Source organism: Tauraco erythrolophus, chromosome Z, assembly GCF_009769465.1.
Source record: "Tauraco erythrolophus isolate bTauEry1 chromosome Z, bTauEry1.pri, whole genome shotgun sequence".
Classification (NCBI taxonomy): Eukaryota; Metazoa; Chordata; class Aves; order Musophagiformes; family Musophagidae; genus Tauraco; species Tauraco erythrolophus.
Window position 1 is genome coordinate 303,892 of NC_141496.1, and position 144,179 is coordinate 448,070.

Genomic DNA, 144,179 nt, shown 5'->3' on the forward strand with positions numbered 1-144,179 from the left:
TTAGGGGGTTCCTTGGCACCACCTCAGTGCAGGTAGTGGTACTGCTTTCTAGGGGCGTAGAAGAGGAGATGTCAAATAGTGCAATTGTTGGCAAAAACTGATTAAAAGGAAGATCAGAAATAGTAATTAGGATATCACACACTCAATTTTCTGAAGTTACTTTGAGGCTTATTTCAAAATCTGAAGAATACTGACTGAGGGGCAAGTTATTTGTATTTTTGCAGTTAACTTCTTAAAGGACATTGAGAGGAGAAAAATTCTGGTCTTACAGCTTGTCTCAGATCTGTCTCAGACTACGCTACACACCCACAATGGCAAAGTAGTCTGGAGGACAGCGAGTCTTCTTTGCAGGACAGACTGCATGGGCTTTCCAACTGGTACCATTTGTTGTCTGTAAAATTCCTGGGGGGTGTCTGAGGGGTGTGTGAGCAATATCTTGGGCTGTCCAGGCCTTTTGCTCAAGCCCACCTGCACTGCTGTAGCTTACAGCAATTGTTGGGAGTCACAGATTTAAGAGTAACAGTGCAGAAGGGCTCAGGAAATGGAAGTGCCGGAGATTCTGAGCTCCTGGTGAGGACCTGGTTGTGCTGCAGGAGAGCATGTGAAGAGAATTGTAACCCACTGTTGTGACCTTGTTTGTGATAGAAACTGGTGAAGACCCCAGGGCAGCACCACTAGCTGAAGAATTCCTGATGACTTTCTAAGGCCTGGATTTCACCTGGTGTGTACTATTGCAACAGTTATTGTGTGAATGAAATGATTTTGTGGAAAAGCGTAAGGGTGAATGGCTTGACCTGTGTGAAGGAGCATGGGATGCAGTTATGTTTAAGTCAGAAAGTGTCAACCACAGGTTCGTGAGAACGGACTGAATCACCTCTGCCTATTTGAAGGCTTTCTTCAGATAAAATTCTCCTGAAATGCGTCTTCTGACAAAATATTTCAACTCAAGAGGACATTTCAAACCTAAAAATACTTCTGTTAAATTTGCATCTGCATTTTTTTAATTCTTGAAAGCTGGCATTAATATCGCTGTTTGAATTCAAATAAAAAATGTTGCTTTTTAAGTGTTATTTAAAGTTATTATATTTTTTATTTTATTTGCATGAAGTTTGAGGGGTTTTGTTTTTTTTAATCCAGCTTTCAGATACTATGTTTGGGAGCATGAGGGGATCAAGAAGAAATCGGGTGCAGACCAGCGAAGTTGGTATTGCTTATTTGAGTTCTCTGATCCAGCACCTATTGAAGTGATGCAAATTGGAAGTGATGGGTATTGGATTAAGTCCTTAATTTTTACTAAAAATCAACATTCTCTCTGTTTTTTCAATTTGGCTATTTTAAGGACAAAGTTTTCAATCCAGAGGCCTTTGTGTTCCATGCATGACCATTTTAACAAGTTAATTTGATTACCTACTAAAGCTGGTGGTGTGATGGTTTAAACACTTTTTTCGTCTTGTTAGTTCTACCTCAGGAATGAATGTATTTTGTGTTGTGTCTGACAGACCATAATAAAGTGTAGCAGTGAGTGCCAAAAAAAAAAAAAAGTATGATAGTGGGAAAGAGTTGGGATGCTTTTGCATGGAAAAACCCCTGTGCATCCTGAATCGGAAGGATGCCATGGCCTTCAGAGAGGGAATTCTGCCTGACATGAGGCTTTTTGCATTTGCCAGAAATCTAACAAATTCTTACAGAACTGAAGTGACAGGAGGTGACAACCAAATGTGACACTGTAGGAGAGAGAACAAAATGGAGGCAGTAGTTGTCAGTTCTGTCTCTGGGAGTTTCTCGAGAATCTATAGTGGGCTGTTGATGTAGTTTAGGATGTAATTCGAGTTTCACAATGTGAAATGTTTTGCCGAATCCCTGGCTGGAGTTTTTTGGGTGGTGTTACCCTCCGGCCCCTGGTTTTGGTACGCCAATAGAAACTGATAGCCAAGAACAAACAACCTGCTTGGTAGGTGACCAGATGAACTGACTGTTTGGTCATTGGACTCCTGTCCTTCAGGATATGGACAGATGTGCTCAAACTAAGCTATTTAAACAGTTGCCAGTGGCACAGATAAAAGGTGATATGGGTATGTATGTGTGTATATATGTCAGCCTTAGAGGCAAGAAAAAAAAAGCATTTTTTATTGGTAACTGTCCAACAGGAGAACCTTTCTGCAGATTAACTTGAAGTTGTTGTGACAGTCAGCTGAGTCTCAGTTCTCTGTTAAATGCAACTCGTGCTGGTATTCTGTTCCTAGATGCTGTTAAGCTTTAATATGTTCTGGGTTTTTTCAGGTAGGGTTTACTTGTGCATGCAGTAGGTGTGGAAAGACCTCTGACTCCCCCAAAGACTCTGTTTGTTTCTCTGGCAGCTATTTACACTAGCGGTCTGACTAGTTCTTCCTTCATTCCCCACATCCCAGTGCTGTCATATGGTGCCTGGTTTCTTTTTCTGGGCACAAGATGCATGGATCCATACCAGAAACATTTCCACCGAAGTTGCTGTAGATTGGACTGTCCCTCAGTACAAAATGTAACACGTGGTCACTTCCTAAACTGCGGTGAATACATTACAACTGCCCCTTGAAGTGCTTTGAATTGCTGCTGTCCATGTTTTTTTTCTGTGATTTTAGATACTAGTGATGGGCTTGGTTTGTGTAGTTGTTTGTCCTGTGAACAGAGGAGCGGGAGGAGGGGATGTGGGCTGAGCAGGCTCTGTGAACAAGAGCTGCCAGACGTTTGTGTGGCTGCAGCAGGGTTTCTCCATCCCCTTCTTTTCTTGCAGAGGCAAGTGCAAGCTGTGTAAGGTGATGTTAGAAGAATGGCTCTTGGGGATGAAGTTGGAAGGAATGTTCCCATCAGTATTGCTCAGAGCCAAGCCTGGCTCTGTGCTTACTGCTCTGGGTGAATACTGGGGTGAAACATTACACTTTTGTCACTGGAAAGGGGGGGGTAAGAACACTGAGCTGCTTGTACTGATGCTGTTGCCATGCAACAAATAACAACTTTGTAATAAGCATAAGCAGAAATTGAGATGATGAAGGTATACTATGCAAATCTGTAGTTGTTTATGGTAAAATATGTATCTGATATGTATCAGCAAACCATATTTCAGGGATTTGATGTGCTCTCTAAATGCTCAAGGGCCTGAGGTTTGGGAACTGGATCTGGTCCGAGTTTTCCGGCTCCAGCATTTAAGACCTGAGAGGGGCTAGACAGAAAGCAACTGTTACCAACTCTAAGGAGAAGGGGTCTCTTGGATAGCAGGGGTATTTTTTTCATTTGTGTGTGTGGTTTTTTTTCCATCCAAGTTAGAGATGAAGCAAAACATTGCTTCCAGGAATCCACATTGGGGAGATGCAAATTCTGGTCCAAAGTTCTGGTTTAGAAGAACTGATACTGGCTGTCTTGAGTGTTTGTCTCTGAAGTCCTGATTAATTTCTCTGTGTTCTAAAAGCCACTGATGGAAGGACAATCCTGGTGACAGTTCGCCATAAAAGGTTTTCCTGGCAAACAGTACCTCAACTTCTCCATTATCCTGACAATTCAGAGTCCAAAAAATCTAAAGATAGTTGAATTTTATGTCACTAGATTTATTACCAGTTCTTCTCTATGCCAGTATGCTGCCAAACTGTAGTTTTTAACAGCAGATAATCATAGAGTCTTTGAATCTGTGCTTGGACTGTTCTGGCCTGTGTTCTGCTACAGTGCCAGTGGCCACTTGTAGGCCAAGAGAGCCTTGGTCAAATCTAGGAAGGTGAGGAACACTTTGATTTGTCTTGGGCTGCTTCCTTGTAATCTAACGCTACCTGCCTTTCTGTCTTGGGAATTAATTCTCCCTGAATTCTAGATGACCTGCAAGCTACTGTATTAGGATTGGTACAGTTTTTACAAATAAAAGGCAGAAAGGAGCAACAGGGAGATGTTTCCTGCCCCACTGTCAAGTAACAGTGTCCTTTATAAAAGGAGGAAAAAAGAATTAATAATTTGGACTGCATGTGGGTGTTCTGTTTTGGGGGTGTGTGGCTTTTTTTAAACCTAGGGGCACAATTGGGAAATACTGAGTCCAAGATGTGCATGTTGTAACAAGCCATTGAGATAACAACATGTAATCAAAACTTCTATTTACATTATTAAATAATCAGAGTGAACCATCTGCATGCTTGATTAGGAAGCAGAACTCCTTAAAACTTGACAATTTTCTAAGAAGCTTTTGCTCACAGAAGTGAAGCAGTGGAGCAAAGGAAACTACTGGGATGGTAGGGAAAAAGTCAGTTGTGGTAACAGATAGCCCTCAATTGCCTGAACTCCAGGTGGACTGCAGAGGAAGGAAATCCCTAGATTTGCACAAAACATCAGCTTCTAGCTGCTTCAAAGTGGTTTTTCTTCTGTGTAAAGAAACCCTTAAAACTAAAGATATGTTCAGCATCAGCATACTGAAATATTGAGAGGTACAGCAGAGCTACATCTGTCCACTGCGTGCGACTAATATTTGCCAAGTATTGATCTAGCGTCTATCTCTGTTATTCTTTAACTTCAGTCCAAGGTTCAAAGTTTGCCTTTTGTTTAAAGACTGATTTCACAGGGAGGTCATGTCCTTCAGCTAACTCAGTAGTGGCAGAGGTCTGTAGAAGGAAAATGGAGTTGACCACAACTTGGAGGAAAGCTCTGAAGCCTGTACAGAAAACATCTATGGCATAGAGATGTGTACATATGGACAAACGCATCAGTACAGAGCAAGCCTGAAAAAGTGACAAAATGTAGCAATTAGTCCAAATTGGCAGAACAAGCAGAATCTCTAGTTTCTGTCCAACCTGTTTCTCCACATAGGCAGTGAAACGAAATTGTGGTTAGAAATTGTGCAGCTGCATCTGTGCTAGCCTAACCTGGCAAGATGGGGTAGTGAAATACGGAATGCTACGCTCGTGTCTCTGCACGTGTTTCTGGCACTGTTACTGGTGTTGCTGGTGCTGGTGTGAGGCCGTGGTTAGTGCTCGCTCGGCTGTGTAAACGTGCATTGCTGCTAAAGCTTTGGTGAGCTGGGAGCGAGTGCGTTCAGCACTCCACAACATCAAGCTTGCTGTGTCCAAGTCATGGAATCACAGAAGAGTTTGGGGAAGGGACAGTAAAAACCATCCAGTTCCAGCCGTGTCGGCACACGGGCCGCCCCACCACATCCCGCAAACTGCCACCCGACGGCAGCTTTCTCTGTAACAGAACAAAGCTTCACTTAGACAAAAAGTGTCTTTGAAGTATAAAATGCTGTAGGCTTCCGTAATTCTTTATTAATTATTTAATTAAGTTGCAGAATTTCATTACAACTACTTCATTTTGTCACATTGAGCTTTTGCTGTCAGGAAAACAAACTACAATTCCTTTTCACTGCTCCTCAGAAAATAAATGGAAAAAAAATGTCTTTTGCCCATAAACAAATCCTTTCCTCACAGTGTATCAAACCCAACCACAGTTTAAAGCTGTAATTGTTAAAATGAGCATTGGTTTTAAAAATCAATTTCAAGATAGTTTAGCATCACTTTGAATAGCCTCTAATACGAGGTGGTTTTACAAAAAAACCCTATAAATTCACAGTTTAAATCTGGAATGTTTGACACTTTGGCATGGTTGGAAACATTAATAATTGCAGTTTAACGTTTGATTTAAAATTTCTGTTCACAAACACAGAACAAGGCAACAATGTTTTCTGGGTTTTTTTGCAGGTTGTGACAAAGCTGCGGTGCAGCCAGCTCGTGAGCCGCTCGAAATCCACGGGAAAGGAGCAAAGAATAAAAACGTGCCACAGGCACTCCCGTTTGTGGACGCACGCTGTGGATGTAGTTACAGCTATGTATTAACTTAAGGAAAAAAGAAAAGCAAGGTCTGTGAAAAGTACAGGAAAGGAAAAAACCCAACATTTGACTGGAGGATAAATGCGGACAAACAGCTCGTTGGAAGTGTGCCGACGGACACGACGGGATGTACTGGCAAAGGTGTCTAGCAGGGCTCTGGGTGCACTACAACAGACCCCACAGGTAGGTGGTAACACTTACATGGCTCGATCCCAGTTTGAGAAGTTTCCCGTGTTTGAAATATGCATTACTTAGTGCAGCTTTGTAAGAGGTGGGTAAAGACTGTAGGGGTTTTTTAATTTGCTATTTTAATTTTACATACAAAAGGTTTTATTAAAAAGAGAAGAAAATTAATGTACATTTTAAGATGTCCAGTCTGGTAACCTACACCTTTTATTCTACTCCGCATACTGCTACTTAGCCCTTGCACTCACACGTGGGTATGATCACTTCTTTTTAACTCTCCCAAGTACAGTCTGTCTGTCCCGCTCCCCCTCCCGGTTTGCACAATTCCATCCCTTCCGTGTCACGTTCAATGCTTCACGAAGCATCGGGAACAGGTTACTGCTGAACCCCGCAGCCGCGAGGAGGGTTTGACGGGGCCGAGCCCACAACGATGGCAGCGCGTCCCTCGGGGCGCAGGACGGGCACTACCTACCTGTGCGCCCGGTGCTCCCAGCGGCATCCTCTGCTCCCGTATCAGCGTCACGCTGGCAGGGCACGCGTGCTCCTGTCTGGTGAAGGAGCCCTGCAGAAGAAAAGCCGTTTCCTCTGTAGCTGCTGCTTTGCACAGCAGATGCCATTTCCTCAGCCTCGTACAGTTCACTGCAAACCTGAAGGTGACTCTCCGGGCTAACACAGACCATGTTAACTTCCAGACTGGGAGGCGTGTATCTGCCTGAGGGTTTAGCCATCAACGTAGCCACCAACAACAAAATTTAAGTTGCACAGGTACAGTAGACTTCAGCAGGGGCTGATGGTGCTGTACCTGCTGCGATGCCAAGCCTGGTGGTGCCAGCTCACCGCAAGGCTTCTGCTACTGTAACAAAAGCTTTATGCAGCAAAGGGACTGGGCTGAGCAAGTAGTGGTGCTCGTTTGTGAAGGCCGACTCTGGATTACTTACGGACCCAACAAGGAAAGGACCGTTTCACTTCCATGGTGAAGGGAGCTGTAGCGTGTCTGGAAAGGCAGAACACGGTGCTGTGTCCCAGCAGGGCACCTGGCTCAGGTAATAAAGTGGCCTACTGGCACTTCCAACTGGGACTGTCAGGGAAAACCTGCAGGGAGTGTTGAACAACACCCACAAACTCAGATGGCTGTGCAGGGTCCTGCATCAGCTCCGCAGCGATGGCAGGTTTGCGGTGCAGGCCAGAGCTGTGGCTGCAGCACCCAGGGCACAAGAAGCACAGACAGCACTTATTTAGTGCTTGCTTCCAAAATAGCACAAGTTGCAGCACGAGCTGTTAGGTCTGTCAGGGCGCTGCAGGTTGGGCCTCTTTGTCAATGCTGCTCTTCACGTGCTGCCTCGGAAGCTGCTGCTCTCATGGCACACCTTGAGGGAGTCCAGGGCTTGCTTTTAATATTGAACTGCTGCCTAAAAATGAAAACCCCTTCTCTAAAGTAAACCACAACAGTCCAAATGCACATTAATTACAATTCAGTGGAATTCACCTCACTATTTTAATACCTAGTGAATGCTTTTGGAGCGTCTGTCAGTTTGTCATGTAGATAAGTATTAGTAAACCTGTTTGAGAAGTTGAGGGTGAGGAGAGGGACGAGACCGAAGCAAGACCACAACAAGAGAAAGGGCAGACACTCAGAACCAGGCATCAGGAGCCTTCACCTGCACGTGCTGTTACACTTCAGTTTCACAACCAAAAATGTCCCAGGGCTACTTAAGGTTCTCATGGCATTGGACATGAACGGAGCTTCCCACCGTATCAAAACCCCTCCAGATTAAGCCAGAGAGAAAACAAATTCTGGAGCGTGATGCTTCCCTCAAGCAGTCCATGTTATAACCAGCTGTGCTGCACCTACCAAAGGTCAGTGCAAATCCCTGGACTTACCTCATTCTCTCCACCTTCCCCACGCTCCTTCCCACGTTCAGCTGAACGACCAGTACAGCGTTTGTCTGCTCAGGTGCAGTCCCACCTTCTCATGTTCACGCTCGCTCATCAGACGTAAAAGGTCAAAAAGGAACGTCAGGAAACTTATCAGAAAATGACTCTCAACCTGTGTTCGCACACTACGACACGCACCTGGTGGCGCGTTGCCCGCTCTGCGCCTGGCACAACCGTTTGCTGGCTGTTGTTAGCCTCAAAGCTGCTGTGCAGGAGCCTTTCAGCTCGAGGGTTACGCGTTAGAGTTTCTGCAGCGCGGCCGCTCGTCCTGGGACGCAGACTGCAGTTGCCAGTGAGTGCTGGGGAGGGGGTAAGGGCAGAGGGCTAAAAAAAGCTGTCGGCAACAAGGTGCAATTCTGCCATCTCGCTTCATAAGCATTAAATGGGTTCCTGGGGGAAAAGCCTAATACAGGTAAGTCTGTGGGCAACACTTACAAAACGGAGCGTTGAATTGCTGACACCGCAGCCTCAAACCTGCTCTGGTAGCGCTGTAACCATTTGACGTCAGTGGATCAAATACAAATCTGTTACTTTTAATCCATCACAAAAGAGATGCAACTCAGACATTATAGTTTAAGCATGCAACATGTCATAGGTAACAAAATTGATTAGATAGCGGTGTATATTAAATAAATCTTTGTGATTAAGTAAAAAATAAATCACAAAAACAATTGCTGAGGAACATGTCTGCAGGCTCAGCTCTACATCTGTTTGTGGTTTTTTGTCTTTTATACATCAGCAGCAGCCAAATTCACAACTGATAGATATTGCACCAGAAAGACATGTGCAGTGAGAAGGAATATAATCACATTAATGTTTATGATAAAAACCAGATATGACTTCCATGTGTTACATAAAGTGCCTTTAGAGTTGGTGCAGTTAGAAACAAACAAACCCCATTGTTATTTAGATATCATTAGCAAACGCGTACAAATAGGAGACCAAATGGACCTGTTTGCCATAGTGCCAAATCACATAGTGCCAGGTTTCATTCCAAATGCCTCCATTGCAAACAGCAAAGAAGAAAGGATAATAAAAGAATCACTATACAAAGATTATGACAGGGTTAAGCATGTTTTCCTAAAATGATTAATGCCAACCCTACCCCAAAATGCTCGATAGTACATGTAAATATTACTGATAATGAGGCAATTCCTTTATTGAACATGAGATCTGGCATGCTGTGTTATGATTCTCCCTTGACTTGCAACTATTCTAATATTTATACAAAAATGCAACATCCAGTCCATACTTCTGGGTACAGAAAAATACTTATGTGCTCAATGAAGAGAGTTGCTCTCGATACATCATAGCCCCCGCAGAGAAAACTTCCAACATAGCTTTCTCCGGCTTTCTTAACGGTTTGGGAACACAAGGCTCGAAATGTGCTTTGAACAAATGACACTGGCATCAAGTCCGGTATGAAATTAAGAAAAATGCTCATTTTTCTAGGTATATGATATTTAATTGTAATGAAAGAAAATCTGAAAATGTCTAAATCAATTAAAAAGTAAACATGAGCTGTAATACTATACCTGTAAAATGATTAATTCCATTCATTGTCATTAGAAATTATGTAAAATATTTATTAAGGGCTTTGCCTACAGAGGCACAATATAAATAGAGTAAGTCCTGCTGAAACGGATCAGAGTTCGTGCTCAGCAGTCGGCCATCTGCTGCGGAAAGGGCAGAAGAGCCACCCGCGGATCACGGTGCCAACTTCGGACGGAGGGAACTGCCCTGCCGACGGCTTCGCCCCGTGAACCAGCGCTGTGCGCCCGTTCCGCCAGTCACTCCCAGTCTGTTGGGCCAACGCAAAAGCGCGGGCAGAACCGGCTTGGAGGGGGAGAAACAGTCGGTGTTTTAATCCACTCCTTCAAATCCCTGGGCGTTTTCCACTGCCATAAGTAGCTTCTCTCGCAAATCTTCAAAGGATTCATAAAGAGGTAAGTCCAGGCGATTAAAGCTGAAATTTAGAAGGAAAAGAATCATTTCATAATCCATTGAAAAACACACATAATTTTAAAGAAACAGAAAACGTGAAATCATCTGAGGGCCTCAAGAGAGGATAAATCTTATTGTCCAAATGGGGGCAATCTCCAGTGTCCTTTGCAAAGCCAGCCAACACCCGTGCTCCCTGCAGGCAGCCTCAGCAATCACTGTGCACCGCCCTTCTCAGAGCTGGAAGTGGGAATGTGTTAAAAACCACTTAAGAAAGGAAAAAACCCAACAGAAACCCCCCACCATATTCAGTTACTAGAAGAGAAGTCGTGAGTTGGAAGGTTACTTGGAACACAATTGAACAGCATTAAGAAGTCTTTACCAGAAAGGCTATGATGGAAGGAGTTTCTTTGGGATTCCTTCTCCTGCATTTACAGCAGAACGCCTCCGCCTACATACGCTACCTCCGTGGCCTTTCCCACGTCCACGCGAAGGCGAAGTGTAGGAGGCAGCGGCACAGTGCGGAAGCGGAGCCCTGCTGCCTCCTGGGGCTCTGCGCGTTACGCTCGGTGCGTCAGCAGGTGACCACCAGCTGTCCTCTGCCCTTCCCATACATACCCACACCACCCGGACGCTCGCGAGTAGGTTTCAGAGCCTCCCGTTTTGTAAAAAGCTGTATGATCCAGAGCTAAAATATGCTAGAGTTAAGCACAGTGGTCATGTCCCTGTTCTTGGCAGTACAGCAATACAGAAAAGCTGCATCATTTCGTGCTTGTGTGACTTACCACGTGTGAGCTCGGGGCAGTTTATCCGGACTTCCCCATTGCTCTATTGTAAACAGCTGAGGACCATTTGAACCTGGTTAAAAATCAAAATCATATGAAATACAAATTGCTGGACACTACAGAGACTACCTAAATCTTAGTTTAAAAAGTAAATGTTTGCATCAATTGTAGGCTGGGTTTTTCAACTGGTGCAAAATACCTGGTACAAACTGTCTTAATTAAAACCACATTGAAGGGAATAGGACTGTGGTTATTTATTTCCAAGCCCAGGTAGCTTGTTAAGTTTATCTGCCTTTGTGTGGAGCATGCATAATGCAAAAGAAAGTAAGGACAGACATTAACACAGAAAAATTAGAGTGCCTGGTTAAACACACGTTCTCCTCTTCTTCATATGACACAAATGTTATTCCTCTTGACAGCCAAAATGTTCCCTCTGGGAGCCAGCTGAGAGTCTATGTAACACCCATGGTGTACAAAACTTCACTCCTCCTCCCGTGCCCCCCCAACTCTCCAGAGCGCTTGGCATCCAGGAGAACCCTTATGTGGGGGTCAAAGGTTGGCTGTGGCTAAATCTCAGTCGTGCCCAGGTTCTCTCGGTGGTGCTCAGCAGCGGTCTGTGTGCCATCTGCGGGCAGCTGCAAGGAAGCTCACCATAAAGTTCAGCAAATCCATTCATAGGCACGCGTGACGTCCCAGTAACGAACTGCAGCAATCGAATCCGCTTCTCCGCGTCCATCAGTAAAACGGCCTGTTGACACACACACACAGTCACTGCCTTTTCACTTCCACAGCTGGAGGCACCAGTGTCGAAACCCCACAACAAAACCAGAGTAAACGATCTGTATTAGGCTGCAAGAGACCTCAGATGGAACCGAAGGTCTGGACTTCCTCTCCAGACTCGCCTCTTGCTGCACAGCCTGTAAGGAGCACCGCCCTGGCACTGCCAACGTGCACAGGCACACGCGACACAGCAAAACTTCAGCAGTTCTCGTGAAGATAAAACATTTCGTAACAGACTCCACAATACAGGAACTTTCCCTTTCAGGAACAGCCAGAGAAGCCGAACGCGGTAAGCAACGTTACCTTCCAGAACCACTGGATAACGGGATGATTTGGGCAGTAACCATTTTTGTAGATCGTATGTTGTCTCCAGTCATTAACGTCCACGTCGCCAAGGCCACACATCAGTAACTGCGGACGGAAGCAAAGGGTACGGTGTTCACCGAGGCCAGTACTGTGCTACCCTGCGCACTTCCTCGGAAAAACAAGGTTGCCCCTTCCCTCTGTCTGACCTTGTAACCAGCTGAGCAGTGCAAATACAAATGCAAACGTAAAGGAGAGCTGAGCTTCTCTTCAGAAGAATTCTCAAAGAACATTCCATTTTGCTGGAGAAACACTGCACACTATGACGCGTGTCTGCGGTGCGACAGCGTCTCGTAGTATTTTGCTGAAGAGAGGACTGGTATGGGCATAATGGCCTTACTGCGGTAAGCTCCTGACGTGCTTTCATAGGCACGTACTCAACCACCTCTCTGAATAATTATAAATTTTTGTGCTTTGATGTGATCAATACATTTATTAATTGGAGAGGAAAATCTCATTCCCCACTATAAGCAAAGCATCTCTGTCTACCAAATTCCCTTACGGTAAGCGATGAATGATGAGCCTAGAACTTAACGCATCTTTTTGGGATGATCATTACTGATCTGTTGTCTCTGGACGTCAATTAAACAAACTCACCTCTAGCTCATTTTCATCAAAAATTTTAATCAGATCGATAGGAAGAAGTTCTGTGAATCCCTAAAAGAAAGCAAAGCAAAGTTAAAATTCTCATACCATGTAAAATTACGTTTTTATCTAACAGGATCTGTGACTTCAGGGAACCTAAGTAAATGACAGAGGACGAAGGAGGGTTTTGAAAATGAAATTACACAGTATGAGTCCTAATTAAAAAAACTAATCACTAAATTATTTCAAGCTCAAATAATTTAAGCTTGAAAGAGAATGACCTTATTCTCTTCAAGGAGAGATTGTAGACTGTGAATCATAAACATAAGCATTCCAGAACGTGCGGGGTTGTGCAAAGCTCCCCACCCCCTTAATGCAGACACCGACGTAGAAGAAATGTGCATTAAAAAAATGACTTGAGGGGAAAATACCAACACAGCTGAAGAACCTTACCTCCAAAAAAGCATTCATTTGTTTCTGAACTCTGTTCACGAACCTCCACTGGATGACCAGGCTGTAGTGGACAAACCAAACCACAGAAGACACTCATGAGAAGACTGCAAACTAAGCGTTCAGGGTTTCCGTTTCGCGGTTACGGCTTCAGCCATCCCCCAGCCATGCTCTGATGTTAAGAAAACTGAACAGCTTTTTAGTAATTGTTCAGATTCATCTCGTGTGACTGATTGAAACGCGGAAAAAAGATCAGTGACCGTGAACAGTTCCAGTATGGCCATTTTCACTGCAGCATGCAACACAAACTCTACCTGTACGCTCCCTCGTTGTACAGACTTTCTATACAGACTTTTCTACATCACCAAGAGCTTTCAATGTAATGCTACCAGACCCTACCCGTGCTGTTCCTACGGAGACGAACTCAAGGATGAACACGGGCAAGAGGCCATGGATTGGCAGAGCCTGCAATTCTGTGCTGGGCCTTAGTTCTTTCTGAACGGGGCTGTGATCTGGGCTGCTGCTGCTGTACGCGCTGTCAGCATTAGGTGCTGGCTGACTACACGTTTTGTTCTTCCGGAGCTCTCAGAAATTAACAATTCCCAACGGGATCTACGAAATCTGAGGATAGATGTAATTACATAGAACAGCCTGCCTATAAATACATACGTGACTAGAAGCTGCGCTATCAAAGGAAAGGGCTGGTATTTCAGTGCTAACCACCTACAGCACACACCCCGCTCGCGTTCTACAGTAACACTTTAGAAATCCAATTCCTTTCCTACGGAAGCACGTTGCATTCCTCATTTGCATGAACACAGCAATTATGATGTTTTCTCCCCTTTGAAGAGGCGCTAATTAAGAATGCCAACAAGTATCGCTGAATTTATTATTTTACATTGTGGTAGGCACAGAAACAGAGGAAGCTTAAAATTAAATCTAAAGAGCCTGTTTGGAGTTGGCTGATTTTCCATAGCAACACTGGTGCTGGCACCACGGATCCGCTGCCCAGCACAGATTTAACGTACAGGCTGGGAGCCACGCTGCAGAGAGGCACATTTCCCAGGCAGGGAGTTCAGGAAAACCCATCAGTTAATGCAATTACTCTGGTTTTGTTCTCACACTGGCCGATGTTAGCGAAACTGAACTCTCAAAGAAGGAATTACAGCACTGGACACAGTTCGTTTGACGGTCACTAGAAAATTCCTAATGTGATTTTCTCATAATGCTTAAAGAAATAACATTAATTTTCAATTAACAGCTATTTAGTCAGTTTATCCATTTTCCTTTGTTTCTGCAATAAACATTACATAACAAAATGCAAACAGAACACCTGATTTTCTATTAGTTGATGATTCCTCATCTCTGCATGATATCCTGTATGCATGGGAACGCATCACTTGCTGTTTCGTTAAGACACAGAGGCAAAAATAAAATTACATTTGTGACTACATCTGCAGTTTGGTTTTTTTTTTTTTTTTGGTTTTTGTTGCTGTTGTTTTTTTAAAGTATAACAACTGGAATAGTTCTATCATAATGAAATTCTGGGGAAAATATTTGAAAAATTGTGAAGTTGCATTAATCATTTCCAAATGAGAGCATACAGGTATTGACTCTAAGGTTATAAAAAAGATTATGACTAGCCATGAAAGAATTATCTAGATGTAACCTAACTCAGATCTGAATTTTGGCCCATTTGGCATATTTTCAAGGAGCTTTTCATTTCTGCACTGTATTGAAATGGTGGAGATAAAAGTTTATCATGTCTAAAATTTTACATCTGAAAACTGAAAAAAAAAAAGTACCTGAAAAATTAAAGAGCTGACAATACAAACAGATTACACACAAAGTAACAAAAAAAAAAAAATCCTAAAAGCAGAAATTTCTTATTTTTCCACCATTACAGCCAAATCATTGCAAATGAGATAACCAAGTATAACGTTCTCTCCTTCGAGGAACGCTTAAATATTGACAGAGTTCGAGCCTTTCCTTGAATGCAATGGCAAGCAAATACGAACTTGATACATTCCACAAACATTCTATTCTCCTCCTTTTCTCTAGATCCAGTTTAGTGCTCAGAGCTGCGCAGTTTCCAATTCTGTGACCTGGCAGTTCATCAGGGAAAACTGTAAATCCTGGGGTGGAAATTCATCACTACTTTGGAAGTCTACACTGCAGCATGAAGTCACCCATGGCCCTTGGGCAACGGACAGAAAAGCAGGTGTGTAACTTCCTGTGTCTCCTGCAACACGGCGAGTATTGCATCCAAGAGGTACCACCTTCTTCTCATCGAGTAATTTAGATGCAGATGTCTGTCAGTCAGAGCAATCCCATCCCGTCTGGAATGTTCCTCATTCCTACCCCTCAAGCAAATAGCTTCCTGTTACATCGCAGACTCCCCTGATTAGTGTAATTCATAGGACAGTAAAGGTTAAAATCCAAACTTTCTAAGGATTAGGGTATAAACCAACTATTTTAACAATAAGATTTTCTTTTAAAAGGATCTCTCACCATCTATCGTAGTTCAAACTACAGTAATTGCAGTAGGTAAGTTCTAAGACAAGTGCAACTGTGCTGACTTACACTCTGGATAAATTCCATAAATGTATACGTACTCAATATACTCCCTTTTGTTTTCATTTGTTACCATGATTTCTGACCCATTTGGCTTCAGGTCGACTTGATATGTCTGTAGTTTGAAAGAAAAAAAACCAAAACACGACATTATTTCGGGACGTTTTTCTCACAAAATCCACCCTCCTTGTAAAATGCTGCTCAAGTAGTATCAAAAAATTATTATGCCATAATAGCTAAGAAGACATCAAGACATTCCACATTTAAAGATGGCATCATTAGGAACAAATTATTATATGATCACTTATAAGAATTAATTCTTGTCATTAGCAAGTGAGCAAACCATTCATTCAAAAGCCAACTTTTAGTCCTGACCAGCAGGTTCGTTTGGGTAATGAAAACACCTATTCCATTTCAATAGGGGTAGAAAAATGCCTTCGGATTTTTCAAAATGCTTGGGAAAAAAGAGATTTAAAATCCACGGAGAAACTGTTTCATAAAAAGGCCAAAAAAGTAAAGTGGAAAAACGGATTACAGAAATAGTTAAGTACAAATTTGCCAAGGATGGTGTCACTGTGGAGTGCAAGACTGAAAAAACCAAATTTATTACAGTTCACAAGAAACTCCAGCAATTCCAAACAATGTCTCATTTGCACTGGCAAGATGTTTCAATCTCCAAATGGATAAATTCCTCCTCACTAATGCGCATCCTGTCTTTGTACTACTGAGTTTATCCGGGCTTTTCTTCGATAAAATTTGTCCTGCCAATTTTGCATCTCACCAGCAGTACGATGGGAATGGCATTATTGTATCTACTGCTATTGGCTTTTGTCTGTAACTCGGTAAGCTTCTGTGTCAGTTCCAGCAGAAGTTAGCCAGGAGAACCTCAAACTGATTCATCACTGCTGCTGTAGAGTGAGACAAAACCGCGTCTTCCCTCTGAGACACAGGAAGACTGTGATACCACCTCAACACCTGGAACTTGCGTTATAATTATTTCTGTTGGTCAGATGGGCTCTGGTGGGTTTGGGTGCCCACCAAACGAGCACGTGAAGTCGGTCACTCATCACAGGTCCCTCCACTTTGAGCTCAGGCATAACCAGAGCACAGAGCCGTGACGGCTGCATGGCTGCAGCAGCACCCTGGGGCTTCTACATCAACAAAGATGTGACTCTGCAAAACCTACCAACACCTGCCATGTTCTGAAGAAAAACTCGGAGGGTAAGAAGGTGACTAGAAATGTCCAGAACAGTAAGACAGATGGTTTTGATGCCTTTATTCCACCCCGTCTCGGTGTATTTCCCTAAAGAGGACAAAGCCTGCCTCGTGTGCTCTTACAAGTGTATCAAGGGAAGAGAAGAATACATGCTGCAAGAAGATGGTACATTAATTACTTTGCACCCATGATACACAGAAACGACACAGGGAGCGATTTAACAAAAAGGGAAGCTAAGAAACGAAGCAGCGAGCCCCGAGCTGCAGCTATTTTTAACACTAGTTTGCAAAGTTTCCCCGAGAGCATGAACACTCCTGCCAGCCTGCAGCCCTTCGCAGTCACGCGGCACACGTTAGCAGGGACCTGCTGCTTGCCTGCACAGTGCTGACCTGATGGAGAACGGCATCTAAAAGATTAATCTCTTCTGGAATCAGATGCCTCTGCTGTAAATTAAACAAAAGTCAACCTTGCTGCCAATGCCAGAGTTAGCTATTGGAGGTACTGAAGAGTTAGAAGAGCAGAAAGTATCTCCAAGTAAGTTGATTTATGCTTTGAGTCAGAGAACAAACTTCTGCCAGCAGAAGTGAAGGCTGGCAGTGGAAGGCTATCAGTAATCTGAAGCTAAATTGTTACAGAAGATAATGAAAGTTACCAACGAACAACTCAGTGTATTACAGAAACTTTTCATCTTGTGGCTTTAATGTGCTCCCGCATTTTCGATGTAACTGATAAACTTATGTTGCTTCAGGAAAAAAGTAATAAGCCCTGAGAAGTGGATCAGAACGCCCGTGGCAGTACATTGGGTGCATGTGTCTCGAAATGTTGAAGTCAGCTTTTAAAAAAGGCCCTGTGGTCCACGACACCAGTGGCCCCTGGAGCCAAGATATCTAGGTCTAAGAGTTACATGAAGACACTAAAAAAGGGCCTAACAGCCTATAAGCAAATTCATTTGAGACACAGGTAGGTATTAGGTCCCAAAATTGTACAAAATCAGTATGCTGTGGTCATTACTTGTGTGCATGCACTACAGAAGCTTCAGCTCCACAGCTTGTAAACAAATAAAAACCCCCAGTCGTGGCAGGCAAGTAAATTCCAAGTTCATGTAAGTAAACTCATGATTTATTTGCCTTTAGTCTTCGAGTGAAATTTAACACATATACTTATGTACAAGACATTTATCTGCACCCAAGTCATCTCCATCCAGAAACTCACACAGATCTCTGAAGTTTGTTTCAGTAGGACTCTGTAAAGACCAACTATAAATCAAAGACAAAACGTACCATAAGCTGTTCCTACAGCCTCGACTGATAAAAATGAGCTACGAACTGATAAAAACGGCTGGTGAATAATATTTCCGCTCACTCACTTCTCAATTGTTAAGAAGTATTTAACATTTTTCATCTGTAATGGAGGAAGTTACCCACAGATTGCGGACCTTTTAAAACAGGCATGCTTGCTTTTGTCCTATCATCTGCCTGCATTACAGAAGAGACACTACAAGCAAAGCACTTCCCTGATGACAATTCTACCACTTACTTGGTCTTCTGAGAACATCTTCAACCTATAAAACCCCCAACAGTCCCAAGGTGAGAGTGGTTTCTAAGGTGGACTGTGTAACAGCATTGTTACTCCTCATTGCAAGCATTTCACTCAGCTCTTTTACTGCTTTTCACAAAGATGTCCCACTGCACACTGACGAGAACATCGTTTCCTTCTTTGGCATCCCCAGTCTTAGACAGTTCAGGAAGAGAGAGAGGTCACTATTCACAGTCTGTCTGTACTGATCAGTAACGTTCAATAGTCTGGATCAAGTTCACAACCATAAGATACTGCTCAGTATTAAACTCCTTTCTGGCAATAACAATAAAAAGATGGGAGAACGTTTACATACCTGTCCAAAGTTTTCCTCATCTATGCAAAACATGAGATCCAACTCTGTAGGGTCGTTTTCCAGGATCCACTTCAAAGAGTTGTAGTATTCGCTATCCTACAGTGGATTATAATTAAACAAAGTTTGAAAATGCGAACATTAAATGTATAGCTTAACTTTAAATTGAACAAATAACAACATCTAAAACTAGAACTCCAAACGGACTGGAAAGATGAGAACTCGTTTATTTGCACAGCTGTTGTAAAGCAGGGTAAGATGCATCACTTTATTCATAGGTATCTATCTTAGATGCTGTATTTTTAAAGATTCATGTAACTTTTCTTAATTGACTTGTAATTGCATTATTATACAACACAATAAATTGACTCTACCTGTCTAGTTGGTAAATATATATATATAGCAGTGTGAAATAATTGGTTAGAAAACGTCTTCCTGATAAAACTGTGCATTTTCAACACAATTTACATACCACTTCATTTCACCGATAACATCTTATACAATAACTGACTTGATTGTTATTATGAATAGCTTGAAGATTGCTGAATAAAAGACCTCTCTAATTTCCTAAAAGGGTTGTATCTTCGTCATCTATTAGGTTCATAATTAAAGACTGACCCAAGGGGAAAAAAAAAAAGTACACGTAGCTATCACTAAGTATTTCCAAGCAAGAGCCAAAAAAACCAACTTCAAAATAAATTTGAAACATTATTTACTTGTGTATGCTTCAAGAGAAGAATGACCTGCCAAAATGTGGTGACTATGAGACAGTGGGAGCTGGGGGAGAGATTAAGCAGTTGAACCAGTGTTTATGTCAGCAACTGAAAGTCTGTAAAACTCTAAAATATCAAAAAGAATAAACTGTATTTTATTCTTCTCATACTGAGTATACTTTTGACAAGACCAAGGACAGCTGTTGCAGAGCTAAGAGGAAAAGGTTTCTCGACTACTTGAAGGAATGTAAGAGCCTGAACTCCCTTTCGAGATCCCTCTGGACAAGCATCTCCCGAGCCTGGTTCTCAGCTTGCACTCGAGCTCGGGCCACCTTGCCTCCGCGCTGGGCTTGAGTCAACGGACTCTGCTGTGGACGAGAGTCTTGACCAAAGCGCAGGATGAGCTGCCAGGCTCACAACCACCTCCTGCCCCTGCAGAGGCAGCCTGGAGCACTCTTACCCAGCTAAGCTGTTCTGTGTGGTGGGTAACGGGAAGGTGTTAGAAAGGGGAAAAGGAACAGCTCTGAGGTTCTCCACAGTCCATAGCAGTGGAAAAACTGGACAGACCTCAAAAGGTTAAAAAGACAAAACCAAGCATCATCCTGCTAGCTTAATGGAAACCATTTGTGTTTGGCTGTTGTAGGTATCTGCAATGTCCTGTTTCAATACTGGTACACTGCACATCTGAACGGGGCACCTGCGTGATCCTATTTACTGTTGTCCTTCATTTTACAGTACAAGTTAGAGATTCCTAACTTGTAAAACAATTCGTTTTTCTCCCAGAGTGTGCCAAACACAGAAGTACTTGATTGCAGTTAACATTGAAGGTGCGAAAGTAGAGGAGTGCAGGGAGCAAAACCAAAACGGATGTAAGGGCGTAAGTTGCACTGCGTTCCTTCAGAGTATTTTGGAGAGAGCTGTTCATCATTTGACAGCCCTGTGTCCTCCCAGCACTGTGGGCAACTTCCTGTGTGTCCAGGTCAGAACTGAGCCCTTGCACAGCCCCTCTCCCTGCTCCACAGCGGGACAAGAAGTCTGTAGGGCTCGGTGGTGGTGCTCCTTGGAACAGGGAGAACGCTGGCCCAGTGGGAATACGAAAGCACAAGTAGACATCTTATGTTGCACTTCTTACTGGCCTGTGCGTGTCTTTTCCCTTGTCCCTCTCACCACTGTTAGTGCACTGGTACCGAAACAGCTGTCCTAGCAGGCAAAATGTGTTTTATTAAAAAAGTACAACAACTTTAGAAAGATATATACATAACTATGACCTTGCGTCTTCCACCATGTGATTTACCTGAATTGTTAGCTCTTATAAATTTCCCTAGAAGAAAAAACCACATAATTGCTAATGCTGATAGGGCTTAGAGTGTTATCTTACCACAGACTCCATGTCTTTCAGAGTTATTGGTTTCCCCAGCATCATCTTGTAAAAAGGTCTGATGAAGAAGCCTAAAAGAGAGGGAAGAGCGTTACCCTCCGCTGTGGTGCACTTGCACCTTCCATAAAGACGGGGCCGCTCGAGGAGAGCACACCATGGTATTTCCTGAAAGGAACAGCACTGCAACTGCTCAGGTTAATGCAGCTCATTTTTTATTTAGGCACAGAAAGTCCGTTTTTTCAAGGACAAGAATTACGCCACTAATTACCACAGGCCACTGCACACCACAACGTTAATGGCAGAGACACACAGAAGATGGGGGACTCGAGCTCAAGGTCCTCTAATCCATTTAAAATTGCCCCTCTTCTCTCGAAGGAGGCGCTAGAAAACAGGACAGTGAGCTTCCTCTTCTAATGTGCTGCACTGCTGCTAAATGAAACATAGCCAGTTTGTAGTGTTTGCTTGCTTTCTGTGGGATTTCAAAGTTCAGCAGAAATAATATTTTCATCATTAAATCATTCAGTAATAATTTTGCAGATCAAAATATGCTGCAGTTGACACCCACACTGCTGCTTTGGCTGCAGGTTTGCATGGAAACGGCTGACAAATTTAGTGAGTTCCCTTTAGGGAGAGCGATTATTTAGCAATGCTGATTCTATATTTTTAACACAAGTGGAGAAAGGAGCAAAACTTTATAGGAAATGTATTTATTGAGTAAGACACTGCGATTTTTGAATCACCCTCCACAGCAGGAATGCAATTTCCAGCAGTTCCAGTTCCATTACTTTCTCTCAGGCTGTCTCCACCTCCTAAAGTGTAGGAATGACCCAAGTGATTTATTTCACTTGATAAACCCCGGTAACAGGAGCAGAGCCGTACAGCGTAATAACTCACCATCCAACAGCTTCCCGTGATACACTGCCAGACCGGCAACTCGCCCAATAAAGGTGAAATACGACAGATGATCTTCGTTACAAAGACCTGAGTTAGGATTTATCTGAAGCGTGTAGTTGTCCCTTTTTGGGGGAAAGAAAAAACGTATCTAAATAACCAAGTCTTCAAATAATCAGATATTCAGAAAGGTCATCTGCCTTCTGCCGGGCTTCGTTGGTCACTCCCTCCAGCCCAATTTCAGGGCTTAAAACCTTAGGATTCTCTTTTGCAGCAGGTGCTTTTAGGGCTTGAAATACCTGAAGGTACTGAACAGGAATTAAGCGTAGGCCCATGGTCCAGCTCTCCTAGGATGAAGAATGTTTTCCTTCTGGCATCTTAAACTGCACATACTAGAGAACATCTCTGAAATATGCTTAGCCCCAAGGATATTAAGAAAAAGCTGACAAAGGCCTGAGATCTTTTAACTGGGTAACAGAGCATTAAGACTCGTGTGAAAGTGTGTGTCACAACAAGCCATTAGTGTAAAAGCAGTATTTTTAATTTGCAGTTTTTCTTAATCTGGGAAGAAAGACAGGGAGTTTTAAGTAGATTTTTTTCCTTATTTCTTAGACTAACTCATTAGACTTCTGAACCTAAAATGAAATAACATTATATTTAAAATACCTACAGTGACCTGTATCTCCTAAGTGGAAATATTTCAAACCAAGTGTTTATCCAGCGAGCTGTTAACACACGGGCATTCCGCGCTAACCACTGGCGTTTGTGTTTCCCTTCACCAGCAGAACGGGTCTGTTCTGAGACACAAATGCCAGAAAACCCTCATTATGCCATCTTTGTTCATCTACTTTACAATCGATTCAACGTTTATTAGAGAAAGGAGTGAGCTCGATAGGGACATCACACCATGAGAACTACTGCTGGCAATTAAGAGATCCATCCTCTCTGTAGCCAAGCACACCATGTGCAATTACGTACAGCACATTAAGCCAAACGTACGTTGAGCAGGAGACTTGTCCTCTTCACTTACACTAATGGATTGCTCAAAGATTTTAAAATTGGACAAAACCAAATTTAAACTTACATAAGGCCACTGCTGTGCAACTATGGAAATGTAAATGAGAAGCTGTTTTAGGAGCTAATCCTAAAGCAGCACTGTAATCCCGGATGGCAGGTGTTTCACAATGTAAAGGGAGAGCATGAAGAGTCTTGTCTGACGTTGCTCCTTCCACTATTCCTGGCCTCAAAAATTACAGTCTTGCTGCAAGCAAGGCAACACGGGACACTGTCTTAAGGAAAATATTTTAGGAGATTTCACCAACAATTGGAAAGGTTCTCTGAAAAGCCAGAAACAATAGTACAGAACAGAGAGATGGGGCTGGTAAGAGTGCTTACTGAGCCACCATGCAGGATGAGCTCACTACTTTCCAGTGTAACTTTGTCTCTTATGCAAAATCAAATGTATATCTCCTATGAATGGAAATATTTTAATGGACACTTACGTTGCTGAATATTCAAAGAGACCATAATAAGGGTTAAACATCTCCTTGGACAAGAGAAAAAACCATTCTCTGGCCACACCTCCATAGTCAAGTCCTTTTTCTGACTCAAATTCGATCCAGAGCCTGGCTTTTAGTACATCAGGTCTCTTCACAGACATGATTCTTCTGTAGGACTCCTCAAAAATATTGTTTCTGTGTAGCTTCATCTCAAATCTGTTCGGTATATCAGCCTATGTGAAAGGAGACGATATTATACCTGTTAGTCTCAATAAATAAATCTTCAGGAAATTACTGACCAGTAGTAGTAACTAAATGACAGAGTAGACATCTGATGTATAAAGTTTCCCCTTATTTTTGTTTTCCAGTGCTCTCTAGGTTCCACGTTGATAACATGACTGTTACAGCCATGTGTAGCTTTTTCTGATAAAATTCATTTGAAACAACTGTTTCAGAAGGTCGGTGCTTTTCTGACAAGTGAAGTGCTTATTGTGTGCAATCACTGGTCAAACTGGAGGTGAAAATTCACAGAGCTATCAATAAAGAGGTGAAGACATTGGCAAGTGCCTCTTCCAATCACAGCTGGTGTTGCCAAGGCTGTTTACTGTTAATTATGAGCCAATACCACGTGCAAGCTAATACTGAGTGCTCTCTTACGGTAAAGATGTTCCTGAAAACACTTGTTTTCACAGAACAAGAACGCCAGAAGCTTGTGCCAGATCCAGCGCAACTGTGGGCTCTGCTCTGCCAACTTGTTCCAGCTCTGCCCTTTGAAGTCCACTGCTGAAGATGAAGGAGGAATACCAACCCTCAAGCCTATTTTCAGCCTAAAGGCTCGCAAGCTAACATCCCAATTAGTCCCAGTTGCAACGGGAAATAGTGGATCATTGCTACTTCCTTGCTGCCTTTGATTTTGCATTCACACAGAAAAACGTGAGCCTTAAAGATTTGCGAATGTTTTTGTGGAGAAATCGATCAAATTCAAACTTGGCTTCATTTTTTTTGGTTCCTCCTTAAACCCCTTTAGGAGCAGCACAATCAGGAAAAATTGGCAAGTGTGGTACAGCAAGATGTAACACCGCTCCGGGTCCACGCTTGGGAGAGCCTGCTGTTTCTCCCAGACACAGATTCCAACACAAAGCAGCACGTTTCTACTCACGGGTTTCTTCAACTTCTTCCGGAAGTAGTCGTATTTCTGCTTGAACTCCCTGGAATACGGAACTGCCTACCAGAGAGAGAATCATGTGTACAGATTACTCCAGATATTTAACAGTTTGATATTCCGACATGATTTAAACAAAAAAGAAATCTAAAGACATGCTCTCTACCTACGTACGCCGTCGGTCATCTAATAAAACCCACGGTGCATGAAGTACAGCAGCCAAAATCCTCCCGTTTCTCAGTGTGTCATTTGAGTCAAAAGGTACGAAGCCTTTCAAACCAGTTCTTCTGTTTATCGACTACTTACCTTCAGATTTTTTCTTCTTTTAGGAACGGAAATGAGCAAAACCAATTTCTAACACAGACAAAAAATTTGAAATTGCTGCCATTCCTGTGTCTCATTAGGAAATACCGAGCATGCCGTATGACACGGAATTGTAAAAATGACTGGTGTTACACAGAACATGGATCTGCACAGCTGGAAGTGCTAAGCATTGTTAGGCGCTACTCGAAAGACAATAAATTCAAAGAAATTTGAAAATGAACCTAAGAACAAGTTAAGGGGCTCCAGTAAAGCTGCGACACTAAAACCAAACACCGTTTGCCCTCGAAAACGCGTGGGACACAACGTACACCTACACGGCAGCCTCAACGAGGCAGGGGAATGTCCATGGCTGGAAATTACCTTTTCAGCCCCATGTGAGTGAATCTAATTCTTAAAAGTCATCAAACTATATAAAAACTATTTTATGAATTACTTATAATGAAAATATACACCTTCATAATGTCTTTAATCCAGAACCTGAAAGCATGTCATAAACGTTCTGTTGAACCAAGAACAAGTCACTGTAACTTTTCCCTGAATACTCACTCGGTGCAGCTGCTGGTGAGTTAGATCACGTTTTTGGGTAACAGCAGCATAACAGAGAAATCTTAGAAATTAAAAAAAAAGAAACAGCGAAGATTGGTAGAATTACATTAATCAGCAGAGCTGGAAATTGGTTTCTGGCATATGTAAAAAAAAAGAAAAAAAAAGCTTCTTTGCCTTGATCATAGTATTTTCCAGCTACGTCGTGGCTTCCCTTTGCTCTGCTGTTCCTTCAGGAGGAAAGAGCAGACCTAGTTAAAGAGTCAGCTGAACAAATGAAGCATCATTTCCTGGGAGCAGAAGAAAGATTTTGAATTCCACAGGACCACAGAAGTTACCTGCTCTGCTCCCTGAAGGCTGAATCACTAATTGCAAAGCTCTGGTTCAAGTTCCATTTCCAGGTGAGGACTGGGATTTTGGGGGAGGGAAGGTATGGGCTGCTCTTGAATAATACGACACTATTGCAGCCATTAAATAATCTTGACATGTTTCCACTATTTAAATGCAATGTGAAATGCAATTTAAGTAGTTCTTTGGTTTTGTCGTGGCACCAAAAATACTATTAAAAGCATTAAGATGAATCCTTAATGCTTATATGGCTATAAAGTGGATTTCTGTTAAAAAATCCCAAACACACAAGTAACTGTTATTTACTTAATGGGATCATGATTGACCCTTATTATCTTGAAATAAGATTTCCCATTTGTGCTTAGCATTTCTGGGAAAATACACATTAACAATTTATACAGCATACTGCTTATTAGTATTTCGAGCATTAAGTGCATGATAAATGGGTAAATCACTCCAAAAGCAACCCTGTTCAAACAAGTGATAATTATTAATCTTATCAGTAAACAAGAGCAATTGGAATTACAACATGCAGTAGTTAATATGCTGTGTCCTGAGACCCTTAAAAATCCTGAGGATTTACCCAAAATAAAAAGGTATTCCTGGCACCTGGAAATATCTTAGGGTTGCAAGTCTGATCGCTCGGAATACCATAAAATGCCATAAACAAGCACAAAAGGGTCAAGGAATCACTCCATATATTTGAAATTTTGAAAATTTAGTATCAAAGTAAAAGCATGTAATCATTTTTTCTAAGGCTGACATTCTGAAATCTCTTTGTTTATCTGCAGTTTTATGTCTCTTAAACCCAACAGACCCAATTTTTGTGGTTTATACCCTCTGAATCCACATAGTCACAACTCTAGCATATCGAGTGGGAACAGCTTTTTATTATCCAGAAATCCAAAAATTAATAGCACAGTGCCTCAGCTCAGTAAAATACTATTGTCAGTTAGGACCCAGAAAATGGTTAAATATGAACATTTCTGCTGAACACTTCCCTAAAACCTTACAATCTAGGGTTCAGCACAAAGAACTTGGTCTGAAATTCCCAACAGCTTCTGGCTTACAGTTCCGAGCGGACATCTGCCCTTCACATCGCTTAATATAGAAACACACTATTTTAGCACAATCGAGGAATACAAGAGGCAAAGACTTAATACTGTTTGTTCCATACCAAGTAATTTATAATATCAGGAAGTGTGGAGAAAGAAAAGAATCTGCAGAATATTTTACATTTACATGATTTTAGATGTAATCTATTTAGAAAACACATTTCCTCCCCTCAATTCATCTGTTGGGATGGCAAAAGTAAGCTAAAGATGCCACTCTGCTACTTTTGTCCTGGAGTTTATCATCACAATAAGCAGCAAATATAACAGCAAAACTCATGCCAGGGACACGGCACCAGCTCGGGGGGCCGGGGCAGGCTGTCCCGTGGCGGCAGCTCCCTGCCCCGCGGACGCACAGCCGCTGCCACCCACGCCTGGCGGGACACGGCAGCGGTGCCGCTTCCTCGTCGGCTCGTTAGGCAGAGCCTGACCTGATCGGAGACCAGGCGTGACCTGCTGCTCGAGAACCTCCCGCCTCTTCCACATGTGCACGAGTAACAGCACTTAATGGCAAAAAACCACAGCAGTACTTACTGGACCAGTAATTGCTGGGTTCTGCAGTCTGGGGTCTTCCCACTGGGTAATTTTATTATCTGCAAATAACAAAAGAAATGATATCATTACTTCTCTGTTACCATACTGTGAATTTATGTTGGTTTTTTTTCCCTATAACTGGTTTCCCTACCATTTCCACCACTCAGTATTTCAGGGTTAAAAGGCTGCAATCACCCAGCTACCCCAGAACCCCACCACACTGTTTAGATGAAAACGCTCTTTCAAAAACGCAGAGCTACAACAGAACCCAGTGTATTTACACTGCTGTTATGTGAACGTCTGTAGCAGTAAACGTGCTCGCTTTGAACATGGTCTTGGATTCAACTCGTATTAGAAATACACAGACTTCACGCCTGAAAGGTAAAAGAACCCAAAAACTTTGTCAAATGACAGAAAAAAAAAGAAAATGTCCTAGACACTGATTTAACAAAAGGGCCATTAAGGGAGGCAACATTATACAGTTATGGGGTAAGAGATCACTCATTGACCAACGGAGATTCTGGCGGAAACACGACAGAATCCAGTTCTTTCCATCTACAGCTTTTAGGAGCACCGCCAGGGCGATGGGGTGAGGTTACAGAGGACCACGGTGACACTCCCCCTGCCTCCAGACAGCCGCTCCTCACAAGATTCTGAACACAACAGAATCACAACGAAATGATGACGTTGCAACAATAAGACAATGCTCCAAAAACCAAACTGGATGCCACCTGCAATGGCAAGTCAGCAATTTCCTGCACTGAAAGGGTAACGGCAATACTCCTACATCTGTTTGTTACGTGCACTGCTGTAATTTAGGAACTGTATATTAAGTAGTCCAAATTTTAAGTTTTCTAATTGCTAGCTTTGGAAATAAATACACTAAGTTTCAAGAAAATGGTTTTTATGGCTACTACAGGTAAAAGCAAAGAACCAAACCCAGGTATATTAAACCACAACTATTTTACGTGTTTCTACAGTTGGAAAAGGCCCATAAGTTTTGAGCATCCCAAGCTAGTTTTAAAATGGACTGGAATTTGAAAGGTGACGTTCGTTAAATGTTAACTGAAGAAAATTTAAAAGATCACAAGTACATTTCAAGAAATTTGATCCATCACTTAATTTAATCTTAAAATATTATTTTATTTGCCTTTACGCATTAAGTCTATTTAGTGCTCATCAAAGTTATGGAGGGAGGCTGTTGGACTGACAGCTCCAGAAACCATACGAGATCCACAGACCAGAGTCTGCCATAAAGGCGTGATGCAAAATCCGGCCCTTTTTCAATTTAAGTCAAATTTCCTTCTACCAAGATTACTGGTTTTATCCCAGTTCATTTCTTATACCTTCTTGAAATCGACAGCCACAACTCAGGGTGGTCATTTTCGATGAAATCAAGGATAATAGATCTGGAAATGACTGCAAGTTTGTCAATTCTTTCTTGTTGCCCTACATAGCCAAGAGTGTACAATGTTACTGACAAACCTTCATCCAAATGTTTTCCAGAGTATTACGGTGACAGGGACTTCCTATTACAAACGCTACTCCAGGGCCTAAACAGCCCAGCAATTAGAAGGGTCTAACCTGAACCACCCTACCTGGAATCGTAGCTCAAGATTCTCTGTGTTATCCAAAGTGGTCATGGATAACAAATTCATTCTTTTTGCAGCACATTTTCAAAAATCTACCATCTCTCTCGAGTCGTCACACGAATACAGTGCTTGTCTTTCCTCGTGAATCGGGCTCTAGGGCCTTTGAGGATTCCCTCTTCTCCTGTTTCCTCTGGTCCCTTTCCAAGTGGTCCACTATTTTCTTGAAATTTGGGACCCAGTGCTAGATACAGTATTATCAGAGCCAAGACATTACTACCTGTGTTCAGCTGATGATGTTTTTCATGCCCCTTTCAACCAAAATTCTGCTAATTATTCCCATTCTGAGTGATACTTTGCAATTCTTATTAACCAGCATCTTACTTCACACGACAGCGGCCACTGCCAGACTCGTTCCTATTTCTCACCCTGTTCCAGTGAGCACCTCTCGCCTCTCCTACACCGCTGCTTCCTGCTGAACGGAGGAGTACGTTCCCCTAATCCATCGGTCACGGCACTAATGAGTATATTGAAAAACGGTGGATCCAAGAGAGACTTTGAGGGGACCCCTTGTCCCTGCCTCTGTCGGAGAGCCGCTGACAGCTGTTCTGCACATGGCGTGTTTGCCTCCACGCTGCCTTCCCCCAGGGGGATCACGCTTTCCTACAAGGCTCCGGGGAAATGGATGCTACAAGGAGCAGAGAACACTTGTTCACGGGTGGCAAACACACTGACTCAGCTAAGGACCAGGCGTGGGCAACCCGAGGCTGTATGTTTTGTGAAAAGACTGACCGCTGCCGAAATCAGAACTGTTTACAGTTGCAATCTCAAAATACTGTATTTTCAGGCTACTATGTTACAAGTAATACCTAAATTATTTTCACAGTACTTTGCTTTGCTAGTTTCTCTAGCAGCTTGAGAGCAGTTCGTATCGCTCCACAAGAGGAGGATTCTGTGCTGGCTGTGCTACTTCTTTACAGTTTCTCTCGGGGATGAGAAAAACATTTCAAAAATGGGACTACAGTATTGGATAATTACGCAGAAGAACTACAAAACGTATCTGGTGAACAGACTCTAAATCTGTTAACACTTTTTACATTTATATTGTGTTCTAATAATGAAATTTTGCACCTTTTTGGCATCGTGACTAATCACTTGTGCAGAGGGGGATGGAAACGATGCCCCGTTGATCATGGGCACACCGAGACTCACGCGTTTCGGGTGAGCGCAGCCGGTGGCACCCGTGGCCGATTCGGCACCCGCGCTCACGTCAGCCGTGAAACAGGAGCCCCAGCCCCGGCACAAACCCACCGCTGCGTCAGGCGGCGGCGCAGCTCCCGTGAGAGCAAACGCTGCGACTGCGACTGCTCGTGCCGACCGCCGAGCGCGCCGGGCAGTCGCGCCCCAAATCCCGGGCACAACGTCCTCACCACAGCAATGCCGCCGGCACCACCTCTGCTCCCCAGTTCATTCCTGAGTGCAGTGGCGTGGCACCAGACTGAGACCAAAAGGATGTTTGCTGGAAACAAGCAGCATTATAAAAAAAACCTCTAAACTTTTGTAAAAACTGCGAATAAAAAGCTAAACCAACTCAGATCAAAAGAAACTAGAGAGAGATTCCAGGTGCAAATAAATTTAGTTTTATAACAATTATAAAATATTTGGGGAATTCTAATTAATGTACAACTTCAACATTCCATTTGCTTTTAGAGACTAACACATGCTTCAGTAGATTTAGGAGACTGGAAAATTAAAACTTTTTAAAGGAGGCTGGGAGGCTCAACAGCTATACAGATATTTTAAATAAGACAGTTTTATTCTGTGACTCTTCAGTGACAACAGTTTAGAATAATTTGCCATATTTAAGTTTCCAGATATCTGTTGGGAAAAACAATTACAGAAGGTATAAAGAATAATAATTCTGTACTGATGTTTGAAAGAGGTTAATCTTGTGCTTGACGAGTGTATTATTTTTTATTTAAAACTATTTATACAATTTCAAAATTTCTATTACTTTGGAGACAGTCTTTTAGTAATGATTTAATAATGTCATATGTAAAACTACAGATAAGCCTCGGAGCCAGGGTTACTGATACCGAGGGAAAAACATGATACTGCCAAATACGTATAATAGTTTAAGATTTTAATTCTTTAAGTTCTGCATAGCATCTGTACCCTCTTCTAACGGGTTTGTGAGTTATCTCTTTCTGTGAAGATGATGCCATCAGTAGAAACACCTCACTAAAAAGCCCAGTTGAAGTCTTAAAAAAAAAAAAAAAGAGGGGTGGGAAAGAGGAGTAAACAACCTGGCCTTTCTGGGCTGCTTTATTTTCAAACAACAACAACAACTCACACAGTAGTTCTGAGGGGCTGCAGTAAGACAAGTCTACAATGAAACATCACTTACACTAGAACTTCACTAACAGAACTGAATAATATTAATGGGCTGGGCGCAGTGTGACATGCTACAAATAGGAAATAAGATCAGAACCAGCACTGCCACAAGACCTTCTTAAAGGAGAGCAAAGAGTGCTTATCAGCGCTAATTTCTCCACTGCCTACACGTGGAGTTGTGGCTACATGATCTTTTCTCATCTTATTTTCTATTCCTAGTGTGTATTTTAATTTATTAAGTGCAAATAAGCCATGGGATCATTAACAACAACGACGACGAATCCAAAATATCAACGAGAACAAAAGAAACCACAAAGAAGAAATGTTAATGCTTCACAAGTCAGAGAGGGACAAAGCTTGATGAGCCAATTAAAAGCAAGCTTCCAGTGAATGTACAGTACCGTAGGAGGGCACTAAGTCTCTGGTATCAATGTCTCCACATATCAACACCTGGCTTCCTAAATGAAGAGTAAAATTATAAAGCTTTCACTTCAATATTTATTACCTCCCTTTGTCTATTTGCTGTAGCACCCGAGCGCTTACTTACTATGGTCTATGTAAAACGTCCTTCCATCCAAATGTATTCTTTCCTCCCAACCAGGCTGGAATTCGGAAATAAAAAGAAGAGAGAAAATGAGTGAAACACTACCACTCTGACACAGCACGAGCAATTCGTCATCTGCACCTACTTAAGTTGTCTGGCAGATGCCTATGAGGTAGAAAACACAACATGGTCACAGATGCATTATGTCAAGGCCAAAAATCTGGGAAGAGTCAAAGAACTGCCTATTTGTACAGGTAACTGTATCCAATACATTAAATACTTTTTTAAAGCTCAGAAGTGGAAACTTCTTGCATCAGGGTTTATACCCATTCCAAAAGTGGTTATTTACTGTAAATACGTAAGCCCAGATCCCATTGCAGTGACACGAGAACATCTAACCTAGTCCTCAATTCTTCCCTTTTCTCATCTTCCAAATCATTACAGTACAGACAGGAGAATAAACGGCACACTTGGTATTTGCAGTGCTCGCCAGTCTAGCACTCATTCCACCTGTATGCTCTACGTGAGCTTCAGACTTCTACAAAATACAGATGAGAAATGATTTCCTTTCAATCTTTGTTGAGAAACTCTCGTTCAATTCTGTAGTCATTCCTACCTCACTCAAAAAATGGATTGTTTAACTGACTTTAAATCTGTTACTCATTATATATTCCCAGCGATACGTGTCAGGCTATCCTGGTTTCACTGGTTTTACCTTTGGCAACAGACTGCAAACTGGCTCCTCAGTGACCGCCGTGCAGTGCCTCCTACCTACGCAACGCGTCCTCGCGGATTAATGCACGCTCAACGTATCCAAGAATTGCAAAAGAGCAGCTACTGCCACAGCTGGTTTCTTACAGACAAACTGCATCCCTGCTGTGCTGTAACCACATCATAACGAGTATGTCCAACTGCGCGCAGTTTTCCATCTAACTGGTGGTTCAGGCACGGGGCCTGACCGGTGGGCTGGCTGCATGTAAGGACAAGGCAAAACTTTTTGCTAAGCAAGACGAGAACGGTGAGATTTTAGGATGTTTTAGAGGAGGGTGTCTGAGCACAGGTGGTAACAGGTTACCATCCCTCACTAAAGGTAGTGTTTGTCACCACTCTTGCCCAAAAGCAACACTCGTTTTGGTCTGCTGGCAGAGTGGTTCACCGAAGTAAAGTGTAATCCTGCTCATTAAGGGTGCCATTAAGGATGCAGTTTTTAAAAAACAAAGCAAAGCTCTGTACTTGACATGGCTGCAAACCAGTATTATACTTGGGTTACAAGTATGACAAAACTTCTCACATTAAAATGATAATTTTCTCTGCAGAATGTGAAAGTTTCATTGAAAAAAATCAAAATTTGTTTAGATTTCCGAATGCTAGCAGATGACCAGAGCTCACTTTGAACAATCTGCTCAGGCAATTATCTAAAAGCACGGTCAGACATAAAACCACGGTAAGGTTCTTCAAAGCTCCAAGCTTCAGATGAGCAAAGCAACACGCAGCCGTTTCAGAAATACTATGGGCTGGCTTCAAAGAGCCTGAGTGATTCACAGATCACAATAAAGCTTTTTGGTGCTATGCACAAACATAGCTGTAATATCTGCAGAAAAGTGTCCACATACGACATCCGACTGCAATAACAGGTCAAGTCACTCAAGACAGCAGTGTGTTGTAAGAGACACACACATTGTTACTTACAGGAAGAGGGCCCAGATCATTAGGGTTCAAAGATGCTTTTGATCTCAAATGCACTGGAAATTTCAGTCGTGGATCTTCCTGTAACAGAAATACGGAGCTATAAATCCAACAGATCACGCTAGATCTGCATACTACATCAAACACAGAATTCTCTGCAAAACACATCTTCCTACATTACAGTCGGGTTTTTTTGAGAATGAAACATATAAAACAGAACATACAAATGGAACAAATAAAACATTTATGATGTGTCCCATACTTTATTAAAATTCATATATTGAAATGATTTTCCCATGCGAAGAGTCAGTCGGGGTGATGTAAGACTTCGATGCCGTTAAGTGTGCTTGGTCCAGAGACACGCTTCAAAAACGCAGCCCTAGTCTGAAGAAGTGGCGTTTAGGCACGTACGCACATTTTTGGCTCTTCAAAACAAAAGAGAAAGCAGCTGTCCTCTCACAAAAAGGCTCGGAAAGGATGAAAATGAGCTTCTTACATTTTTATTAATGCACAATTATTATTACATCAATGCCCAAATCAGGCAAAAAAGGGCAAGTAAAATCGGTCATGGAAGACAAACCTAGACCAAAAATGCTTGAGATATCCACATAAATAATTTACCCACATGCACCTGGGAACACCAGTAAAAGCACGTCATGTTAATACTGGTCACTGGGAATCTGAATGATGCCTAATCAATAAAATTGCAACTCATATTTCAGTGGTGATGTGAAATGTTGGGTTGTCTTTGACGTTTTTTCCTAGTAAAATTTTATTTCTTCAATTTCTTGCCCAGAGTTGCAGAATTATTGAAAAATGGATCCTCATGACATGAAAGAAAATAATAAAATGGATTCTGTTAACTGAAGAAGCTGGACATATATCATGTTAATAAAAAAGCAAAAAAAAAAAACCCTCCACTGCACTTTATGCCTCTAACCCCCAAATTTGGTGAATTTAAAAGACAGTACTTGTACGCAGTGACAAAAGCATGCCAAGGTCAAGGACAGAACGTGGGAGCGCTGTTGCACGTGACGTACAGACACACCAAAGCCGAGCAGGACACGGACAGTTTCCCTTCCGTGGGTGCAGCACTGCCCCCACGGCGCAGAATCGGCGCCTCGAGCCTACGGCTGCTGGCCGTGCCTGCACGGAGCGTTCACGGACAGCCCGCATCGGCTACGGCAAGTTCGCCGGAAAAACCCCCCCTCGAAGACAAGACAAACGCCCCAACAAAACGGGGGGTACACAGGCAGGAAAACAGAAACGTTTAAAAGATGGCAAGTGATTTCCAATTCGGGATCTGGAGCTGCTCTTACCCACGTAGTGGTTTTAGTGTTGTGGTCGATGAAGAAGGGCCTGCCGTTGGGCGCTATCCGCATCTCCCAGCCAGGGGGCAGGAAGCTTTGTGCAACTTTGTGCTGGGGTTTCGGAGAGTTGTAGGGTGAGGGCTGCGGGGACTGCGGGTTGGACAGCGTGTCCTTCACCGCTCGGCGCACGGGGGAGTCCTTCATGCCCTGCGGAACACGAGTGACGAGTTGTCAAGTGTCACCCAATACCGTAAAGCAACTAAAATTTCCATAGCAAACAGGATTTCATTCCAGATAATTCCGACGAGCCTTAAGCGCTGGGATGGATTTCTGGAACGTCCTTAGCTGAATTCTGCTCCTTACAGCACACTGAGCTCTTTGCTGGGGCGGCCACAGGGCTTTACTGCTTCCCTCTGCCATGACAATGCCCGCGGTATTTACGTCTGATTACACCTTTTACTATTTGATTATATTTTACTGTTTTACAGCTGCCCTGAACGCATCAATTTTCATTTCACAGAGGGAAAAATAAGAGCATTGCTTCACGGTGCCTTTACCTCACTTCCCAACAGGAGAGAATCCTAAACGTGAGGTGATGTTACCCACTTTTCCATGGATTTCTCAGCTATAACTTCAGCCAAAACAGCTAAATATGAACTTAAAACAAGTTCCTAAAATAAACAGAGGTTTGCATTTACAGTTTTGGACTTTTTTTTTTTTTTTTTTTTTAAATGAACAATCAGAGCTGCAAAACTGCTTCACTGATCAAGGCCTATTGGTTAAAACCAGAAGTTACATGATGTCTTTTTAAAAAAAAAAATTCACTGGGAAACTGCACATTTAGATGCCTGAACAGCTTGAAAAATTGGATCGAGATTTACTCGCCTTTGAAAATACAGCCCACCCCAAGCAGAAAATAAGACTTAAGTACAATGTTTAAAGTACTTTGTTTGCATTTGTACTTTGCAGTTACTTTCCAAAACCATGCACACCTTAGCTGTTATGTGCTAATAGTTGGTTTTCTTCTTGTTTTGCTAATTACTAAGATTCAGTAAATCTACACATGCTTATTTTGGCAATCCTCTAACCCAGCCGACATTTAATTACTCTTTTTTTTAGTATTATATTAGAAAATGAAGCATCCACATAGATATTAACAAAATTATTCTAGCCTTGTTTGTGGCTTGTTTTGAGCTGCATTTGGATGGAAACGCAGTTAGATTAAGTGTCCAAAGGCAGCGTTTAAAATATCTTGCAGTAAATAAAAGCTTTTCCTATGTCTTGTACACAAAGAAGTTGGTGTTTTACAATAAAATAACTATTTAAACAAAAGAAGTAACTTCTAAAAGTTGAACTCAATTTTTTTTCTTGTGGTTGTATCCTTTTAAGATGTTAATCTTAAAAGTCTACACCTTACTTTTTTTTTTAAAAAAAGTTAATTCAGAGGCTGGTATGTTAGACACTTAGAAGAAATTACATAGAATCATGGAATGGTTTGGGTTGGAAGGGACCTCAAAGCTCATCCAGTTCCAACCCCCCTGCCATGGGCAGGGACACCCTCCACTACACCAGGTTGCCCAAAGCCTCATCCAACCTGGCCTTGAACACTTCCAGGGATGGGGCAGCTGCAGCTTCTCTGGGCAACCTGGTCCAGTGCCTCACTTCCAGTGCTACATCCCCTTTTGAAAGATAAGGAATATAAAACACAATCAGTATCTTAACTCAAAGACTTTCCAAACTCAATTGCATATATTATTTTCAATGTTTTCAGCATCAAAATAAATGTTTCAACTTCAAAAAATATTTCTGATTTTATACACTCAGAGCACGGGAAGGGAGTCACAACAAGGTATGTTTCAGACATGCACGCAGACTATCTTTTAGCTGACCAAATCAAATAATCATATATAAAATACATCATTCCATGACCATAAAAGTTAAATAATACAATTGTACAATATAAAGATCCAGACAGAAAGCTGCTACAGAAAACAGCGATATATTAGGGTAAAACCAGTAACAGGAAAGCAGCTGTGTTGCATAACTGCAAAGGAAACTAGAAGTTATCAGGACAACAAAGGATGGGAACGCAGACACAGCGATCTTTCTCGGTGACAGCGCTTCTCACCTCTAGTGGAGCAGATAAAGTGACTGTGGGTGAGCTGAGGCTGCGAGGCCGCCGGATCTGGGGCTCACTTAAATGGTTGCTGCTGTTTGCTGCTGACCCAACCATGCCATCTTCTGCGAGCTGTTTCAGAAGCAAAACTGAGTTAGCAGAGTGTCAGAAACACAGTTCATCCAGAGTTGGACACTTAATAACTGATGTAATCATTTATTATTATTAAGTATATTTCCCTAAAGATCAAGTATTTCATTGGATTCCACTGGCAGGGCAAGTAACGCACGGTACTAGTAACAGACCAACACAACTTTCAAATTCCATCCTAAGAAAGCCTTTGCCTCCCTTTATTAGCTCACATGTACCTCTCTGTGAATTCCTTCCACTGTAGCAATCACCTTAATCCCTACCTCAATATAGTTAAAAGAACTAACAAAAATCATCCCAATCATTGCAGTTTTTTAGGATTATCCTGAATTGTCATGACAGTGCTTAGGATGTTTTTTTTTTTTAAATTTCAAGAGTTCTGAAGAGCTGCTTCAACTGAAATGATACTCAATCCACGCTGAGTGTTTGCCATCTAAATGAAGCATCCAACAGATCTGCATACCTGCATGATGGGCCGTGTCCACGTTGTGGTTCGGTTGTTGTGATTGACGTAGTAAGTTCGGCCCTTCGCATCCTTTCTTTCCTCCCAGCCTGAAGGTAAGCCTGGCGTGGTATGTACATAGGCCACTGAAGGCTGTTCAAGCAAGAAATTACTGTGTTGTTATTTTATAATAGCTAAAAAAAATTATTTCAGAAGTCAGTTGTTTAAAAAAAAAAAAGAACTTGTTAACTTACGACATTATTGAACACAACAGACAGAAAAATATGATTTCCGATTTCATTAATATAAGCTTTTCTTCATGTATCTTTGAGTCAAATCATTTTTTCTCACAATAAGTCTTTTAATTCGCTTTGGCACGGATTCAGGTATCTTATTCGGCAAAAAGTAGAAACTTGCCAGACTTATCAAGAGCCTTTTACTCCAAAACTGAACACCTTTAACAACTGTCTTCAATAAAGAGTGGGGGAAAAAGAAGTTTTATGGTCAAGGACAAAACGGCATGAGAACAGAGATGCTGGGACACACGACGCACTAATTTATGTTTTTCTCAGCCTAGTTTTACAATGCAGCCTCCACTGAGGCATGGCAAAGGTCCTTGGGGACTTAAAAAATAAAAGTAAATCCTGAAAAGCAAAGTGGTTAATAACCACAGATACATTTACCCAAACACGCACTCGTTACCTACAATCACCAACGCCACTTCATTAAACACACCCAGGTAACGAATTTACTGATTTTGTGCCACTGGCCAACATAGTCAGCCACGCTGTAGCCAGAGCAGATCTAACACTTCTGCGGTTCCACGTATTTAGTGGATTTCTTCTCAATTATCTGTTTCCCACTCGGGAATTATCTGTTTCTGCTCGAGCAGACGGGCCGGGGCAGCGGGACCAGCTCTCGCACAAACCAGCAGGAATTAGTGCCATGGCTCAGGATGTGCCATCTCGGGTTAAGCTTAGTGCACAGCTTTGTTAGAACCCAGTGGCATATCCACATCATTAAAACACGCTGGTATTTGGGTGAAATTGCAGCGGTGTGAGAAATTTTGAGAAAATTTGAAACGACAACAAACAATGTAACTACTGATTCAGTGGCTGCATTTCATTCTATACTGCTGGGTTGTGACAAAAAATTCCTTGTTGTACAACACCTTCCACATTTTATTTAGAGATAGTGCTTGATAAAGAGTATTATTACCGTTGGTTCCTCACCACCTGTGACAGTTGAAGAACGAGCTCTCCTAGATGGACCACTCTGCTGTTAAATGATAATTAATGTTACAGATAAGTATATTTCGTGATAAAGGTCACAGGTTACTCTCACATCTTTAGGAATAAGGAATCACAGACACTCAGATTTACTAAAAGAGAGCAATTAGATGGAAATAACGTTTAAGATAATAGCAAAAAAACTGAGTCATCAATCACTGATAACCAAGTCAATCTCATACGAAAAACCACCGGGGGAACTAATTGTTCGTGTATCCAATTCTATACATTCAGTATTGCTAATGATAAGAATATTTATTCTAAATGTAACATTATCTTTCCCCCCCCTCAACAAATTTTGTATGTTCTGCCCATAAACATGGTATTTAAACCCAAAATTGATTCATTTTGGCCATCAGTGAGTGTACAAAGTCAGATGCAAAAAGTGGAATTGATACTGTGAATTTTCAGCACAGGATTAAAACAGTCGAGACCAGCACTGTATTTAGAAAGAAAGTATTTAGTTGCTAGAAGATAAATTATCATTAGCTCAGTAAGGATTCAACATGGTAAAGATCAGGTAACATCCTTGTTTAGAGCAACGCTTTCAATTCTGTCCTTTTGAACATCTGCTGATGAAACGAGTGGTCTACAGCAATGAAGTGAACATCACCCATCCCAGCCTGACTACACCAGTTAAAGGCACCAGACTCCACAGCGTGGTGTTAAGTAAAGAAGCAGACCCCTTCTGAAACAGACTGCTTTAGGAGTCCACGTCGTCTAGCAGAGAGGGAAGACAGTTAAGGCATAATTGCGCTGGAATCCACACCGCTGTTACCCGGAAGAGCAAGTAAAGAGACAGATAATGCTTCAGAAGCAGTTCCAGGAACAGCAGCTACTACATGCATCTGTAAGCAGCACATGTAGACGCCCTAAAGAGCTTCCAGGCCATGTGAGAAAATTCAACAAAGGGAAAAAAATGTGGTTATTGTACGTGTCTGCCCAATGGCAACAGAAAGAACAAGCAAAGGAGAGGCACCTTGAATAACAAACTTACTGATATACTCTAGTTACTCATAAAAAAAAAAAAAGAGATATACATTTGCTGTTTGTAGATTCAAATGTAATATATTTCTAATAAGAAACTGGGGGAAAAATCCTGGCAGAAAAGTATAATTTTTTAAAATACTAAATTATTTTGAAAATCTAAACAGTTCTATTCAGCAGTGCGTCTTACACAATCCTATTTTAAGCAGCCTCTCTACAGCCTGCCACTTTTGCAACCCTCATACTTGGGCTGTAGGACAAAACAAGTAGAACTTCCCACCCATTAGATCAAAGGTGTGCATGGCTATGATGTGAAAGAGAAGCTTTTTTTAAAAACACCTTTGTATCTTTTCCTGTTTGAGGAATCAACTTAAATAAAATTGCAGAAGCTGCTGCTGACCTAAATTACTCAGAGTAAAACACTACAACAGATGCAATTCTGTTTGGTTCTGTTGCACGAGGACTGTCACAAAAAGCCTCCTTTTAACTACAACTAGGTAAGACACCGATCCTTTTTAATGCTCTATACATTTATATATTCCAAGTAAAATCAATTTATGGGAACAAAGGTATGTCTGATAAGAGAGTCCTGTGGCTGCCACAGTTCCCAGTACAGATGGTGCTACTGGCCCCTCCCATCGCAGCTGAAAAAAGCCCTTGGAAGATTTTTGGTTTTCACTGACTATACATCTAGAGTTTAATGAACTAAATTTCTATGTTAGAAAACTAAACTTTGTGTGACTATGCTCTCAGTCTCAAAACGTTTTTCTCTCTCATGAACGTCCTCATTTTAGTTGCTGACCGTGATGATATTAATTTGGTATCCACCACTATTCTGGGATTGTCAGATGCCCATACTGGTTACTGACCTACATCCGACTAGAACTGACCTAAGCAAAGGCACTACTCGGAACCAGGGAACGTTCAAACAAAACGAAATACAGGTTTGCTTTGGTTTACCAAGGATAATTGCGACTGTTCAGCAACCGTGTCTGTTACACTGCAAGATCTTAATCTTGAAGAAGGATCTCTCTGCTGGAAAAAAAAAGAAGAAAGATGTCTTTAAGTTAAGGTGTCTTAAAACATGGGGTTTTATTCAGTAATCTTACTTTTCTCCCATTTAATCCAAACCCCTAAAAAACAGTATTTATGTTACAGTTTCTTTAGTTTTGGTATTTCTACAGAAACGTGGCAAGCAATGAAAACCCGAAATTCTCAGCATTCCATCCTGGTCTGTTTCAGATTAACTGAGAAAAGGAAAGTACTCAGACACATGTCTTGTACTCATTTTTAGCATCCACGTTACAATGTTTTATTGATCTAGCTAACAGAAGACGACAGGACATTACACCTGGAAAAACATGCAGGAAAATTAACAGTTGTGGAATTAGCAGTAAAGGAGAAGTAATTCCTTGCAAACCTGTGAGATTTATCAAAAATAAGGTGCTAGAGCACAGTACTGTCAAGTGACAGGATTCCATTCCATGTGAGACAGGCTCAGACTATAAAGGGACAGCACCTGAGACGTGACAAGGGTCAATAATGACATTTTCCACTTGCTATAACATTGTTTTTGAGACTCACAGCCACAGAGGCTTCTTCACATCCCAAAATTACAAGGAAGATCTACTAAGATAATTTCAGGTTTTACTTCTTGATAACAAGACCTCTGCTCTCCAACAAAAAACATTTCAGAAGGAACTGATGTTCCACACTAATATTCTTTATATTTGAAGAAGGAGCTCGTGTTCTGTGGTACCTCAGTCAGCAACCACTGCCCTGTAGAACTTACACGTGGTCTACAAGGTGTAGTCCAACATAAGGAATACGTCAGTATTAAAGCAGATTTTGAAATATGTCCGTGGCTGGTACCAAGACATCTGGAAGGCATTAGGCATGGCATCAGCAATCATTATTTGTTACTCTCATGAGAAATCCCATATAATGAAAAAAACCCCACAAATACTGTAGTCATGAGAGCTGGCAACAAAGCCACGAATAGAATATTTCAGTGTAGAAAGGACCTACAAGGATCATCTAGTCCAAGTGCCTGACCTCTCCAGGGCTGACCAGTACTCAATAAAATACCATATTCAATAAAAATCAATCAGCATCTCAATACCTTCAAACACCTAAATTTCCCTTCCTGCAGCTTTTCTGCGTGGTTTGATTGCCGTTGTAAGCTCCACGTACAGAAACAAGCCTTGGCTAATTCTTAAACGTCTTCTTTTGCATCACTGATACCTCAGCTTCAATCAAAGAGGAACTTTTTGGACATTTTCAGGACATTAACGGTACAAGCAGGAATGCACTAACAAACAAGCAAATGACCCAGCCTATTTATAACCACTCACACGGGCACCCTTCCGCACCGCTGAAAGATAACGGAGCGACACCGCGAAGCAAACTATTTGAGAGGCCTGTCAGAAACTCCAGCTCTCACTTGAAAACATCAGTCCTAAGATCACATTCTGTTAAAAGATGAGTGTTTTCAAAAAAACATAGAAAAAAAAGACGGAATTACAGCTTGCTTCCGTGTTATGCCAAAGATTGATGCGAAAGGATTTGCCTGACAAACGTACGGAGCGGCAAGTCCCAAGTGTTTTCTGGCACTACGAGAGGGACAAAATACTTCCCCACACGCACCGTCGCCCCTCAAGTTGGCAATTTGGCCGCGTGGCACATTAGCCATGTATGGGCACAGAGATGCTGGTCTCCGTACAAAATTATCACAGGTCAGGCTGGACACACCAGCACAGGCACGCTGTCGGGGAAATGCCGCTGTAAGGGCTTCTAGTTCCAGCCCACGACCTGCAGATTATTTTAATTAAGAGAACTTTGCAGCTATACCATTTATTTATTTAGTGTATAGAAATGCAGGCCCTGATCTCGCCATCGAAACGATTGGATTAAGATCCTGCCCTCCAAGTGAAAGTCTCCTGCGAAAGCGCACGGGACTCTACGCGGATGGTTCGCCACCGGGGCCGGAACGTGCTAACCTCTAGATAACATTCAAATCACTAGAAGACACCTCCTGCACGGGCTCTTTGCACAAAAACTTGCACCTAATCAAGATTCTATTTCATGGAAACGAGTAAATATGATTTCTCATTCTCTTGAATCACAAAGGTACCTTGATGGCACAAACCAAGAATAAAAAATGAATAAATCGCAGCAGGACGTTCTGTTTAATTGTACTCTTAAGCAAAGAGAAATAAGACATTTCTCTACTTGCAAGTGCATTACCCTTATTTTTTTTGTGGTATCATCAGTCTGACAAAATAATGAATAACATAAATATAAAGAATATTTTTTTGTTTTACCTCAAGTAAGCTGTTAACGGCGAGTGACAAATTTTTTCCAGACTAGCCGTTTACAAACTTGTGGAGGATTTCACCAGAACTACCTACTTTCAATTCTAATCCTTTGTTAGTCTTGGAATAGTTGATCCAGTAAACTATGAGAGGTTTATACAATCCTAATGTAAAATCCTAACGTAATCCTAATCCATGCTTTAATATAAACACGTGCAGTTAAAATACTGAACTTGAGAAAAATTATCATGCAGCAAACCAGATGATGACTGAAAGAGCATCAGCAGTTTTTCCTCTTCCCTTTGGAAATTCTTAGCTTGATACATTAGAAACCCAAGGAATTCCAGGCAGTTTGCTCTACGGTGGAATTACGACGCGGTTTTGGGAAGATCATCTCAACCGTATGCTCAGGTCTTCCCGAGACCAGCAATCACCCGCCGCCTGCATGACGGATTCAGACTGGGTCAAGCCCAGAGGAGATGACAGTGACAGGGCTTTACGCAGAGAGAGCGGCGCGTCACGTACAATCAAAGAAGTGAGTTGTTCCCCGTTGGAGTCAGGAGTGACCTGAAGTCTTCTGCTCAGCTCCTCAGATAGCTCCTGAGGACTGGTACGGGATACTGGAGACGCAGGAGGAGGTGGCAACGCCAAGCTTAAGGAATCTCCACTTGCACTTGCCTCCTCCGAAATGGTTTCCCAAGGCTAACAAAAGAGAAAAAACTACGTTAAGGATTTATAAAGACAAATCAAGTCACTTTTCCCTTTGCTTTATACGTGACCACCTCATTGTGACCACCACGTGTGTGACAATCAGCCTTAATATTGAACAAAATAAACCGACCCCTAGAACCCACATTCTACTCGGTGTGAAGCAGTTACAAGGGAAAATGCTTTTCATTTTGACTTCAAAACGGTCTTCGTGTTGATGATGACACAACGCTTCGCGATTCAACCCAGAAAACGGTGTAGATGAAAAGATGCATAAAAAAGATCTCATCAAATGTAACTAATGTGACTAATTCCACACTTACTAGAAGCTCCTAAGAAACAAGTGTTAATTTTAATTCAGAATAAAACACATAACAGAAAGCACTCATTAGTTTCTGCAAATCAAATATTAAGAGGTGATAAATGCAACAACAGTTTCAGCAACCTATTTGTTCACTAAATTTTATTCAGAGCAGCGTTGAGCGTTCACAAAGTTCTCTGTGATTCACATAATAAAATATTTCTTAAGGTTGAACGGGATTAGAGCTTTGCACAAACTCTCACTTAGGCCTACAAATACCTAGCAAATTTAATTTATTTAGTCTAGCTATAAGTTAAACACTCACCCTGATTAACAAGATCTCAGAAATCTAACTAAAACCAAATATTTTGGGGAAAAAAATCAAAAGCTGCTCTTTCCTTTAAATCAAGACAATAGAGAAAAATGATGTACATGGCAGTTCAAGCTGGGATATTTCCCTTCTTTTTACAACTTACCCCACTGTTATTCAAGGCAGAGTATTGAAAGTGTTTCTGTCAATGTTTATATAACAAGCAAAGCTTGGAATTATACATTTTTCTCGCAGCATTTGCACAGTATTTAACATTGTGCACACATTATCAGGCACCCACAAATACATGGCACCTTGAACGTACAGCTCTGGTTGGGGTTTTTATTGTGTGACTGCTATTTCACTTCAGCAATTTCCATAAACTCCACATAAAAGCATTACTATGCACGTTGTACAGTAATTAGCTTATAAACGAGGAACACAGCAGCTTGGAGTTTAGTCAGCTTCTTAAACCCAAGACCTTTCCATACCTCAGGAATGTCTCCACTCTCCATAGGTTCTGGTTCCAAGTCCTCACTAATGTGTCTCCGAGAGCGGAACCGCCTATGGGCTGCTTCTTGGTTTATCTGTCTGATGTTGTTATCGGAATCGGATCCCACATCACTGGGCAGCGGGGCAACGAACGCACGGCGAGGAGAAAAGAACAAGAAAATAAGGAATGTTCAACTCAAACACTTGCTTTGTCCATTGCTTTCAAAATCTAATGCCCATGGCAGGGGGGTTGGAACTGGATGGTCTTTGAGGTCCCTTCCAACTCAAACCATTCTATGAGTCTATGATTCTAATGCTTTTGATTATAAAAATCATTATTCTTGCACGTGTCAGGCTTCATAAGTAGAAGACCGTTTGATCCCTCGATCCAAAGTAACTGGAAGCACTTCACAAATGTCACGTCACACTGGACATTAACATTCTTTACACACCAGAGTTGGCTGAGCAGAAATAGAAGCCCAGGCTCAAACATACTAACCCATCATTACTCATCCCCTCCTGTCAGGATCAGAATCATTCCCGACACGGGGATTTTACCTTTGCCTCTCTCTTCATGCCAACTCTTGCTTTGCTTTTTGCCACAGCCAAAGCAAACGCAAGCTGTTGTGGTATGGATAACTTTTTGAACTGGCTGTAAACACTAGCTGGGCTCACACCAGCAGTGGTGGAAATGGAAAACACTCCAGTTCCCTGAACAGCCCCAACTCTCTCAGCCTGTCTTCATAGCAGAGGTGCTCCAGCCCTCGGATCATCTTCGTGGCCCCCTAATCTAAACTCCTAAACTTCGTGGCCCTCATCATAATCAGATGATAAGGAAGTTCTAAATCAAATAATTTACAAAACTTGCTTTTTTATAGACACTTACTGACCATGAGCAATCATAATGATAGTAGTTGATGAGATTTACTGGACAAAATACACATTACTTAGTAAATAGCTCAAATAGTTCAACAGTGAATAGTTCAAAACATACAGAACAAAGTTGAATTAAATTCTAACCAGGATAAACCTGTCTCCCAATATTTTAAGGTATGTTATTAATGCACTGACTTCCCTCCCACCCCTTCACACTTCCCAGAATTTCCCAGAATACCTATGTGTGAATGTGATTTGCTGGGGGCAGGGAAGTGTCTCTCATTCTTAAAAAAAACAAATGATGTTTCCTTTTTAACTGAAGATATCCAGACTTTGGTTCTCAATTTACTAGCACATCTGTGAAAATTTTTCCATGAATAAAGTCTAGTTTCAGATATGTAGCGCAGCGCCAAAATCGTGATTAACCTGTGACTGAAAAGAATAGTGTGCCTTTATAAACTGCTTCGTAACAGCCTTACGACTTTCTCCAGGCTCGAACTGGTGAATTCAAACTGGTTATGTCTGCTGGAAGAAACCACTACCCTTATTGATGATTCTGTGCACATCCACAAAACACGGCACTGCGCTGCCGCTTACATTAAACTTGGTCGATGCCACTGAGTAGTCCTGTTGTTATGGTTGACATAGTAAGTCCGCCCCAGGTTGTCCACCTTTTCTTCCCACCCAGGAGGCAGCGGAGGAGGTGGTAACTCCTCCTGACGTTGCGATGCAGAGTCACTGGAATCCACCACATCCCATCCATGCTTAGGAACAAAGGGAAAAAAAATAATTTTCAAAGTTCAAGTTAAAAAGAAGTTATTTCATTGCTGCTTACATTAGCATAAAGGTGCAGATACTGAACATTTTCCGGAGAAGTTTGAAATTTAAACCATACAGAAACAGAATAAACTCCGTGGTTACAGCGTGCACCTCATTTCAGTGCCAAAACACCTTAAAATCCCATCAGTCTCTTACAACAGAGATTCCAAAATGTATTTGGGTGGTTGCTTGTTCTAGTGGTGGCCAGGTGCAGATTCCCAGTCCAGAAGCCAAAGAGAATCAACAGCTAACTTTGGAACTCGGAGATGGATGGCTTGGGATGAGAGCCCTCACTCCCAAGTTAACAGATGACTGCTGCACACTACCAGTAAGTAAGGCCAACTTGGGCTGAGGTTCACTCTGTCAGCCCTAAGTGCAGCTGATTTCTAAAACAGATGACAACTGATAAGGGTGCTGAGAAGTCTTTAAACCTGCTGTGCTTGCATGAGCTTTATTCTCTGCAAAGTCAATGCTGCCAAGGAGAAACGGAAAAATGTTGTATCGTCTGTTTTGAAACGGCCTCTAAAGAAGGTGCACCTAATACAGACCATTATGTTTATAAATTACTTGCACAGACTTTCTGAATTCTTCTACTTGGCATGACTTCCCCTTCAACTTGCTCACAAACTTAGTCAGACTTTAGAATTCATTGTGGCAGCTGAAATACTTTGAAATACTTGAAATGGTTCAGAAAACCCCAGGTTACATTAAAAAAAAACACCTGGGAGTGGCAGAGAGCAAGCTGCTACTACCACTGCTACCAGGGTTTTATCTCTCCAAGGTACAACTTCTACAATTATACTTGAATCTCTACTAACTTGAATCCTTCCACAAGCGTTAAGCCTTACCTCAGATTCATCCCTTTGATCACTGTTTTCTTCCTCTTGGCCACCGTTTTTGGGCATATAAGCCATCTTCAGTCTCAAGAAACCCTTTACACGAGACTTGTGGCTGTAAGACAAGGAGATGCATTTCATTCAACAACCCTTAAACAGTGGCAAATAACAAATCTTCAAGTAAGAAATGTTTTAAAGTAGAAAGGTCCTCCCCCTCACCTCCTTGGTCTGAGAAGGAAGTCCTTAAACGTGTACGGCCTTTCCATGGTTGGGTCTTCAGTCTATAAGCATTGAAGAAAAGAGCAAATTCAGAGAGACACAGAACAGTCCCGTCATGGATGCAGCAGAAACGCTGGAGAAGACATTTAAATAAGGATGGTACAGCAGGCAGACCCCTGCCAGCCTTCCCAGCAGCTGCCAACACAGCTGCAGCAGCAGCCCACTGGGCATCGTCGCGAGTCCCAGCGGTGGGCTGGACGGACCGAGGTTCGTTTGTAAGTATACACGACTTTCACAACTCAGGAAAAGGTGGAAAAGACCAACTAAACAAACCCCGTCCAACTTCTTCCAGCCATCCAACAGCAGTGTCAAAAAAGGGTGCATCCATCGCTAGGCTGGATGGGAGGTGGTTGAGTCCCCATCCCTGGATGTGTTTAAGAATAGGGTGGATGAGCTACTTGAGGATATGGTTTAATGGGGATTAGGGATGGTTGGACTCGATGATCTCTAAGGTCTTTTCCAACCTAGAAATCTATGAAATCTATGAAATCACAAAGCGGTGGGGTTTTTTTGCACATTAGAAAGCGATGAAATAAAACTCCTCCTCAGTTGGCTTTCATTTTTTATTTCAAAGCAGCTGAGACTTTCGAAAATAATTAAGACTGTGAAATCTTTTATGAAGTACATCAGTAATATTATCAGGCTGGCAGATTACATCTTCCGATTTCCATTTAATTCTAAGTTTCACGATAATTTCAGCTTTCTTATCAAACCAGTTACACCCTTCACGACTGTGAGAACAAGGTAAATAAAAAAAACCCACAAATCCATCTACAAACTTCATCTGTTGATTGTTTGGGGTACTGTATTCTAATCGATTGTACAACTTGGGCTGAAAAAAATGGAAGCAGGAACTGTGTTGCACTGAACGAGTAAACACGTTATCACCAGAGGTCTCGGGTTAACACCAAACTTCCTCAAAACGAGCACAAAGTTAGTGGGCACTCAGAATGCTGTGCCTGTCTGCCATTCACTCAAAAACCCAAACCCTAGTGTACCTGTAACTCCCTTCCCAGCACCAGCCCTGCAAGCAGGAACGCTTCTCGAGTCCGATTCTTTACCTGCACTTTTCTAAACCCAGAATAATCTCGCTCCAGACTACCAGTCCGAAAAGCTCCCGTGTCTGTTGGGTTTCAATGTCAACAGGAAGAACTTAAAAACCAACCCCACCTCATTATCTCAGGAATCACACCAAATATCACACAGACTTTCTTTTCACCGAGTGAACTCTTATCCTGCAAAGCATTTCCTGCGCGGGGAGTCCCACTTCACCTGTCAAAACCAGACTTCCCAGTTCTTCAGAGAGAGCGTGGGTTTTAGCCAAACCAACAGGACACGGAAGCAGGCACGAGCAAGTTCTGCTTTTTAGCACCCAACTGCACGTAGCGTACAGGAAACAAGAAGCTGTATCTTCTAACCAAATTTTCTAGATCGTAATTAGATGGGACAGAAGGATTTTGACAAGCAAAGCGGCAGCACAGCTAGAACGGGAAACAAACACTGGTGAGTCAATACACCACCACGGTGCTTACTGAGGTACTGGAAAGTGAATGAGGAAAACATCAATCGGAGCGTAAGGACGTACAGTACATTTCCCTGAGCATCACATTAGTCCACACACCTTAATAAGCACGTAATTAACTAATGATGACAGAGGACGAGAGCACACTCAGGGGCAGGTAGGTAAGCACCCCGTGCAGGTTATTTACACAATGCCTGTGCTATGGATATATCCATAAGTCTCTCTCTATATATGCAGAGTTTACTAGAGAACTTTGTCACAAGTGTATTTTTTACTGTCTACAAAGAAGATGAAAAGCAACTGCAATGTTTCATACTTTTCGTGCCCTGTGACCTTCTAAATTCAGTTCTTTCATCAGCTTCACGGGGTAAAGTAGAATACAAATACAAAATGACGAAAGAAACTTTTTTGGCACAAACGTTTTCTGCAAAATTCATTTTGGATTTTTGTCTGCTAAGTGGAAAAAAAAAAGAAAGGCTATACAGCAATATTGAAAAATTGAAATGGAAGCAAATCTACCCATGAAATAAAGAATTCATTTTCACTTATCTTTGAAAATTGTTTTGACTGGGGCTTTTTCTGCAAGGAATGGTAGTACTACACTGAGCATTGCGTGAAGTTTTCAAATGAATGTATAGATTTCATCTAATTTGAATGTCATATGGACTCTCTTTTGATCCATCACTTCACCTTGTTTGACAGCATGCTCTGTGTAAAATAATTCCTCACGAAATACCCAACATCACCCATGCAATTTTTCAATAAATTTTTAGTTATTGTCTTTTTCACTACAGCATCCCTATGGAATCTCCAACCCAGCACAACGTCTTCAGCCTTTTCAGCAGTGTCCAACAGACACGGATTTGAAGAGGGCCCGTTAGCTGAAGGCAGAGGCGCAGACCTCTCCCTTGGACTTTTTCGGTGAAAAGTCTGGCCATGAAAGGTTGGCACTGGAGCGAGTACCAGTTCTGCCACTGTCTTTACTGGACTAAGATTACGTTTAGTCTCAGTGTTGAGCATCCTTCCGTGGGCAGATGACATGCACAATCCAGGAAAACCTGAAGATGGAGTTTCACATCATAATTTACAGCCAGTCAGTGCTATGTCAATCCTGTGCTAGTAGAATTAAAGGGAGGAGAACCCCATCCTTGACGGCACAGTAAACAGAAATTCCACTTAATTTAGGCTGAAATTGTGCTCGCTGTGTGATGAGCATGCAGAATCCCGGCTGCCAGGAGGAAACCAGACAATTGGAGCTTTACAGAATTACAGAACCAGCTTTACACTTGGAATCCCTTCATTGCTTAAGAAACAAAAACTAATAAAGAAAACATTACCATCCTCAAATATTTGATTGTTGACAGTAAAATGATTCAAACTCTGTGTCAATTACTTGTAATTGCTTGCTATTAGAACTCTTACTGCTGGCAAAGAATTCGATTGTTAGCTAAAATAATGAATATATCACATAGTTACTGCAGCCTTTCGGTTTTCATATAAAATGAGACTTAATCAGGCTTATCTATACCACCAGGGGTTTTTTGCACAAAAGGTTTCTCTGACCATAGATGTGCGTCCCCTCCCCTGCAAATCTGATGCAAACCAGCAGAACTGGACCAAGGCAACAGTCCGAATTAAAAACTAAACCATGGAAAACTAACTCGTTATGACCAATGCAGATCTAGTTCACCAGGTGAGCATTAGACCCAGCATCACTAAAGGGGCAACGAGAGGGTGTGCACAAACAGCAAGGGTCTGCCCAAGCAGCGCCCGCTGCTTGCAGGAACGTGCACTCAACTACGCGCCCCAGAGACAGCCATGTCAGTACCTGCCAAAGCTGGCTTTGCATCCAGAGTACGTACATCTACTGCAGATGCCACCTCTCCCTCTCCTACTCAGAGCTTACAACTGGGAGGAAACACACGCAGCCGGGCACGCGCTGGTCCCACGCAGCGGCGCAGCAGCTCTCAGCTGACGAGCTCCAGCCAGCTCACCACTCATCCAAAATACACACTTTCCTATCTCACAGCAGGCACCTGGATGCCTCTTACAGAAAAAAGACATCTCTTCACACACATATAGGTGTTAAAAGTCACATGCCCGCATGTCAAAAGCTATCGGGTGTGCTCTGACAATAGCAGCTTGTAGAATTATTACCAATAACGTCGAACATCAATGAACGCTCTTGTACGCGCTATGGAGTCAAACATCCCACTGTCTCCCTTATTACTTACCACTCCCTTCAGGTAAGTTTGCTTTCAATTAGTAATAAATATACTAAGTTTCATCAAATTTGCTAGGAAGGTCAGTAATTTTGTAGTATTTTCAGACTTTTGTAACTTTTAAGATCCTGTCATGCTGGTTCAGCAGTTTCTCTGGTTTCAGTCCGGGGCTAGTGGCTTTACAAGGTTTGAAGTCAAATCAAAACGTACTATCTATCCACCTTCCCAGACAGAACTACCATCCCATAACCTTAACAGCATATTATTTAGAGAGAAAATCAGATGGATAAATAGGACCCCAAAAACGTGCTTTTTTCAACGTTTTAACAAGTTATGGAGTTTGCTAAGGGAGAATACCACTGTTCCAAGTGAGAGAGAGAATGATGAAAAGGAAGAAGCCAGAAGATTAATAGGACAAAAATCACCAACGATAAGGTGAGAAACCACCCATCTATTTGCCACGTCACTCATCAATTCACTCGGACCAGCGAAGAATTTTAAGAAAGAATCAGGATGAGAAGTGAATTCTGGATGTTGAGAAATGTAACAGACACCAGGAAACGACTGTCGTCTTTGCCCTTGCAAAGGGAACCATTTCTCCCAGTTCCTGTGCACGGTGGGGCTTTGTCATCCATAACATTTTTCCTTAAGCCTCTAATGCTATGTTGCAAATGCTGGCTTCAAAAAAATTCCACTGGACTACGTAGGGAAATGAATTTTATGTAACATCAGGATTTTTCCCATCTGGCGATGACAAAAAAGGGCACACTGAGACAAAAGCTCTGCTTACCGGAAGGTGACTGAGCGGCACATCCACTTGACCCAGGAAGTCGTCTCTAGTCTGTCAAATAGGAAAAAAAAAGGCAAAAAAAATGAGCAATTCTACCTCTAAGGTCATCTTTACATCAGAAAAGCCAAAAATTACAAACATCAATCCAGTCAAAAGGAAGCAAAAATAAAGACGGTTGAGTATCATTCTTTCAGCAGTTACTGGTTTCTCCCCCGTTGCTGCTGCACGTTATCTGTTGTCACAACTCATCTGTTTCAGATGTGAAATTTCCTGTGATGGCCTAAACCAGCTCCTCAGTCCGCAGTGTGTATGGTAAGGACTGGTGAAATTCTGGCTCCTCTGACAATGATAATTCACATTATTCAACAATCATAATTCAACACACAAAGCAATAATCGACTCTTTCCATGAATTAGTCTCCACATGCATTAAAAAGCAGAGGGAAATTCCTGTTCACCACGGCGTCCCAATGTTCATGTTGAAACTTGGTGACTTCTTTTTTGGCAAGGGAACCCTCGTAGGCACATCTGACAGAACAGAGGGGAACCCAGCACCCACGCGGTGAAGACAGAACTGCAAGGATCGCAAAACATTTTTCCTCAAAATAAACAGTTGGTTTATCACTTTACCAAACAGAAACCAAAGCGTTAGAACTTTTAGGGCTTTTTAAAAAACACTGTTCCATTAATTCCAAACATTTATTTTGTGAGGAACAGCTACACACCCTTACAACCAGCTCCTTCAGTAATCCTGCATTTCCCACTTGAAGATTTGACTACTGATACACTGTATGGACTTAAACCACACACTGACAACGCCATGCTAATCAATTAATTTATTATCTTACCCAAACATGATGAGTTCTGATCTAGATTGGAAATGTTCCATTCAAAGGAATGAAATTTTGGCAGCAGATGAGGTATATCATAATTAAATAGCACGTTTCCTTTGTGAGCTGGTCACTGTGCTCCATGTGTACACGGTGTTCACTAACGAGACAGGAATTTTCAAAATAAAGCATACTGCTTTCTTCAGAAATCAACTGTCTGTCAGCGAAAACAATTTCTCCCAGATACTGTTTATGATACCAGATATCAGCCCGAGTGATTCCCAAATAACCTGCTGCTTATTTATAACCGTGCTATGCGCAGAATTCCAGGAAGTGCATACTGCTGCTCCAAAGCCAAGTTTACATATTTCTCATAGCAGAGCATTAAGTTTAGTATTAAAATTCATATTTTATATGATAACATCGTGAGAATTCTGTTTCGACTACAAAGATAGCATAAAGCCCTGTGATCCCCAAAGCACGGACACCCACTGCTGTGCTATATGCTCATGGAACGACACGAAAAGAGTATCTGCACCAAGGAGCCTGCTTTTTTTTCCCCAAATTTACATAAAAATAGCTAATAGATTTTTCATTACAGAATTTTGACTATTAATCTTCTTCCTAGCAACTACTGGAAAAACCTGGTAGCATGCACCGCTTTTACAGAATTAACATGTTTCTCCCTTAATACTGGCAAATACCAAGTACCTTCCACCTCCTGCTTCGATACGGTTATTCCAACACCACCTACTCAGAAGAAAATACCTATTTCTAGAGCTGCTCACGCAGCCTTCAGCTCAAGAAAAACACAACTCGTGGACATGGAAAAATTTCAGACATTAGAAAACAGAACTGTGACCGGACACGGATGGTTCCACTATGTATGTGGGGAAGAGCGTCCTTCCTCCGCGTGCCTGAGACGGGGAGGACACCCCACCGCGGGTCGGTGCAGACGGTGGGGTCATGGAGACAAGTCTACAAAGTTCCCTCAGGGTGTTTCTCAGCAGACACACGCACAGGTGACGTACATGCAGGTACCGAGCCCCAGATGTCTGACGGCCCCTGTAAGCAGACCACGTTTATCTCACCCCACCATTCCCAGGGATGGTGAGAACTGCTGCATCTCCGAGTGACTGCGTTCCTCGGGCGTTCCCAGGGGCTCTGCAGCCCCACTGCGCCCACAGCCGCAACGGGAAGCTCGGCTGTAAGAACCGGGCAAATCCCAGACTGACATTAAAAGTCTTTACTCCTACCTGGAGCAAGTTTAAAGTAAAGCCAGCCTTAAAAGCAGCTGAACCAACAAAACCAGTGTCTCTGTGGTTCAGAGTGGAACTGGAAAACGCTTGGTTCCAGCCTGGCTCTGCCACAGAGCCGCAGTGACAGGTAACGAAAATCACTTCCTCAGCTACTCCTGGCATGAATATGGTCCTTCTTTCCCAGTAGTAAGGTTCTTGTAAAACTGAACCTTTACGGGACACTTTACACACACACATTTGCAAGAAAAAATATTTAGAGGGGGTTAGTATATTCATATTTAGCGTTTTAGGACATCTTTGTTCTGTGAAAATAACTTTGTCTTGCAGGCCTTCACATTTCTAATATTTAGGCACCCTCATCTTGGGGCTTCCTGCTTCCAGAAAAGCACCTCCGAAGCCACACAAACCAGTTTCCTGCTCTACCACGTATTGCACTTCCAGTACCCAATTTTCCACTCTGCTCACTGTAACAACGTCTGTTGCAGGAGCTCCATGCACACAGCGATCCGACGGACACGCTTGCCTGTTCACTTGCGTATCACGCTGCTAATTCCTGCCCAAGCCTGATCAGAATTACTGAACTGTTTTTCAGAGCTGTTGGCTAGGAAATTATGCTTATAGGCATCACTATAACCTTTATACATGTTATTATATAAGATTATGTGAAGGCAAGCAGTATTTAATTTTTTGTAAGCAGTAAACAGAAGGAAAAGTTAGTTCACTGGAGAGAGACTGCAGCTGCCAGCAGTCTTTACTGCCAGTTTTATTGTTTCAGGTTTATGAGAAAATCTTAATGACGAGCTGGAGTTGTCAGAAATAGTCACTCCTGACACACGACTTCCCCGGAGAACGCCCCAGCAGCGCCCACAGCTGCTGGGGGAAGCAGCAGGGTCCCTGCAGGACCGAGACCACATGCTGGACAGACTGCCCCGTCTGTCTGCGTGAAACCCAAGCAAGCCCTGCACCAGTTACGCAGCGGGGCTGGAGCACAAGGGGACACCACCACTGCCAGCACCCACTGCCCTCTGGAGGGGCCAAGCCCTACTTAACCGTCATTCTCACCGTATTTGTGCCGTGCGAATGCAACATGGCTTCTGCGTGGGCCAGGTGAGGTAGGAAAAGCACAGGGCAGGGATGGGTAGAGGCATGTCCTAGATGCTTTACGTACAGTCTTGCTGCAAATCCTAAGACAAAGTCCAACAAAAGCTATCCCCAAACTTCCTCTCTCGCCTTTAACGCTCCAGAGCGATGTAAAAAGTTCCGCCATCCTCTGTTCCGAGCGACACCTGCCAGAAGGGTTTGGTTGGTTGCTTTAGCGCGCTTACTTCTGCGGAGAAGAAAGTCAGCGGAAAGATGAACCAATCTGCTTGGTAAAGAAGAGACTCCCAGAAAGTTTTGGTTTTATTTTGCACACCACATCACAAATGGACAAATATTCCTCACTATTCATTTTAATTTGGAATTACAGGAGCTCAAAAGCCCTCTTTTGAATAATGATATTTGAAAGCAGCAAAAACGCTCATGGCTATTTGAATTGGTAAAAGAGTATGATTCTTAAAATCTGGTACTCACTCAGTTTTACAAAGGATGTAAAAATCTCATTACTTCAAATACTGTCCTATTTTCCTGCTAGCTCTCTCAAAACGAAAGGTAATCACTTCTATTTTTTGGCAGAGACATAAATACATGCTGTCTGTTTAGGAAACCCAAATCTGTCCAACCACCTAGTTCATTTATGCACTGATCTTGTGGAAAAGCAGCACAAACGCAAGAATCCTTTCATTTCTCCTCCGTGGGCTCCAACCCATCAGGCACCTTAGGTATTCTGTACACCGAATTTTCTTGAGTGTGTGACAGTTACCCAAGACATCAACGCAGATACTGCAAGGAAACCTGGTCACTGTCACCGAATCTCAAGTGTAGACAAAATCTCAGATATCCAGCAAATCACAATGGGAAAAAGGATGCTTAACCTGGTGAGACTGATGGAACCCATTCAGCACGATACGTTTGTTTTAAGTGATGTCCAACATAAGGGAAATAAAGGGACACACTCCTGCTTCAATACTCAAACAAGTCCATTCAACCTTAAAACATAATCTGTCAGAATTAGCAGACAGCTACCACTAAAGCAACAGCAGGAGAAAACACTTCATTACTATTTAGTGTTATTAGTAGCCAGTGACTTAAGAAGCTTTGAAACCCAACAGAGCTACTTTCAAATTCTAACTTGCACCAAACAACTTCCCACGTGAAACAAGTGTTTGGCATGGGAGATTCAGATGACAAGGGGACACTCGCAAGCCAAACGCATGTAAAAATCAGTCTGCTGAGGTGTTAAGTCAGTAAGAAAAGCTCAGGATAAAGCCACACACTCTAAAAACCCTTAGTCTAGTAAAAAGTATAGACAGGAAAGCATCCATCAACGTCCAGGGACAAAACATGAAAAGTCAGTTGAAATTAAGATGATAGACACACCCCTCAATTTTACTTGGTACTGATACAAAACAGGAGTCCCATTTAAAAAGAAAAAGTATGAATAAAGCATTGTACTGATCTTAATTTCAGACATTTAAGTTTGTTGTCTACCAGAAGGGAAAGTAGACAGTTAACAGTCAAGCTGTTACGGACTCTTAATAATTGACAGCTAATTTTTTAACAAAATTATAGAATAATCTCAAATTCCGGAAGACAACGGTTCAAGAAGGGTTCTAATAAGCTTCCAAGAATGAGACACATACTGATTGGTCTGAAAAAGGGTCACATAGACAAAGCAGCTCTTCGGAGAAGGAAATCCCAAGTAAAACTGGAACGCTACTCAGTATGTCAGAAATTCTGGCTAAGTATGGATCAATGAAAGTCTTCCTCCCCTTATGTTTTCTTGTAAGAGGTGTTCTTGCAGGAGTCCCTGCTTATTTCAATTCTGGAATAAAAGATAAATATTCCCTCAGATGTACACCTAATATTCAATCTTAGTTCTTTAAGTATGCATAAATATAGTATGCACTCGGAGATAAAACAGGACATGAGAGGATCCATTGCAAAGCAAGACAAGGTCCGAGTAACAGCTGAGCACATCTGAGTAACTACTACAGGCAGCTTAAGTCGGCTTAGCTTTACTCCAGCCTAAACAGAAAGGAGAAGTTCAGAGAACACGGAGGCACGGAGCAGGTCCGGCAGGGCTTCCATCAAAAGGCTGCCCGAATGACGTGAGGGCCATGCAGGAGGTGTGGGCAGCCCTCCCAGGCCAACAGCAGGTTGCCACAGCTGGTACTGCCAACGGGGAGCCAGCTTCCGAGCTGTGTATAAACATCTGACGGGGGAACGGAGACGACTGAGCCAGGCTCGGCAGTGCCCAGCCACACGACAAGCAGCAACAGGCAGAAACGGAAATACAGGAAATTCCGTTCAAAGAGAAGCCAAAAGCTCGGTACTGCGAAGCTGGTCAAACACTGGAACGGGCTGCCTAAAGACACTGGGGATTTTCCATCACTGGAGACACTCCAAACCCAACGGGACAAGGCCCTGAGCAACCCGCTCTGTCTGACCCAGATCTGAGCAGGGGATGCACCAAACAATCTCCAGAGGTCCCCTTCCACCCTCACCCACTCCATGATTCTGTGACCGAGTAGAAAAAAAATCCCTTTTTAAATTATTTTAGCTTGGATACAATGGTATGGCCATGTCTGACCAGCCGCAGACGTGTTCCATGGAAAGAAGGCCCAGCATGCAGCTGTAGTTCTCTCCTAGGACCTGTGCTCATGCAGAGTCTTCCAGCTCCAGGCGCTCAACATCTTCTCCAAACTCAACTGCTGAGCTCGAGTACGTCAGGCAACCTCTAGTACACAATTTCTCTGTTAGCGTTTTTTTAAATACGCTTTCCTGCTGAATTTTCACACGTACCTTTCTGGTTTATGTTTTTATTTTCATCTTGCATCTTCATAATGATTACTCGTACATATTTCCATGTGAAGTCTGGGAGCAGCCAGATGGTAAGTTAACACCTTATCGTTCAATGGATACGTCTTAGAGGAACTTGAAAAGCAAAAAAATCCTAATCAACAGAAAAATACCATTAAAAAAACCCCACAGGCGTACACAAAAGCACTCCTAACACACGCAGTTCTCCTCCCAACGAAGACTTTGATGCTGCAATCCAGTAACAAGTCAAATTAGTGAAACCCTGTGCTCCATCTTCTGACCACCATGATGCACTTCCACCATCGACAACTGCCACAATAGCCCTGGGTCTCGTACTTTGGAAAACCTTCCTGTTTCTGGAAACGGAACAATATCTCACGTTGTTAAAACTGGTCGCAAGTAACGCAGCACAAACTTTGAAAGCGCCTGAAAACTTTACAATGTTCAAACAGTGGTTAAAAAAAAGCATTTTGGCTACTCAGCAAAACTTGATGAATATGTATTTAGTTATGTCAAATGCACAACTCACTCTTGCCTATCTTAAGGGTTTATTTCCACGTCCATGAATCCACCTCAGTGACACGAATCTAAAAAGTCAACAGGCAGGGTACTCCGAGTGATTTACAAGCTGAGGCCTGAGCTGTAGGACCTCAGACAACTACGTGTTGTTATGGTACCAGTGCAGACACAGGATGGTGAAACAGTGTGACCCAGGTGTTCACCAGATCCTGCGAGTAGCGTATCGACGGCTGCATCCACTCATTCACTAAGCAAACATAAGAAAATAACGTAGATAAAATGACGCAAGAGTTCCAATCCATGCAGCGAAATTCCTGTTTACAACCATTGCGATCAGCATTTAGTGACAAAGGCAGATCAAGTCATTCCTGATCCCGTGCTTTCTGCTTTTTTCCTCCCTGGTGCTGGAGTGTCTCGCACCTCCCATTCACGTGCTTGCATGAACTAGATCAAGAAATTAAGCTGGCTTTAAAACCAGACTGTTAATTGCCTGCTCTAGTTTGCTCAGTGACTCCATTAACGATTTCCCTGGCATAACTGGGGAGGATGGCTGGTACGGCCAGAGCAGGAGGGGCAGGACAGACACGTGTTGGGAACCATCACAAATGGGTTCCCACTGAACGCTCTTGTTGTGTCGAAACATGCTGTTGGTCACCTCGGCCCAGGGACCAGCAACACCTGCAAAGCCCTGGAGTGATGTCTCACCAACATCTGTAGGTGGGACTGAAGTACTGGGCAGGGAAACAGGGAAGACGCAACCCCAAAAAACGCAAAAGCCACACCAGAATGGGCATTGCTGTATGCTGACCGCCCCCCGTGATGCGGAGGCGAGTCCTCACCACCTGTAGTTATCAACAGTCCCACAGAGGTTTTTAGAGGTGGTTTGTTTCCCTGGCCAAATCCCAGGTTGGGTAATACCAGCTCCACCCACCTCTGATCCCCTTGGCATTTCCAGCTGATCATGGTGTTCCCAGCTTCCCGACCTGGAAACGGTTGTGTCCTGTTTCTGTGCGCGGTTCAAACGGACGCCGCATTCCAACCCAGATACTGCCTCACTTCAGAGCCGAGTGACACGATCCCTACAGTAAATTTTACTGGTTTTTATTGATCCCTGCAGCTTCGGATTAAAGTAATGTCGGGGTTTAGGCCGCTCCGGCAACTAAACTGCACACAGCCACTCACTCCCCCTCTCCCACCCCCCGGGAATGGGGAAGGGAATTAAAAGGGAAAAGGAAAAGAGACCCGTGGGTCAAGATAAGAACAATTTACTACTACTGCTACTATATATGAATATATACATAGATGTACAATGATAAATATATATACGAACGAGTGATGTATGGTGTACATAAGGAGAGTCGTGGACCCCCCGTCCCGGCCATGCTCCCCCCTATCCTGCTGTGCTCCTGCACACTGGAAGAACAGGGCAGTTGAAAACTCCTTGAGACCCCAGTGCCAACCACAAACACCAGTGCGCTGCCAGCGTTCTCAGAGCGAGTCCCAGACTCAAACCAAACCACGGAGCTCTTCTGGCTGCTGAAAAGAAGAGCTGACTCTGCCCCAGCTCAAACCAGGACAGGTAAAATTCTCAAAAGTCCACACTTTTCTCAGACCGCAACCCCCCTGCACCATGTCTCCGTGCACAACTATGTATTCGAGTTATTAGTGCCCAGACTACCTAGGGCTGATGGCACAAACTGTCTTTTTACATTTAATTTTATTCTACATGAATTAAAGCTATGTTATTTTCAAACTTTTCAAATCATTGAAATATTAGTGGGCAACACCTAATGTGACCAGAACAGCTGTGTGAAGGACACTCGCGCGAGCACGATTCGGTGGCACCGGATCACAACACGGGTACCGCACCGGCAGTGCCCAGGGCCAGACGATGAGAAGGTGTGCCATGTAGACCATCCTCTCCCAGCAGGGCTCCATCACAAATGTACGACGGAGAGGGAAATGCAAGGAAAACACTGCAGAACTGCGTGTGTTGTGCTCACCAACTCTAACTGGGTTGCACCGGAGGTGTGCGAATGCCAGACTTTCAAGCTGTAAACAGAATTGGGTAATAAAAACTACAAGATGGTTTGTATTATGAACTGAGCTCTCATGTCCTGTGGGTGCCTGAGGGTCAGATGTGTATTTTCTGTTGTTCAGCTCCTCATCCCTCTTTCACGCCGGACCTCAGGAGCTCCTGGCACTGGGGAGAGAGAAAGTCCCGCAGCGCAGCACCGCGGCGGTGCGCCCGCGGCTGAGGGGCAGGCACCCGCACGGGACAAGGGCAACACCCGCAGCCTCGGCTGCACGGGACGACCAGGGTGCCAGCCCGAATCATTCCCTCGAGCTGCAGAACTACACGAGGCCTTGGGACACAAAGCCAAGCTTTAAGCTGGTGTTTTCCAAAAGCCCAAAGCTGATGGCACGGCGTAAGCTGGGAGAAAGCGGCACAAGAAGCACCTTGGCAAAGGAAAACGCGGGGCGGTACGGAGGGGAGCACCACCCTGGGCAAACCCAGCAGCCTCATTCCAACAACACAAAGCACAACGTTAAACAAGAATTAAACAAATCTTACTTAGGCATTACTTCAGCCCTGCACTAGAGGTGTGATGTGCCACCACTGCCAAGTGCCAGGGGCACCCTTCCAAGAGTTCTAACGAGTGTCTCACTTGAAGAGCACTGAATTTGCACAGCTTAAGTGCAATAGAGTTGCACCTACCAAAAAGAAAAATACCAACCGAACGGCAGAAACCCTGCTGCCTTTACCTAAACCGACATGAAACCACACGTTTCACCCTGACAGAGTTCTTCTCCCCCTTAGTTAGAAACCAGGAACACATTATGGTGATGGAACAACGGAGCAAAGTCCTGCTCTCGTTCCTTGATGAACGAAACCAGCATTCATTTTACACCAGTCATTATTCTAACATAGGAAGCCATTGGTGCCTTAAAAATACTATTACAGACTAATACAATAAAAATCAATCATTTTCTCCTCCCCAACAGCGGAACATGTTTAAAGAAAAAAAAAAACAGAAGAAATTACAAACTCCCCTCCCCTTCTCCCCGCAGATACAGTCAGATCTCCAGTTTCCCCAATTTGTCTCAACTCCTGGAGCCCTTTGATTTACGATAAGGGAGCCGGATGGGGAAAACGCGGAACTTTACTTCTACTGAAGGCTTTAGAAATGAAAGGGACCCCAAAAAACAAAAGAGGATTTGTGTTCACAGAAGTATTTTTTCATTATTTTTTTTTTGAAAACCAGCAGCAAAGCACGATTTTATTAATTGAAACAAAGCACATCCATCTTTAATGGCTTTCGACTATAATCTTAAAATATTACTTAGCCATCACGGATGTCTTTCTGCACCTAAGGCACATCAACTCCCCGATCTCATTCGCACGGATAAAGCTACAACGGTAATTTTATTTTGTTCGTTTATCATCTGATGAAAGGAATACCAAAATTAAATACGCAGGTGGCGAGTTTAGAAATTCTTCTCTCTTCTTAACTGTACTGCGACAAAACTCTTCATTTACACCAACTTCAAGGAATTCTGTCAGTTGCCAGTGTAACCTCTTTCTTAAAATATTTTCAGCAGTACTTCCTAGCTTCCTAGCATAACTAAAATTGCATTTTTCCATTTGATAATAATGGCAACTTATTATACTTTTGCAGTTAATCTGTGTAACCTGGCCACAAAGATTTTTACTAATCTATTCTTAATCAAAACTGTTCTAACCAATCAAGGTTTCAACGGTTATATCATAAAATCTGAGCTGAAATTAAACATAGTTATCACTTTAGAGTAATATGTAAGAAAACAAAAAGTCACTCTCCCCAGGATTTGCAAAAGTTTTACTAAAAAGTCTCATTTCACAAAACACACAGACATTACTTGTGTGGCAATCCCTGAAATCATTATTATTCCAGCATATTTCAAACAGTCGCCTAGGTTTGTACGACAGAGCCTTAAACTCTGCTTTCAGTTGAGGAGGAAACCTCAAATACCAGTCCAATTAGCTAATTTGTCTAATTGTACTTGCAGGCTCTCCTTCCTTCCGCAATCACGATGAAAATAGCTGAAAAGAAAAACTGTCACTGATTCTGCATTTCAGACCAAATGAAACACTTTCTTCCTTGTCCAATTATTCCTGTACAACAATTCCTGTACAATTATTCCTGTAAAACCAAGCTTTTATTAAAATAGCATTATTAAAAAAAGCAAGGCTAAGCTTTCTGCGTACAGAACTCATGCTTTATTTCTGCATTGAAGATATGACAAAGCAGGAACTAAAAGCAGGAGGAGGAAGAGTTAAGGCCAGAATTACCAGAATAGAAATTGTTAAGATTAGAACTAATCACCGTTTAATAGCACTGGAATTAACTATCAGAACTCTTATTTAAAAGGTGGCATTTTGAACTGTATTCCAAATACCAACAAACCAGACGAACATTCATAAACCTGAAGGCAGCCTTCTCAAAAGCCCCAGCAAGGTGGGCAGCAGTCCCACCAGCCTCACTGGCCGCTCTCCCATTTGGAAAAGCGGCGCGCTGTGGAATGTTTTTCTCGTCACCAACGCTGCCCTCGCAGGGAGCCATTTCAACAGCAAACCAGAGACCCCGGATGGCTTCCGGCCTCTCCAAGTACCGAGATTCCTTATTAATGTCCTCTGGATTTCAGAAGTCTGACCACCTTACCTGCTTAGACACCAGTTCCCCAACGCGGTACTCCTGGTGCCCTGTCCTTACACAAGTCCATGCTGTGCTCTTCCCTTCCCTGCAGGGGCCAAACCCGCAACCGTTTGCCTCCATGCCAGCGAAGGTGCCAGTGCAAAACAGGCAGCGCCGACTCACCGTTCAGCCGACGGAAGGCTTTGCTCGGCAGCGCCCTCGGCACGTGCCAGCGAAGGTGCCAGTGCAAAACAGGCAGCGACACGCACCGTTCAGCCGACGGAAGGCTTTGCTCGGCAGCGCCCTCGGCACACACGCTTCCACTGCGCCCTTCTCGAACGCGGCGAGCTCTTCCTTCCCCTGCCGCGCTCCGAAGGGAGCGCAAAGCACAGCTCTGCACCGTGGCACAACCCAAACCAGGAGCCAACCCCTGGTCACGCCGGCCAGCCCGTCGCCTTCACTGGCAGCCCCGGTGTGAACCTCCACGTGCTGCCTCTGCTGCCTACCAACACCTCCTCGGGGCCCAGCAGAAACGGAGGCAGCCTCCCCGCCGCGCGGAGCAGGAGCGGCAGCGAGGGACCAGAAACGCCAGTACAGAAGTTACCGCGTGGCTTTCACTCCTCGTTCTGTCACGTACGGTGACCGCAGCTACGGGACACTAATTATTCATACGCAGGTTGCAAATTGTCCATGTCCAACAAAAAAAAAGAGTTACTAAGTTCCCTGGCACGGCAAGGATGCCACTAGAAATCTAACTCCTAGACAAACCCCGCAAACTCGGTGTTCCTGTACAGCGGGCCCAAGGGCTCGGGATCACCCTCACACGAAGGCAGGTGCCCAAAACAGAGATGTCTGTTTCTCCTGACCACAACCAGACCAATACAAAAAAATAAAGATGTTCCAGTAATTCTGTTCCAGACCAATATAAAAAAATAAAGATGTTCCAGCAATGCTTTCTAGAAAGCACAATATTTTAGAAAAAAATATTTTACATTGCAAACTTAAGTTTTGTTGTCGAATGTACGATTTTTTTTTGACTTGATATTTTCTATGTTTAATTCATTTTACAAATAGCTCTGCTGATAGAGGCCATACATGAAATTTTGATTTGGGGCAGAGTTTACTACCTGACATCAATCTGAAGTTATTCAGCGTTTGTGTTCAACTGTAATGCACACAATTTAATGACAGAATAAACCAGAATAAATTCTGGTGGTAGCAGGTTTTCCTGTTCCAAATCTCGAAGTGAATGTAAAGCAAAACACAGACTAGTTTATTTCCCAAACAATTCTCTTCCCTTATTCATCTGTACAAAAATAAACAAACACTTACAGTTCCTCCAAGAGCCTTCACAGGAATTTAATTCAAAACCAGTGCCAGTTACAAGTTACTTTCCTTAACACTTTCCTTCTCAAGGCAAAGCCAAGCCTGGTGTGGGGACCCCTTACTGGGAACACCGCCTCCCAGCCACGCGCTGGCTTTGCAAACTGGGCAATGCACAACGCTTTGGGACGACCTGGAAACAGCGCAGAGAAACCAGGGTACATCGGGTACGTTCACAGATTCCCACTCCCCTGGAATACTGCTGCACACCAGAATGAATTTATTCTCATCCAACCACGTCTAGCACAGGTTAAGAGTTTCACCTGAAGCCTTCATTCCTGAAAACCCTCTGGTGCCATTTCCATCCGTTCACGATAGCGAACGACCAGACACGCGCAACTGGTCCCAGGATGCTACGTACCCCTCCACATGCTTGCTCGAGACTAAAATCCACGTCAGAGGCCTTCGTGAGTCCAACCAGAAACAAAAGACATCGTGTTTGAGTTGCAAGTTCAGAGATGAGGCAGTAGTGCTCCAAAATTGCCACGGCTGAGTGAAAAAAGTCTCTTTCCCAGCAAGTACGGACAATCCCGACAACTAGATGCTTATTTAAACGGATTAAGCAAGTTGCAATACATAAGCATAAATTATGTAAATTCTAAACCATTCCTCTTGCGTTGCCACTGCTTATGTAAACATACTAAAAAACACTGGGCATCTGTGCCAAGATCCGAAGCATTCCTGAAACATGAGTAACATCCAAAAACCCCTGCATGATAGCAGGGAAAAGACAGCAAGTTCAGGATTGATCCCATTTAGGATACTAAAATGGCTTCCTATTTAGATCCCCATTATGATTAAGTGTATGACACAGGAGTGCTGGGAACGGACTCGATTTCCTCGCTCGAACACGGGTCACAGCTATAAAAGGCTTTACCTGTGACGTCGGACACCAGTGAATTCCTGCTATTATTAGCATCGCTGCGTTACGAACGGCCCTGGAGAAGATGAGAGTCCATTTTTCTTTTGATACTGAACAAATGAAACGGGCAGTAAGTAAAGGAGTAGCCTTGGCAGGAGGAGGGAGCTGATGCCTGACAGATCCTTAAAACAGGCCTGAGTGGGAGAGGGTCAACCACAGCTGTATCACGGAATACGCTCAACCTGTTGGTGACATTTAGCTGTAATTTTTCTTTTAATCTAAGTTTCCATGGTTGAAAAAAGACAGAACAAATGTCTCTCCATCTTTCAGCACTAAAAGAAGCCACTAATGCAGAAGGAACAGTAAGAGCCATAAGCTGGAAGGGGAATTCTGCACAATAATCTGCTCTACAACACAACAGGAAAACCTGCCCTCTCCGATCCACAGCAGTAATTCAAATGACACGGACCTTTTATTGCCATTTGTTCTTCTCTCCTTTCACTAACTTACTTATCCCACCTTTTTCTTTTACTCAAAGAGATGCCCTAACTCCTTCTGTTTCTTTTCCTCATCAACAGCAGTTCAGCCCTTTATTCAGATTTTTGGATTTAACTATACATCTGTCATGACCAATTTTTCTCTATATATGCTTTCTTGGCAAAAAGCAATTAAGAAATATAACCCTCTGAAAAGCCAAGCACTGTAAAAGTATAAATGCTCTAGTGTGCTAGGGCGATTTATATTCCCTCTAAAGCTATTCCAATGCTTATAATACATCCTGGAGAACTGCAGCAGCTGAGATCCCAAAGACATGAGGGCTCAAGACACAGAACGTATGCAACACTTGCAACCATGCTGAAAGGTCAGCAACAGAACAGCGAAAAAAGTTCAAAATGGACATCACCTTCTCTTTTGCCTCCTGTTGCTTCTTGAAGAAGGCAGCTGAGAAGTAGAACAGCCATCTCTTCCCATGTTGGCTTGAGCACACACCAAGATTGGACAGAGGGAAATCACAGATAGGTTTACAGCCTGTTGGAAAGCAGCTGCCATAGAAGTCACAGTCTTCACATTTTTCAATGAAAATTGAACACGTACAAAACTGAAAAAATCCAGAAGTCATAATTTCTTCCTCTTAAAATCGGTCAAAAATTGAATTGCTATTTTAAGAAAGAGCTCAGAAAATAGAGAGATTAGTGGGGATTCACTTCCATAAGGCGTAATGTGTACATACTCTGCATACACATGTGTGAGCAAGCAAAACGGTGTACTTGGAAAATTTACAAACTACTGATTTTCTCTGCAGCTCTTCTTCCACAATTTCTGGTCAAACTTACTGGCTTTCTCCATATAAATTAGAATAACTTTCAAGCAAAGAACCATTTCAACCGTGCAAAAAAAAGTTCTTGAAGAACAACCATTCTTTTAGCCACCCATCACTACACTGATGTAACATTCCTTTATTACTGAGAAATATTCCTGAATTTTTCCTCCTCAACATGTACAATACCGCACTAATTCCAAAGCAGCAGTAAAACATAACAAAAGATGACTCAAGGCAAAACAAAAGTCCCTAATTTCCCATTCAGCAGACTAACTTCTGCTCTTTCCCACTCTCCTTACACATGCTGTACACTTGGGCACAAGCCACCAGAAACAGTCCAAGGCAGTCTGAAAGCCCAGTGATCCCCCAGCGCTTTGAAACTCTCTGTAACTTGACCACACAACCCAAGGTACTCAAATGACCAGAGAGTTTTTGAAAGCCACTAAATGTTTATCTGACCCCTCGTGAACTGTTAATAAAACACTTGGCTGTGCAGGCACACAAACAACTACTGACATTTGTACAAGCCACGATTCCCACTGGGAGCGTATTCCCTATGTCCAGCCACAGGAATTACAGTTCCTTCACCTCGAAGCTGAATTCTCTCAACCTAGAGAAGCTGAAGGTGCATCTTTACCAGCAACGTGCTGGAAAAGGGCAATTTAAGTCAGCCTCAGCAAAAATGCACGATCAGGCTTTTGTTTAAAAACTACATACTGCTCCAGCAGCTCTTGGGAAATGTTGTTCCTCCTAAAGAACACGTGTGTCCTGTGAATTGCCAGGGATGAAACGGAGCAGAAGTCACGTTAAGCACCTTCTCCAAGTATTCAGTTATATTACGTTAGGACCCACCACCATGGTATCTCGGACTGTGACGCAGTACTTTAGGCATGTGGCTGATGGAAGAATGGTAGGGGTTAAAAAAAAAAAGAAAACAGTGACAAAGAAACAAAAAAAAAGTCGTGAAAACATCAGGAGGCAGAGAAATGAGGTATTAGTTAAGGAAAGGAAAGCACGCTGACATGCATGACAATTTTCCAAAGGTACTAGGAACATTCTTCAGACCGCGACCTGAGCACTTGTGTTGAAGGAGGCATTACAGCCGGCAATATCTGTTGCAATATTTTTGCTTTAATGATTTTCCTAACGTTAAGGAAAAAACCCAAAACACGTTGTAAGAACTCTAAATGCCAGGTCGATCCAACACAAGAACGCATTACACCTGCTATTTGTTAGGACACCGCGGGGAAACACGGCTCTGCTCTGACCAGAGGGAAGAGAAAACCAGTTTGTGCCGAGGCCACCGAAACGCGGATTCGCAGGCAGCTAACGAAGGCAGGCTCCATCATGCCCTTAAACGAACCGCCGTTTGCACCAGTACACCTTCGACCACTTTTTGCTCTTGCTGAGACAAAGAACTTGAGACTTGCCACGTTTCGAAGGTCAGAAATAACACCTCTGTTGGTAGCAGAAAGGAAAGCCAAGGTTGTGTCGACTTCCTGGGCTGTGTCTCCCGTTCGGAAACAGCCATGCCCCAGCTTCCCTGCAGGAGCTTCTCCAGGAGCCCCTTGCCAACTGGGCTTGTATTGTGCACAGAGGAAGAACGCCGTGCCTTGGTTTATCCGTGGGACTGTTTGATGAATTCTGCTCCTGCTTGACTGCTCCTCAGAAGTGACCTTTTGGAGGGCTCACAAGCTGGGATAGCCCTCCCCAACAATCTCTACTTTTATCTTAACTCATACCTTACGATAGGAAACCCAAATCATACTGATTTTAACTATTTCATTTGGTCAATGATTTTTTCCTCTAATAGAACTTGTTTCTGATGGAATTTAGGAAGTTATGAAAATTCTACTTAGAATAACGTGACTTTTTGCTCAATTAATTCTTCAAGAAAAGGATAGTTATTAGCTCACGTACATCAGTCAATAATATTTACTGCAAGAGCTCTATAGCGGGTAATTATTCAGTTAAATTTTAGTCAGCAAAAAACCAAACCGACCAACCAGTAGGTTAATTGGTAATATAATCTCTCAGGGTGAAAAATAAAGAGCCCAGGAAAAAACCTTGAAAAGTTTGTTTCATGTTTTGTGTTTTTTTTTTTAAATCAGCCACCAATCTATTTTGTGAGCATCCTGAAATTCCGCGCAGTAAGTTGATGTTTATATATTTACAATTTGCTTATAACAACAGGCAGGAAGGCCAGAACAAAAGAAATATTCGCTGCAAAAGTTTGGTCAGAAACTCTAATTCCCATAAAATTCAGGGACATAACAAAAGGCAAGAAAGAGCTCTCTCCAACTCCGAGCTCAGAGAAACCCACCGGGAGGAGACTGGCCTTCGCCGCGGCAGGAAACACAACACCAGGCAAACACACGCAGAGCTCCGTGGAGAATGGAGCTGGCGCTGCAAACCAACGCCTCCAAATTCTTTTCTCCCTCCTCTTCCCGCATCTGTTTTGGCTGGCACTGGCACGAGGAACCCGACCGATGGCACCTGCCCAGCCCAGCACTGCTCCCGACAAACGCTAAGGCGGGCGGGCAGCCCGGTGCCCCGGGCCGGGAGGAGGTTCACATGGAAGCGCTGCCTGGAGCGGCGCAGCTCCGGCCGCTCGGCCGCCTCGCAGCGCCCGGCTCCTGCTGGGCAGCGACAGCACTGGGGCAGGGTGGTGGGTCACAGGGCGAGCCCATCGGTACGAACGCTGACCGTGACACACGTGGGGAGCACCCAGTGCTTTGAAGGAACAGGTCCCGTGCAAGCTCTGCGAGACGAAGGGCGTGCTGCCAACGGGACTCACGGACGCGGGATCTCCTGCGGGAAAGGCAGGCGCTGGGCTCCTGCAGAGCACTTGCACGGACACGTCTTGTTACACACCCCCCAGCCAGAAAGTTTGCCCTGTGCTCTTACCTTTATGGCAGAGGAACTATTTAACCTCAGACCGTACTCCGTAACTCCAAATCAGTAATAAATTACATGAGCATTGTAGTAACACCCAGGTTTTAGTATCGGGAAAAATTAGGCAGGATTAGTAAATTTCAAAGATATCAGGCCCTACTGAGGGACAAAGATGCACCTATTTGATGGAAAATGGAAATACTTCCTATTTTTAACGTACAGATACACTGTGTAAAGTTGGGTAGTTAGTTAATTGTACTGAATTCATAGTACTCACAAGTCTATATAGGAAGAGAAATCAAATTCTCTACAGAAACCCTTCTCTACCCCTTTTTCTAATTTCTCCTCAGATAACAGAAAATTAAGTATCAAAAAACCAGCACGATGCAATGCTAATTCCCCAAGATACAACCACCACAAGGTTTAGTGGGGGGATGGCAACTGTAAGACCCAGTTTTATTTTCAGTTCTCTCATTAAATGCGGAGCAGGTAAGGTTTGCTTCGCTTAAGATGTTTGCACTAGGGCAGGTGTTGCAAGGCCAAAAAGATATTTAAAATGGTGACATCAGACAAACCCAAATCTATTAAGAGCAGTTTCCCACATCTAAAGGGTTACTGTAAGGTTTTCCTACACTCAGCTACCGTATCGCTACCTACAGGGCCCACATCCGCAAAGAACAAAAAACTGTATTTCACTTGCTCAGTGAAGAGCCGATGCTTTAACACAGCAAATCAAAACCATGTAATAGATCTCAAATAACGTCACCACAAATTGATTCATTTCTGAAAACTCCTTTGGTTTTGGCTTTAAGCACCAAATCGCAGACGCTTTTTTTTTTTTTCTGCATTTCGTACTTCATGTATTACTAACAAACTTTCAGAAGTTCCCAGTATACAGCCTCACTTCAAACGAACGGTAATCGTTCGAAAATGGGAATATGATTTACTGCATGAGGAAATTTTTATGCACAGAATTGACTCACACAAGCATACTTGGGCCCTGGACTACACCCAAACTGGTAATTAATAATGTTTTACACTCCACTTCCATTATAATTCCTAACATTCCTCATTTTACTTGTTCCTTTTTAGTGCTATACGTGTGACTGCACACGACTGGAGAGCAAAACGGGCAGCAACGTCAGGAGCAAGGAGAGAGGCGAGTCGATGGACGGACATTAAGATAGGACAGTAATCACAGAGTTGGCATCAGATTTGTTTCCTAAAATTCAGAATCAGAATATTAGTCTCAAAATAACATGTCTGTGTCATAACGTCATGATACCATCCATCCTAGGACCAGGAGAAAAACCTTCAACGTATTTCTAAATGCAAGCCAATAAACCACGCAAATGTTAAGTACGCTAATGTCCCACTGTCACGGAACCATCAAAGTCTGCCTTTTCCAAGGTGCACCAGCCTGAGGAACGCCAGGGAAACGCGCACAGATTTGCACGTCTCCTTCCAAACAGTTTTTCTTCCCTGATGGTTGCTATGCAAATAGAAGCAACCTGTTCTGGAGAGCACAGATTGTCCTTTCAGATGAACCACCGTGTTCAGCACATTTCCTTCACTCGGCAGCGTTCATTTACTGCATCTTTCCCACGGAGAAGTACGCTCAGAGAAAGCTCAATTTACAGCTCAGGGGGGTTTTGGGTTTTGGTTTTGTTTTTTTTTCTTCCCCCCAGAGCTGAATGATAACACTTTATCAAGAGTAGGAGACAAAGCAGACAATCTGCAGTACGTCACCAACACACGAACAAACCAAACTAATTTTTTACTTTAACATACATGAGAATTTTAAATGCTTCCAATGACTCAAAGACTGATAACTGCAGAAGTTGACAGGCGTAATCCTGAAGACTGGAGGACTTGCTACCACTTCTGAAGATGTCAGAAATTTCTGCATGCTCATCTGTCAATAGGGAACCGACCGAAGTATCTAGTGAATCGAGACCTACAAACTTGTCACTGAGCGAAGAAGTTCTGCAGCGCAGGTGTGCCGAGGGGCAAGCTTTCCAAGCAGGAACCAGCCAACACCGTGCTTCGAAGGTGTATCGTCTCTGCAAGGCTGTATCTGTCCCAAATTGTCCGTCTCCCCTCTCTGCCTCCCCTCATCCTGTTTCAAAGGATCATTTGTTTGGTGCTGTGCTTTGATCAAGACTTTGGCTGGAACTGCTGCCCTGCGATTACAGTGTGGGATTTTGTTCCAGACTCGAGCAGATACGTGTTTACACATAGAGTAGCATTTAAGTGTGGGCAGCACCTGTAGTAAAACTGAACTCCGAGCAGCCAGTGTGAGCAGCTTCCGCTTGCCTTAGAAGAGCTGTTAAGCTGAAGCCTTTGGAATTACTACGGCTAAACGTAAGAACGGAATAGCAAAACGCAGCTCACGAGTGCGGCTCCAATCACGCTGAAGTCGACGGCAGAATTCCCGACAACTTCAGATCGGTCAAGATTTAGCCACACACCATCAAATCGTACAAACCAGCCAAAATCTGACATTGCTGTCTGAAGCTTCAACGTATCTGCACGACACACACAAGTGAGCCGGACCTCCTGGAAGACCAGGCACAGAGCCCTTTGCCATCCTCACTACACGTTTCGGCCCCCAGTGGCTGTGAGTAGCTCTCCCCAGGAAGCGACTCCCCGCGCTGCCACCCGCACACTCGGTAGGTTCTGCCTTGGCAGAGCAGAACCCTGTTCCTCTGGCTGCACCGCAGCCAGCAGCGCCCATGGCAGCGCCAAGTTCTTCCCACGTCACCAAGGTCGCTTCGCCAGACGAAGCGAAGCGGGAAAGTCAATGATGTCACAAGTACCGTAAACTAGATAAAGAAAGAAAACCGGCCAGAGTTACTCTGTAGCTTGCTGAGCATGCCCTGTAGAGTACCCCTTGCAATCCTGCCCCTTAAGACGTCACGTATTCCAAAAACCCTTCACGAGCCTCCCTTGGCCTGGAAGCCCGTGTCATGGATTAGTGAACTCCGGAACGTGGAAGGTGAGCGCACACCCGCACGCGCCGCCATCGCTTCCCAACAAGCGCGGCTCCCGTGTGTCCGTAACGATCCTGCGGGCTGGCGAGCGCTCGGATGGAGTTTCTAAAAATAATCAAGTGTTAGCGACAAGCAACTACCACAGCCTCTGCTCCCAAACCTTCGGAGAGAGCCCACGGGACTCTGCGGGCGCAAGTCGAAGGAGGTTCTGCTCAACTTTTCAACGCTCGAGTTTAGTTCCACTTCCGTGGAATTTGAAGGAAAAAAACGCCTTGTGGTAACACGATTCTGTGAATAGAAAGCCACGCTTGAAGCAGATCTCAAATAACTAAACAGTTAGCATATTTGTAACTTAAAGTCTGTACCACACCGAGTACTGAAAGACAAATGTAGTACTGCTGAAACGCACAAAACTTAATTTAAGAGTTTTTCACTACCCAGGCTATGTGCAAAATGTCATGGATCTAATTCTTAGCTTTAATAATAACACTTTACATTTTATTTAGCAACATGAAAATATTTTAAATAGTTGTGATTTAACATAATCCCTCAAATAACATCGCTATTTCCACATCATGATATGCTGTGGTTTTAATTTAGGGGATGTGGGGCAGAAATAATTTTAAAAGCAGAAAAACTTTTTTTCTTTTTTGAAAAAATTTACGTAAACTGTTTTAAACACTCACTTGAGGTAAAACTTTGGCTATAACTGTCTCCAGAAGGATTATTATCAGCCTCTAACATCTTGTTTGAAAGGATTTTCACTGTTTGATGGAATACTTTCCTTTTTAATTTTAAATTAGCTTATTTTTGATAATAGAAGCATTTAAAATACCATACTCCAGAGTTTTGCGCTTCTGTGTGTTCAGGAATCTGTTGAATACTAAAGTTAACGCTGAATTAGTAGGCTCCTGTTGCCTTATTTATAATAAAACAGTGACTATACATTATTCTTTGCCATTAAAACTTCTACGCAGTAGGATTAAGAATATAAGACTTCAACAAGTAACTGAAAAGGCCGGTGAGGTCATAGAAATTTATAGCTGAACCTCTTTCACTGAACATAAAAGCCCCTGCCTCATAACAAAGTCCACGTTCTCTTATTCTTTTCTAGAAGTGATAAAACAGTCGGAAAACGCAAGTTGCCCAGGAGGTTATTCTTGTCACCCGAGGATGAACGGGAAGATGATGTTTTCTACCCAAGCGACTGACAAACTCGGAATTTACAGCGCGGAGTCGGCACAGGACGGTGCTGTAAACCGGAACGGTATTTTGGAAACAATAATGCCTGGCACTTTGGCTCTACAATTAGCTTTTCCCACAAATATAAGACACAGCCCAGCATTTTGCTAAGTTTATCACATCAGAGGATTTAAACAGAGTGAAAGCGAGTTTGTTCCTTTTTACTTATTCATTCTTTTTGAAGACAGAAACCTGCATGGTCATACTGCTGATTTTACTGATGTCTTTTTCTGTAAATAACTGCTGACTTTTGGAAGCTATGAATGCCATCCTGTTAGATGAAAAAAAACAGATAAAAGAATCAGATTTTAGATGAACGTATGCAGTAACACATTTTACAATGAGGTTTAATCTAGAAACTAAGCAAACAGGATAGATTGGGATTTAGAATAGCTTTTTGAACTAGAACAGTCATAAAACATGCATATTTCTAAATTACTTGACAGCTTCTCTCAAATAGGAAGAGAGCTAAAAAGTACAAAAAGCAACCAAGACCCTGTATCTGGTTTATCATCTGTAATTTTCTGCAGCCAGAGCGATCCCGAGGCTGCCCTGGCTGGCACCTTCGGCGTTAAGACTGTGTCAGCATTTCCATTTTAAATCGAGGGCCTTATAAACTCAGCTCCAAAGAGATCACTACGTACTGCAGCTCAGCATACCATTTTTCCATGCAGGGGCAAAGAGTTTAGTACTACTATTCAAAAAAGTGACGTTATTTCCAGTTCTTCTCCTCAAAGTTTTATTCTGGTTTCTTTACAGAGAGATACCAAAAGCTTTCAGGAAGAAAAATGCCTAACAATGAAGTCTAATAAAATCCAGAATAGTTTCCCAGGGAACTTTGAGAACGTGTAGGGATAGGGTAAAGACAGCGCTGCCGATTCTTGATTCTCTGAAAACTTAACTAAAAATGACGTAGGGACTTCTTGATTCTGCAAGCTAATTTACGCTTCTCGCAACGTGCTATTTGTCCTCCACTCCCAGGGGAGAAGGAAGGAAAAAAAAGAAACGAAAAAACCCAAAGATCAGTCTGCTCCTTGGTACTTTCCTCGCAGAACAGAACAGAAAAGGATGAGCAGAATAGTCACCTCTAGGCAGTGTCTACTGCGGTCAGGGAGACACCCTGCTTCCAGTGCAACCTGGAGGTAGGTTTGTTGAGGAGAGAGGAGACAAGAAGTGATTTTGTCCTCGACAGAAAACCTAAAACCTCCCTTTGAGGGATGGAATTCATCACCTTTACCTGCAGGTGACAAGAAAGTCCTTATCTGCACAGAACAGAGGCGTTCCAGAGTCACCTGCACTCCTGCGCAGGGAGCTGTACCGAGTCAGCTGTCCTTACAGAGGCCTGGCAAGAAACACTTGCTTCTGGCATAGCTTCTGCCTGCTCTAGAAGGCCTCTACGTTGTTGAGAACGTGCTCCAGGTGCGAGGAAGGCTGGCAAATAGCTGTTAACAATGTGGCTTTTCTTGGCTTGCACCATTCAGGCGGCCGTAGCGCGCTCAGCACCTGCTTCTGCAAGGGAAGACGCACGGCTCGGCCACCGGCACCGCGACACCACACGGGACACCAGAGGTGAGAACGTGGCCCAGTTTTACCGTTCTGCACGGGTAACCCCCGCTACGCCTGCACGGACCGGTGGCAGCCTCCAATGCCCAGCACGCTGGCGCTCCGCACGGCACAGCTCGGTGGAGCGACTGCTGGTGCTAACACACTTCTTCATCCACATGAAAACAGGATAGGCAGATAAACAGTCATACGTACGTTCCTCAGGAACAGGATTTGTTCCATTTTTGTCTATTTATTCTCTGGAGTTCTCAGACACTTAGGCTTGGTTCAGAAATCCTAGGAGAAGCAGTTAAGCCTCTTTTCCAATTCAAAAGCACCACCATGTCCCATACCAACTCAAGTCAAAACAGGATCAGCGGGGGGGCTAGTTAAAGATGATGAATGATGTTAAATTAAGTGCTGAAGACTGTGTCAAGGACAGGGTGGTGAATGACCACAGGAGCGCGCAAGAAAAGCAACAGTGAAAGAGAAAATTGAGACAGATCTCTGCAGAATCATTAACTAACCTGAAACAAATAAACTCTTGCCATGGTTATTGGAATGGTGGTGGGGCTGGGGGGGGAATCCCTTTTCATTTTATTTCATCTTTAAAGATTTCCATCAGTTTTTCTTGTGCTGATTTGCAATTCTTAAACCATTTGGTGTCCTAACAGCATGTCAAGAAAGACTTTCAGACTTTGCCATAGTTTACAATGAAACACTGAAGAATTCTTTATATTTTTTTTTTAAATAAAATTGATCCCTTTATGCACAAAAGTAAAAAAGCAGGAAATTCAATCTTGACTTGAACTTCTTACTAACCAAACATGTCTTTTGTTTTGCAAATCACAACGGTAAAATTACAGAGCAATGTTACTCCTCCACTGCCCTTTTTAATTGTCCTACAGTGGTAGATGCCTTATAAATGAAGGCTTAGCACGGGGCAAGAGCAGACAATTGCTACTTGTTCATTAGAGCTAGGTCAGGCCACGGGATGGAATTGCTAGTTAAAGAAATTCTTCTTTTCCAACCCACTGGATCCAAGGCAGTCTAGAAATTTGAAACAAACGGGTAAGGATGTCCTGGTTTCGATAGCACACCGGCAAAAACATGGGAAGCTGAAAGGCCCTTGCTGTCTCAGTACCAACCATAAACACCAGTGTGCTATCAAGATTCTTCTCGCAAGCCCCAGACTAAATCCAAAACACAGAGCTCTTCTTAGCTGCTAAAAAGAAAAACTAACTCTGTCCCACTCAAAACCAGGACAGTAAAGTAAATACTATGGTAGAAACAGGGCATAAAGATAGATAAATCAGATCCTATTTTAATAACACTGTAGAACAGTAGAAAACATTCACCAGCGACTCTAAAGCAATCAGCAACCTCATTGACTTGCACTCTCCTTGGCCGAACCCACAAACACATCGTCCCCGGTATGATTAAACAGACTCGACTCGTAGCTCTCCCAGTGAGATACAGAAGAGGACGGTTCCAGGTTTTAAGCTTGCCTAGTAGGAGTGAATTTCGGAGTGGATTGCTATCTATTCTTTGCTAAGTTTTGCCCTTCTAGAATCTATTCCAAACCGCAGCAAGTCCCGGAGGGAAGAAGGGGTTACTAGCAACCTTTTTATGCTGAGGAGGTATCACGGAAAACGACGAAAAACGGCGAGTGGAACGAAAGAACTAGGAGAAGTGTCACCCCCTCCAGAAAAAATAAACTGTCAAAACCCATCATGCTATATGTCACAAGTAACAACGCACTAAAACACATTATTAAATGAGTTCGAATAAGAGTGACTGTTTCTCCTCATCTGCCTCGCAGTCACGTAATTGCCCGTTGCTAATCACTAGTTTTGTAGAAGGATCCCAGCAAACAGCTCTGCCTTTCCCCACGCAGCTTTGCTAACAGCGGCTGGCTCTGCCCTGGGTGCTAAGAACCCTCCGGATCACACACAGCTCACGGCTGACGCATCGGAAGCCCACTGCCTCGGCGACAGGCAGAGGTCTCCCATGAAAGCGTTTCCATCAAAACGACGGAACCAAGATCCCTTTCCCTACCAAAATTCCGGGTACCAAAGGGCATGGAGTTCTGAAGGACCCCCGACAAAGGGCAGAGCTAAGGCAGGGAAGCGGATGCTACAGCAGAGGAGCAGCAGATCCAAGATCCAGCTGCTTAATTCCACTGAACTCCACATCCTTCAGGTGAATTTTTCCACACTTCCCGCCGAGCCCACCTGGAAGCCATCACGTGCACCGCACGCGCTCACCCAGCCCCGCGGCCACTTTCACCTACGGGAAGCGTCGGCGCAGACAGTGTCCCGGCTCGAGTGCCGCACGGCCCCGCTCCGAACGAGGCACGCGCCTGCGGCGCCCACGGTCACTCTTCCAGGCACCGTGCAACGCCGAATTTTGGCTCTCCGCGACCACTGAGCTGCTCTTTTTGGTTTACAGGCCATCTTAGGAGCATTCGTGGATTCTCTACACTTTCACAACAATATTTATTCTAAATTTATTTCTAAGGAAGGAAATAAAAGCCGAGTTGGGAGAAACACGGACTTGCAGAGCGGAGAGTTGCCGTTTCTGTTAGTCAACTAAACATAATTCCAAACTACTACAACGTTTTGTTAGGGCACTTTGTATCTGAATCCCAACAAAGACGCCTTTGTCAGGTCTCTCAAGCAGTTGTCCAATACAGGAGACTTCTGAAGCGGTTCCCACAAACACAGCCACGCACTCGCAGGCTCCCAACTCCCAACAATGCGAGTATTTGTTCCGTGTCACAGTACGCGTACGCGCTCCGCGGGAGCCTCTTGCCTTGCGTGCCCAACAGAACAGTAGTCACAAGAATTTGTAACGAGGCTTCCAAACGAAATTTGTCCCAACTGGACATAAGCTCATACTTTCCTTAATATTTTAAAACGACTTGTAATGAAATACATCCTGCCTGCCCCAAAACACTCCTGTCTAAAACAGAAGATATTTGAAAGGTCATAAACACTTGGTAGCAGCAGGACTGCAGACGCCCGCTCGAATGTTTTCACCCAAGATAAATAAGGCTGTAGCAGCTGCTGCTCGCAGCCCCAGGCCCATGCCCTGTATCAATCAAATACACAAACTTCTTGAACTGGAAGAGTCTAGAATACTTTTTTTTTCATGCTAACAACTATAAAGCACGGCAACTTTTCCCCTCAGCTTAATAGAACAAATATTTCGGGCACATCCTTACTTAGCATCATGGGTGCTCCAAACAAACTGCTGTGGGATAGATTAAAAATGATACTTCACTAAAGAATGTTCTATATGTAGACAAAACAAAGCAAAACTTTCACCAAAATGCTTTCATTCTCCACACTTCCTATGGCACCTTGCCTAGCCAATCACCTCTACCCACAACATTTCTGGGCTTACTACAAATATGAGAAAACACCGCAAAAAAGTTTTAAGTTTCAATTCATTCTTCATTTTTCAACCTTTTTGTACTAAAGAATGCAAGTGCCGTTTGGACTGAGTGCCCCTGTGGCTGCCATGCTTCACGGCTGCCTAAATTGATTTCCCATAGTAACTAAAACTAAGAGCATGCAGGAACAAATTTCATAATTCTCTGGAAACCCTGAAGTTTATGGTTTGGTAAGTGAATCATTACTGCAGTGAAGATCAAAGAAGTGACTTCAGGGAGCAGATCCCTTAGGAAAATGAGAAACACTGGGGCACATCTCTGCAGATTGCAGAGATCTGTAAACGGCTGATGCTTTTGTACTGCGTGTGACATTCCATAGTTACTTATATAAGTGGTAATGGTGGTTCCTTCCCAATAATAGCTGTTGACGGAGAACGAGGGATCTTAAACAGGAATGGGAAAATCAGACTTACTTTTTTTTTTCATTTCATTTTTAGTATGAGATTGAGATTCATTTTAGTGTGAGAACACTTTAACATACTGTACTGCACACACGAAAGTCGAAGAAAATCGGTGAAGTTTCTGCATTCCAAATTTTCCTGCCGAAATGCTCTCAGGCCAGCAGGGAAGATACTACCCGGTACTTCCCAAAACTGCTGGCTTCTGGAGACTGAAATGAAACCTGCACTGGCAAGGGATTGTCTTTTTTGGTTTTACTTTTTTAAAATAGAAGCTTAGGGACACTTTGTCATTTTCTACTCACGACATCTACTGAAGAGCTAAAAAGCAGGCCCCACTGGAATAACACGGAGGCTATCGGCTTTTCCATGGGGAAGCTGCAGAGTCATCCCAGGGCCTTGCTGCCCCGAGCAGCTGTCTCTGCGCGACGTTGCGCCGAACGACAGCGCAGGAGAACGAGGATGCACACGCGATGAAGGCTCAGATCTCTCCTGGTGAATCCGTTCTCACAGCTGGAGGCAGCGCGCTCGCGATCCATATACAGCATCCCGGGCTGGGAGCTGGCTGGGCAGTGTTGAATTGCACAGGGAAGCAATTTAAGCAAATGACTAATCTAAACCCTTAAGTTCATTCCTACTTTGGTCTTTTAAAAAGTGGCTTAAACACAAAACATCAATCCTCTCCCACTATAGCAAACTGAAAACAGACGATGGATTTTGTCATCTTAAAGCAAAAGCAAGGCAAATACAAACAACAAGACAGTTTACTAAGTTGTGCCAAGCCACCTGTACAGTTGTTTGATCAGGACTTGTGGCACACAAAAAACAGGACATGTTTTTAATTTCCAGACAGCCAAAAGAAAAAAAAAAAATTACTATAAGAAAGATTCCCCCCCCCAACTTCTTGGTAGGTCAACATCTTGGTGAGAATTATCGTAAGATTTCTACAGTCTTAGCTACTACGGCATTACAACACACGTTTTAAAATCGTGTAGAGGTACAGACACGTGGACATTACAAGGTGCCCAAGTATTTGTTTTGAAAAACAGAGCGCCTGAAGAATTCTTCATGCAGCAAGGTCTCAGCCAACTCAACTAACACAAACACTTCACTTGCCATTTCAATGTTCTGATTTTTAAAAATCTTTCCAGCTGATGTAACACTGAATTAAAAACCATGTGACATTAGGATCTCAAAATATTATACTGGATGTAATCAGAACTGAGAGCAAAGTTACGTTAGATTAGAAATAGAGATGATGGGTGGCTCACTCCAGAGAAACGCTGAACGTTCTAGCACTAACGATGGAAGCGCTTCAGTCGCCTCAAGTCTAGAAGCCTTTGCATGGCAATTTCGTATTTTACCAGCATAACAGACTCAGCATCATACTTACCGCGGCGCTGGCTGGCGCGGGACCAGGGGTGCCACGGCCCTCTTTATCAACAACCTGACTTTGTTCTTCAGGACCACGGGTGACAAGAATTCTGAAGTGCTGCTGCCTCGTGTTTTGATCCGGTCTGATTTTAAACAAGCATCCCTGCCCTTGAGGAATCCGCTCTACCGAACTGCTTCTAGACACTTCTGACCCGTTCCTGCCGTTGCCACGCAGTTCTGAATTCAATCCACCACCTGTGGGGGTGGTTTCTTCTGTTGGCGGCTGGATGGGGTAGGAAGTACTCCTTTCTAGCCGTATCCGAGGATACCTGACCAACCTGTCCCCTTTTGTTCCAGTAAAACCAAAGTTGTATTCACCTCCTGCACCTGTACTGCTTGACTGTGGTTGCTGTAACTGGAGAACAAAGAACTTTTTCCCCGAATTTGCTGATGTATCTGGCACGTGTTGCAAAGACCAACGCCGAGGTTCAGGAGCAGGAGCATTATTTTGAGCCTCAGTACCAAAGGGCAGCACAGTAACCTGGGGCACGTCTGCACTTGAAGCCCGATGCTGAATCCTCACACCACTTATGTTTAAACCTGAAGCTGCATCATTTGCCTCATCTTCCTGGGTAGTGGATGAAGCATCCTCACTCTGCTTATTAGAAGGAATAGTACAGAATATTCTACGATTACAGCAAACAGTCCCATTAATCTGTTGCCCTAACTCTTCCGTCAGCCTGGGCGGAGAATTTTCAGGAGTCCCCTCTGGACTGCTCGGAGAAGAAGAATGGTTTTCAACAGGGGACGTGTAACGTTCCCTGAGGTCTGAGAATTTACAGGGAAGCGTCTCCTCGGGAGATTCCAGGGTTGCGCACTCGTCCGCGCAGCCGTTGGTAGCTTTGCGCTGAAGAGAGATCTGCATCGACGAGCTTCTCGTCGGACGCACGTCGATACCGCTCAGCAGCTGGGGAATAAACATGGATGTACTCCTCTTCAAGGAGCCCACTTCCTGCAAATCGCCGTCGCCACCGCCATAATCCGCTCCGTGTCGGGAGAAAGCGTGAGGACTGTTTCTTCTTGGCAAAGTGTGGAATGCCATGAAAAAGTCATCTTCTCTCTCGCGGTCGAGGATCTCCGATTCGGGGGCTGTGTTGCTTCGCCCAGAGCCAAAATGAAACCGCAGCCGATGGGCCATGGTTTTAGAGAGAGAAGAAAAGGAGAGGGAGAACAGCAACAATTCAGGCACTGCCAGAAGTTAAAAACCAAAGACATAAACTCCAAGGAAAAGTGTCCCATCTGCCAAACCGTTAGCACTGCAGCCCTGATAGCGACAGATAGCAGAAATAGCCCAAGTGGCAAGCGGCATTCCGGGCATGATTGGGTAAGAGCAATCAGCGCTCCTACACACTGTCACACAGGGGAGGATGGTGGCAGTCACGTGGCCTGCTTCTCCCTCTCCAGTGTAAGCTAGCCAGGGTTTTGTTTTCTCCCTCTCTCTCTTTTTTTTTTTTTTTTTAATGCCAGCAAGAGCCTGAAACAGCACCTTCACAGCTGCTCCTTTTCCATCAGGGAGGAGCGGCCCCAGCGGGAGAGCTCTCGCAGCTGACTACGGCAGCGAGCGCGCTGGGCACGGCTATAAATCTAACCCACACCACGTTCACGAGGCACGTTTGTGTCAAGCACGCACGCAGAAACTCAGCTACGGCAAAACCACCTCCGTCTACCGTTAAAAGTTTACGTCGACTCCGCACGCAAACGAGAAAAACGATTCCAAGCTCGACATTTTGGTCTGTGTTACAGCATCAGGCTGCCGTGGCAGAGCGCGAGCAAATATAGCACGGTTATGCTTTCAATTTGAACCGCGCTCGCAACGCGGAGAAGCAACAAGCTGCTCGTCCCTACAAAGCCACAACTTCTACGTTGTCCCCACCAAGGCGATACGACCTCCGCTACCCTGCACGGTGCCTGTTCATAACTAAAAATCACAACACACAAAGCGATCGGACACATGGCAAAGATCTCTCACACATTAAAACCAGCAGAAACGTGCAAGATGGCAGCAGACCAAGTTCCTTTTTCAGTTTTACCAGGCAGTAAAGACGAGGGAAAACCGGAGACGGGTGTTGCATGTCGTTTTGCACCGATTTGTCTTAAACACCGTACAGAAAAACTCTGCCCGTTGCTGGCCAGCCTCCAGTGAGAAAGTTGGCAACGTTGCCACGAGCAGGACTGCCAGCACGGAATGCAGTCACGCTCTCCGAGAGCCAAAAGACCTCAGAAGAACAGGCAGACGGACAGGATACACCAAAACGTAAACCAAACACCCTAAATCAGCCTTTCCAATGCAGAAACTCCGTGGCCTGAGGATACTCACAGCTGAAGCGTGCTCACAGCAGCACAAACTAGAAAAGAAAATGTTTCGCCAGAAGTGCAGCTGAATTCCAATACATGCGTATTTGTTTGCCAGGGGAACTCGAAAGGGTAAGTTTTGTCAACAGCTCTGAAAACTCGTAGGTGGAGGGTCAACACCCTAACTAGACATTCAAACCTCTGTTTGCAAACAGCTTGTTTTCAAAAGACAGAAAATGACCAATCACAAGAGAAATGGGAGCTAAAACCGATAAAACTGCCAACAGACAGCACAATCCCCTATTGTTTTAAGTGACTATGAGCCAACAAGAAGAAAAACATTAATAGCTTCTACGTAGCAACAGTGCTACAGATTGCCTTGTGGAAGCACAGGTGCTGCTATTATTTTCTCTTATTTTTCAGATATAAGCTATTATCTGAGGATGCAGTCTCTCTTTGCACCAAAGATGTGGCTTGCATCATATATTCTCTATCTTGATTGGGGATTAGAAAGGAAAGGACGTTGAAAGACAAAGTGCTTTGATACTTTGGCAACACTCAGAAGAAACAAAGTTCTTCTGATAAAAACCCGTGCAAGTGTTGACACTAATTACTTCCGAGCAAAGCCAAAATAATCAGTTCAATGTCTCCTTATTCTGTAAACATAACCTGATGGCAATCTGCTGCTCTAAAAACCCCGAGGTACGTGCTTTGTCAACAGCTCAGAACACCTTCTGAAAGGGAAGCACCGGCTCCCAACCCACAGGTTGCTGCCTTGGCAAGGGGGTTACAAGCCCAAGGGCACACTGTCTGCAGAAGTGAGACCACAGGAGGAACAAGCAGAAAACGGTCCCACAACCACGGGTATCGAAGCTGTGAGCGCAAGGCCGGCACTGCATCCAGAACCCTGCCAGACCTAAAGGATACCCGAAACGAGCACGCCAGAACCGCCACTCCTCAGCGCTCTCCGCGTGCAGAAGTGTCACTGCAGGCCAGGGCGAAGCCCCTTCTGTGCATTCTGCTTTGTCCCCCACACCAACACACACACACTCCAACCACCCCCGGACACACAGGCCACCCAGTAGTGCCAGCCCGGTCCTGCGCCCGGGCTTACGCTCCGCCTCAGTTACGGGTACAGGAGTTCTGCTTCGGCACGTGCATCAGCCGCCAACAGAAGAGGACCTTAAAGCTAGGAAGAGCTCACCCATCATCTCCTTCAAGTTCGAAAGGCATAGGACAGTTGTAATGGCGCAACTGGTCATGGTGATCGTTAGATGTCGATAACTATGCTCACAGTCAGCTCACTCTAAATACACACTGTCACAGACGCACCGGTTTACTTCCTTCTAAAAGAAGATATAGTAATTTGGCTCCAAGTCCTCTTTTTCCCCAGAAGATTACAGCTTGTATGTTTTTCTTTGCTCTCTATTTAATAGGAAGACAGAGGAAAAGAATATATTTTTTTTGGAGACAGGTATTTCCATACTATTTTTTTTGAATAAAAGGATCTTCACAACACTGATCCTAATCTTCACAAAGCACACAAGTGTAGTAGAGGTTGTACTGCACCCAACCAAGAAACCTTTAATAGTTGATCTCATAAACAAAGAGCTGGTGTTAAAGTCTTCAAACCACAAAAACCCAAAAGAGCCATTCAGCCAGTATGCCACTGCACTGGCACATTTAACCTGAAACGTCCAGAATGACAGTGTCACTTCTTCCATGCATGTCTGTGTGAAAACCTTGTCTATTTAATCATAAGAAGAGCAGTAAGACATTGGAAGACTTCTCTAGAAGAGCTACTGCATCAGACAAATTGAGTTCAGGACTAAAAACGCTAACAATGTGCTGGGCATTATGAAGCAGAGAACTGAAAACATAACAGAGGGCATTATTTTGCCATTACCTTAAACCTTCATACATCCTCATCTTGAGTACAAGGTGCAGCTCTGGTAACCACATCCCAAAAAGGATGCAGAAGTATTAAAAGGTACAGGAAAAGGACACTAAAATGATCAGGGGATGAAGCAGCTGCTTTGTAAGTGACTAAAAAGGTTGAGACTTAATTGGGAGAAGCCTGAGGATGAATACGATGAGGTTTTCACTGGCAGAATACTGGGTTAAGGAGGACCATTCCCAGCAGGGAACTACTTTTGTGTTTAATGCTCTATTAGTCTCAAAACCAGCTGCTTTTTATGCTTCTATCTGCATTTCTTAACACACTTACTTGAGCAAGAGTCAAAAATACACCCGTAAGATGCGCGGTATTTTCATCAGCTGTGTTACACAGAGCCTTGGGATGAACAAAGCACTCACCAGTCTGTTTTCATCGAACACCTCGAACAGGAGACGATGGTTGGTTGGGTTTACCTACGAGAAAATTCAAACCGTGGCACTTTAGGTTCATTAGCTTGGTGATAACAACACGTGGGCACTAGTTCATACAGAGACTAAACCAAGGCATCTCCGGGCACACCAGGCTGCTTCTCTGGGCAAACCAGTGCGTGGCTGTGGGGCTCCAGCTGCTCTGAGCACACCAGCAACGCCAACACCGTGTCAGGAAAGGTGGCCTGGCTGATGTTCCCAGAACACAGAGCTGGCCACAAGTCTCGGGCTGGACAGACCATTAGGGCTCCCAGATTTTTTTTGTTCTACGGCTGCAAAGCTCAACTCAGCTGGAGGCAGCAGGAGTTTTACTGTATTTCTTTCAGAATTTCACAATCGTCTGTATTTCAGACTGCCCATCGGCCACCATTTCTAGTCTGTTTTCTGTGGAAAACCCCACAGAAGTCTCTCCAACGCTTGAAAAGAGCAAACATACCTCCAGAAAATTATTTACGTTGAAGTAAATTTAAGGAGAAAAACTGCCAACATTTACAAGGAAAAATCAAACAAACGAAGAACTGGCAGGCAGACAGAACAGCCACTACTAAACCAGAAAAAAGTTCTATAGTATTTGATCCACTTGATATATTTTTCAGATACACTTTGTAAGCCAGGTTACCATGTCCAAATTTTCTTAATTAAACAATGGACGGATAATTCTGTGGGGGTGGCATAATAATACCAGTTAAAATTATAAGCACAAATATCCATAACAAGCTTGCTTAATCCTGAGTAAACCCATCTCACTTCCAAACACCTGAATGTGTTCCTACAGCCTGTCCTACACCTCGGCGTGTTTACGAGACCAGTATCCATAAAGATGGTCAGGTCACCCAGTTCCGAATCACGAGCGCAGTCGGGATCAAATCTGGGAGAGCCTGGAATGTCTTCACATAGATAAACTGCCTAAAACTTTCACTTCCCGTTCACGTGCAGTGGCCATGATGGGAATCCGTGTCATTTGTGCTTTATGTTGAAAGCAAAGGCTTTTGAACATTTCACCATAAAATGCTCTTACTGGGGCACTGACTTTGTTAAAATTCCTCTGCGTTTTTACAGGCAGGCAGCTGAAGTTGTCCCCTGGTAGAGCCCCCTGTACCACGAGGGGTGTGCAAACATCCATGACCATTGGGATGAAAACAGGAATCCTTAGGCCTGCTCGGAATTTAGTGGCAAGACAGCTCCTAGGGACTCTGCCTAACTTGGAAAAGTGCAAGTTCCTATTTTCTCCTCTGAGAACGTTACAAAAATCAAAATATTTCATTAGATGAAGATGATTTTAGATACGTGTTACCCAGCTGCAAAACCTAGAAATCTACTTGGTACATGTTTAGAAATTAAACTTTCACTTAAACCTCCAAAACCTGCGTAGTAACAACTATACTGGTGGGAACTGGCTACCAGTCAGTTGTTAAGACTCTATAAACAACGTTCAATGCAATACCCAGTTTGAACAACCTCCAATAACAGCTTTTCTCAAGCAGCTGTTTAAGATTAAATTTTAAAAACCACTGAAATTCTACCTAACCTGCTTTTGTGAAAGCTACAGCTGCACTAAAATTAAGTCATTCTTCTTTGGAAAAATATTTTCAGCAACTAAATAACAAAGTTGTTATTGTCCTTCTCATTTACAGTATGTGGGGTTTGATAATCACTATTTTAACCCCTCCTTTACCACTTTCAAATATTTAAAGTATTTTTTTTCTGATAAAAATCACTGTTTTGGCTATAACTTGGTTTTCATTTCAAGCAGGAAAGATTAGAATGAGATTACAACAACAAAAAAGCAGTATATTTTGACAGTTTTGGCAAGTAATATAAAGGCCAAGAAAAATTACTGTTTCTATCTTCTTTCTCCTTATTTGTATTTCATTATTTTTTGCCACAGCTTAAATTTCACATAGTTCTTAGAAATAACTGATTATTTGCCACTACATTAACCTTTTAAACCCACAGCGAACACGCCCTGCTAAAAATACATTTTCAAGTAAAAAGAATTTTTTATTTGTCAGATGAACTAAACTCCAAACTTACTCTAAATAAAATCTCAAATTGTGAAACAGTCCATTTCTAATTAACCTTATGTCAATTTCTGCTAATTATTCCATCACTACAGAAACAGAAGAGCAACTACATCTTTTTTTATGTAAACATATAAACAAATAAAAACCAAGCTTCTTCCCAACGTTACAAAATGCCATGTCATTAATTGTACATGTTACAATAACGATTGCAAGGAAAGGGAAACTTACTCTAAAATAAAATTCTTCATTCCATTTTGGATTCAGTGTCTGTAAAAGAAATAAACATATTTACTCAATAAAACTTGTTCAAGTTTGCCATTTCCCAATCATCAAAACGTGCATGCAAGTGACAATTTCCCAGGGGAAAAAAAAACACGTAATAAAAGAAACAAACAAAAAAAAAGCCATCAAATTATTTAGAAATTCTTTACTGAGTGAACCAAATGTGGGAGGATATTTGAGTCAGATGATCCTAAAATAGATGTTAAGTATAAATAGGATTCTATGAGTAAAAGGCAAATCACTGGTAACCTACAGAAATGAAACCTGAAAATGTTTTCTTCTCAAGATTCATTTAAACCTAGTTTAAAAAAATAGTATTTTTTAAACACAAAGACAACTTTACGGCTACAAAAATGACAGATTTATACTGTAAATTTAACAGAAAAAGTAAAAGAAAAGTTTATTTCCTTCGAATAGGGATGACTCTCTTCCTAACCTCCCCAAGCCTACGGAGGATTTTAATTTTGCTTTAATAACCTGAATAAAACGTACAGAATAAAAGAGGCGTTTAGATTGCAACCGGCAGGGAGCTCAAGCATGAGATAACAAACTGATTAAAAGAGGTCGGAACGACAACCATTAATAATCTGGGCAGCTCTAATTGGGCTAATTTTAAACCCAATGGTTTTGTTTTCGTGCCGAATCCTTCTCTCGTTCTCACGGAGCAGAGATTTACCGGAAGAGCCGACAGTCCAAACGGGCTCGACACCCACCAGTTTTGCCGGAGCAGGCAAGGAGCACCTGGGCACCTTCTCTTCACTCCCTGCTACCAGTAGGAAGAGTTCTCACGTGCAGGACACGGCGGCCACTATCCTGCATTTCTCTCCCAGGTGGAAGCGGGGAGCCACGCTGGAGCTCAGCACGCACTCGGACGACCACACGTCCTCCCTCCTGCCTCAGTCTCGACCCAACGGATACGGAGCTAATTGCCAACGAACCCAAATACTGACTTTGGAAAACCCTGTTCTAGAAAATTCAGGGGGAAAAAGGGAAATAGTAGTATAAAACCAGTCCAAACTCTAAACCCAGATAACAGTTGCACTCTCAGAAAAGTTTTACCTGCTTATCCTACACAATCTCATGACAGAGCAGGAAAATATTTCCTGAAAGAAAAGACGACTGTAAAGGGTAGATGAAAAGAATAAAAAGAAGGGTAGGGGGCAGAGAGAAACTTGCAGCTTTTTTTGCCTTAAGGAGCACAAATGTATTCAGTAAAAAAAAAATAATGAATAATAAGAAAAAAATGTTACTTTTAAAATACTCGCATTCATCAAACGCGGCTGTTATTGGCAAGAGAGGTTCCGTGTAATTTAGCAAACGAAGCATGGTCTTGTACTAAATTTGAGGGCACCACTGCCCATCAATAATGCATTAACTTCGAATGCTGCTTAACCACAAACACAAATTTCAGGAAATACTTGAAGTATTAGGCAGCACAATTGTTGGTAAGTGCCCTGGTAACCAGCAGAAATTTCTTCCACCTTCACAAGTCAAACAATTAGTAGGTCAAGTCAGAAAGGACAAACACTCGAATCCTTGCGAAGGAGAAAACCACTTGTAAAGAAAGGCTCCAGAAATAAATGCAAGAATAACTTCATAAAGGAGATTAGCAGGGAAGCGACAACAAAAAACTCATCGGCAAAAAAGCTACATCCTAAAAAGGGCAAGTAGTGTGCAGATAAAGAACTGCCAAGAGTCAAGCTGAGTTAGATCTTCCCCAGGATATCAGAACAAACACAAAGAGGGTTTTTCAGCCATAGAAATAAAAGGAGAACATGGAAAGAAAGGATGCTACTAAGCAGTGAAGCTCAACGGGGAACCTATTTAGATATGGGAAATCATGTTTAACGTTACATATGGGAAAGGCAGAGTAACTAAGAGGGATCAGTACGAAGACAGAAGTTGTCACAACTGCTGTAGAAGTGAAGCCTTCAGAGCTCAGCACAGTCAAATTGAGGAAACTGTACCATCTTCTCCCAGACTTTTAAAGGAATTGACAGGAGAAACCCCAAGCAAAGCTCACGAACGCTACCTGCTGCTCCAAGACAACAAAGCAGCAGCACAAGAACCGAACTTCTAGCCAGCTGTTTTTCAGTGAGCCACCATTTTGCCGGAACCCTGGAGCATACATTTTGCAAACGAGCCCATGAAAGCAACTGCAGAGGCTGTTCACAGGGTGCAACTGTTCCAACGTCTCAACTTCCACGGAGTCCTCGGCCCATGACGTGAGCTGCCCGCTTACGAGCTGGTAAAGCCTGAGCCCGCACCGCTAGTGACCCAAAATCAGTACAGTGGGCCCAATTAGTCTTCGGTAAGAAAACGAACCTTCACCTGCACTCGTTTTCTGCTTCCATCGACCCTTCACCAAGCAAGCAAGACTGATCTCACACAGACAGCGCACTGATTTGACAGCTTCTCATGAACATGGCCATCCCACAGCCGCCCTCGCGCTCCAGCAAGGACGCGTTAGTGCAGCTTACGCCAGGATTACCATAGCCAGGGATTCCACAACAGCCTGAGAACCACCTCCCAAGCCTCAGCGTTTCCCATTCGCATCACGTCGAGAGCAGGACTGGATCCAACGCCACTGTGTCCCAGGAAATGACGTGACAAGGATGCTCCCGACAAACACGGGATACACGTATCGTACGGAAACCTCCCGCACGCTTGCGCGGATTGGCGACAAATCTGGAACCCGTGTAAGGAAACAAAAAATGCCACAGTCCATGCTGCTACTATAGCAACAAACTAGGTACTCCTTTTTGGAAAATTTAACGTTTCTCTCACTAATTTAAATGTCTGGAAACTTAAAAAACCCCTAAGCTAGATGGGCTATAAAGAATGTATTTAGGATACAATGGATGCAAAAATGCTGTTACAAAACAGGTGTCAATGGTTAAGCAGGAAATCCTTTACAAATTACTTTTGCTTTCCAACATCAAACACATTCTGGGTCCTGTGAAAAGTTCTGCTTGAATCTTCCATGATTTCACATTGGTTTTCCCATGAGAGCCAATGTTCTGATTTTAGAACAGCACCATTCTATTTTGTATTTTCAATAACAAAATCTTCCTCACTATTCTGTTTTGCAATAATTAATTCAATTGAATCATTGTTGATTCTAAACAACTCCATAAAAATGACAATTCATTATTTGTCCCTTACTTTTCATACAGGTTATGACTGTAAAAAAAAAAAAAAGTTCCTTCTAAAATCTTAATCTGGTAAAGACAAATATCCCCATGTGGAATATTTCTTTGTGTGGAATGAAATTCAGAAACCAAATAAAATTTAATTTTGGTTCTAATTAAAAATTTAATTAAAAAACATTTTCAGGGCATTTCCAGGCTTTTGTTACAGCATATCTTCCCAGTCATTTGGCTATTTTAAATTCCTGTATTAGGAAAATATTTTTTAAATTGAAATTTTGAAGAGGGAACATCAAAGAATGATATTTTTTGCTAAAAGTCAAATAAATGATAATTAAAGAATTTCTTACTTCTTTATTTCAGCTTTCTCATTAAAATATGACTTTGATAAAGGAAGCAGTGAATGATATAATGAGATTTGATAAGCCAAGCTCTAGAGAAGAATATGCAACATGTTAGATCCTGCCAACAGATCACGCACACACGCACTTGTTTTCTCATTTTGGTTTGAAAAAACCCCAAACATTCTATAGCTGCTACACACACATGCAACAATTTACCAAGTCTTATGTTATGTTACAGAATTGTGTTACAGTATTCTGAGTATTTCCAAAACCACGGAATAAAAAAGAGTATATACATACCTTTTTAATGGTTTTTGTCTGCACAAGGGCAAGTTCTCTGTTCTCATCTGCTACATACAAGGAAAGTTTCACATATGGGTCACTGCAAAAGAAGATGTCACATTTAATGGAATATAATTTTACAGCTAAATACAATTTCGGTATAAATCCGTTGCTTAATTGGATAACAACAGCAGCTCTAACCACTTCCAGTGAAACCTACTAACTGCAGTAAGCTACCAAAAAGTTTAAAATACATGTTTGAATATGACCAATTAAATACTGCCCGTAGCATCAAAGATACTGAACTTGCAGCCCTGTCCCTGCTCCTTGCTTGCCTACACCTTCCGCCCAGGAGCATGCACACGGCAGACCGTTGAAACAAGTCCCGAAAATATTTGAACTGTGGGTTTTAGAAGAGACCCACTGTAACCAACCACTTCAGCTTGGCAGGAAGGGGAACAGGAGTCATCTTGAAAAAGTGGTTCCAATTTTACTGACCCATAAACCGAGCTGCATGGTACCAGCAGTGACACCAGCATGGCCCTCTGTCCATGCGATACCCCTGCCCGTGCCATGGCTCTGCTCCTCACCAGCTGCTCCACTGCTGTGCTTCAGCTGGTCAGGCCCTTCTCGTTCCCAGGAGGCTGAAGATGGAACACTCTCGAAAGGTTTGCACAAACGCCTCAGCCCCCATTCAAATCCAACTCCCAAGGCCGAGGAAGCAGAGCGAATATGCAGTTTGCAGCTGTGGGAGCAGGAAGCAGAACCACCACTGGAGCTCTTTTCCATTAATCCGCACTTAGGGAAACTTACGCCTGGAATCGAGGCCTAGAAGGGATCGTTTTGATCACAATTCTACTGCAGAGGACATTGACAGTCATGTCAAACAAACAGAAAGATCATATGGCTATAGGTGGACCTGCAGCTAACCAGAACGCCACCAGCTGTGCACACTTGAAATTCAACGTGAAGGTTCTCAAAGAAAAGACTCTCCAATGCTCCATAGGTGGGAATAACACCCTCCCAGCTCTCAGTCATCTATCCATACTTAGGCAATGCTGTTTTCATGAATCCCTGGAAATACTAGCATTTTTTAATCCTAAAATATCCTGGATGAATCTTCCATCTATATAAAAGGAAGAACCGTGAAGGTGGAAACAAATTATACTTTTTAATGTATTTTTTTTAAACAAGAGAATAATTAAGTGACAAATTTCAGTAAGAGAATTTTGCCTTTACTGAACGGGCTACTGGCACCTCTGCCCGCTCTAAAAGCGGAACGGACTGAGTCAGACTAAGCTGTACCAGCGAAGTTCTCGCTCCTGGATACGAGGCAGGAATTTATCCAAATTATTAGGGATTTGAGACTGTTTACTCATGTGCATTCACTTACTTCAAATGAACACACAGCTGGACAGATACTACAAACCCACGTCAGTCGACACTGCTCCGAGTAAAGCTGTCTCACACCTCCCTCTGCCCCGGCCACTTGTCAGAACACCTCTGCACGGAGCTATTGGAGCAACCTGGTGTAGAGGGTGTCCCTGCCCGTGGCAGGGGTTGGAACCAGATGGTCTTTAAGGTCCCTTCCAACCCAAACCACCCTACAGCACAGATCAGGGGAAGGATGGAAGCCAAACACGACAGGCAGTGGGGAAAGAGGAGGTCCCTTTCCAGCCCAGGCAGTACCTGGCTCGTTTCAGTGTGCAAACGTGCTAACGTTTGCTGTTCTGGGAAAGAGAGGATACGTGGCAGAGGTGGGAAGGAGCATCAAGGGAAAGGGCAGAAATTTTTATTTATTTAAATCATGATGTCATCTAAATGTTTTCTGAAGCCTCCATCTGACTTCCTCTGTCGACAAATTAAACATTGCAGATAAATAGAAACCAGCACTTGTTCAGGACATCTTTAAGCCACATGAAATGCCAGCTTGGATTTTGGGTTTTGTTTTCAGTTTCTGAGCAGCAATGAGCATTTAAAAACAAAAAAGAAGGCTGTTAAAAAGAACATAAGGAAACAAGTAAAGAGGAAAAGGAACAAGAGCTGAGATTTACCACTACAGTTTCTTATCCAGAAGCTGTGACTGATGTGATCTGATGACAGCTTTTTCTAAAAGCCACGTTACCTGCTTTACATACTGCTAAATCCAGCATTCCGTTCACAACGCCGGGAGCTGCAGCTGCCTAAACAAATCTAACAGTTGGTAATTTGCTTCTGTTCTTTGAACTCATGATCTGTCTCAAAGAGCCGTGAAACTTCCTGTGCAAGCTTTAGGCACCGAGGATCCGGGAGCCAAACTCCTTTAGCAACAGTGGCTGAGACAGCATCTCATTCACAGACTGGAGCTTCCAGGCCAGAGTCTCCTAAAAGAATTTAGTAACCTGAAGAACAGTCCCCACACTTCTGCTCACGCCGTCAGAAAATAAGAGGACACGAGTATCAGACAGCACAGAACAGAGCACTGAATTTGTAACAGTTTTCTTCTCCACTTGGAATTAGCTGTAAATAAGGAATATCGCTGAAGTCTATTAGGTTGCTTCTCTCACCGCATAGTTCTAATTAACTCAGCAAAAGTTTACAGGAAATCACCTAATTTTTCTTCATTAGGATGTGGTATATCATGGTAATCAACAGGGAGTCATGGCAAGGGCTAAAACCAAACATACTTCCAAAATCATGAATCTGGCTATCTCCTGCATCCAGATACAACAGAGATTGAAACTTGCTTTCAAGCACCACACACCCCAGGTTTTAGGTAAGAGGTAATATGGAGGCCAAACGCTCAAGGAGGCATTCCAAGTCGATCCTCTTGAGCTGCATCTTTGTTTGGAGGAAGCTGTGATTTTACATCAGTTCATTCAAAGGAAGGTCTTAGTGAAAACCAGTTTGTTACAGCTTACAGGTTCCAGCCAGTTCCACTGGGGACATGGTTCTAGCACACCCAATTTTAGTGAAGTCAACACCTAAATTAAATTGAAACATAGTAAAGAAATTGCTTCTAAACCAGCAAATCTTAAAAAAAAAAAAGTGGGTGTCTTCCTACTGCAGTATGTAGCCCCCAGAGCTCGGGAAGCCTCCTTAGTTTCGGCATAATGCCAGACAGAGCTACTTCCAACATCTGCACCGGGCTGTGCCTCAGCTATCACACCCACCGAAAAAGAAAACGCTGAGAAGGAAGCAGATGCAAAAACCGGCTCTGCCCAGCAAGGCTGGTGCCACACCCACAGGATCCAGAGCTGGCACTTCAGCCTGGCACCTCCGCCCTCCCATCCCCACAGCGCCAGAGTGCCCGTGCTGCTCCAGGCAACAGGAACGCTCCGACATTACCAGAGTGTTACCATTACATCTCCCCAGCTCCAGGGAGGAGAAGCCTCTCCATTATTTCTAATTATTATCCTGGAGGAACTTGGCAAACAGCATCAAAGGAAAGTAAATATTTACTGCGACTTATCTCTAACCATGTCTCTCTCCAAAACACTGCTAAAATTACATGTTACATTTCCACGCGGATTTCACTTCCCTCCCGTAAAACACCTGACTGATTCTTATGAGAAGACTGCTAAACAAAACTTCCAAAACCTGCAAAATTGTGCTTGAACAACAGAACATCTCGTAGCCAGAACACGTCTGTGTTGAAGAGCATATTCCTTCGGCAAAGGAGGGGCCATTAAAGAACTGCCACCGCAGGGGCATCGGCGTACAATAAATAACCACTTTTTTATGCCAGGAACATACTCTGACTCTTTAAACCTCATAAGCTCAAAGACCTTTTCATGAGAAGTACTGTTCAAGAACAGGCCAAGCTTACAGTAAGTAAGGTTGGGGTTTGGTTTGGGCAGCTCCTTTGTGACATTCCTCCTACAGCCTGCTGTTGTGCCGTCTTTAAACTTCTATTCCTCATCACAAACGAACGCTTATCCTCTGCAACTCCAGCACTATCCGCAAAAATTCTGCAGGAATTCAAAACTGGTCTCTGGGCAGAGACACAGGAGACGAAGGATAGTGACACATCTCCACAAGGAAAACATCCATGAGGCAAGGAGCCTTCTAACAAAGGGAATTCACTGCATGTTGGAAGGCCTGAAACTCCAAATGCCATGTCCCTAGTTCAGAAAAGTAACTGCTATTAAAATCTAAGTGAAACCTTCAACTACTCTAGTCATGGAAACACAGGAACCCATCGCTGGAACACCTGCTCTCGGATGCTGACTTAGCTAAAAACCACAAAACCCAACCAAACCCAAACTGAAACCAACCAAACACAAACTGAAACCAACCCCAAACTGGACCCAAACATAAAATCATGGCCTTCTAGGAAGTTGCTGACGTAGTTAACAGCCAAGTGAAAATTGACACCTATGTTCCAGTAGAGTTACTGTACCAACAGGAAGTGGATATTGAAAATGAAATGTCAGTCTGGAGGCAGATGGCAGCTCTTTACAGTCAACCCCGCACCCGATTTTCCCCTGGCCAGCTTTCCAACGGAAGGATTACGACACCAGGACACCAGCAAGCAGAGATGACTGACTGCTGGAGAAAGCCACGCCATGCCAGCAAGGTGACTGTGGCCAAGAGGCTGCCCAGACAACCCAACCGGAGCAGTAGGACAACAAACCTGCATTTAGTGGAACGAAGAGCAATGTTATAACACCTGCTTTATCTGTGAAGGTATTTCCTGATGAAAGAGAAGTTACTTTTATAACAAAGATTCAGCAGGGACGGGGGTGAGGTGTGCAGGAGTTTCTTGCACCTGCTATAAGGCTCCTTCTTTCCAGACAGGGCTGCAGAAATTACACCAAAAAGCCAAGCGAGGGTGCATTCCTAATGAAATGCAACATGGTAGAAGGAAGGGAAAAATCCCTCCAGGTGCAGGGAAGGACACAGGCACAGCTCTACTCACAGCCTAGATGACAATGTCATCACCCACCAACATCAGAAGTCAGAGGAGACATTCAGTGTCTATTATCGGGCACTCAAAGGACTAAGCAGAGTTTTAAAGTCGTTTTTTTGTAAAGAGAAGGAAGCCCAGTCATCATCATACTTGTGACTGGAGATGAATGGGAGCTGATTTCTTGAACACCTATCTATAATATTCCTTTTCAAAAAATCCCAAAACGATTAAAACCAATAACCTCATCTATCCCAACATGATCTGCCTAAACCAAAAGAGAAAGTCAATGCCTGCTCAGATTAGCAGAACTTTGAAGGTGGTAACAGTTCTTTGGAGAATAAACTCGAATCCTAAGAAAATGATGTTAATAAGAAAAGAACCGCCTCCCCAGGTAGAAAATTTAGCATCACTTGTGACGCAAGCGCGTGCACGCCAAGCTTGCCACACGAAGGCAAACGTCGTGTTCTATGGTTCCATGATTTCAAAACAGCCTTATTGTTTCGAAGGAATTACGGGATGGTAATTTTGCTTCTGTAAGAAATGCAGGTGCGTTCCCTTTGTGCTGTCCCTTTCCCACCTCTGTTCCACGTACAGGAAAGGAACTCGTCAACAGCTCACGTAGTTCTGTCCAGAGCAATACTAACACCCTCAAACACAAAGGCTTCTTCTTGAAGCGACATCCAAATTCAATTCTTTCCATGGTCCTGAGGGACCTCTATCTGGTTATTGGTCAATCTTTTCCCAAAGCCTTTTCCCGCCCACTCACCCCATCAAGCCTACTGGCATTCTCTCAGTGCCCAGTGGCAGGGGGATATCACAAAATCCTTCTGGAGCCCCTTAAGGCACGACTCCCTCGATTCCTGAGTAATGTTTTAACAGTCCCAAGAACAACTAAGTTCAGATTTATGTCAAGATGACCTCCAGTCATCGTCTTCTCATGGAACTAGGAAGGCAGAGGACATTACGTTTGTCAAACTGAGACTTGCCAAAAGAGCCGTTCACATCACTTGGCAGAAAGAAGGAAGCGGGCGCCCTCCGACCTGCCTGCAGCCCAAAGCCTCAGCTGCTGCAGAGAGCAACCACTGCCACCCCTGGCTGCCACCAGTCATGCTTAACCTTCACCGAGGCCGACTAGGGCAGACTGAATTCCAGTATTTTAACTCCATCTCTGCGAAACTTGAAGGAAGGAGAACAAGCAGAATGCGTTTGAAATTGCTACTGACTTACAGCATTGCACGGAAATTTGAGGAAGCTCTGCCCAGTTTGCCAGTGCTTATCCCCTCCTGCCACGGGACACTCAGGGAAACACGCAGACCGTGGTCTAGATGCACTATTACAGATGCTCTTTTACAGCTGATACGCCTTCAGAAACATAATTCACAAATTCACATCAGCAAAATATACCCTCTTCAAAAATATTCATCTCCAGGAGTTTCCATAAATTCTGGGAGTCCCATGAACAGCAATTCACATCAGGGCAGAAACAGACTACACTTGGCAAGAGCAAGTTCCTTGAACTTGAAAATGTTTTACAGAATCATTTAAACACACTTAGAGACAACTCTGTGTGGGCGTGCACGTCGTAGAGCTTAAAAAGGGATCGGTAATTTTTAAAAAATGCCGCAGTTTTGCTTGATGCTTTTGAGATTCAAAGAGATGATGGAAACAAAGCCCAAAACACCCATCATTAAATAAGGTTCGAGTAACAATGAGATATTTCTAACAAAGTTTTATGAAGAACAGTAAAACCGCTGTTATAAGACAGAATATTTCAGAGTCAATAACCATTCTTCCTGCTGAATCTCCCCGCTCCTGCCGCTGTAAGCGGAGAGAAGCACAAGGAAAACACACAGCCATGGACTACAAGGGATGCTCCCGAGCACACCGTCTGCGTTTGCTCACTCTTTATTTTAGCACGAGCCTTCTGGGGTTCATCTTCCCATCTGTACCATACAAACTCCAGTGTGAGTTTCTCTAAAAGAGAAATAAGATTTTGCCCCCCCCTCCACACGAGCCTCACGTACTGTGACTAAAGCAAAGCACGAAGAGACTAACCGCGCTAGAACAAAGCGACATCTGCTTTCAGGAAAAGAAAACCTTACCTTATCCTTCACTGAAAAGCCAAACTTGCACTTCACTGTGTCTAAGCATCCTAAAATCTCACCTCTCCACGCTAAATCCCAGTGCCATGTCACTGGCCTCGCATTTTCACTCTAGTTTTTTTAATTTTCCAGAGAAAGGCCTGCACCTCATCTGGTGCTCCAAGAAATTTAGCAAGGCTTTATTCAGAGAGCTGCTACAGATAATGACTCACATCACAGACAGCTGCAAAGAAGTGCCTGTGGGTGAAAAAGGGAGTTAAAAATTATATGTCAAACTCCACCTACAGTGTCTCCACCTTCCTAGGTTGCTCCTTTAAAACGCTGTGTTCTAATGAAGAGTAACAAGACCAGATTCCTTTTGCATTTTTCCCGTACTGAAAAAACCCCAGAGCGTAAAAAAAGCTGTTTTCTAAACATATCTCAAAAAAAACCCCAACACAAACCCAAAACAACAAAACAAAACAAAAAACCTATCTTTTAATCTTACAAAAAAGATGGAAGTGTAAACAGATGGTTTTTTTTCATTTCCCTTGAGGCCATTTTTGGTGATTGTAAGGCAAAAGGTAAACGAATGCTCTAGCAGAGAATCTCCAGACATCGGTCCCTAGATCTGAATTCTTCCTATGCTGCTTCACATTCCCAAAATATCTTCAACAAGATCTAAAATCCAGTAGGGAGAGCAAAAGAAAAAAAGAAAATTCAATGACACCTGACTTTTGGAGCAGAGAAGTTGAACACCGGAGTTCCAGGCAGCATCCCTACCAACGAATACCACCCACCAGCTGGATTCACACCAGGCTTGCCCAGGCTCACTCCTGTGAGCTGAGAGTCCCACCGCTGCCACCCCTTTACATCAGCTGGGACAAGGTGACCAAACCCAACGTGACTGTTGGCTGGTTTTGCCAGGTTTTCTGCTCGGGAAAGGAGAGAGTGGCACGAGCAAGACTCCGGCAGTACTGACGTGGCAGGTGTGAATTGGCATCTCATCCTCAGAAAGCCTGGCTCGCCACCGAGGCTGGTCGCCCAGCCACAGCTCCCAGCAGCCCCCAGTGTCCTCAGCTGCTGCAGGCAGACGCACGAATTCTGACACGGGAGCAGAATGATATTTGACAAAAGTAAAAGGCAGAAAGCAAAGGAAACATGTAATTAGTCTGTGGAATTCACTGTGGTTGGGGAATTAGCCAGGTTCAAAAGGGTCATGTGCATAATAAGAATAGTCAGCTAATTACATCAAAAACTTGTGAATCCTCTTGCCTGAAGTTTGACGTTTATCTTTAGTTACTAAGGTAAAACCAAAACTTAGAGAAGCACATTATTTTCTCGCTCATATAGGTTGAATTAGTTGGTAGAGATCACCGTGAAGGCCAGAATTCCAACAACCTCAGATGAAAAAAATCCTGAATTCAGACTTACAAGGAAATTTAACTCAGGACAGTCTGCTAAGTACAAGATTTTCAGTGCAAAATAAGGAGCTGGTTAACTTTTATCTAAATATATTCAGTGCTTCTTATTCTGCAGATGCACTAGGAAAGAAAATAATACCCTCGCAAGCAGGGAGGAAGGTTATTTTTCCAGCTCTTTCATCCCCTTCCCATATGAAATCTTTACCAAGAGCAAACAGGTTTCATGGCGACTCCTCTTTTTTTCATGGCAACCCACATTGCTAAAACAGACCCAAGGGACAAGCAACATGCTGTGCTTGAGCTCACATCTTGCCCACTGCTTTCCAGGACAGCGGAGATTGCTACCAACATCCATCTTAGAAGTGATGAAAACCAGGAAGTTCTACTGACTTCCACAAAGAGACAGGCCTCAGTCTCTCTTACACAAGTATCTACCTTTGCAAAACTGTAAATCTTACGGATGATAAAGTCACGTGAAACAGGTAAATGAAGACCTCCTCACCTAACATTGTTTCTCCAACACTGGACACTTAAGATTCAGCTGGACAGTAGCATCTTGTCTAGACCATGCTTTTGCCAAGAAAGGTTGGACCAGATGATCCTTGAGGTCCCTTCCAACCTGGTGTTCTGTGATTCTAATATAATTTATCACTACAAATTTACACGGCAGATCCCAAAAAGCTCTAACTTCAGCGTTCTAAGCTGTCCCAGTGGAAGTATTTAAATGTGTCTCTTTGAAATCACATACATCACGTCAAGTGCAACAGCAAATACCCTGCAAAGGAAACGACTGTATTTCACGTTGCGCTATCCTCAGCGCTAAAAAAACGAACTGAAGAAGTGCCAGTTGATGAAAGCAAACATCACTAAAGCCAGTGACGCCACTCCTGTTTCCAATAACTACAGACTGGATCTTCAGCTACTTCAGAAAAAAAACCCACATACTGGTTGTCTCAGAATTCAATGTAAACTTCTGAGCAGAAATGTATATTTTAGCAGTGCCACCTTGAGAGTGGCGTCTTGCCATAACCGGGCACAGAGCGTTTGTACAGAATTGAGTAGAGCACAAACGCAGGCGAAACGAAGGAACCAAACCACCACCCAGTAACGTCCACCCTCCCCTCAGCACCCTCAGCTCTTCGGGGCTGTGCCGGGTGTATCACAACAGTCACTCACGCCTGGCCTCCAGCGTCCGCATCATGCCCTCGCTGTGGGGAGTCCTCCTGCTGTCATCCACAGGCAGCTCCAGCGCGGAGCAGCCAGCCTTGACACAGTGACCTTGCACAACAGTAGTGAATGCGCGGAGGAAGAGCGGCGCAGAGGAAGAGCGGCCCCACACAGTGATTTTCTGGCTGTCTCTCTGACCTCGATGCTCGCGGGGCTGTTTCTCCCATTTTTCCAGCCGTTTTGCCCTTTCTCAGTCCCGCTTTCCCAGGGGCGCCCCTGGCGCGGCTGACGGGCCCTGCGCTGCCCTGCGCTGAGGCGGCTGCAGAACCCGCCCCTCCCTCAGAGCCGCCCTCGGCGCCAGGGCCACACTCAGACATGGCGCCCAACGTGCCCACACACTTACACCCGGTTTTTGAGGGGTACTTCGTGTCGCACAGACTTTATGGCGACGTCGGTGTCCCTCCTGCAGCCGGCTGTACAGAGCCACACGGATACCAACCGCAGTGGGCACCGGCTCTGATGGCTGCCAGACAGCACCGTGACTGACTCGGCCGACTGAACTCAGCAAAAATGGCCTTCTCCCCCATTTGCCACCCAGAAAGGCGGCAGAGTGCTTCCTGCTGGGCTCGGGCACTGAACCGCACGTGGCCCGACGAGGACGCAGGGCTGCTCCCGACACGGAGTGCTGCAGCAGAGGCACGTTTCCGCGGCTCACCGCTGTCGTGCCCGGACCCGGCAGGTTGCCGGAGCCTGGCACAGGCCCAGCACGCTCACCTCCTGAGGGCTGTGCTTACGGACACAAGGCTGTACCCATAAAACCCCACTTCCACTCCATCTCACAACAGAAATTTAGGCACTAAGTATTCGCTCTTATCGCACCCAAAACCACATATAAAACACACAGGGTTAAGTGACCAGAGGTGACACCACCAGAGGTGCCAACAGGACCGTGCCTTGAGACATCCAGCTTTCATCAGACACATTCATCCAGCTGAAAGCAAAGGGATGCGACTCAGCGTGTCCCAGTCGGTCACCATCCTGTCCTGGCCAGGAGCAGAGCGCCCCGCACCTCCCACCGCTGCCGAAGGAGCCACCGGTGCCAGCCCAGCAGGCGCGGGCAGGCTGCAGCAAAGCAGCCCTGGCTGCAGCGGGCGGGTGGCACCCACGCATGGGCACAGTGGCCTGCAGGTTCGCAGGAGCAACAGCTTTCTCCAGGGGGAGCAGAGGTGATGCCAGGAAAGGTAAACCTCTTCGGCTGGTGTCACAGTGGCAGCACTCAACATCCCCGCTCTCCGCAGCTGCATCAGGAAGGCAGTTCCAGGATGAACTAAGTGAAATCTTGAACACGAGGCACCTTTAGTAACAGAAACTCCCTTAACAGCAACGTTTCGTATGCCAGAACAGGGGGAAAAACCAAGCCAAGAAAATTCTTCCTTATTTTTAGAGATGATAGGAAATTTGCTATGAGTCATCGCCTAAGATCAAGTTCTTAGTTACAAAGATGGTTATTTGTCATAAGAACGTGTTTATTAAGACAGATTGAAGAAAAGCCTGTGTGTGCAGGGTTAGTGCTGCCTGTCAAAGCTCTGCAGCTACATCTGCTCAAGAGAAGGCAGCTGCTTTCAAATAAGGCAACGGGAGGCTGCCGACGTGAATTACCAAAGGGAGCAGCTTCAAGAACGCTAATCAAAAACTGCTGAGAGGGGGAGTTCAGTCTTGCTCTGGTGTGCCATTACTCATTGTTGCAACGAGGTTTTGATGAGATTCACCATCACGCTTTCCATCTTATCAAACTGCTCCTTCTGGCAAAGAAGGTACCGGGGAAGACAGTGAAGGGCGAAGATGAGTGATTTCCCCACAGGACAGTTTCACATCAGTCTACAGTGTCCCACTCGGTAAATATTGATACATCTCCTCAGACATACAACTAACTGCTAAAATTAAGAAGCGGTCTTTTAAAATGGTTAGTTTTCCAACTCGGTCACATAGGTCAACATTATCTCTCAAATACAGGACTCTAGAATAAACCCCGTTCTTCATTTTATTTCTTCTCTTGGTAGATATTTATAAAATTTTTATAAATTTACAAAACATTCACATGCAACACAGCATGTTCAAAGTCACACAGTTTACTGTGTTAATAATGGGCACTGGGTACAGAACTGAGCGACTGAGCAGCATTTTAATTGCACCAAGGTCCAAGTGAACACCCAAACATGAGGCAGAAAAAGGAGGATGCAGCCCTGTCTCTCCAGGCCAGCTGTAACACAATCAAACCCACAGTCACTACAGAAGTACCTCTGACCCCTCTCTCTGCTCGATGAACTCAAAGAAAAGGATTATTTTATTTACTTCTCAGAACACCACCAGCATCTTGGTTTTCTATTGCCCAGCACAGAATAATCCAATAGAACTGCTGCTTCATAGAAACGTTATCAACACCAAACCCAAGATGGCTTTATTTTAGCTACAGCACAGAAAAGAAAAAAAGGAAACCGCATTTTTCTCAGAATTTTGCAGAGTACAATAGATGATTGCCCTAGGGGAGGGGGAAAAACCAAACCAGGCTTTAAAGCCAGATGGAGCAGCAACCGTGCGGCCAACAGCCAACCGCGCTGGCTCACCGACGCGCTGAAACGCAGCGTGGCTACTGGGGCCAAGGGAAGCCTGGGCCCATGCACTCGCTCCCAACAGCACTGGGTGGACCCAGCAGCAAGGCTGGTCCTGTCGGGCCCCTGGAGCACCGAATCCGCTCGCCAGCAGGGCTCTTGGCGTTGCAGAGGGGGCAGCCACGTCCCCCTCCGGTATGCCCGCCGGCCTGCGGAACGCACATCCTGCCCTCAGCACCCCCAGTCCCCCTCTGTGCAAGGAGGGCAGGACCCCAACACCGCAGGTGCCAGCCCAGGAGTCTTCTGAGACAGAAATGAGTAGTTACAGCATCCCGGTTAAATTTGCATCAAAAAGTACAACTTAGAGGGCTAATCCACAATTTATTACCTCCTGAAACATGGATAGAGGTAGCTGGGTGGATGCTTTTCCTTCAGGTAGGAAGCAGGCAGGCATGAAATACTACATTGCATGCCACTATATTCAAGCTCCTGAGATATTATTTTAAAAATTATTTCAAAAATGGAGCTCAGAATTTAGCGCAGGCTGAGATGCATTTATATCCTACTTTTTATGCCTGGGAAGAGTTAACTGGGATATCTGAAACTTTCTGTATAAAATCCTCTTGACTGAAATCTGTCCTCTGCAAATACTAAACCTGCACCGGGATTTCCACTGGGGGAAGCAAGTCAGTTCTTTAGTTCACTGGCAATGACGAGTGCATGAGAATCTGTTGTCTTTTAACGCACATCAGAAGCACTTACAGCAACAGAAACCACACTGGCCAGCAGCAAAACTGACAAAAAAAAATAAAATCCAACACTGAACAAAAACCAATCACCACGTTATACCTGCTCCAGTTAACTCAGAGAAGTCAGGAAAAAACTGCTAGTGCTAAAGCAGTTATTTTTGGAAGCATCTGCATTCCTCTGCCTTCTCCCCGCGTTTGCCCACACTGTGATGGCTCATGCCACCCATAGCTTTCCGCACATCTCCCCCTCGGCAGCTCCTGTGCCTTTGCTGCAGCCACAGCCTTCAGCCAAAGCAGGACCCTGGGGCTGGCTGCGCCCCCTCCAGGGCTGGCTACTGCCCACCCAGGGCTGGCTACTGCCCACCCAGGGCTGGCTGCCCCCAGCCCCGCTCCCCAGAGCCAGGGAGCAGGCAAGGTGCTGCGAGCCCCCCGCGGAGCAGGCACAGGACCGGATGGGCTGCCTCACCGAGGGGCACCCACGGGGGCACGCTGCCAAGCCAGCACGGCATCGCAGACTGTCCCGAGTGGAACCCACCCCGCGGGAAGCTTCCCTCCATACAATTCAAGCCAGAGCACCAATTTAATGAATATCCTGGTACACCTTATGCCCACACGTGGCAGCCTCCGTTTCACTCACCTGTCCGAGGGAAAACCAACACTAAGGTTTCATAAATACAAATACCTATAAGCCAACGTATTTCTTCTGAGCAGGTGTTCATCTCTCCTGCCAACGTCACCCTCGACTATCCACTAGTCCTACATTTTGGACAACTGTTCCGCTGTCCCTTCAAACGCTTTCTTGAGGCCGAGCCCAAAATATTTGCTGTGACCACCGTCTGCGATGGCGTGCCTGGGGCTCCCGGCTCGCTCCGCCGTCGCCCACCGCTCCTCGGAGCAGGCCATGGGTCACTGTCCCTTCTGTGCAAACCCAGTCACCCTGCCAGTACAGTCAGTACACCATAACTAACAGCCATGTATTGAACAAAAAATGGTGGTAAAAAACAAGTGGTTTCATCCCAATGCCTACTAGAGCACCCATTCCAAGTTCGCAAGAATAAAAATCTGAGTTGATTCTTATTTTTGTTGAGATTTTCTAGTAAAATTCAACTTGGATGGCCCGGTGCTCCCAGGAAACACAGCAAGTGCACGACAAATGAGAAAATTCAAGAGTGATGTGTGCACAGAGCAGAGGTAGAGAGCAAGCACTCACTCTCTGGGTAAGACTAAACACTTATTTACCAATAGCATCACACAAAACTCAAAAAGTGGAATGTTTGTATTGCTCTGAGTATCCCATTTCTCAAAGCCTTAAACCAGCAGAAAAGTGGTTTTCTATACTTTATTTTTCCCCAACTAGAAAAAGGAAAAAGAAACACAGTGTGAACTCTGTCCTACTTGAGCAACTGCCATCTTGTCGAGTGGCTTTGTTGGATTTGGTCATTTGTGAGGTTTGCAACACAGAACTCTCCCACTTTGCTCCACCTCCAGGGACTCCCTGAGACAGGATCCACACGGGATTCCCACTCTGCCATAGATGCCATTTTGCACTACTGAAACATTTCTCCAAAAACTACTTCTATAAATCCAGCTAACGTAGCATTTTATCGAGCAAGATTTTTGACTAATGGCTGAAGCCAAAATCCATTTCATCAGGCCCAACACAAAGAAATAATTTGAGTTTTTGTCCATTTTTCCATACAGTAAATGATTTCAAAGGTAACAGAAGTTATGGATAAGCCCCTTCCTTCCCGAGCTGCGTACTCGGAGGCAGCAGAGCGAGCGTCCCCGCTCACCCGGAGCGCGCTGGCGAAGCAGGGCACTGCAGAGGCGCTTCAGTGCCAGCCAGATTATTTTAACAAATAGTTTGGTTCATTTTGGGGAGCAACTCACTTCAATTGATTTGTCTGTGCTTAACAAAGGAGATATCAGTACGAGAAGGAGAACTGGCTGCTTTTTTGAAACCCGGTGACGAGGTAGCATGCTCGCTAGCAGGGCCCGTTCTGGAGGTATAGGTGTCACCAGAAATTTTCCATTTGTTAAAACAGGATCCACCATAACTCACATTGCACTAGAGATGGTGACAGTGGACTAAAAGGTAAAACATCTGCTGTCTTTGTCACCTGCAAGGCATATTCACAGCCACATGCTCTCCTTCCATTGCCAGTTCACAGTCGCAGAGCACACATGAATGCAAACTCAGCGGCGTTTCGAGGAGCCCTGCTCTCAGCAGGGGCACACAGCACGATCTGGAACACCTCCAGAAGCCTGGAGCCTGCGTGACGTAGCACTAACCCCACTACATCACTGACCTTAGGTACTGGAAACCAGCACGGAAAACAGGCTCGCGTCTCGGCTGCACCTTTCAGGCTGCTGGCTTCTCAGGAAAGAGCAGGCAAAAGGAATAAACCCAGAGGCAACCCATAATAAGCCATTAAATATCATTAGAAGTGTAGCTTCCCATTAATGGAAAACATCCGTAATTGTAACCAAAAAGCACTTTACCTTTTTCAACTTTCAGACAGCCACGATTTCCACTTCAGGCAAAAGCAGCAACTAAGAAATCCCATCAGATAAACCCATATACAGCACACAGACAATCCTTTCTTTCCAAAACTGTTCCTTTAAATAAGAACATCCACGCCATAGGGTCTGATTTCACACAACCATTAACCACCAGAAGACATTTCTTCCCGTTAACACGCGTGCATTCACCTTGAGCACTTGTGAGGGCATCCGTGGGCATATGCAGAAACCCTGCCTGTAAGCGTGCCACCCCTGTGCCACGTAACCCAACGGCAGCCCAGTGCTCCCTTCACAACTGCTCTATTTTACTTACTGATATTTTTCAGAAGTGGAAAAAAACCCCAACTCAATCAAAAACTCAAGTCCACACTAGACACACCTTCAAAGAAAGATCTAAACTTGTCCACTGAGGCAGACTGTGCCCAGCAAATAGCCCAAGTCACTAGAGAGGTACTTCTACTTAGATTTCTGTAGTAGGTAAAGATATTCCAGAGAGGAAATTTCATTTTATATTGCAAGTTCTCTAGGCAGTAACTGCATTTGTGCGCAGTGACTTGCACAGAGCAGCCTCAGCCATGATGATACTCACAGTATCATTCCTAATATGTGAGTAAAAACAAAATCTTAATAAATAATTGTTCAGTATGTTGCATAACTAAGATTAATTACACTATAATTTCCATTACTTAATTACACAGAAAAATACAAATACTAGCTGAATTCATTAAGACATTAAATTTAAGAAGTTGAAAGGGAATTAAGAAGAAATAAATGTAAAATAATCTATATATTATAACACAGTATATGTCAGGTGGTAAACATGGTAACATACGAGGTCGTACCGTGTCTTTCAGAGTGACATGCAGAGCTAACACCAAATGCACAAAACACCAGTTTGCAATGGCTATCAGCCACCAGTATGTATCAAAGACTTGTGATTTTGCAGGGCAAAGCCTAACCCAGGTTACAAAAAACCACTTATACCTAAACTGAGTAGTCACGTCCACCTCAACTAGAACCATGCAGATGAAGCTCATCACATCTAACCACCCCCTCAGGTTGCTCACAGCTACTATTTCGTTCTGCAGGCTAGTACACGATGTGTCACTGTAATCATAATTCAGTCGATTTCTCAACTCTTATACATAATTAGTTACTTCTAAATGATCTCATAAGCCTAAAAGAACTTTGAAAAAGCAAAAGTCAACCCTGTCCAAATCCACACCGGGATCAATCACAGGGCATTTCCTCTGCTCTCAAGGGTTTATTTTTCAAAGCAAAATTTATTTATTTATCTGCACACTTCTAAAGACTGAGCCCACACCGCTTCGCTCCTGTACTTGAATCGTACTTAAGGTTCAAGCAGCATGAAACGTTAATATCTCAGCAAGGTATGCAAGGCCTCGAGAACAGAAAAATTAAATTGGAACTTAGGCCAAGAAAGAAAGCTTTCTGAGAGCTTGCCAACACAGCCAGTGTTTCACCAAGTTTATATCGTATGATGCTGTTAGGAACTGTTCAAAACAAAGGTAAAAACATACGTTGGCAAGATGGTTTTAACTCTCTGGTTTATGGAAATCCTACTGACCTGAGACCAATTTACTTAAATATTTAAGAGCCACATCAAAAGAACTCAGTTCATAATTCACACAGTTTTAACTTCATGCATTTCGAAAGACAAAAGGTATTTTTACAATTTATCGATTCCTAAGCAAGTTTTAGGAGTTCTTTTGAACATGACATCTTAAATATTTACAAAAGTTCTATAGGAAGTATGGTGGAAGGAGATACTACAATGCCAGGGGTTCAGCTGTAAAGCTTCCAGTGCATCCTGTAACGAATCAAACAATCACTAAAGAGACGCTTGCTTCTCTCAGATTAATTCTGTGAATTTGCCACAGCACTTCAATATTTCTACAAAAGTTCCTCTTAATGAGTAGATTCAATATTGCAACCACTGATTTTACTTTTTTCAAAAAGAAGTGGTAAAATTTAAAGCTCTGGAAATAACTCAGAAACAAAACTCTGCCAATTAAATACAACAAGTAAACAAAAACCTGTATTCACATGAAAAGGTCAAATTAAACGAGATCCAGAAAAAGCAGAGTTAACACCTAAGCACGGCGATTCCAGAGCAGTACTTGCAATAGAAATCTTGTTTTCTCGGTGCCCAGTCCCATCTCTTCCCTAGAATTTGCTCCTCCTCTCTCTCATTTTGGAACGGCAGCATCGCGCCGCCGACCGCAGGCGATGCTGAGGGCTGAGCGCGCAGCAGCACGGCTGCACTGCGACCCAGCGACACTGAGCAGTACTACTCTGCACCTCCTCAGCCACAACTACGTGTCCCACTACGTCTACACAGGAGCTGCTGCTTGTGTTGCTTATGGTCAGCATCAGAGGCTCCTTCAAAATGGCAAATTTGGGGAAAGAAAACAACAAAGCTTTGTCTTACCATACTCTGCACGCAGCTACCAAAGGAACGTTTACTGCAAATTTCATAAAAAAGAGTAGAGTTGATTGAACTTTTAATTGCTGCTTTCACATAGTTGCAGGCTAGATATGCAAGCTAATGAACAATTTGTAAACATCATTAAAGAAATACAGGAAAATCCACAGGGAGGCTCATTTATACATAAGAAATCAGTCATTTCAGTAACAGCTAAATTGGATACCACTAATTTCAAACTGATAAAAAACCTCCAAGTAGATTGCAGCATTTGCAGTGAAGAATTTCCTCACACTTAGGTTTGAGATAGCAAGAACATCAAACCTGAATTAATCTTCAGGAAAAAAAAAATTAACGCTTTCCGGTTCATTTTGGCTTCAGAACCAGCTTCTCCCCCACTTCCTACCTGATTTGATTCTTTAAGCCATTGCAGAGCAAGCCTAGACTTGGAGAAAAGCTATTCCTACACCTGTGACTAATTCTCTCAAGACAAAAGACTTGAGAACATACAAAGTGACTGCATCTGTATCTTCCCATTTGACCATTTAAAACCAGTTTTCTTGTTTGACAGTTGTTATTTTGACCAAAGACCAGTGCAAACTATGGTCTGTTTGCCCCATCTTTTGACACACAAACGAACAGGGAAACAATCACGTCAAGACTGCCTTATGCACTCCAAATCTTCTCTTTTTCCTCTCAAGTCCCCAGTTTACAACTCAGGGTGGTTCAAGGCTCAACTGGAATGAAAACCTGTCCTTGGCATAGCCTAACAGAAAAGAAGCACTAAGCACAGGTCACTCTGAACTCCTCCCTACCGTAGCCCTTACTGCAAGCCTTCTGAACAGAAGAAAATGCTTTTACTACCTTTCTCTCCAAAAGGTGGACTTGATGATCCTCATGCAGTTCAACAAGGTCAAGTGCAAGGTCCTGGACATGGGTTGTGGCAATCCCAAGCACAAGTACAGGCTGCGTGGAGAATGGATGGAGAGCAGCCCTGGGGAGAAGGACTTGGGAGTGGTGGTGGATGAGAAGCTCACCATGAGCTGGCACCGTGTGCTGGCAGCCCAGAAAGCCACCCATGTCCTGGGCTGCACCCAAAGCAGCATGGGCAGCAGGTTGAGGGAGGGGATTCTGCCCCTCTGCTCTGCTTCCATGAGACCCCACCTGGAATACTGTGTTCAGCTCCGGAGTCCCCAACACAAGAAGGACATGGAGCTACTGGAGTGGGTCCAGAGGAGGCCACGAAGATGATCCAAGGGCTGGAGCACCTTTGCTATGGAGACAGGCTGAGAGAGTTGGGGCTGTTCAGCCTGGAGAAGAGAAGGCTCCGGGGTGATCTTATAGCAGCTTTCCAGTACTTAAAGGGGGCCTACAGGAAAGCTGGAGAGGGGCTTTTTACAAGGGCGTGTAGTGATAGGACAAGGAGCAATGGATTTAAACTGGAAGAGGGGAGATTTAGATTAGATATAAGGAAGAAATTTTTCACTCTGAGGGTGGTGAGGCACTGGACCAGGTAGTCCAGAGAAGCTGTGGCTGCCCCATCCCTGGCAGTGTTCAAGGCCAGGTTGGATGAGGCTTTGGGCAACCTGGTATAGTGAAGGGTTTCCCTGCCCATGGCAGGGGGGTTGGAACTAGATGATCTTTGAGGTCCCTTCCAACTCTAACCATTCCGTGATTCTATGATCTCTCATCATGTTTGTGAACAGCCAATTATAAAGTGTCCTTGCTCTGCGAAGTTTATTCTGTCTAAACGCATAAAACAGTCAACGCAGAGCACCCACCTGGCTCCGAAGATGTCCTTTTTCGCTAGGTCAATGCCAGAAACCACCTTTACCCTGAGGATACGAGACTCCTCCTGTAAATGAAAAAGAAAACAGGCTTAATGTTTATTCTGCAATTAATTTGTAAGATCAATAGCTCGCAAGAGGTTAAGCTGTGAACAAACTCTCAGCCTTCAGATAGCAGGAGGCTTTCCTAGGCAGGATTCTGAAAAGAAAACACTCTTGCAAGCAGGAATACACTCTATCTGCTAAAGAATAACCCAAATCCAAACATGAGGAGCACGCAACTCCAGTCAGAACTGTTAAGGAGTTAAGTAAAGGCAGAATAAGAATAGGTAATAGTAATAATGTCACAGTAGTAGTAAAAGAAGATGACAATTTGCAGAGCAGGGCCCTTTCCAATCCTCAATGATCCCTACTCCACAGAAACTCATTCTGCTTAGTCTCTAAAGCCATCCCTTCCAACGCAAGGGAAAATATTCATAACATTTTCGTCCAATAATGCTAACACCTCGTGGTCAGAGAGAGGTCTGCAGTTTAAAAAAAGGGTGCAAGATTAAGAATAAAACCTTAACATTATGTTGTTTAATGCTATTTTTTAATGTATTTCTTTTCACCCCTGTTTGACCAGTTTATTTCTGCTACCTAGAAAGGACACCAAAATTAACTTTGGAAAGGATCCTACAGAAACAGGTTCTGCAGTCACCTGTATCAGTTACACCTTTTTCTCCTCTGATAAGCCGCCCAGAACTGCAAGATCAAGATTCAATTACCGTAATTTGAGACTCCGTTCCTTGAAGCCTGTTCAGAAAACAATACCCTTTTCCCACAGGTGTATCCTGGCATGCCCACACTACACCGACTCCGTTTGCTTTAGATAGCTAAAAGCAAGACACAGATTCCTTCGCTCTATCTGAGATTTCCGAGATTATTAGGAAGGTCAGAGACAACCCAGAAGCAAAGCCGTACCTGTCCCGTGTAATGCCATTCCTCTGGAAGGAGTCAAAAACGGATCACTCCAGAGAAAGAGAAACAAAAGTCTCATTGAACCTGCCTGCAGGGCGAGTTTCATCCTGCCGCGCATCCTGCCGTAGGGATTGTGCTGCATTAAAACAAAACCCTGAGGATTTAAATCCTTTCTGAAAATGCGCTCGTTGGTATTCTTTCCAGCAGCATTTTATACTGTCCAAAGCAGTTTTTAATTAAGAAATCAGGATTCTTTCCAAAAAAAGCCTAAAGTTTACCAAATAGGCAAACGAAACAGTATGTGAAAAAGAACAATTCAATAGTGTTATGTTAGTGGAAATGAATTTTTTTTTCATATGTTAACTTTTTTCAATCTGTTAATGTCAACACAACATGCTGCGTTTTCTAGAGTGGTTTTAACAGATAAAAGGGAATGAACTTGTAAATTATGATCAAGAAAATTCCTTCATTATGAGAAGACAGCATAGGAAAAAAAAGGCAGAAACACAGACTATTCTGACCTTACTGAAGGAAAACTGGTGGATAAGAAGTTATAATACTAAGTAAAGATGGACAAAAAAAAGGATTTCTGACGGCTACTATATTATCAATGCTACTCAGATTTCCTCCCACAAAGTCCAACACCAGCTTTGCTAGAGTGGCATCTTATTTCTGCTCTAAAATCATCTCTGCATATTAACTGAATGAAAACAAATAAATAAAAAAATAAAATTTAAAAATCACAGAGCAGGATGAAGTCCACCTACGGGAGGACCCCTAATTCAGGTTCTGCAAGACACAAAAGATGGTGCTCCAGACTGTCTAAATAGATTCTCAAGAACATACTTGTTCATCCTTTAAGTACATCAGAAGACTGGTGTACTTAAATGCCCCATCCCTGGCAGTGTTCAAGGCCAGGTTGGACGAGGCTTTGGGCAACCTGGTGTAGTGGAGGGTGTCCCTGCCCATGGCAGGGGGGTTGGAACTAGACGATCTTTAAGGTCCCTTCCAACCCAAACCATTCTATGATTCTATGATTCCAGTACCTAAAGGGCCTACAGGAAAGCTGGAGAGGGGCTTTGGGCAAGGGTGTGTAGTGACAGGACAAGGGGCAATGACTTTAAACTGAAAGGGGGGAAATTTAGATCAGATCTAAGGAAGAATTTTTTCATTCTGAGGGTGATGAGGCACCGGGACAGGTTGCCCAGAGAAGCTGTGGCTGCCCCATCCCTGGAAGTGTTCACGTCCAGGTTGGATGAGGCTTTGGGCAACCTGGTGTAGTGGAGGGTGTCCCTGCCCATGGCAGGGGGGTTGGAACTAGATGATCTTTAAGGTCCCTTCCAACCCAAACCATTCTATGATTCTGTGATTCTAAGACACGACCCTGTTCCCACCCAGCATGCACGTGGCTCTGCCTCTGCTAAATATTCCATTTTACCAAGCAGAAACAGTGCTTTTGCAAATGTTTGTCAAATCCTCGTACGGATGAAGTATATATAATATTTTAAACAATAATTAAAACACCTCAACTAGTAACAAGGCGTCACCTACCTACCCTCAAAGTTTCCCTTCCATCAGTAGGATACTTGCTTTGATAACATCATTGCACACAAGGAGCACGGCAAATTTGGGTGAAGGAAAATCCTTCTGCGGCACACGACGCTTAATATACAGTACCCTGAAGCCCCTAAGTAGCTGTTCAGACAGGTTGTCTGTAAAATAATTCTCTTGGAACGCACCGAACGTTTCCTATCGGTGCCATTTTGTGCACAAGGACTCTCTAAAGCAGCTAACACCACAGGGGCACTCACGTGCACACATGTGCATAAAAAGCTTAATAAAAGAACATTCCAGCTCACGCAACTACACGAAACCTCAAATGATAGAGATGAAGGGCTCCCAAATTAATCTTGCTGAAGCATCGCCACCGGTAGCAGCAGGAACCAGCAGCAGCTCCAGGTTCCTGGGCTGACACCTCAAATTTGTATTCCCCTGACCTCCGCTTCCTTAGCTGGGAACGCTGCCTGGGGGGAACGGCAAGACTGAAGGGCAGAAAAAAAAATCAGGTTTTTATATTCTTATGTTTGCTTCTTGTGTCCCAGATTCTTTATCTCCAAGTATGCTGTGTCTGGGTAAAGGAAGGAGTTAAACTTTCACAGGGAGAGAGAAGTAATCTCACCTCATTGTCCACCAAAAAAATCAGATAAAGGATTGCTTGGCCAGAGACTTGAAACACAGAGCATCAATGACCTGACACAGGTTTCCACCCACCCTTCTCTGAAAGGACAGTACAAAAGGAGAAAACCTGGATTTTGTTTTTTCTTGTCAATCCAGGGCACAACAACAAGGAGCAGCCACGAGGAGATCACTAAACATGGAAAAGTCCTGAGAAGACCCGTGATCCAAAGCCCAAACACAGCGATCCCTTTGCAGCTTGGAGCCTGAGCTAATCTTCAGTTAAGCAGCACTTGTTGAGATCAAAGACACGTTTACACAGACATTTCTTTCAGTGGACAGTGCCAACTTAAACAGCTCTCCTCTCCAGTTTATTCCATTCCCTTCGAGGTTCTTCTGACTGTAGGTCAGCACCTCGAGCCTGGGGAGCCCACAAACGGCACACCAACAGCACGGTATTGGTTTGGTAGCCTTGCTAAGTGGACATACAAAAGAGACTCTTCTGGTTCTGCTCAGAGTTGAAAACACTGTCAGACAGAACACTCCTCTGGTGGTAAGATTAACCCCGTACCTACCTTCTGTGCAACTCCTGCACTGCCTGAAACAACCGGTATTAGCCCCTGACCGACGGCAAACTGGATGAGATGGACAATAACTGCAATTTTTGTATTCCACCGAATTCCACTTGTTGTGAAAAAAACGTATCCTAAGCTTCTGTCTGAAATTCACTGTTTGAAGTGATAGCAAAGTTCTACCACTTTACCACCTCACCTGTAGCGTACCCAGCCTGCAAGAGTCTCCTTAAAGTGTGGAGTGCTGCCACTGCCCCGTCCGTTCCAAAGCTGCAGTTGAGCAACCAGCAGCTCCTGCTTCCAGAGGACGGGCGTGCTCCACCGCAGCACCGACCCCGGCTCGCTGACACTCAAACCGCATCCCTCCCTCGCCCCCTTTTCCCAACTACAACACAGGACAAAATCCAAATGTAAAACTACGTTGTTCAGAACGCTTTGATTAAAAAGTTCTGCGCCGCCGCCGCTCGAAACCCAAAGCTGCGCGCGCACGTCGCGACGGTGGCTGCCAGCTGGCTGTGGGCAGGTAAGCAGCAAAATGCCAACGCTGGCGAAGCCTCACTCGTCACAGCCATGTACGGCTCTACTCCTGCCCTCGCCCCGCTACCCTCGCTGCAGCAGGGGCCATAAAGCCTTGGGTTAGGCATTAACGTTGAGTTCCACCGCCAACCGCGCTCGTACTGGCTTCTGCTTTGTCCAATGATTAACACGACGTTGACGTATTCTTGCCTCCCTGAAAAGTGGCAGAGGTTACGCAGTTTTCTCCTTTGCTGAAGGATAACCTTTACACGGATTGCTTTCTCATCCGTAACGCACATCGCCGTTTTCGGAGACTTGGCTGATTTCGGTGTGACCAAGCCAGGAAGCCAAGAGCAAATCACGCAGCAAAAACCAGACCAAAAACAACAAACAGGCCTCAATCCACCTCAGAAACAGATAAGGGAATGGAGATGTGCTTAGAGATTTAGGAGACTTTTGTATACACGTTTATGTGCATGATTCACATTCCTTAATTAATTTTTAAATGAATGACACATTTACTTTCTCCCGGTGCTCTGAAAAGCAGTCATTTCTAACACCTCATTAAAGCATTCACATAAAGAAAATTTATTAAAAAGTCCTCTTGCCCTTGAATTAATAAAGTGTCCCGGAGCTGGGGAGTTCAGAGAAGAGTTTCAGAAGCAACAGGGCAGACGGCAGCGCTCCGAGCTGCGCGCTTCCTCCCCGCCGGCGAGGGCGGAACGCTGCCCCTCCGAAGGGTGCTCCGGGGGGCGCAGCCTGTCCCCGCCAGCCGAAGCGAAACGGTGTGCGACAACACCCAGCCCCAACGGGTTTCAGCACGCACATCCACACGTTCTAAACACTCACAACAAGGAACCCCCCGCAATCCGCAGGCGGGTGCAAGAGCGGAAGCTGCAGACGTCACCTTCCTACGGGACAGAAATCCCATGGTACGCTCGGAGCACGCGCTGGGAGAAGGGCAGCGGGCCGACGATCGATACGGTGCAAAATGAGAAGCTCGGCTGTTTGAAACCAACAGACAAGTGTGAAAGGCACAACGTTGGGGTCGGATGCCACGCAGCCCAGAGCGCATCAAACATTTCCCGTGCTCCTCCGCAACTGCCTTATACAAGGGACGTAAAACCGTCCGTAAGTCCAATCCCTCCGGACGGACAAACATCATGTCATGTTCTCCGAGCCGCACAAAAGCCCAGCCGGCGCCGGCACACCAGGGCCGCCAGACCCAGGCGGTGGCCCGGGCAGCCGGAGCGCCCCCCGACGCCACGCGTGCCCTTCCCACGGGCCCCGAAAGCCCAACTTACCGAGGGCTGCCCAGCTGCTTCGGCCCGAGACCCCCGCGCCGGCAGCGTGCCGTGGGCACCGCGCCGCGGGCACCGCACCCGCGGAAGTCGGGCTGGCGGAGGCGATCAACGCCCCTCACCAAGGCAACGAGGCGAAAGGACAGGTCTAGGGTTTCACCTGAAGAAAGCTCAGCCTGAACCGCGGCGGGGGAGTGTTGGTTTGGGTTTGGTTTGTCATTTGTTGTGTTTTTTTTTTTTTTTCTTTTCTGTGCAGACATTTTTGATTTCAAACCAAGATAGGCGTCAGCGGGGTAAATTTCCACTGACTGGAAGGCGAGAAACCAGATCATGCTGGAAAGTCACCTGCATGCAGAGACTCTGTGAATCCAGTTTCACCCACTGAACACCTCATCTCTATTTTTATTATACCTGAAAGTTTGCAAAACATAACAAACTAGAAAAGACAACAGATCTTTAACTCGATGTTTTGGTTGCAAAACACATCAGAATGGAAAAGGCAACAAATCTTTAACCCCCCTGCTGTGCTGGACATAACAGGAACATAGCAAAGCGCTCTTTAGTTCTCCCCATTATTGTGAAAAATCAACGAGGATTTGCAGTTTCAAACAGAACAGAGTATTTGTCATCTACTTAAAGACCAGAAGTGTCTTCTATAGCAAGGCTAAGGATGTCAGGCTACTCCTAAATCATCCAGCAACTGAAAACATGGACAAGTTAGACTGCAGAAGAGTCACGCTGATTCTGACTTTGATTTTTCCGTGGATTAAACCAACCCACGTCACAGCTGCATGAAAAAAACCGCGTGCTCTGGGAAGCTACTTCCCATCACATTCTGACACAGAACATTGCCAAGTCAGATCCCCCTCTGTTCTGACACGCAGCCACCCACCTGCCATCAAACAACGCGAGGGCGACCCAAGAGGGAGAAGCGAAGCGGGATGCCCCGTCCGGCAGCCTCACCACCATCCCGGGGCGAAGCCGGCCGCCCGCACGCCCAGTAGCCAAGCCGGTGCTGCCAGCGTCACTGGGGAGGCGAGAGCACCCGGCGGGCGAGAGCTGCTCCTGCTCCAGCAGCACTGGAGCCAGACCCAGCGCTCGCCCCTCGCCAGCCCTCCCATCTCCCCCCCCCCCAAGAAGTTCCCGGCCCTGCCCGAAGGCAGCCACAGGCTCCTGCCCAGCAAACTCCTGCGACCCAACACCCCGACCCGCTTCCAAATTAAAATTTCTGCATACGTTTAAAGGAAAACAAAAACCAAAAACCACAAAAAACCAGCACAAAAGCAACTACAGTTTGGATGAAAGGCCATGAGCCAAGCAAGGAGGTCAGTCAGGGCATTCAGTGGCACTGCCCTCGCTATCTCCCCACACCAAAGGCAGTCGGAGCAGGAGGAGGTCGGTTTTCTTTCTGGAGACAGGCGGAGAAGAGTGGCGTTCAAAGGGAACAGCTCAACCTCCGGGGCCATCACAGGGATTTTCTGAAGGCCATAGCAACAGTACGCGGAGTCTAATTCTTGCAAGATCTTAATCATCTTGAAATTTGTCAGTGACAGTTTTGCAAACAGTCTTTGATAACATCTCCATTCTGCAAGGAAAACAGAAACAGGCACCAAGGGTACGACCACATCTCCACGCTCCTCTGCGAAGCTCAGCACAGGAACACGGAGTAAAGGTCACTAGGTGACAACCACCTACTTATCTGGCTGAAGCACAGAAATTAAAATCTCCTTTTGGGCAGCTTAACCACGAGCAACCTGGGAACCCAGCTCAGATCTTCCTCCCTTCAGGTGCTGATCACATTCCCCTTACGAAGTCCAACACTAAACCAAATTGTGCCTTTTCCTCCCTGCTGAATTCTCGACCCTCAATGCATGATGCAACACGTTCAAAAACCCCATAATTTGCCTAAGACAGACCTCAAAGTTGGAGCAACTGAGCCTAGCAGCTTTTGGAGGAAAGAACGCTATGTGATTTGGATCAGAAATTACCAGATTCCCTCCTGGCTCGGCGGAGCCGGTCGGTGACGGAGCACCAGCACCCGCGCTGCTCCAGAGCACGTCTCCAGGCAGAGGCGACGACCTCCCGCACAGCACAGCGGCCAAACCTGAGACATCCCAGATTCTGAGCAAACCAGAACTCTGCTGCTGACCAAGGCTGACTTCTCGCGCTGAGGAGGACCTGCTCTTTTGAACACTAGAACAAGGTGTGCTGGAGCTGGAGGCAGCAGCTTCCACGGGTGAGCCCAAAGGGCTGCCAGAAAGGACCAGGGGTTTGAGTTCACAGGATGCTCTTATGGAGCCAAGCTCCTCAAGTGCAGCCACAAGCCGTGTCAGGCCACGCTTGAGACTCAGATGCTACAAAATCACTGTGTTATGTTGTACTGAATCTCTCACTAATGCACACCAGAACCATCACATCAACAAATCAAGCAAACACCAGTAAGCACTGAAAGAACAGCAGAGTTTGGAGAACTGTGGGAATCTTATTCTCATACAACAAAAGAATATTAAATGTTTTACGATAAAGATTCAAGTCCTACTTCTAGGATGCAGGAGCTCTAGGAAGAGGCACCATATTCATGTTCTGCTTGGTAGACTGACACAGCTGAAGGAAAAAACACCAGGCAAAATTTCAGAAAGGCACAAGCTTGTCTTAGAGGGACAGCACCATGATGCTGCTCTTGCACGTGGACAAAACAGCACACAAAACTCAAGTGAGCAAGTTAAACTCACATACATCAGAAGTGGTGTATGGAGATCAAAGGTACATGTGTACCAACGACAGGGTTAGGAACCAGGACTCAAAACTCCCAGTCCGACACTGAAGGGCACTGTTAAGAAACATGCTCAAATCACAGTACTGACCTCATGAAAATCTGCTTGCAAGGGATTTCTTCTGCATGTTTTAAAAAAGTGTTCCAGCTGAATTACGATCTATTTTTAGAAAAATCAGTTGAACTCCATAGAGCTACATATACTTGAGCAATTTTAGCAAGCACGTTGAACCAGGTCACCTGTGGACTTCAGAAATACCTAAGAGAATGCAAAAGAACTTTAAATTAAGGGACTGGCTGTGCTGCACAAGACTTTCTTCTCCTTATTTAACGTTTAGACCTATTTATATCGCTCTCTAAAGGAATTCATCTAACCGGCACGTTGTTTTCTGCACCACCCAACTCACCAACCCCTCCAGCAGCCTCATGCTGGCTGCACACACGCCTTCTAGATCCAGCAGTGCCAGTAAAGACAAAAATTCTTATCCAACAGCTTTCTTCCTGGCTTGTAACACTGCCGGAGGGCACCATCTCCCCCCTCTGGCTGACAGCAGAGACCACGACACTCAAAGTAAGACAGGTTGCTTCCATTACACTCACTCCTTTAGGCACCTTCGAGCTCCTGAGCGCTCAGAGCCGGGGCTGGGGAGGAGACACGACCTCTACCAAAGGGGCTGAGACTACTCACTGGTTCCCCTTCGCTTGCTCCTGTTCAGGGCTCAGTGGTTACTTGGATTTCCATTTTCTTGGCTCTTCCCTCTAAATAGGCAGACACTGGTCTAAATACCTGCACGTGCCATTCGTCCTACCCGAAGGACTACCCCTGAGCTTGCAACAGCAACAAGTTTGCTATGAAAAGCACAACGATCACTCACATCTGCTTAATTTAGCATCACTTTACGGCAAGAATCTCAAAGGAAAGAAAAAACCAGCACAGTAAGAGAAAAGAGGGTACGTTTGCTGAATCGACTCCATACATCATAAATGTATGGTATAGGAAATTATTTTTCTGCAGGAAACCTCAAATTGCTTTTCTCTGGACAAGCCAAGAGAAGCATTCATCTTTGGTAGCAGCGAGGAAACAGGAAAAGCAGTTGTTCCGTGTTGCTACTAAAAACATGAACAAAGCTTTGTCTAGGAGTTACTGGTACATTTGCAGAAGTCTGTGACCTGAAAGTGACTCTCCCATATTGACTTAGATTTAAAAGGAAAAAACCAAAACAAACTACTAAACCAAAAACCAAAACACAGCCAACCCTGATCTTGCACCAGAGATCAGCACCAAGATCATCTGGATCCAAACTGAAAATTTACTGCATGTTTAAACAGAAAATTCATCAAGGAAAATCTGATTATAACTTCTCTTCCTTCCCTTAGGAGATACAGAACCTCGGTCGATTCATTAAAACCTTAAGCTTTTATTTAAACAAATAAAACTTTCTGGCATGCAAAAAGAGCCCTTCAAGTATGACCTACCATAAAATAAAGGAATGATGTTTTTACATGTAGGATGATTACATTACACTGGTCCTGACACTCATAAAAGCTTTGTCAACCAGAGTGAAACAAGGACAGCTGGTTTAATTTCGGATAGTCATTATCCTCAGGTCAATGTCCGGGCAGATCTATTACTTTCCAGCACACAGAAGAGAGCAGTACTTCAAAACTGACTGGGCAAAAGAGAAACACAAAACACTCAATTCCCCAGTGAACATCTAACCATTTTGCCCAATAATGAACAACAGTGCAAATTCCCAATTAAGAGCCTGCAGTAAGACGACACAGAAGGACGCAGTAGACTTGTTATCAAAACATCTCTTCGAGCACAACAATTAGGTTTTTACCTTTCGCTAAGCCAATCTCGGACACAGTTACATTTGGGGTTTTTTAAAACGCTGAACACCTTCAAGTGGTGGGTTTGATATGATGAAATCCACTAGGTCATTAAAATTCAAACTTTTTTGAAGCGAAGAGAGCTGCTGTTTCTGCGGCGCTCAGCCAACGGATACCTCGTTGGGACACGGTCCTGGTTTTCTCCTTGGCACTGCCCAGCAGAGCAGCGTGGGAGTTTGCCAGCGGCGACTGAGCACGCACACGCGGGGCGGGATGCACGGGAGAGGGGAGCGGGCACCTCCATCCGCTCGGTGCCGAGCACACCGGCATTGGCTTCCTCATCCTGAGCCCCAATTAATACCACCGACCTGATGGAGAAGCCCTGCCCTGAGCTGTGTGTGGGACATCTGAGCTGGATTCATGCGTTTTGGAGAGCTTCCCCAATTTTTTGGGGGGGCGGTCCATGACTGGCTTGGTGCGTGGGCGCTCACACCAACCAGGCTTTGGCTGCAGCAGAGTTGAAAATGGCAAACAGATGTGTTGTGGCTATCAGCTGGTGAGAAGCGTGCGTTTCCTGGAAGCAAGGGATTAAACGCTTTCCTTCAGACCATGGTAGGAGAGCATTTCCTCAGAAACTCATTCACAAGTAATAACCAGTGCTGGAGATTCCAACTTCTCATGAAAAGTGGGACTAAAGCTCAGATTAACGCATTTCAAATGTCTTCCTTAAGAGCCTTTGCAATGGCCAGCAGTTAATTTCCAAAGTTCTTGAGGATGGACTGTTGGGAGCTAAGCAGAAAAAGCCAACAAACATCCTAAGAAAACTGCCCTTTCATCTCCCACCGTGCTCGCCACCAGCCTGCACTTTATCCCTGTCATTTCACGCGCCTCGAAACGCTGCACAAGAGACGGGCTGTGAATTGCACACCGGGAACGAGGATCCAGCCCGCCTGCAAACCAGCCAAGAGGGAAGGCAGCAGGATTCCCAGCCCTCTCCCACTCTCCGGGGAGACACTTCCATTTTCAAAGAGATGCGATTTTCATATGTGTATTCTGACAGCCCAAACTTCAAGATACTTATGTTTCAGAGAAGCAACCGCTTCCTGTGCACACAGGATATTCCAGACATCATGTGTTCAAAGCAAATTTTACAAAAATTCTGTTATATTCTTTCTTTAAGCTCTGAGGACGTTGACAGCTGTGGTTAAAAAACCCAGTGTCGATGGTTATCACGTCATAGAATGGTTTGGGTTGGAAGGGACCTCAAAGATCATCCAGTTCCAACCCCCCTGCCATGGGCAGGGACACCCTGCACGGATTTCCAATCCACGTCGTGGTTTGGTATTCACGCTTCCTTAGTGAAAAACCCAGGGGGTGGCTGGGGAGAACTAAAAAAACTTGGTATCTTACAATTTTATGCACAGAAAATGTACATTCACAAGTATAGTGCTGGTCATCAGCTTAAATTTTTTTAAAAAACACACATAAATCTCAAACACCTACTAAACTTTTCACTGTTTTTGACAGGCTGATTACGCACACAAAAGAAGATGGCATATCAAAGGGGGAAGGTGCAGTCGTACTTCATTCCAGTAGCCCGGTTAGTTGCTTGCTGATCACACGAGCGTGTTTATGTAACCACAATCTATATTCTTGTTGGATATTTAATGATTTTAGACCATAAACAGTCAGCTTTATTGCAGCTGCACTCTTTAATGACAGAAGACACATTCAATAAAAACGTAGTCCACCAATTAAACCGTGATTGGAGGCTTATTTTTAACCCAAATAACTTCAGGGTTCTAACGGCATACGCCCACAGACCCGGGTGGCACCACTGCCTGTTCCACCCGGAGAGCGATCCGCAGGGCAGGTGACCAACAGAACACGGAAAATTTTGTAGAGGCACACAGCGAAATTCTGCAGAGATAATACATGAGCTTGGCTGATTCCGTGTACGGTTTGCACGAAGAGGAGGGAAAAAGCTCTTGAAAACTGAACAAAATTTGGAAAAGAACAAAATGTAAAGAAAGTTCCAAGTTGTTTTTAAAAAAATAGTTTGATTTTTCTCTTCTGTTCAAACCAGAAATCAAGTGTGATTGTAACATCAATAATGACACCTCCCAATCACAATGTATTAATCCTGGATTATTATATTTTCTGTAATTCACCACGATGCATTCGGTGGTGGTAACTTTGAGCATGCTAAGAGACCAGTACTACAGAAGATTACTGCTTAAATAACATTTTGGTAAATCGTTGGGTATAATGTGAGGTATTCCTATTCATCCTGGTTTGAGGTGTGAAGGAAAAACAAGCAAAGATGTTAAAAAGCAATATGCAGTGCTAACAAATCCAATTTGCTACAATTTCAGTGCTCAGTGTACTAATTCACTACAAAAAGACCTTGTTTGAAACCTGGTTCAGTGCAAGCCTGATAAACCGTAAAAGTGAAAAGGATGAAATACAGGCTCTATTCCCAGAATTTGACTGGGAGCTGGATTCATGCATTTTGGAGAGCTTCAACAATTTTTTTGGTGGGTGGTCTACAAGGGTAGTATATGAGATATTCTCTAGATTTACCTGGCTAAATGAAAAGACTCTACTAAATGAGACAAATGCAAAACATCTGTATTTTCATATATATACACACACATGTGTGTTGTGTTGTGTTGTCCGAAAGAAAACTATTTTAATGACTGTATATTTCACCAAAACGGAAAGGAAACAATTCATTTTCTAGGGTGGAGAGAGAAGAAAGTCTGCAGGAACCCCATGGCAGTCAATAAAACATTCACAAAACGAAACACTACGGGACGGGTACCAAGAAGCCATTTGCACAACGGAGGTTGTTCTGCAGTGCCGGGCACTGGGAAGGCACACGCCAGCCCCATGGCAAACAGGAGCCATGAATCACATGGCACGCAGAGCGCCAGCTGTGGCAGCAGGGCACCAGAACATCTGCCTAGAAAGCAGTCTGCTCTGCGCAGAGCCTGCGGCAAAGGGCCCCGCAGCAGCCATCCCAGTTGGAGCAAGGGAAATCCCAGCTAGACAGACACGTTTTCCCCATCACTGGGTGGTTAAGGACTGGGACAGGGCCCAGAAGCTTTGGAGCCCGCGACACTGGACTGGAGACAACCCCAGGCGACCTGCTCTGACGCTACCCGGCTCAGAGCTGGGGCTGGACCATGGGGTCTCCAGGCATCTCCTGCAACGGTCGGTCCTCTCCACCGACTGAATCGGGCAGTGACTCCTGCAGAGGGTCTGTGGCACAGCCCAGCACCAGCAGATGTTACAAGAGATTGCTTCCAGATTGCATCCAGCAGCGCTCGCTCCTAATTCCTACTAAACACACGCACACAGGGAGGAAGGTGGACCGGCACAGACGTGCCTGCTCCCCGCCTGGCCTGCTGGAGAGCCAGGAGCTGCTGCACAGTGACCCTGCAAGCTGCAGAGCCTGATCACGGACCAGCGTCTGTCTGTCCCCACGAGACAAGTGCCCGCCAGCTCCAGGACGGCAGCGTTACGGCCCCAGCTCCATCCCTGCCCAGCCAGGGCACCTGCCCACTCCGTGCCTCGGTTTCGCCGGTGACGTGGCGAGACGCAGGAGAGGTGCACGGCTCACCCACCTGCCGCGGCGCAAACCGGCCGAGGGTGGAAAACAGGGATGTACAGAGCCGGGGGCCAAAGACAGACCCCAGATGTTCAGAGACACTGAAAGCCTGAAGGGAATTCAGCCTCTACTTTTCACCTATTCGTTACTTCTTACATTTTTTAACTACTGTAACTGCTCAACTGCAGTAGATCTCAGCTCAGAACAGAAATCAGGAATGTCAGTTTTCAGAGAAAGGCTCCATTTTCTGACACAATTTGTTTTCTTCCCTGAATCATCTTATTATCCAACCAGAAATGAAATTGGATCTTCCAGCTCTCCACTGGAGTTAATAATTGTTACTGTACAAGTTTCCAGTCTTCCCTGCTGAAGAAACTCAAACACATTAACATTTCAATGAGTGCTGCTGCCAGTCAACCCAGCAGTTCGCTCCTTTGGCCCCTCTTCTCCATCTTGATCAAGTTTCTTTTTCAAAAAAAAAAAACCACTAAGTCATATCCTCCAGCAGTACCTCTTGGCCCCTAAGGCAAACCTGACCTAAGATCTGCTCCCTGAGGGTTTTGGGTTTGGGGGATGAATCCCTCCCAATACAGCCTCTGCCCAGATCAGGGGAGGAAAAACCAGCTGCTCGAACCAGTGCCTAAGCCAAGCTGATGGAGAAGGGATCCCCTCTCACCATGAATGTCTAGTGCCCAGGCTCTTGTAGCCTGGTTGTATTCTTGCCCGTCCCAACATACTCACACTCTATGTTCCACCTTTTCCCCCTTTCTTTCCCACGCGCTTTAAAAACAAAGATTTGACTTTTCTGTTTGCAAAGAGTGTTTCTCATTTCGAGGTGTACTCCAAGCTCCTACAGTTGAAAACCACGGTGCCTCATAAAAGAGTGAGATAACGGTGCAGCTTCCAATTTGGGCTCGGACTGATTCCATTTGGGAAGTTCTGCAGCGAGCACAGACCCTTCTGGCTGGAAGGACTGCAAACCCCACCATGGTCAGCAGTTTCCTCCTTCAGTGTGTCCACCGACACACGAGAACATGTTGTGAACAGCCGAAGACGTGGGAAAAAGTTAAGATATTGTGAAAAATAAAGTGGAAAATAAATAAATTCTTAACATGAACTTGACTAATCCAGGAGACTAAATTTAAGTAATTTAGCTACAGGAGTTAGTTCTTCTGCACACATGCATTTAAGATGCCTCTCAGGATGAAGAAAGTAGTCACTATCTTAGTTTAATTAAAGCACGTACGATCACTGCTCGAAAACGCCAAAGGCGCGCGTCAAAGTTGACTCTCAGTCGAAATAATCGACTACAGCAAGTTCATCACTAGCAAGTCAATGGGTTCTGGTAAAAAATACTTTATTCTGCTTGGAGGAAAACTTTTCCTTTAATGAAATATGTTCATCTTTTTCACACAGTAAAAGAAGAGACTCGTATAAAAATATACAAAAAAAATACAGTGATACTGAGAACTTTGTTTTATACAAATAACTTCTGCACACATATTGAGGGTAGAAAGCTTGGGGTTTTTTGGGGCGTGGGTTTGGTGTGTTGTTTGCTTTGGTTTTGTTGTAGGGTTTTTTTTTTAAATTGTATTAATTGCTCATAGGGAACTCCTTAAGAATTTGTGAAATCCTATAAATAAACGGATTGCTGCTGGACGAAGCTCAGAGGCTGGCTCAGTCACTTCTTCCCAGAATGGTACTTGACACTAACTAGACTAAGAAACACTCATTAAAATATTCAACACTCATTATCCAAAACAAAGGCTGGACTTTGTGTTCTGCCAGGCATTCTGGATGCAAACCGTGGCTCAATGCACCCAACAAAAGCCACATTCAGAAGCGATGTATGGCAGAAGATCTGCAATAAGGTCAGTCATTCACCATCTCAGAGCAGGACCTTGTCCCAGTGAAGCACAGATGTGTGTTCTTGGAAGAAACAGAAAAAGGAGGGAGCAGAGGGCACAGCAATTCAGAATTCCTTAGCCAAGAGCCGGGGCAATCGAAGGTTACCTCACCTTCTGTGCTGTCCACGATGCCATACAGGGTCAGTAACAAGTGTGCAGAAGCAGTAATTTCTTCACTACAGCTGGTTGCAGTCCCAAAATTATACAACCAGTATAAAATTTAAGATTTGGAGTTTCATACTAGTTTCCTCAGCTGTATCTAACTCAGCAGCCTGTGATTAGAAATATAAGCCATTTGCATCACTGTTAACATCTTACTTAGCTCACCGTTTTAGACATAAGAGTTTTAGATTAATCATAGAATGGTTTGGGCTGGAAGGGACATTAAAGACCATCCAGTTCCAACCCCCCTGTCATGGGCAAGGACACCCTCAACTACACCAGGTTGCCCAAAGCCCCATCCAGCCTGGCCTGGAACACCTCCAGGGATGGGGCAGCCACAGCTTCTCTGGGCAACCTGTGCCAGTGCCTCACCACCCTCAGAGGGAAGAATTTCTCCCTTAGATCCCATCTAAATCTCCCCTCTACCAGTTTAAAGCCATCACCCCTTGTCCTGTCACTACACACCCTTGTCCAAAGCCCCTCTCCACCTTTCCTGTAGCCCCTTTAGATACTGGAAGGTGCTGGAAGGTCTCCCCGGAGCCTTCTCTTCTCCAGGCTGAACAGCCCCAACTCTCTCAGCCTGTCTCCATAGCAGAGGTGCTCCAGCCCTTGGATCATCTTTTTGGCCTCCTCTGGACCCGCTCCAACAGCTCCATGTCCTTCTTCTGTTGGGAACCCCAGAGCTGAAGGCAGCACTGCAGGGGGGTCTCAGGAGAGCAGAGGGGCAGAATCCCCTCCCTCGCCCTGCTGCCCACGCTGCTCTGGATGCAGCCCAGGACACGGGTGGCTTTCTGGGCTGCCAGTGCACATCGCTGGCTCATGGTGAGCTTCTCCTCAGCCAACACCCCCAAGTCCTTCTCCTCAGGGCTGCTCTCCATCCACTCTCCACCCAGACGATGGCTCAGAGAACCTTAAGCCTAGTCCGGAAGCATAAGACATCTCTCCCTAGAACAGCAGAAACTCACCCGTGAAGCAGCACGGGGAGCTGAAACACAGAGCTGTTTGCAAAGGGTGTGCTTCTGACACCATTACGTCTTTTACTTTTATAGAGCTCACTCGAGAACATCAAGAATCAAGGACAGGATTTTTTTTTTTTTCTTTCCAAGACAACAAACGAATATCACGGTGAACAAAGTACAGCGGTGAAAAGCTCTTGGGATAATATAAATTAACTGAAGAACAAAGTCAGTTTCCTCCAGGCAGGTTTAAATGAAGTTATGTCTCCTTTCAGAAATAACAAAGACGATCCACAGAAAGTCCAATTTTGCCTCTGAATTATTACTGTGGCTGGACAAAGAGAAGGGAGAAGAACTGGAGGAGCAGCTGCAGAGACAGCAAAATGCAGCTGCACGCAGCATCGCCTCCTTTAACAGGCCACCACTTCTGTCTGTGTTGGGAGTTCCAGAACGATTTATGGTCTATACACAGCTTCATGTTGCAGTTGCTTACATTGAATATAGCAAAATCTGCCCAGAAGATCAGGTAACAGCTCCAGGAAATGCAACTGCTGGTAAAGAACTTATGACACTAAGGAAAGTGCTAAATTGGTCAGGGAAAACAGCCAAGGGAGGTTGACAGGTTGCCCAGAGAAGTTGTGGCTGCCCCATCCCTGGAAGTGTTCAAGGCCAGGTTGGATGAGGCTTTGGGCAACCTGGTGTAGTGGAGGGTGTCCCTGCCCATGGCAGGGGGATTGGAACTGGGTGATCTTTGAGGTCCCTTCCAACCCAAACCATTCTGTGATTCTGTGTGACAGGCAGCAGCAGTGCTGCGAGGCACACGAAATAAAACCATCCCTCCTTTCTCTCTTCTCTCCCCCCAGGCCACACCTGTTCAAAGTGAAAAAAAAGCAGCTTTATGTTGTTGCCCAAAGGAACCCCAAAACTTCGGAGATGCTCAAGTTACCCACAAAACCACACTGCCACGGCCTCACATTAGAGCATCAGCCATCACCACAGAAGGGAACGCAGCTGCAGTATGTTCAGAGATGCCACCACAAAGGACCACAAAGAAAAAATCTCCTAAAACAACGCTCAGGACAGCGCTAGTGCGCAATACCAGGGTAGGTCATTTTGTTTGTTAAGACTTCAGATGGACTGTGTTAAATAAAATAAAACATGAAGGCGGCTGCACTGAGATTTACTTGGCAAGCAGAAAGTTTGGTGCAAAAAGGAAAAAAAAAAAAAACAAACAAACTTCCCAGAATTGCTGTACAATCCCGGTAACTTCCCATTCCCACCTGAATACCACCCAGAGAAAAATTCTCTCCAAAGCAATGGCATCCTCCCAGGTTGCAACAGAGGATCTGGGGGTTGGAACTAGATGGTCTTTGAGGTCCCTTCCAACCCAAACCATTCTGTGATTCTATAATCTGGCAGGGAGAACCCCTCCAGCACACACAAACTGCATGACTAAGGCAAAGCCTGTTTACAAAGTCTCCTGGGCTCTCCTCTCCTCCCAAGTTCCGCAGGGAACATTAGTAAGCGCCGAGTACTCACTTAACACGTTCTCTCTGCACGCAAGATCTCCAATAAACAACACGCACAACTCACGAGCAACAGCCAAGAACGTCCGGTTAAGGAAAGCATCGAACATTTTGTCAAACTTTTGGCTTTTTCATACAACCCTCACAAAGCATCATGAAGAAATTTAGTTGACGTCGTGTTTTGCAGGCAACGTTTCAAAAGAGAAATTGAGTTGAGAACGAGAAAAGACGCAGCATTTTACCCCGTGTGTTCAATCACGAAAGAGACACACAGATGAATTTGCTGAATATAGAGGGGTCAGGAGAAGATCCATCTCCTGCCAGCTCAAGTCACTGACCTCACTAGGTTTGCTGCCCCTGGGCGCTGCACCTGACGGAAGGGAAGGGGCCAAGTCAGGTGCATCAATTCAGAGTGACCCTACGCTGCCGTAACTTTATCCTCTGCTTCTTGGCAGGAAGCTGTAGTACAGACATCCTTATGTCCACAGAAATGGTTTGAAAGGGTTGCTGAACACCAAATAAATGTTTTGAGAATAGGTGAGCTTCAATTGTTCAAAAATCTGCAACCCTCAATCCAACGTTGCATTAGAGCACTCGGAGGAAGAAAGAGGTTGCAGCTCCAGCACAGCCACCTTCTCTGGTGGTGGCTTGCAGGTCCATGGCAGTAATTCCCAAGCTGAGGAACCAGCGCCGTGTCCAGGACTGTGTCATATCTGCTGAGTCTGGGCTTGCGTTTCCAACACAGGCTGGGGAACAGTCCCAGCCCTGGGCAGGGAGAAGGCAGTAGCTTGCGTGGCACAAATCAGAGCCCGTTTCAACAAGGGGGGCTTGGCTGCCAAGGGAAATCTGAAACCCACAGACCCAGCAAATAACAGCTCCATGAGGCAGGGATCATTTAGAGATATTTATCTCTATTCCTAAGCACTTTTGGGGGGGGAGACACAAAACATTGATACCTACTCAAACTGTTGAGCTCAGAGGGATGCTGCAGGGAATGACAGAATGAGCAGGCTGGAGAAAACAGCAAAAGTACCAGTTCCTCCCATGCACCGAGTAACCACCAAGGGATGGGAAGATGACTAAACCAGAAAAAAGTCATAGCACAATAGGTAGGTTGCCAAAGATGCAATGCAGTAATGAGAGCGAGAAATTAACATTAATCACTAAATCTTCAACCTTTTGCAACAACTTTGGCTTGTTTCATTTTGATCACCCCAGAGGAAAAAGCACGGCAGCTTTTTAGCTCAGTAATTTTCCAACCAAACCATACTCCATCCCCGCAGCAGCACGGCCACAACTACCAGTAAACCGTAAGTCAGCTGAAATAAATGGAAGAATCTCACAAGCAGTCTTTCCCCAGTCATTGCTTGAATGCAAAAGGGTATTTTTTTTATTTAATATTCTCTAGGAGCACTGACCAACCCAGCAGACTGTTTCACTGGCATGCAAAACCTACTACTTCATTTGCTACTACTTTCTGATGGGAATATCTAAATAGCTCTGCATCCAGCCACAGCAAAGTGTTATCTCCCCACAACATTTTTAGCTCTCAAATAGTGATATGGCCATACTATTCTTTCTTCATGCAGCCTTCCCTAAAACCTACAAGTGAGGTCAGAAAGTTGTGAAAGACAATAATAAAACAATACACTACCTGTCCTGTGCTTTAATACGCCTAGAGTCATGGAATGGTTTGGGTTGGGAGGGACCTCAAAGATCATCCAGTTCCAACCCCCCTGCCATGGGCAGGGACACCCTCCACTACACCAGGTTGCCCAAAGCCTCATCCAACCTGGCCTTGAACACTGCCAGGGATGGGGCATCTACAGCTTCTCTGGGCAACCTGTGCCAGTGCCTCACCACCCTCAGAGTGAAAAATTTCTTCCTTAGATCCAATCTAAATGTGCCCTCTTTCAGTTTAAATCCATTGCCCCTTGTCCTGTCACTGCACACCCTTGTAAAAGGTACCTCCTGCCCTTAAAGCACCTTTCAGGTATTTAAAACATTTATGGAATATCGGGGTGGGGAGGGAAACCTCTCTGTGAAAAAGCTTTTCTAAGGCGATCCCATAGTGCGGCTCGTTTTCTGCTCCCACTGACCAATAACCACGTCTTGCCATTTGACTGGAAGACTTTTGTTCAAAAGAAATTTCTGTAGCGTTAGTAAACTGCGAGTATGTTTCAGTCTGAGCTACTAAGATTAGGGACTTGCACAACACTAAGGGCCAGCTGGACAGCAGAGAGGGGCTAAAACCCCTCCTGAGCAGCGCACCGAATACCACCTTTATCTAAGGTAAAGATAACGAGCACGGACCGTAAGCAGAGAACGAAACGTGAAATCAAAGGTCAGGAACTGCACCCATCCTCATGTGCTGGCCTTCAACAGCCAAGGCCAGATACGCTCACTCACTCCTCCAACACCCCGTTACGAGGGGCCGACACCGGCGCCGCGGAGCAGAACGCAACGTGCGCTCAGCGGTAACAGAAAGGAGATCGTGGCATCTGGCAGGGAGCAAAATAAAGGAAAATGGATGCACTCTCAAGCAGTGCAGAACTGAACTGGACTGAAAATAAAAGCCAGACTCCCTAACAGCAGCACAACGGATTAAAGGTAAATTTCCATAGTGTCGGCAGGATGAGAGAACAATAAAAAGTTTTTTCTAAATCAATTCAAGCATTGGAGGCGTTTCTTTAGCAACGATGTCCATCAATCAAAACAGTGACTGAGGTCATCACCCAAATGCTTTAAAATATGCACCAGTTTCAACCCAAATTTTGAACAATATTCCCAGGAAAAAAAGCGACACAGGTCCATGACCTCTGAAGATCTCCACGATACCTGAAAGCACATTACCTACAAATTTTACTGTCTTCACTCCGAGGATGGGAGGCTGCTCGTTAATGGTTATGAAGGACCCCTGGCTTTGACAGCTTCCAAAAGGGGCTCTCCCAGGATCCTGCACTAAGAGCACGCGGCAGATGGTGTAGGTAACCCACACCCTACTGCTTCCCAGTAGTCTGTTTTACAGCATTTCGCTTTTAAGCTACAAGAGAAACTGGTAGGACAAAACCTGACTGTACGTACGGCCTCGCTTCACACAACCTCTGGGCACAACTGCAGGACATCCCCGGAAAACACAGCTCCAACCTCATCCCCCAGCCCCAGACGGGTCTGGCAAGCCCAGCACCTGCAGGACAAGGTGATCTGCTGGATCATCCTTGCTGCACCCACCTCTCCCCTTCCTGGGGTGACAGAAGAGCACAGCCATTGCCTGGGCCATGGCACTAGTGAGCACCCACGCAGCACTGCCTCGAGTCCTGGCACCCAGCACGGCTCCAGCGGCCCGCTGGTCGGGCACACGGCCAGAAGAGGAAGCCCACCAAACCCACCAGGAGCTGCTCCTCGAGCTCTCTGCCCCGGTGCCACACGGCACTGCACACCGCGGGGCTGACGCCTGGCAGGTAAAACGCTCTGGGCTTACGGGCGGCAGCACAGCGCCAAGTTAACGGCGGGTTGTTTCTTTGGCGAGTTGAAGAAAAGTTGCAGCAGAAGAGTATGTTGTACCTCTGACTCACCAAGGCTCCAGCGAAGCGGCGGTGACGCAGCAGAGACCACTGTTAGCGAGGAAGGAGAAACACCCGTGCTACTCTCAGGCTGCTAACACCCGCGGAATATCTGGTTTTTAAGGAGAACACTCTCGGATTTGTCTCCTACAAGGCTCTTCCCAGCCATTGCTGTTAGAAGAGGATTAGTACCAGAACTGGGGGTGAGAACTAGCACGAGATCCACCCCTGGAGATGACAGCACAGCAGGAGAAAGCCCTCCTGCTGCTAAGACACGAGGCTCAGAGGCAGGGAGGTACTGCCGATGGGATGGGAAACAAGACTCATCCCCCTTACTGAGCCTCTGCTCAGGAGAGCAGCGGCTAAGGATGCTGTCAGGACACAGGTGGGTCGCAGTATCGTTGAGACCAGCCCACCCTGCAAGGGGAAATGAAACCACAAAGCTCCTTCACACGAGAAAGGGAAATGAGAAGTGCCTCCTGAGGCCACGGCTGCGGGAGCAGGCGTTACTCACCCCAAACCCTGGCTCAACTTGCAGGTGAATTCTGAGCATTGTGTTTGATCGTTTCCTACCTGACCTCCAGGAGTTAACTTTTTTCTATGGACACTGGAAAAGAAGAATAAAATATGAAGTGACAAGACTCTGGATGAGAGCAAGGACGAAAATCAAGGTCTTTCCCCCACCCATCCAACCACACGCCTTCACCGCAGGACGGTGCGACTGCAGAGCAGGCACACTGAACTCACTCAACAACAGAAAGCTCACCTGTCCTCACTTGTCATTTATTTTTCATCCTTTTTGGCTAAACTCTATCAATTTACACCAGAAGAGTGCCAGCACAAAAGGCAGGGAGAGATCACAGCTGGAGCTAAGGAGAATGCAAAGCCACCCATCCTCCCCACTGAAAACTGCACCAAGATGTTAAATTATCTCCTTTGGTGTACCAAAAATAAACCACATCTTAAGAGCAACCGTTTTGGTCATAGTCAGTGAACGTCTCCTAACCACGAGCAAAACACTACTATTTTCATAGATTCATGATTCATAGATTTCTAGGTCGGAAAAGACCTTAGAGATCATCAAGTCCAACCATCCCTAATCCCCATTAAACCATATCCCCAAGTAGATCATCCACCCTATTCTTATTTAGTCAGTAACTTGATGAAACTCAGGAAGTTTCCACAAGTTTAGATAAGTAACTGTGCTTCCACAACACCTGGACTGTCGGTGGCTGGTTTAAATATATTTGTAGCCCTTCAAAACGGTAAAATTCTCTACTCTGCACACACGCCGTTTACATACTCCATACAATCTGCAGCTATCATTCAGTGCACTAAAGCAAGACTTGTCCAAAACAAAGTATTTTCACCTTCTCTTGGCTCGATATTTGCAACCAATGTCTAAGCCCATGTTTTATAACACATAGAGCATCATCTTAACTAAGAACAGAGGTTCAGCGAGTACCTTGCTGCCTGCTCTTCCACAAGCAGCAATTCCATTGCTCTGTTAATAAGGAGAAAGCACAGACACATGGTTTTGGCCACACACCACACGTCCCTCCTACCAGTCCCAGCACTGCAAACATCACAGGCAAGCTCCAGAAACCTCTGTTTCCAGGACTGGTTTGCTAGGGGGTTTGTCCAGCTAACATTTCCAGACAGCTAAAGATGAGCTGTCTTTAGACAAACCGACCACAGATTTCATCAGAGTCCGGATTCTGGGCAAAGATTTGGATTCAAGAGGCTCAGAGAGTCAACCTGATAGCTCACAGCCACCAAAGAGCACGCATCCTGCCCTCCCTTCTTCACCCTCCACCACCGCCCCAGCAGCTCCTGCCCCATACCTCTGACTCTGGTCGTTCTCTGGCAGCTACTGCCACCCAACAGCCCAGCAAAGAGAAGGGCAGCTGCCTGCAAATTAGCAATTAGTACTGGTTCTGGAAGGTTCCAGAGGCACAAGAGAAAGCAAGACCTCCCCCTTCAGCAGGTCAAATCAACGAGATTGGTATCAGCTGCTCAAGAAGCCACCACCAACACCTGCAGCCTCATTCCCTCCACTCGGCACAGGTGTGTGTGCCCTGCCCAAGTACCACTCACAGCTGGCAGCAAGGTGGGCACTGCTGGGGGTCCTCTGCCCGCCCCACAGCAGGGAACCAGGGTAACGAGGGAGCCCCGGCACGCAGCCCAGCACACCCACCCAACCAGCAATCCAGACTGCAGTTCGTTTTAGCTAACTGGGCTGAAGCACCTCTTACAGGAGCAGCCAGTTCAGCTCCACCACTAGATGCCTGGGCTGTCTCCATCACTGATGGCCTCAGCCTGGCCTCCTCCTTCCCATCACAAAACCCGACACTTCCCTTCCACTCCAGAACCTGTGGAGACTTATCTTCCTCCGCTTGGCACTGAGCTGGTGTGCTGGGACCACCTGACCACCTCTCCTCCACCAGTTCCTCACCACAACGGGGAATTAGCTTTTCTAACACCTTCGGACTGCCATTTGACAGTTGTGTGAGGACTGAAAAATAAAAATAATTTTGAATTTAGTACCATATCCAGGCGACACTCCGCAGTTTACTAGACTTGCAACGTCAGCCGAGATGTGAGATGATGATCTCCGTGACCCTACAAGGCCACGCATGGAAACCTTTGCAAGAGGTGCAAGGCACATCTCAAAGCGTTGGGGCTTTCTGAACCGCTGGGCACCACCAGCAGCCTTCCGGCGATCCCCGCGCCAAACTGCCCAACGGACCCAGCTCCGCTCCGCGCATGACCGGGCAGCAGCACTCGGGGAACCCGTCCGCTCACCTCGCTCCAGCGCAGACCCAGTTCACCCAGCAAGTCCCACCGCCACGCTGCTCAGGTCTGGGGGCTAGGCCAGAACACTCTGCAACTTTTGTGGCCTCAGGGGCAGAAGATGGCTATTAGGGAGCCAGAGGATTTACTGGCCCTTTCTGAGATCTGTATTACCTAAGGAAGCACACATATAAATATGAAAAACTGGAAGGACCCAAAGAGACACCCTTTAACTCACAGCTGTAGATACATCAGCCAAAGGTACAACTGGGCCAGCCGATGCCTTCCTACACTGGCTAAAAGCAAACACTAAAGAGAATAAGATATAGGCAAAAACCAGGCAACACCAAAACAGTGTTACCTCCCAGCTGCCAGGGAATTAAGGCTCAAGGACTTTTCAGAGACTGAATCGGTATTCCTGAATCCAAAACCAAGAAAGCGAGGCAATCTGTTTATAACAGGAAGTCCGTCTTTCCTTTTCATTCAGATTTTTTTTATTACTATTATTTCTTTTTGGACACAGCAGAATCAGGATCCGATGACTGCAAGACTATGGTTTCCATTACATGCTGGCCAGAACATCTTATCACTAGCTGGCCCTAAGGAGAGGTGGAGAAAACTTAGAAAATCAGCCAAGAATTTTTCTTTTGAAAAAATAAATGATCATTTATGAAGTTTGTTCAAACAAACAGACAAAAAAAGTTTTAGTGAAATGCTTCTGCTTTCATTTAGCAGAAGAAATGAAGCAAGATTTCATACAGACACACCAAAAGTTAGGAAGAAAAGCCTGGCTGGTGTTCAGCAGAAAAAAATAAAATACTGAGAACGTGAAGCAATGTCTCTATTGTAATTTCTCAATGATTAAAAAGTGAAATACTTTTGTTGGCTTATTTCAAAAGTTGATGACAGTTTACGTAAGTTACTCCACGGCATTAGGAGACCTCGTATTCTCTCCCTCATCAGAGAAACTGGATAAATAGAGGAGGGGCAGGACTGCAAGCAGAGCCCACAACCAAAAAAATTCCTTTGGCTCTTCTCCCTTCAACATATCCCAAAAAACTTCTCCCTTGCTGTTAGTTTATCTTCCAGATCACTTCACTCTTGGAAGATGAAATGCTTCTTCACCCTCTGAAGACCTTAAACACAACCACCACCCGCCCCGCAGGCGCAGGGGAACCGAGGAGCGGAGCACCGCTGGAGCTGCCAGGACCACTCCGCGTGCCCACGGACACCCACCGAGGCGTGCGGAGCAGCGTGCCCGGGGCCTCGCCTCCCGTCTCACTGGGAAGAGGCAGAGTTTTTCCCCACTGCACCAGTTACCAGACAGACAGTGGATGAGGAGTCAGCCCAGGACACCTGCTAGTGAGAGTTATTCATCGCTCCCATCGCGCCCAACTCCTGCCGTGAACGCAGTGCCATCATCTACGTAAAGACGCCCCAAAAGAGAAAGACTTTTAACTGCTTCCAATTAAAAACAAACACAGAAAAGCACAGATTATATGAATATCATTCCATCCTCAGGCCAGGATTATTCAAAACTGGGAAGTGCCAAAGGATAGAGGATGGCATGACTGTGCATCGTTCTGAACAATTCTGCTCTTCCCCAGCAGATAAACTACATTGAAAAAGGAAAATCTGTCCTGAAAACCACCAATAAAACAATACAAATCCATGCAGTGAGGCATGAAAATAAGGTACTATTGCTTAATTGCAAAGCACAACTCATTCATGGAATCATTCCTCATATCCTGCCAGCGTTCCCAGAGTTTTAGATATTTCTTTTAATTACAGGCAAGGTTCCTAATTCCTAGAAATCAGGATTCTGACAAATATCGACATCCCGCCAGTGCGCAGGAATGAAGGTTAAAAGAATGGAAGGAGGAAAAAAAAAATGAACAATTAAAAATATACACACTGAGTTTGCTGCCCAGTCAAGACATCATCTGGAAGACAGACATTTCGTAATACATTTCAAGAACCAAATTTTTGGATTTGTTTTGCTGGGGCTTTGGGTTGTTTTGGTAGGGTTTTTCTGAAACTATTTTAACTGCAGTTAGCTTCCAGGCCTGGGCAATTTAACCACATCTCTTATTTTAAAATTAATTACTAGTTAATTGCTGCTTCTTTGCAGAAAACAATCCCTTTCCTCAGGTTCTGGTTTTCTTCCTTCTTTATGGGAGGGGAGAGGCAGAGACGGAGGGAGCAGGGGAAGGGAGCGCTCCAGCGCTGGGAACCCCGCGGTTTGAGAACCCCATGGTAGCAAAAGTTGGCACGACAGTGGAGTGAGCACTTCTGAAAGCCCCAGTTCAGGTCTGGGCCAAGGGCAAAACCCCAGTTCAGGTCTGGGCCAAAGGTAAAACCCCTGGCAGGTTTTGGTAACAACAGAGCAGCAGCTCCAGCCCGGAGCCGAGCACGCCAGCAGTAAAACCACATTCCTTTCTCTCGTGCGCAGGTCGCAGAAGTTGCCCAACCTGCCAGCTTCCCAAAAACAACAGAGTGCTTCGAGATGGCACTTCATTTCTTTGTGACAGGGGCCAGAGCTGCCTGGCAGCATTTCTGGCACTGCCACAGGAAAACTCCCTCATCCAGCACAAGTAAGACGCAGGCTCGGGAGGAAGTAGCAGCGAAAGCAAAAGATGCAGAAATTTAGGAAAGTTAGTGAAGTTTTCCCTGTTTAAGGAAGCCAAAATTGACAAGACTGTAACTAAATCAAGCTGCTTCTGCACACTGATGTTGCATCTGCGAGTTTGTATCGACCCAAGCTGTTAGATAACCCATCCCTCACGGCTATTAAAAGGCCCAGAGGTTTCCAGCTCGCACAGGCAAGTCCCAGTTTATACGCCACAGAGTTTAATTACGCGGGAGGTCTTGGCCCCATATAACCCCCCGGGACGGAGAGGCTGTCAGTCTAGGCTGATTCAGCTGAAAGCAGCCAGCTGCCAAACAGGCTGCACCAACCCCAGACCTCGCCAGGCACGGCTGCTGCCCAAGCCACCACGGCAGATGCCGGGTCTCGGCTTCACGCAGCATCACCCACCAGTAGGACACGAATGAAGAAAACAGCACCGAGTCGCGCAGTCCGGACCTCGCAGCGCCTGTGGAGACAGTCCACCTTGCATGACGAGCTGTATTTGGTTTAGAAAGGATAAATAACACAACCCACTGAAGCTCTCATTGCCTGAAAACGCAGCGCCAACCTGGAAGCTGCAGTGGTGCCCTCCTTCTTCCCAGCACATCCCAAGATATCAATTTGATTCCATTCTGAATGCTAAGCCCCTTTGGCACTCATATCGTGCCCGGTTATATTTTCAAACCAAACCCAACCCAACCCATTAGAGATTCATGAAACACAACTGCCAGAGAAAGCTGTGCCCTGGGACCGAGAAGACTGCTGCGGCAGCAGGAAGGCTTTGCTCAACAGGCGCGGGGCTCACAGTCCGTGTTTACTCCCCAGGAAAATGGTATTTGTGCAGAAACAGAGGACAACCTGGAGTCTACATTTCCCATCACACAGTGCCCTCCAACGGCCAGCCCATAGTACAGATCTTGGAAATACTAAACCCAACGAGATGCTTATTGTCCCTTCCCCAACAACAGTGTTGGGGAGTAAGGAAAGCGGCGGCGGAACCGCCGGAGCACCATCGCTCACGGGTGGTACGATGACCCGCTCACTGGCCAAGAGGGCAGGAGCGGAGGAGCCAGAGCCACCTCTGAATGGGAACGTACATTTCTTCACTCCCTCTGACCCACGTTTTAATACAAACCAACTTAAATGTCTTTACACTAAGGCTAGAATTTACTTAGTGTCAATAACAGTGGCCAAACTACGCCGATAACTCACGAAAAGCAGGTTTGAAATGCAAGCTTTTATAAAAATCTATTGACCCACGGAGAACCACAGCCTATTCATTTTGTTATTACGCCACACCAAGTAGATACGCAAGCCTTTTCATTTATGAAATGCTTCTTTATCTGGACTTTTTAATCATCATTTCAAGTTTTACTTGCTATCCCTGGGAAGCCAATGCACTTAGAATCTATAAAACCAATTCAGGTTCGTTGCGTTTTGTTTTTTTTTTTTTTCCATTTAAAAAGTCAATAAAAACGTTACTATTCTGAATCGCGTATTACTGAGCCACTGTGCCAGCGCTGTGACCAAGGGAGGTCCCTGCTCACACGCCGGTGGAAGTTATGCTTTTACATAACCGCAGTATTCAGAGCGGAAACAACAGACCTCTTTTCCAAGAGCCTGCGCTCACGGCGCTGCTCACGGAAGGTCTATCTGCTCGGGAGCTCACGGGGTTTTTCTGCAGAAAAGCCTCCTGCTACACAGGAGTGGTGGGCTGAGCCGGAGCCACCGCTGGACCCGGAGGCAGGCTGACGCCCTCGCGCTGCTCTGCCCGTTTTCCACCTCACAGCTGAGGTTCGGAGCTCCACAAGGAACCACGACTGTCCACGAGCTGCTTCTCTACTGCGTCGACCGCAGCCGTGCCCCGTGCCCTTGGAAAGGTGGTCATCCATCCAACCATCTTCCCGTGCCACAATGCCCAGTGCTCCCGAGCTGCTCCAGGAACCAGTGTGATGAGGGGACACGGCTTGAGAGCCCCTTGGCAGCTGCCAGCGCTGGCAGGGCCCTGCGGGCACAGCCCGCGCTCGGAGAACATCTGGCCGCACATCTGCAGCGCAGAAGCAGGGTGAGCTGCAAGAGACAGTTTTCCCATCGAGGTGACGTACCAGGAACCATTACCTTGCATCTAACGACAACCACCGAGAACACGGACACTGCTCCCAACAACTCATCATCCCACCTATTTCCAAAATGTATGTTTTGCTTAAAGGCAAAGCAGGGAAATGCAACGCTGAACTCCACTCCGCCACTGCTCCGTCACCGAGTCAAGCTGTGCTTCCCCACGACATCATCGCGGCAGATCTGATTTTTATTCTTTACCCTGATGTCAGATAAAGCACAGATAAGCCTGTGCTTGGCAGGAATTCACCCCATCCGCAGCCACCATTTCCATCCTACCCGAAACCTGGTTTTGCTTGGCTTTACCCGCAGCGCGTCACATCAAAAGCAGAGTGCCAGGGGCTCCCGAGGTCTTGAAATCCTCCAGGATTCATTTCTCACACACAACACCTTGCCCAGCACAGTACATGAGAATTAAGAAGGTAAAAAAAAAGGTTAAGCAGCAGTGACTAAATCCAGAACTATTTATTTTAAGGCATATGCAATTATATCTCATGCATCAAGATGTTTTCCCGAAGATAAGCTCCCTTTTGACAATTTCTAACGCATGACAAAACGTCACCTCGGTAGGAAGCTTGTAATTTCAGTTTATTCAATCACAAGCCATGGAAGTTGAACCGAACTTAAAAAATGCTGGAATTGGAGAGAGCGGTTTCACATACAAACCTCTTTTTTGCCTATATTTGAAAAATGAAAGGATACTCTTTGTTCAAGGATCTCTTTCTGAAGATATATTATTTTTTCAACCAAATGAGATCAAAGAAGTCGCAAGTTTTTCTTCCACCCAAGCACATTGAGAAAGGGGAAAGGAATATTTGTGGAAACTTCTGGTTTTCTTGGGCCACATTCGGTTCCATGACTGTCAAGAAACCCAACCTGAAAGGAATGAGAGCTGTACTTCTCCAAGGGACATATTACTTCCTTTCTTCTTACGGTGAAAAATAAATAAAGAAGACTAAAAAGCAAATTAAATGTAAGAGATTACTCCAGCACTTCCTAAAAATCAACATCCCGATGTATTCAATGGTTCAGGAACTCCCTAAACAAACAAATGCCAGAAGCTGGGGGAAATGGTTTACGTCACTTGGGCTGGTGCTTCTGGTTTCGGTCCCTTTCTCTCCGCTCCAGAAGCGGCGAGCGCTGGAGACTGGTCCCTGCTAAGGCAGGAGCATCCAACCATCAGCCCTCTCGCAAACCAGCCGCGTGCCACGGACACACGGCTCAGGTTAGAAGGAGGACTGCTCTGTGGAGGAACAAAAACATTCTCTGCTACTGGTGGAAGTTTTTTAATTAAGAGGTCTACAAGAAAGCTGGAGAGGGACTTTTTGCAAGGGCATGTAGTGATAGGACAAGGGGCAACTCGAAGAGGGGAGATTTAGATTGGATATAAGGAACACATTCTTCCTTCTGAGGGTGGTGAAGCACTGGAACAGGTTGCCCAGAGAAGCTGTGGCTGCCCCATCCCTGGAAGTGTCCAAGGCCAGGTTGGATGAGGCTTTGGGCAACCTGGTGTAGTGGAGGGTGTCCCTGCCCATGGCAGGGGGGTTGGAACTGGACGATCTTTGAGGTCCCTTCCAACCCAAACCGTTCTGATTTAAAGATAGCACAAGAGCATCTAAGCTTCCAGCAGACTATGTAAATATTATTTCACAGAATCACAGACTGGTTGAGGTTGGCAGGGACCTCTGGGGGTCATCTGGCCCACCCTCCTGCTCGAGCTAGAGCCAGTTGCCCAGATCCACATCCAGATGGCTTCTGAATAGCTCCAAGGACAGAGACTCCACCACCTCTCTGGGCAACCCGCGCCAGTGCTGAAATCACCCTTCACAGTGAAAAATTCATAGGCACTGAGTTTGATTTACAGCTAATTTTAACTAATAGATTAATCTAAAAAATTTTATAGCTCGTATTTACAAGGAGGCAGATTTATGAAAACGACATTTGAAGAAAAATGCAGTCTGTCAGTGGCTAATGCAACGGTTGGCTCGTCATCTGTGACTCACGACGTCCCTGAACCACCGAGTGTCTTAACGCCTATCAGAGTATTTGAACGAAGTAAGAACAGATGCACATATCGAAGGTGTCCACTGAGAATTACAGCTATTTGCTGAGATTAATGTAGGCACAAACTCTGCAAACACTTAAGCATATGCTTAACTGAAGGCATGAGGGAGGCCCACCAACACGTACATCTACTGTGCAGGCAGAAGTTAAGCCTATGCTTCATCATTTCTACGAGATGCTGCTATTTTTACGGGAAGCCATTAAGCAAGTCTAGTTTACGTTTAAATAACGACTTTTTCCAATCAGCAAACATGCTAGGACAGGTAGTCCTCCAACAGCCCTACCTAAAACACGAAGTACAAAACAGAACTGCAAACTGTATTTAAAACCAGGCAGGGACAAAGAGAAATTAATACCTTAAATACGTCCACATAGTCAACCGGGCCTCTCAAGATCAGCACTGAGATTTAGCTTTTCCAAACAAAGAGACACGTCAAGTCCAAGCCATTGCTAATGGGAAGTCACTATCCACAAAAGGCCGTGTGCAATGAAACTGTAAACATCCCTGCCTTTCTCCACCGCTTTTTACCTGCACCTTTAATGAAGCTCACTTATCACCGCCTTCCCCGGGGAGATCCTCCTCCTGCAGGGCTTTCCTTTGCCCATGCCTTCACCACAGACTCGGCAACGGTTTAGGCTGCTGGTGTGTTGAAACTCCAGCCCATCTTCTCCTCCATGCCCTTCCTCACCCCATCCCGTTTCCCTCTTTCTGCCACCCTTTCTCCATTTGCGGTCTCCTGTCATATTTTTAGATGATCACTGCTCTGTTCTGTGATGAGTCCAGCACCGTCATGATCTACAGCAACACAGAAAACAAAGAACAGGTCCCACTGTTCCTCACAGGTAGGGTGACTGCAGTCATCACTGCATCCATGCCGTGGGACCACCATGGGTCACTGTGGACAGAGGAAAGGTTGCTTTTCCAAGCAGTTCTTTTTCAAACAGCTCGGTTTTCCCTTGGGAGGTGAGTGACAGACGCCTCTCCTTTCCTGGACTGCCATGCCCACCCTTCAGCGGGCCAGGTCCCTGGTACCCACTGGGGATGGGAGCACCACGCAGCAACCACCCTGAGCCAAGGCCGAGTGCGGCGTGCCGAGCCAGCAGCTGTGCTTCTCCATCCTGTGGATTTCTCCATGTATTCACTCCTCTTTAACATTCCATGCAAGTACCAGCGTATGGCGAGGAAGGAGGCAGGGACAAAAGACATCGGCGAGTACACACACAACAAAAAAAAGCAGCAGCCAGACTCCAGTATTATGTTCTCAGCCACCTAGTAGGGACACAGCAGGTCGGCTCACGTTTCCCTTTTCCTCACAGAACACACTTGCTAACATAGAATACTCCGATCCAGGAAAGCAGGTCACCGCCACCGATCAGGTGTTTCGGGGTGCCCATGCTGGGACAGCCCTCTGGCACTCCGGGAGCGGGCAGGACCACCGCAGATCGCTCGGCAGCGGGTCTGGGTTACCCGAAGGGTCGGGCCGCACAGGAGCATCCCCGCACACGGGAGCCAGCCGGAGCGAGCGGAGCAGCTCAGG

At 44.6% G+C, this 144,179-nt stretch overlaps 1 protein-coding gene across 4 annotated transcripts; it reads right to left on the reverse strand.

Annotated features, from left to right (window-relative positions):
• Positions 1-9,815: 9,815 nt before the first annotated feature.
• On the reverse strand, positions 9,816-81,883 carry NEDD4L (NEDD4 like E3 ubiquitin protein ligase). Of its 4 annotated transcripts, XM_086629936.1 has the most exons (28): positions 80,705-81,883; positions 52,015-52,065; positions 47,421-47,482; positions 47,214-47,316; positions 46,144-46,310; positions 44,670-44,802; positions 43,385-43,561; positions 40,506-40,580; positions 38,488-38,547; positions 37,291-37,422; positions 36,690-36,809; positions 34,571-34,768; positions 33,255-33,332; positions 31,569-31,623; positions 31,423-31,479; positions 27,039-27,097; positions 24,175-24,240; positions 23,019-23,248; positions 21,520-21,641; positions 20,626-20,696; positions 18,538-18,633; positions 15,472-15,545; positions 12,860-12,920; positions 12,419-12,478; positions 11,762-11,869; positions 11,330-11,426; positions 10,679-10,751; positions 9,816-9,918 (listed from the first exon to the last, which is right to left on the reverse strand). In XM_086629936.1, exons 1-28 carry the CDS (start codon positions 81,881-81,883, stop codon positions 9,816-9,818), a joined length of 3,867 nt encoding a protein of 1,288 aa, XP_086486062.1. The 4 variants fall into 4 exon arrangements, with proteins under 4 accessions (XP_086486062.1, XP_086486063.1, XP_086486064.1 ...); XM_086629937.1 differs by lacking the exon at positions 31,423-31,479; XM_086629938.1 differs by lacking the exons at positions 31,423-31,479; positions 38,488-38,547; positions 52,015-52,065; positions 80,705-81,883.
• Positions 81,884-144,179: the final 62,296 nt, after the last annotated feature.

Coding starts and splice junctions, on each gene's coding strand:
- NEDD4L (XM_086629936.1), bottom strand. CDS start 81,883: ATGGCCCATCGGCTGCGGTTTCATTTTGGCTCTGGGCGAAGCAACACA. Junction 31,480..31,568: donor GACGTTTTACATAGACCATA/GTAAGTAAGCGC, acceptor CTCTTCATTTAG/GAAGCCAGGTGTTGATATGT. Junction 23,249..24,174: donor GGAAGAAGTTGAAGAAACCC/GTGAGTAGAAAC, acceptor CCTTTCACATAG/GCTGATATACCGAACAGATT.